This window comes from Haliotis rufescens, unplaced genomic scaffold, assembly GCF_023055435.1.
Source record: "Haliotis rufescens isolate VD_foot unplaced genomic scaffold, xgHalRufe1.0.p SCAF_57, whole genome shotgun sequence".
Classification (NCBI taxonomy): domain Eukaryota; kingdom Metazoa; phylum Mollusca; class Gastropoda; order Lepetellida; family Haliotidae; genus Haliotis; species Haliotis rufescens.
In genome coordinates this window covers 1,733,545-1,877,723 of record NW_025964301.1, presented here as the reverse complement: position 1 = coordinate 1,877,723, position 144,179 = coordinate 1,733,545, and the positions used below count along the sequence as shown (strand labels likewise).

At 41.9% G+C, this 144,179-nt stretch overlaps 1 protein-coding gene and 1 long non-coding RNA gene across 3 annotated transcripts in view; both read left to right on the top strand.

The window, feature by feature from the left end:
- Window positions 1-4,047, top strand: part of LOC124137877 — a 7,899-nt gene extending 3,852 nt beyond the window's left edge. The window contains exon 3 of the long non-coding RNA XR_006861573.2: window positions 3,685-4,047. This is a non-coding gene — a long non-coding RNA (uncharacterized LOC124137877). The remainder of the gene's footprint in view (window positions 1-3,684) is intronic.
- A 42,269-nt stretch (window positions 4,048-46,316) lies between these two features.
- On the top strand, window positions 46,317-133,690 carry LOC124137807 (serine/threonine-protein kinase dst1-like). 2 transcript variants are annotated; one of them, XM_048385362.1, is made up of 4 exons: window positions 46,317-46,793; window positions 127,570-127,734; window positions 128,850-129,476; window positions 132,947-133,690. In XM_048385362.1, the coding sequence occupies exons 1-4, from the start codon at window positions 46,787-46,789 to the stop codon at window positions 133,084-133,086; spliced, it is 939 nt and encodes a 312-aa protein (XP_048241319.1). In that variant the 5' UTR covers window positions 46,317-46,786; the 3' UTR covers window positions 133,087-133,690. The 2 variants fall into 2 exon arrangements, with proteins under 2 accessions (XP_048241319.1, XP_046360212.2); XM_046504256.2 differs by lacking the exon at window positions 132,947-133,690 and having other exon boundaries at window positions 46,318-46,793; window positions 128,850-130,445.
- The last annotated feature ends 10,489 nt before the right edge of the window (window positions 133,691-144,179 follow it).

Sequence of the window (144,179 nt, the reverse complement as noted above, 5' to 3'; positions counted from 1 at the left end):
AGTGAAACATATTCACATCAGTATAATTTGTGTTTACGGATAGGCATGTTATGCATACTTTCTAATGGAGCACACTTAGAAAATGTGTCAAATTATAATATATACACCAGAAGACACGTGCCAAAATAAAACATTGAAACAGTGATACTATCAATTAATACAGACTTAACAGGTCATCGTTGTGTCATTTGGCGGCTAACCAGGTTCTAAAGATTATGTAATCTGAAAATCTTAATTGGTTAAAAGAAGGAAATCTGTTTCCCAAACAAATTAATAAATTGTTTTTAAGATAATTTAGATAAGTTGTTTTACGGGATGCAGATAGTGTTCCCATGCACTGAGTGCCTCTTATAAATAAAACTGCATTCCTTTATATTGAAATACTGTGACAGTAATTTTCGGCGTTAATGCAAATAGTACGTAAGTCTTTGAGGGCCATTTGTTTTTTTCTTGAAATTTCAAAATTCTAAGTTGAAATTTCAAGATGTTATGTTAATTCCAACTTATTATCTTGAAATTTCAAGATACTTAGTTGAAATTTCAAGATGTAATGTTCATTTCAACTTATTATCTTGAAATTTCAAGATACTAAGTTGAAATTCCAAGATGCTATGTTAAAATTGCAAGATACATAAGTTGGAATTTTAAGGTTTTAACTTGAAATTTCAACTTAATATCAAGAAATTTCAGAACATTATCTTGAAGTTTCAATTTGGTATGTATCTTGAAATTTCAACTTAATATCTTGAAATATCAACTTAGTATCTTGAAATTTCAAGAAAAAGACAAATGTGCCTAAAAGGCTTCCGTAAAAATAGTACTGTATTAGTGTATTCACGTTTATGATAGGTTAGCCTGCATAATCTAAACTTATGAGTGAGCACGGGTAGTCCAGTGGTGTGGGCACCCCAATTCATAGTGGGGAGTTGCGTCTCGTATCAGTGACAGGTGCGCTGCTGACGGGTGTGGAGTCTAGGTTCGCCTCGTTTATGAACTTGGTATGTCAGCATAGAACAAATGCTTTTGAATATTGCCAAAATGCATTGCATTCCCCTCGCAATATTTGTATCATTTCTCATAAATGAAGCGCTGCCTAGTCGAAAACACAAAGGTTGACAACTCTCCAACACTGAAGCCTTCTGCATTACTCACATTGTCAGAAGGGGTGTATTGAATATAGAACACCAAACCCGGACTTTCCCAATATCAGCAGCACCAGATCATGAGGTACCAAGTCTGAGGCACTGAGGACAATGGGGAATCGAACAACATCCTAATTGGGATTCAGGCTTGACATTACATGCGCGAAGTTCGCACATATTTGCCTTTGGAATAGATCCATATTACAGCCTCAGACGTATCCAGGCCAACATACCTGATCCTGTTCTTTTTTGATAATTCAAATGAAATCATTTATATCATTGTCTTTTTGTCACTGATGCGATAGACAAGGTTCAGGACAAACATGGTAAATATGCGGACCTTGCTTTCAAATGTCACGCTTGCATCCCAAATACCAAGTTGTCCGACAATCCATTGTTGCCTCGGGTTTGGTACCTCCCAATCTGTTGACTGACATTGGGAGAGTACCCGGGTTTGCTACCAGGAATACAGCCCTTCTGACAATATGGGTTATGCAGAAGGCTGCAGTGTTTGGGAGTCTTCACATTCTCCGAAAGGATCTGGGTGGGTTTGGTTTGACTAGGCATCGCTTCCTGGGAGAAGTCCCATTCGCTGTCTGGGCTGCTTGTGGAGGGGACAATGTCCCTGAGCTGATGATGAATCTAACCAGCCTGTGCATTAGACTGTGTCATGCCCACTCAAACCCTCTTTGCTGCTTTTATTTTAATCAGTAAATAATAAGAAGAAGAACTGTGCAGTCAAATTATTTCAATCTTCTTGGGTAAAACTACAAAACATAAATTTCAGAAAAGACGGTATTGTCTGACGGTATTCAAACATTTCAAATGAGAGTGTCACACACAGCTTACTTTCTCCAAATAATCAGCTTTAATAATTAGCTTTGACACTGAAAATATCAAGATGAACTCTAGATCTTCTTCTGTGAACTATGAGAACTAAGGACAACAAACAACACACACTCACACACGCACACAGACACATACACACACGCACACACAGACACACATATACACACAGGCACACACGCACACACAGACACACATATACACATACACACACAGGCACACACACACGCACATACACATACACACACAGGCAGACACACACACACACACGCAAGCACGCACGCTCTCACACACACACACCGGGTCAGATTGCGATACTATGCTTTATATTTATTCACATGGACATAACTATCGCAGTTTGTTATAGTGACAAATGTATGTGTGTGTAAATAAGTTCACGCAATTATGTTTTGACTCATGCTTGTGGGTCAGTATTTAGTCACCACTTTAAACGTTTTTCTTATTTCAAAATGTGAGTGTTGATGTACCATGGCCCAGTGTTCATATATAATTATTTTATGAATTTAATAAATTTTGTTTTGGTGGGCTTTTTTAGTTTTTCGAAATCGGATGGCTGAGATTCCAATACACACTCTATCATATATTTTTAGCATTATTGTATCAACTGTCTGTAGTCAACATTCTGGGTAGGCCGGCGTAATGAAGATATTTCTGCAAGTTTAGTGAGATCACAAATCACCAAGAATTCATACGTGGCCTTTCAAAGACATTTTTCCTGTCGATATCGCCCCTGTTATTCTTTCTGAAATGCTCACATAGTCCAATATTTTGATAGATTAAAGGTGTATTTGATTGTGGTACATTCACAGATAAATGAACGAAGTCTATTTCCGTATCGACACATCTCAATAGAAATACATCTAATTGAATTCGGATAACCAGCGTGTACGTTCGTGTACTGAATTCTAAAGGTTGGCCGTTGTATGGTATTATATTATTAGGTATCAACTTTTGACATGTTATAAGTATTATTCTTTTAAAATCCAAATGGGATAAGCTGAGGATCGCGCAGCTATCGACCTATTCACACACGAGTGAGAAACAGAAAAATATAAACGGCAAGAAATAAATAAAATACTAAATGACTCAATTTAACACCAATTTTATTAAACTTGTGAATAGTTCTGGTGTCTGACGAGGGAAAGCTTTAATATTCTATATTTATCCTGATGTTGAAAGATATTGTTTTATTTAGATAAGAGAGACATGTCGTTAAAACAAGAATATTTCTATAATTGTTTGATTTATAATTTAAACCTGTATCATTCCCGTAAAAAAACATTGGAAAATATGGAAGTGACTATTTTAAAATAAATGTTTATTAATGCTATATAATTTGTTGATAATTTGAGAGTATTTTTTATCATACGTTACGTTTTGTTTAATAAATACCTAGATTTCCAGGTTACTTTTAACATTAACTAATCTATAAAGAAATTAAATGTAAAACAATCATTTCCTGCCTTTAATCCACGTTGATATCTAATATAGCCACGGCGTTGCTCCCGTGCGTTCCAGAGCTGGAGTGGTTGTAGATACTTATACATACATACAGGTGGTATTTGTACACAACATCAAGACGTGTCAACAATTCATTTTAGTTCCTGTTAATAAGCATTGAAACAATCTATCTCTGATGTTTTGACAAGAGATATGTAATTTACTTTATTTCTAGACCAGTGTCATCCAACAAGACATCACGCTGCTTCCCGTATCTGGGAGACTTCAAGATGTTGCACCTAACCGTCTCCAGTCGACTTTATCTCGCCAAGACTTCGGCTACCATCGATTAGGGAATACCGTTCTTTCAAAATGAGCAAATCTGAAGCAAAAATCTTTGTTGGAAGGTGCTCGCGAAAGCTAACCTCGGCCTTTGTAGGTCAGGGGTTACGTGAGACGTGACTGACGGCAGGATTTACGAAGAGTCGGCACCACTTTAGGGCAGAATGCCATTTTTACCGCTGATAAGGAAATGCCAAGAATATAAGTTTTTTGTATAAGATTACCTTTTATATTAAATTTGAATTTTCATTTTTCAGAACATTTCTTTGTTAAAACGAAGTTTGTAGCGTAATTCTACAGCACTTCGTCTCATTCACTCATTTATTCTTGCTTCTGGTGACCCTTGCCCCCCCCCCCCCCCCCCCCCCCCCCCCCCCCCCCCAACGCACACGTGCAAACACCCGTTCCTGACTATAAAGACTAAATACCTGATCTGCAATATGGTTTTCCGGTCAACGGCCTTACATCACGTGTTTCCCCTCCTTGGCATATAAATATATATATATATATATTTATATATCAATATACTTCACATTCGTAGCTCTTCATGCAACTGTAAAAGAGATGCTTCTTTATTTTCTATCTATCCGTACATATCTGATATCTAAACCAGGTTAGTTAGTTATTTTATTTTTTATATATTGATATATCAAATAAATAACTGCCGGATGAACCAAACAAGACATGGCTATTCGCTAGTGATGTATTTGACATAGGTTTCAAGGCGATATTGCATGTATTATACCAACGAGTTTCTCACTTCAGGCCAAAGTTTTTGTAATTTTGTAATTTTGTGGTCAAATCCAATTTGTAGGATTATCCTTTCTTTTTCCCGGCATTTTAGTTCGTTTGTGTTATACAAGACTAACATAAAGTCTCTGAAATGGACTAATTTACAGAAAATACAGTTGTTAACTTACAGTTATGAAATATATGGAGCGCAGAGACCTTCTTCATTTTCAGATGATCTAGATCTAGATTTTCAGTACCCTAGAATATATATCAGACTTTCATGGGCTGTGTTGGATATATTTGTTTCATTGTCTGTGGACTAGACTAGTATATATTACCATAATATATCGGGATTCGAACCTGGATTCACGATGAGCCAACGATTTAACCACTGGGCTTCCACCCCAGCCTACCGCAGAAGATTGATTGATTGTTTGTTGTTTAACGCCTTACTCAGCAATATTCCAGCTATATGACGGCGGTCTGTAAAGAATCGAGTCTGGACCAGAAAATCCAGTGATTGACATCATGAGCAATAGGGATGCGATGTTTGTATCAACCAAGTCAGCGAGCCTGACCACCCGATCCCGTTAGTTGCTTCTTACGACAAGCATTGTCGCCTTTTACGGCAAGCATGGGTTGCTGAAGACCTATTCTACCCCGGATCTTCACAGTCAACCGCAGAAGAAACACTTCAGGTCTTCGGTTTATCTTTAATAACGACCGTTGCATTTGTTTCTGTGTGAAAACTGGGCCCTCGTTATAAATATTAATTTATTCTTATTCTTGTGAATCAACTTGCGAAAATCAAAATAAGAAATTCAATTCAAATATATGCAATATATAAGTGAAAGATCAGTGTTTTGAGATAATGAATACAAATTTAAAAAAAGTTTTTTACCATACAAAGATATCTAGCGTTAACTTTAAGATGCATTCCCAATACGTGTATTGGCTAAAATTACATTTATCTGACTACCACCCCGCTACACTACCCCCACCACCCCGCAACACGACCTCCACCACCCCTCTAGACTACCTCCATTATCCCACTACACTACCTACACTATCCTACTAGACTACCCCCACCACCCCTCTAGACTACCCCCACCATCCCACTAGACTACCCCCACCACCCCTCTAGACTACCCCCACCATCCCACTAGACTACCCCCACCACCCCTCTAGACTACCCCCACCATCCCACTAGACTACCCCCACCACCTCTCTAGATTACCCCCACCACCCCTCTAGACTACCCCCACCATCCCACTAGACTAACTCCACTTGACTACCTCCATCATCTCAATACACTACCTACACTATCCCACTAGACTACCCCCACCACCCCTCTAGACTACCTCCACTATCCCTCTAGACTACCCCCATCATCCCTCCAGGCTACCTCCACTATCCCTCTAGACTACCCCCATCATCCCTCCAGACTACCTCCACTATCCCTCTAGACTACCCCAATCATCCCTCCAGACTACCTCCACTATCCCTCCAGACTACCCCCATCATCCCTCCAGACTACCTCCACTATCCCACTAGACTACCCCATCATCCCTCCAGACTACCTCCACTATCCCTCTAGACTACCCCCAACATCCCTCTAGACTACCTCCACTATCCCTATAGACTACCCCATCATCCCTCCAGACTACCTCCACTATCCCTCTAGACTACCCCCATCATCCCTCCAGACTACCTCCACTATCCCACAAGACTACCCCCATCATCCCTCCAGACTACCTCCACTATGCCACTAGACAACCCCCACCACCCCTCTAGACTACCTCCACTTCCCTCTAGACTACCCCCATCATCCCTCCAGACTACCTCTACTATCCCACTAGACTACCTCCATCGTCCCACTAGACTACTTCCATCGTCCAACTAGACTACCTCCGTTATCCCACCACCCCACTACACTAACTTCACCCTCCGCGATTGGTAATATTTTAGAGTATGTGTACTCACATAGCCAGATTTGTGTGAGGTAGGAGGCATTGAGCCAAAATGTTGTGGAGAGAACACTTGGTGATTGTATTCATCTCAGTTATCGGTACATAGGAAAAGTCCAAGGTGAAGGTAAGCTACCATAAATAAAGCGCATGTTCCCCGTTGGAATCGATAGCGGCTGCCCATGGAAGAGACGAGTATGCGAATCACATCCTAGGGAATGGTTGCCCACTCGCCCTTCAACGCAAAGGCCAACTGCTGCAACGTCTGGGGTTATGGTTGACGTCGGCGTAGCCGTCTATCCAATTCACCCCACAGGTGCTCTATCGGGTTTAAACCCGGGGATCTGGAGGGTCAGGGGAGAACATCAACGTTGTTGTTGTGTGGACAGGCTCTTGTGATCCGTGCTGTATGCGGTCGAGCGTTGTCCTGCTGGAATACACCGTTGCCGTTGGCTGCAATTGGGAGGATGTGTGGTAGGAGAATTTATCGATGTATCGTTGAGCAGTAAGATCGCCCTGGATATGGACCAAACCTGTCCTGCCATGATGAGACATAGCCGCCCACATAATAACGTTACCCCACCAAACATGTCCACTTCCTGTACGCAGTTGTTGACGATGTTGTCGACTCAATATGACGCGTTGAACAGGACGTCTTGCTCGTAGAGCTGCTGCTCTTAAACGATTTCGTACGATCTGGTCGGAGATTCTGCGCAGTCCGGTAGTTGGGATGCGGTTGAAGTGGCTGTGGTCGTCCTTTCACGTAGGTTGCGCAGTCGGATGTAGCGATCTTGGGCGGGGTGGTTACTCTTGGTCGTCCCGACCTTGGCCGATCACGTATTGACCCATGCTGTTGAAACCGATCCCATTGCCTTGTGATGGTGCTGGGCGCTACATTGAAAACCCTGGCTACAGCTGATCGGGATTCCCCTGCCTGCAAGCGGACTATGACGTTGTTTCTTTGCACTTCTGTTAATCTTGGCATGTTGTTGAACTGTCACTGTTCGATTGACGCAGATGCGAGGCAATCAAGAACCCTGCACTTTTAATACCTTTCTTAGTGCTGCTGCACGTGCAGTGCGTGCAGCACCATGGCCCTTTTGTCAATGCACTGGGTGTGTTTTTTCCGAATCGTACCTGTTTCCCGACTAATGGTTTGCATGTCCTTGTTGTGATCATTTTGATCCGGGAAATTTGTCACTGACACTATAACACATTAAACCTCATCATTTTGCACCTCTTGCTCCGCTAATTTTGCTTTTATGGACAAAAATATCCGTATTGCGTTTCTTTTCCTTTTTGAAGAGTACACATTGACACTACCACATTCGTTTTAACGGCAAACTCACCGGAATCACTGGAGCTGCACTTATTTAGCTTCAACTAAACTGCCGCGCAGTATAAAGTGTACGCATAAAAATTGAAACAGACTTAAGTAACAACGCACAACCCGTGGATGTAGAAGATACACCTGCAGCAGTGAAAGCACGCATAGAAATGGTATAAAATGCAATGGATCGATGCCAAACGGACTGGCAACCGATTTTCAAAGACGTCATCAAGCGCTTGACGTCATCGATGAGAAGGCGAGTCTTGGCGTGCATTGGTGCTCGTGGTTGTCATACTCACTATTGAGAATGTCTGGTATCTGGGAACCAACTCAAGCTGATCAGGACAATACCGGCTTCTCTCTGCTCAGTACTGTGTGCTGTGACCTCCGTGTTCCTTGAGACGTCATGTGCACGGCACCTGTTGTGAGATACTCATATGATGCATGTACTATCGCCTGTGAGACCGTATGAAATATATCACTTGCGAATAGCCTTTTCTTGCTTAGTCCATATAAGCCACTTTCAAACATTGGGTGTATACTTTCTTTTGCAGTTTCTTCAAATATAGGTTTAAGGAAGTTGGTTTATTTGTTTGCTTGTTTGTTGTTTAACGCCGCACTCAGCAACATTCCAGCTATATGGCGGCGGTCTGGAAATAATCGAGTATGAACCAGACATTCCAGTGATTAATATCATGAGCATTGATCCACGCAATAGGGATCGATGACATGCATCAACCAAGTCAGCGAGCCTGACCACCTGATCCCGTTAGTCGCCTCTTACGACAAGCATAGTCGCCTTTTAGGGCAAGCATGGGTTGCTGAAGACCTATTCTACCCCGGATCTTCACGGTTCTTTTAGGAAGTGGCGAGCTTAGACCGACATATACAATAAGCGGTTCTTAGCATTTTTCCCAGGTATTTTGCTAGTTTTACCTTATTGTAAATGTATCTTTGAACAGATATATTCTAAGTTGGAAAATATAACTGGAAACACATCTCCTAGACACAGTAAGTGTTAATGACTCATTAACTGTATGCATGTTAATACGATAGAGTTTTCTTACAGTGTTGAATACACAAACATCAGTGAAAACCTATCTCATTCACACATTATGTAATTATAAATATATTTTATTTGAATTTTTTTTTATAATAAAGCTTTGACAAATATAAACATGATTGCGAGCACACATAAAAATATCTTACATGTTATGAATGTGTTAATAGGGTCTCATTATACTAGGACTTTTTCATATTTATTTGTTTTTCTTTGTAGCGATGCGTTTTTAATGTTTTGTGTGTTGCTGTAAACAGATTATAGTATAGTAAAATGAACGAATTTAACGTTGCGAGAGTGAATATGGTTTTACGCCGCTTTTAGCAATATCTAAGTAATGTCTCGAGGGGGGACACCATAAATGGGCTTCACAGATCTTTGTACCCATATGGGGAATCAAACTCGGCCCATCGCTTTGACGAGCGAACGCTTTAACCACTGGGTTACCCCACCGGCCCATTTGTATTTAGTTTGATACAGTTAAATCGATTAATGATATCCAGTTTCATAGTGGAATACGATTGTGTAACATATTGTCGATCTCGGATAAGCACGACCTTGTGATTTGGTCTCAATTACGATGATACTTGACAGTACGGAAATCTCTATTATGTTTGTTGTTTAACGCCGCACTCAGCAATATTCCAGCTTTATGAAGGCGGTCTGTAAATAATCGAGCCTGGACCAGACAATCAAGTGATTGTCATCATGAGCATCGATCCACGCAATTGGGATACAATGACATGTATCAACCAAGTCAGCGAGCCTGACCACCCGATCCCGTTAGTGAAATCTCCATTTAACATGGCCTTGTAATATGCACGTTGAACCTTCTTAAAACTTAAAATCAATTAATTAAATTCTCGATTTACGCATACAGTACATCTTCTTATAACATTGCGCCTGTTCACATCTTTTCAAACTGTGTAGATGATTAATTATATACACAATTACACAATGACATTGCATGAAAAGCAGTAATACAGCATAACGTTCGAGGAAGATGATGGAGATGAGGAGAATCGAGATGACTCAGTTAAGGAGGACGCACAAGATTGATTTGTCTGTTTATTTGTTTGTTTTTCACGCCGCACTCAGCAATATTCCAGCTATATGACGGCGGTCTGTAAAAAATGGAGTCCGGACCAGACAATCCAGTGATTGACATCATGAGCATCGATCCACGCTATTGAGATACGATGACATGCTTCATCCCAGTCAGCGGGCCTGACCTCCCGATCCCGTTACTTGTACACACGGATGGCCTCGAGCATTAGATCTGCTAAAAGTAATATATTTTTTCTTTGGTTTTCTAGGGTAGTTTCCCAGCTCGATTATTTTCTGTAGAGTCGTGCCAGTTTCGGCTGGTCGTGGTTTGAATCTGTACGATGATTTGTCATCACCATACCCAAACTGGTTAGTTCATCAACGTACATTGTCCCCATAGAACTGACATGAAAGTGTTAAATCCAACTCACTCACTCGTGGATACGCCTTTCGTTCCAGTAACTCCAGGAGATTCTGGGTTAGAATAGGTCCTTAGCGACCTGACCCGTGAAGATCCGGGGTAGAATAGATCTTCAGCAACCCATGCTTGCCGTAAAAGGTGACTATGCTTGTCGTAAAGGGCGACTAACGGGATCGGGTGGTCAGGCTCGGTGACTTGGTTGATGCATGTCATCGATCCCAATTGCGTGGATCGATGCTCATGATATTAATCACTGTATTGTCTGGTTCAGACTCGAATGTTTACAGACCGCCGCCATATAGCTGGAATATTGCTGAGTGCGGCGCTAAACAACAAATAAACTTGTCAATGAAACACAAGAAGATAACATCCATTTTCTGAGACATGTTATTCAGTATGAGTGCGGCGTCAAACAAAACAAACAAACAAACAAACACACATGACAATTTGAATGCTAAACAGGGCCTCTGCATTACTGCAGTAAACAAGAAACAAAGTTAACAAAATTTGAAGTTGTATGGCTGGCTACGGCACTGACTATACCCACCTTCATCCAATCATACGCTAGTTGCCGTGTACCCGTGAAAATCCGGGTTAAAATAGGTCTTCAGCAACCCATGCTTGTCGTAAAAGGCGACTGTGCTTGTCGTCAGACGGGACCACCAACGGGATGGTGAGGCTCGCTGACTTGGTTGATGCATGCCATTGTTTCCTAATTGCGTGGATCGATGCTCATTATGTCAATGACTTGATTGTCTGGTCCAGATTCGATTATTTACAGACCGCCATCACATAGCTGGAATATTCCTCAGTGCGGCGTAAAAAAACAAACTAACTGCTGACTGTGGTTGGTTTCAGCTGAAAAAGCCCCATGCCATGCCTGCGTAAGTACATCGCTTCTCCTCTGTTAAAAAGTTTCCAATTTACAGTGACAGTATCACATCGTCTCTGTTTATAACACCAATGGATACCTGTATCTCATTCAGGCAGTCCACTCAGCGCCAGAACCACCAAGGAGTATATTTAAAAAACACTCAAGTTTGGTAAAGACTGATATTTTACTGGCGCTTCGCCCAATTAACTTCTCATAAGTTTTCAAGATCGTTTCACCCCTGCACAAACCGCAACCCCGGTTAATAATACTGATATTTACTGTTAATATACGTGATGTACATCATCAGTTATGTCCTAGTAATTAATAAGAAACTCTATGGGTTATAAAGGTAACGACTCTGTTCATTTGAATGAAAATGGGGTTGTTCCGTGGCAATAGCCAATACCATCCGTAGAACATCATCTCAAAGGAGTGAGTGGGTTGGGTTTAACGCCGCTTTTAACAGTATTCCAGTCATATCACGGCGAGCCAGCTGAATGTGGGAGGAAAGCCCGAAGTGATGCAGGTCTTAGACGTTTACCACTTCGGGGAAACCCACGAACTCGGGTATGGTGGGGACAAACCTTGAAACATAATCGGGGCGAGCCGGGATTCGAACCAACAATCATAGGTTTCTGGTGTGTCCAAGGGACGCAAATCTGCATAGGGAATTGCGACGGCTTAGACGACTGGGCCCATCTCCAAGGAATGTGTCCCAAATTGGAATAGTCTCATGATCTTGTCGTCTTAAACATCAATATAATCAATTTAATGGATTCAGTACACACACGTCATCAATACATCATGGTCTTGTATGCACTGGGTTCCTGTATTGACCGTGAATACAGTTTAGTATGCCTTGCGTGTAAGTTTAGTCCGCTAATCACTCCGCTAACGTTTGCTGAACGCTGTGTCACTATGTAATCGTCCAAACACTTGCCGTAAAAGGCGACTATGTTTGTGGTAAAAGGCGACTAACGGGATCGGGTGGTCATGCTCGCTGACTTGGTTGATGCGTGTCATCGATTCGAATTGCGTGGATCGTTGCTCATGATATCAATCACTGGATTGTCTGGTCCAGACTCGATTATTTACAGACCGCCGTCATATAGCTGGAATATTGCTGAGTGCGGCGTTAAACAACAAACCAACCAACCAACCAAAGACTCACATGTTCCGATTTTCGCGTCAAAGTGAGTGACTGAGTAAGGTTTTAAGACGCTTTTGGCAATATTCTAGCAATGTCACGGCAGGGACACCAGAAATAGGTTTCACACATTGTACCCAATGTGTTTTGGTATGAAGACTGGATATTATGTCGGCTACAATATCAATAACTATGAGCCCAAATATCTTTTTTGACTAAACACATCTGTAACAATGTATTGTCTTGTGGCAGACAATTTCTTTTCAACAGCCTGAAGCATAATTATTAGTTTCAGTCATTATTAAGGGACAATGTTTTCTTTCGATGAAGGGGGCACGGCTGGCCCAGTCGTCTAGGGCGCCGCGATTCGCTGTGCAGAGTTGCGTCCCTTGGGCACGCCAGAAACCTATGATTGTGGGTTCGAATCCCGGTTCGCCCCGATTATGTTTCTAGGTTTGTCAGCACCATGCCCGTGCTCGTGGGTTTCACCGAAATGGTAAACGTCTGCGATATAACTGGAATAATGTTAAAAGCGGCGTTAAACCCAACTCACCCACTCACTCTTTGGAGGACCGCCTCCGTGGTCTAGTGGTAGAGCGTCCGCCCGGAGAGCGGAGACCCGGGATTCGATCCCCGGCCGCGTCATACCAAAAAGACGTTAAAACATGGTACTTGTTGTAACCCTGTCTGGAGCTCGGCATTAATGGGCTAAAACAAGGACTGGTCGGCCCGGAGTTAATATACTGTGTCTGAGTGGTATATTCATGTTAAACTGCGGCAAGGTATCTCAGTGGGCTAGCACTATAAATCGGCATCAGTCCGGACTAGTACAAGCAGCCACACAAACACACACACGTACATGCACGTCGCTATATAAGAGGAATAATCTTGGACGCGACGTTAAACCCAATTTTACCTCACCTCACCTCACTCTTTCGATGAAATCCTATTCCAAACCCCACCACCTACCCACGAAGTACATGCTGCATACGTTGTCATGAAACATGAAACACTGGTCAGAGCTTGCTTAGTTCCCTCCCCTGCAACCAGGCCGCGCCGTGATTCGTTGCTTGAACGCAGCGACCCGACCCGTGAAGTTGTGGAATAGGTCTTCAGCAACCCATGCTTGCCGTAAAAGGCGACTATGCTTGTCGTAAGAGGCGACAAACGGGATCGGGTGGTCAGGCTCGCTGACTTGGTTGATGCATGTCATCGTATCCCAATTGCGTGGACCGATGTTCGTGTTGTCAGTCACTGGATTGTCATATAGCTGGAATATTGCTGACTGCGGCGTAAACAACAAACAAACATACACACAAAGCCAGAGTCTAATATTTACAGGCCGCCGTCAAACAGCTGGAACATTGCTGAGAGCGACGTTAAATAACAGAAAAGCAAAACAATAACTTTCATTCACAATACCGAAGCGCTTGTAAAATCGTTCCCAACAAAGCCATAAAACTTACAAGAAATAAAATGTTGGTTGGGGGGGAGGGTTGTGAGAGTGTGTCGGTTTAAAATACAAGAGTGAGTGAGTGAGTGAGTGAGTATGGTTTTACGCCGCTTTTAGCAATATTCCAGCAATATCACGGCGGGGGACACAAGAAATGGGCTTCACACATTGTACCCATGTCGGGAATCGAACCCGGGTCTTCGGTGTGACGAGCGGACGCTTTAACCACTAGGCTACCCGACTGCCACCTTAAATACAAGAAAAGCTGGATGGCAGTGCTGGATGTCCTGGGAAAAAATGTCCTGTGAAATATGGAAGTGTATTCTTGAAGCAGTAGCCGAATAAATATGCTGTCTCTAGCAGACATTCCTGTTCTCCAAGGATATCAACCTTTCCGTCCCTTAACCTTGTCAGCCTAACTGATGTCCCCAAATTGGTGGCCAGTGAAGATCCTTAGATAAATGTGAAAAATATGAACCGATTTTTTTAGATACTTGTGATATTTGTATTGTTTTGCCTCTGAAACTACTAGGTAAATACTTTTCATGATGAAAAAGTACAAGAAAAAAAGGGATTTTTTCGTGTGAACTTGCCCTTTAACTGAGTATAAATTCGTTGTTTCTTATTGGTAAATAAGAGAGCGATGGTAAATTATGAACCATTTCAGTAATTTTTTTATCCAAACGTAAAGCAGAAAAAATAACCTCAATTGTCGAGGTCATCATGTCAGTTGCAGAAATACGAACATTCGGGCTAATCTAACGTGTCACGTTATAAAATTTGCAGGTAAAAATTCATGACTCATAAATATTCAACAATTCTAATTTCAAGTGTTTTGGTTGAATATTTACGATATACGACAATACAAATACCGTGTCATGATGCTTGCAGACGTTCGAAAATCAAACATGGCGCGCTTCGCCCGACCTGTATAACTTATTGCTATTCTAATATCAACAAAGTTTACATTTCCTTCATATGCCTTGGCGAAGTTAACGAACTTCTCAATCGAAGCATGGTTCATTTGTCATTTTCCGTTTAATACGAAAATAGAGATCGTGAATTCTGACAGCCATATTTCAGGAAGTGCAAACGACACCAGATGTGTTGTCACAGACAGGGGTAGTCTGCTGATAATCTTTCGTTACAAAATAATTACAGTCAATTTTTAAATATATCGCCTGTCACATGCAGAATAAACACAAATCACTACATATTATCAGTAATCATCACTAATATGAAATAACAAAGTGATTTTAACGATATAATTGGCGTATTTTTTAATCCGTTTGACCTTGCATGCTCCCGCGACCCGGAAACGGTCAAACTTGAATCATCACGCCACGTGCAAGTTTCTCGGTATCTTTTATTTGAACTTTTGTTGATATATAATGATCACCATTCGATGTTACGTTCAATATAAAGGGATATGATTCATGTATATGCGATGTACACGCTGATGATTCTGTGTTCACTATAATAGATTTTTTTATTATAGAAAACAGTTTCATTTGAATCAAGTTGGGGACAAGTGATAAATATTTGGCCCCCCTGGTCAAAAAAAAGTTAACTACGGCCTTGATAACTCAAATTGATATCGTCGATCGGCAATGATCAACCTCCACATGTGCGCGAAAATAGGCGTGACAAAACGTGTTTCAAAATAGCATTCATGCAATGCCGAATATGATAGCATATACGCAAGTGCGTGATGTATATATCAATAAAATACTACATACATATTTTCAGTGTTAGTGTCTAATTAAATAAGGGATAGTTAAAGAATTTTTCCTTTTATAATATATTTATACATTCCAGCATGATTTTAGAACAATTTCACGGAGCATTTTAAAATTTCTTCCATCAATATAGAGACCACCATGATTGCGTATTGATGATAGATTTGTTAATGTTTAATTATTAACAACTGTTCACAGCTTCTAACATATCAAGTTATTTTTTTACCACAATGATTATATGGACACTAAATATTGGTCCATGTATCAACACAGTGTAAATGATCAAATATCAACTATTTTCTTCAGTTTTAACATATTTAATTCAACAATTATTATCTTTCACCTGAAAATCAATTATGTGAATAAGTACCGAGTTGATGTCATTTTTTTAAGTTTAGTATTCCATATAAAATAAAGAAATAGATAAGATCCATATGAACATATACATACCCAACTCATGTGGACATTAATCTTGTGTATGAAGTGGTTTGTTTCCAAACAAAACAATTCTTAAATATAATTGTAATATGAATACGATACATCAATTTCTTGTAACAGTACGTGAGATTTTGTTTGTTTAATCACAAGAACCAGGGTGGCGCTTAAGCTGGTGAGTTAGCCATATATTAATAAGAGAATGTTATCTTTTGAAATATGAATAGGGCACATATACGTACATTCTGTTCTGTTGGAGAAAGGTACATGGAAATATCCTACCTTGTGTATTTTTTCAGGGTTCTTACCAATGAAATAATGTGTAATTAGTATGGCAGGACTTTCCAGATTTGTTGCAGAATGCTCAGGTATGTGGCAGTGACGCTCATGCATGTCCCCTAAAGGAACATGAACCATTGTGAAATGGGATCAACAGGTTTTCATCTATTAGTCAATGTGATGTACAAAAAAATCAATTTAAATGCAGATCGTCACCTGCTTTGGATCTGACATCCTTGATCATTTGATGGGTTTCTGAATATCCAGTCAGTACAGGTCCGTTATCATGTTCTATGTGTCTCAGCCGTCTTGGTGCAATGAACAGAAATGTTCCTGTATACAGTAAAATACGGTTATAACGAACTCGAAGGGACCACTAATTTAAATTCGTTATAAGCATATGTACAACATCTATACAGAAAATGGACGGCACCAAGAAACAGTTCGTTATATCCGACAGTTCGTTATAAGCGTGTTCGTTATAAACGTAGTTTACTGCACATGATTACCCTTGTCAGATGTATTTTATCCTCTCAGCCACACACCCTGACTTCATGTCACCTTATGTGGTTTATTTCACAGACATGTACTGCTGCAAATCTGTTTTCGCCTTGTATGCAATCCCAGTATCAACTTCATCAGCTGATGTGTCACAAGTTCCTCAGTTGGTGTGTAAAAAAGTGCCCTTGCCATCATGAAACAAAAATTGCCAAAAACAAAAGTATTTGCAATAAAAAACACACATTTGTCTTTCCTTGAATAATCTTAGGTTTAGTGCTTGAAACTTTCAGTGTCATTAATTATTATTTTTTAATTTCATTAGGATTTTTCTTTGATAGACCAACGTCAAACCATCTGACAAGTTAGATAGAATTATAACTTTAAAAGCACTCATTTCTGAGGTGTCCATACTTTTAAGATTTTTTTTTTACTTTATGGACAAAACATGAGGCGTCTAACTGAGTTTGGTTACGTAAACAAATACTTGTTTTAAAAAGTGAAAAGGAATTCAACTGATGAGAATTTTTTTATCCCATCGTTCCATTTGAAATGTGACTTTTGTACGTAAAATGTCTTGAGAGTTTGTACCCAAACCGGTATGTGCTTTTGTACCCAGAATAATTTTGTATAACAGTTTTGTAGTTTCAAAGATACACATGATTTTTTGTATGAAAAAGTTATTTATTATCACTTTCAAGCCAAAACACTACAATTAACTTACGGTTTACCAATTTACTGGCCTCTTCTTCAGTGTGAAGAATTTGTTACTTTCCTATCACAATCAATTAATTGTTGTGCCGTTGTGGACTGACTTCACTCAAGGACCACGTACATTTAGGTAAGTCATATTATGAACTTGATGAAATGTTTTATATCATAATGTTCAGCTCATTGATTGCAGTAAACATGAAAAATATAAAGATCATACAGATTTAGTTCAGTTTTCCTGGGTACAAACTCACATAGTCATAGGCCCTACATTCATCCAGTCGACGTGTACCTACTTTCATCCGTTCTGAAGATTGGGGAGGGGGAGCAAACGTTTTAAAAACAATCCTTAATATTCTAAATTGTCCTTCCTGCAATGCCAGGCCAATAACAATATTATGTTGTTATTATTATGGCATATAGAGAATCTCACCCGTGGGTCTTTTGATATCAAATATATCAACACGAGTTGATAAAAGTGGGAACACTCCGAGGCTTGCCGAGGATTTTCTACAAAGGTGAGATTTTATTTATCATCCAACATCATTCATCCAACTTTTTCAGTTTTGATTTATCATCCAAGACTGTCTCCGACAGGAGATATCGCTTGGGTGAGATCAAGCGATATCTACATTGTAGATATCGCTGCAATGAAATTGCATCACAATGTTTTGCAGACTATTGTGAAGTCATTGGTTACCATCACGTCACAATCAAATGACATCACTAATGGCTCTGCTAAAGAAGCTGTTAGCAGTTCTTTTTACACTTAAGACACTGCTTATTACTGTCTACAAACAAACTGTCTACAAAATGATGTTTGATGATAAACAAAATCTCACCCTCGTGTCTTTTGTTATAAGATATATCAAGCCTCGGAGTTATTCCACTTTTATCAACTCATGTTGATATATTTGATGTCAAAAGACACTCGAGTGAGATTCTCTATATGTTATATCGCTCTCCGCTGCCGTCGTTTTCAGAAAATAATTTTCAAATCATCGAGCGTGGAATCCTTTACGGTTTCGGATTTAGACTTAGTTACAAATTTGATGTCACGCATCGGAGGCAATCACGAATAAAAATGAAACAAATAGAAGTGAAGACTTCTATTAAGGTCAATATATAGTAAACAGTTGACGACAGATAGTAAATAATGTATTTTCTTTCGAATTTGAATCTATTTATTTTATGATAGCTTACCAACTTTTGCATATTTTGCTTTGATGTGTGTCATGCGGAACGCGCTACCGGTTTCAGAAATGATAGCTAAAAGTGCAAGTATTTTGATTATTTTTCGTAAACTGCAGTATTTTGCTATTGAAGGGTTTACCTAGAATGTATATCTGTTCAGATCTTGCGTATCATCAAATCCTAGACATTATTTGCAGTGTTTGTTGACTTTGTTCAACTCAACAAATCGCGAGTTAGGCCACGCCCAAACGTGTCACTGACCTTTGTCGGCTTGTCAATGTGCCCGAAGGTTTATCAAACGAAATCATTTGCAAACTCTATAAGAATGAGATATTTTTTTACAAAGATTAATACATCGGTGTCAATAATTCTAGAAAATCAAGTTAGATGTTACAAAATTATTGGAATAGTCTTACGGGGTCACTATGCATGTGGAGTTGTTTGTTTACCGCCGTTGCCATGATCGTACAAGTTCCATCCAATCGATGATGTTACGATTCCGATTGTTTTTGATTGAAATTAATTACATTCAAAGTTGCAAATTTTTAGAAATTTAGGACGTTGAGTGTTTTCCTTTCGTCATCAAACAAACAATTATGATCGAATATGAAAAATTATAAAATTATAAAGAAAATATCGGACAGCATGCCGCTCAACGTGAAGTGCCGGAAGTCAACAATGGCCATTTCTAGTAGTTGTGTGCCGATAAATTTGGCCGATACTTTCTTAACTCGCGATGTTTTCTTCTTGAGGTAAACAAACTACTGAATGTATTTATGCATACCATACATAACTTAAAATACACGCAAAGCCTACTCGTTAAACAGTTATAGCGAGTTTCATTTGGGGGTGTCCTTCGACCATGCGCCTGTCGAATGGGTTCGCCAGTAGCATTGAGAGCATTAATAAGGTGAAGTGGGTGATTGTTTTGTCGTTATTCTTCCGACAACCTGTTTACATAAACTAATTATGTTTCGGGAGCAGTGTTCGAAATAGACATCAGCCCGTAGGCCCGAGGCCGACAGATTTGTTCTCGGGCTGATAGTTTTAAATTTCAGCAGGCCCTTACAGCCTGCAGTTTATTTTACGCTGTAAACATGGTAAATTAATCATAACATTGACACTGCTTGATGAAACAGGGACCAGCTTCAAAGTACAGTAAACTACGTTTATAACGAACACGCTTATAACGAACTGACGGATATAACGAACTTACTTTTTTGTCCCGACTTTTTGCTGTAGCTATGCTGTATATATGCTTATAACGAACTACGGTTAAAACGAACTAAAATTAGTGGTCCCTTTGAGTTCGTTATAACCGTAGTTTACTGTACTCCGCTCGTTAACTCTTTCAACACTGCAGGACGGTGTACCGGTCACACGTTGCCACGTCAAATAATAGATAGTTTCATGAACCTATCGGCCATATCATTTATATATATATTAAATGTATCACTATTCACAAAGGCAGAAAATACGTATTTCATTTCAATTTATCATATTTATCAACAGATTTAAAATTATGAACTATTTCACGCAATGTTATTGAAAAAAAACTAGGACACATGCTTCGACAACGGGTTAATATCGAACATGTCAAAGAACAATCCAAAGACGTTTCAAGCAAATCGTAAATAAATTAAATAAAGTAATAAATAAAATCAAGAAACATGCTTCTAAAAATTGTCAAATTTACATCTAAGTGACGCTTTCCATATTTTTGTGCGATGGCGAAATGTAGGTCAAATGACATCTCGGCATTTGTCATCTCGATTTTGTAGGATTGGACACGATGTTCTTTGTCACAGGCCGTAACCCATTACGATATGTCCACGAAATTCCATATTTTAAACATAGGTCGCGATTTCCTTCGAAAATGTTCATGGTTGGCCCAGTCGTCTAAGGCGCCGCGATTCGCTGTGCGGAGTTGCGTCCCTTGGGCACGCCAAAAACCTATGCTTGCAGGTTCGAATCCCGGTTCGCCCCGTTTATGTTTCTAGGTTTGTCAGCACCATAACCGTGCTCTTGGGTTTCGCCGAGGTGGTAAACGTCTAAGACCTGCATCACTTCGGGCTTTCCTCCCACATCAAGCTGACACGCCATGATATAACTGGAATACTGTTAATAGCGGCGGTAAACCCAACCCACTCACTCACAAAAACGTTCAAAAAGCACGACTTATCCAAAGACTTTCGTCTGAATCTGAAATGTATCACACAAGAGTACGGTATCCATTACTGTAATTTGATTGGCTGCCTTAGGTCATGTGCTTGATTTTGACCAATCACGATCCTTATATTAGATTAGGGCACAACGTCATTAGAAACCAATTTCTATCCAATAAATTCGCATGCTACAACGACGAAAATTCTCATGGCGAGATTATTGTAATATTATTGATGTTCACAGCATTCTGACGATACCAAACATCGAACGAATCTTGGCACGTGTTATTTATACAAAGCTTAAAAACGGAGGTATGTTATGAATGTGTTAGGTCATATTTTTTTTATTAAAACCGAACTTAATTCAGTTATAAACGCATTATTTAAATAATGTGATAAACATCATATATAAGGTCAGGGATGTACAGTAAAATCACCCACCCTACAGCCCAGACTTGGCCCCCAGTGACTATTTCCTGTTCCGGCAAATGAAATCTGCCCTACGTGGAAGACGCTTCCAGGATGACGAGGACATAAAGGCTGCCACAGAGGCGTGGTTAGAGGGCCAATCTGCGGATTTCTATAAAAGTGGTATTAAAAGCTTGAAGGACAAATGGAATAGATGTATTGAGGTGAATGGAGATTATATTGAAATATAAAAGTGTAAAATATATTCTGCGACTTGGTCTTATATTGAAGTTGCAAAACTTATTAAACTCCCCTCTTAAGTAGTGAGTGAGTTGGGTTTTACGCTTTAAATAACACACGCACGCACGCACGCACGCACGCACGCACGCACGCACGCACGCACGCACGCACGCACGCACACACACATACATGCACACACACACACACACAACAACAACAACAACAACAACAGCAAGAACAACAACAACGTGAACACTACACAGCGCCATTGCAATACTGCCTTACAGTTTCTTTTAAGGATGTAAATGATTACAGCGTCACTATATGATGTCAACCCCAGCGAATAGTCAGTGTCCTTTATCCACCGAAACAGATTCCATTGGGCGAAAAGGAAATAGCGGTGGAAATTACATGAATGGTTCACTGAAAATCAGTAATGACAAAAGGTGTTGGAGAAAAGCTTCTATTTGTTCAGACTGACATTCCTATTTATTGATCATGGTAAATAAACAATGGTAGGATTCTGGTGCTTTGATCCACACATGTGGGGACCACAGTGCAGAGTTGCGTCCCTCCAGCATACCAGGATCCGCTGGTCGTGGTTTCGAGTTTCGACTATTCTTGCTCAGAGTATGATCCTTGTCCTGTCAGCACCACATCTGTATGACCTGCATCACTTGGCGATTTACCTTCACATTAAAGGGGCACTGATCTAAAGCAATTCCCCGGGACTGGTTGTTGCCTATGTTATTGTTTTTTCCCCGTGAGTACCCGGATGATACGCAACGCAACTGAGCGTGACAAGAGACTGGGCTACCGTCTGCATCGACAGCAAAATAAAGTTGGCGGCAATATTGTTTTACCCATTTTTGAACACTGATTGGTTAACCGTGATCTATAAAGATTTCGACAAAGGGCGCATGTTAATTAATTTCTTCAGCCTAAACAAACAGACAAAAAGAACGGCGGAGCTCATCGGTTGTCGTCATTTGGAAATACCCCTGATTGTTATAGTTTATAAAAAAAAGTATGAATGCAGTGAAAGCATCTTCAGATTTCGGATTCTGTCGATAATACGATTACTACTCCCTTGTTGTCACGTTTTTCTGGTATAACCCTACACTTGTGTATTTGTCGTCATTCACTTGATGCCCAGTTAATGAATTTATTACAGGTACAATTACTCCGAATACCTGGGGAAGCTTCCCATTTGGCATTTATTGTGTCTGGGGTATTTATTCAATCTAAATCCAGGTTTGAAGTGAGGTGAAATGTGTGTTATGTAATATGCACGTGGCAGCCCAGCAAGAGATGAATGATCAGTTGATTTACTTTTTTTTGTAAATCAACGGATCGTTCGTAGTCATCAAAGGATTAACAGAAAATACATTGATTGATCACTGTTATCTCACACGGTGGATATGTCAAAAGTGAGTGTTTACATGTCTAGGTTTACTAAAACAAAGGGAATACAACCATATCCTTGCGTGAAGTGCTGATGTAAAAAACAACATACTTTGTTCAAAGGGTTAACCGATAATACGTTGATTAATTGCTCATTGTTATCTAAGTCAATGGATTTTTTTAGGAACCGTGGACGTTATGAAAATAGTTGTCACGTGGGCTTTCTAAGCCGACCTTTGAGACTTGACACCTATGTGAAACACCTGAAACAATCTAAGTGATCAGTTGAGAAACGAACACGGGTTATAATATCCCGAAACGATATATATATTTTAAAATATTTGATTGTTACAGAGACACGTGACACCGAATACGTTTCTTTGTACGGGTGCAGACGTTTGGGATATTGTCCCTCTGTGTGGATATTCACGGATACATTCCTCGAACAAGGAAGCTGCCTAAAATTATACACATAAATTTGGTGGGTTGTAATTATGATATTCGTATTTTGTTTTCCTTCATTTGCAGTAGCATTGGACAGATTCATTCTTGTTCCTCTACGTCTTGGTTGGGAAATTCTTCGATGCGAGATAGACGTTGTTTTCACAAGTCTTTTCCTTTGTATATTACAGTCAATTTGTAAAATGGGATTCTCTTAGGCAATTTATAAAATGTGTAAATTTCTTTAACAGATTGACCAAAATTGATTAAGGCGATCAATGGGGCCTAAACACATCACAATAGATTATTATGTAGGATTAGAAGCCAAACAATATAGAAATGTACTTTTCATCGTAACATTTTCAGTCTCTTGGTGATGATATTAAACATAAAAATGTTTGGAATTCGTTGTCATAATAATACAGATGGACATATTTTTCAGTCAATTTGTAAAATAACTGAATATTCAGGCGTTTAATAAATTTCCTAAGCGGCACATTTTGACTGTAAAAATATAAACACGATAAAATAAGCATTGCTAAGGAGAAATATTTACTTTGTGTCAAAATAGTGTAAACGAAAATCGCACAATTACCAAGCAAGTGACTTATCAAAACTTCGTCACCATTACCGATGCTACCCACAAAGATACCTACATGTCCTTATCATTTCCAAAACTGTATTTCATTTTGTTGATCAATGTGACCATACGCCCTTATACTATCAATAAAAGTGACAAATGCGCTTACGAATTGCGCAGCACAAGTTGCGAACTAGTCTAGCTAGGTTTCTGCTATATCATCCGGGTACTCACGGGGAAAAACAATAACAAAGGCAACAACCAGTCCCGGGGAATTGCTTTAGATCAGTGCCCCTTTAAGCTGACACGCCATGATATAACTGATATTGTGTTCAATGTTAACCCCGTCATAAAGAGAAATAAAACGTCAACGCCAGAGACTAACCAGTCTCGATTATCCGCCGAAACAGATTCCATTAGGCGTAAAAGGCAAAATAGGAGTGAAACTTATATGAATGGATCACTGGGTATAAAATAACAGCACTCCTGCCATGCGATGGCGGCATGTAAATAAAACGCTTTCCATATAAAATTTAAAAAAGATGGTGAAATGGGGTTCAATGTCGCGTTCACGATTGTTTCACTTGCCGGTTTTATAGTGCTAGCTCACTGAGATACCATGCCGCAGTTTAACATGAATTGAGTTGAATATACTGTGCATGCATGGGTCCCAGTCAGCATGTCAGTGCAATGGTGAGTTATTGTCCCATTGTAGTGCAAATGTGCAACTCTATCCATGCATCGCAGAACATTATTTTCTGTTACTATGGTGACAAAGACTAAAGAATCCGGTAGTTTGGCGTGGTTGCAAAAAGTATTTCACTAGGAAAATATAATGTTGTCAAAGAAGAGGCATCTGAGTCACGGGAGCTGACGAGCAGCCTAACATAGAAACATCAAACAAATAAACCACCGATCAAACGAAAGTATAGAGGTGAGGTGGTAGAGACACGCATTTTCACCATCAGTGGAAATTTTGAACCCAACACAGCTACAAACATGTGTCCCCTGAAAGAGAGCTACAGTTAATGAACAAACAAAATAACCACATTCATCTCAGACTTGCAGTTTTTTATCAATAAGATATTTGTAAGAAGACATATTTGACATTTATATAACCCAAATATGTTTGTTTGATGTTTAACGCCGCACACAGCAATATATTCCAGCCATATGACCGCGATCTGTAAATAATCGAGTCTGGACAAGACAATCCAGTGATTGACATCATGAGCATCGATCAACGCAATTGGCATACGATGACATGCATCAACCAAGTCAGAGAGGCTGACGACCAGATCCCGTTAGTCGACTTTTACGACAAGCATAGTCGCCTTTTACGGGAATCATGGGTTGCTGAAGACCTATTCTAACCCGGATGTTTACAGGCAACCCAAATCTGAACATCTATTCAGATCCAATATACATATGGCGCCCCACGAAGGATATTCTTGTAACAACATGTCATTGTACCACTGTCCACATGGCCACATCATATAGGAAATAAATATGTCTGTCTGATGCTGAGGTGATGTGAAATGGTTGGTTGGTTGGTTGGTTGGTTGTTTAACGAATCACTCAGCAATATTCCAGATATATGACGTCTGCAAAAAATCTAATCTTGACCAGACAATCCAGTGATTAATATCATGAGCATCGATCCACGCAATTGGGATCGATGACATGCATGAACCAAGTCACCGGGCCTGACCACCCGATCCTGTTTGTCGACTTTTACGACAAGCAGTCACCTTTTACGGCAAGCATTGGTTTTTGAAGACCTATTCTACCCCGGAATCTTCATCTTAACGTCGCGTTCAAGATTATTGCACTTATATGGCGACGTTCATGCATGTGTGTGTGTTTGTGTTTGTGTTTGTGTTTGTGTGTGTGTGTGTGCTAGCGTGCGTGCTAGCGTGCGTGCGTGTGTGTGTGGCTGCTGGTACTTGTCCGGACTAATGTCGATTTATAGTGCTAGCCCACTGAGATACCATGCAACAGTTAAACATGAATACCCCACTCAGACACAGTATACTGACTCCGAGCCGAACAGTCCATGTTTTAGCCCCTTAATGCCGAGCGCCAGGCAGGGTAACAATAGGGTACCATCTTTTAACGTCTTTTGGGCGGCCGGGGATCGCGCCCCACACTTTCCGCTAGTCTGCAACATTAGAAAGAAATAACACCATAACATGGTTAAAGTCACAGAATTCACTCGAATCGCTGGATTCCGGTAGAAGAATCAACTCGCCCCTTTTGGGTCTCATGATTTCTCCATTACATGTTTTAATCGGTGAATGAATGCATTCATAATAACCCGGACTGTAACAATACAATACGGCCATCGTGTCGTGACTTAGTTTTAACTTCAGTGTTAGACATTTTGTTCAGGTCATGTCAGTGATACAATGTTTACAAGACATGCATTTTTGACCTTTCAAATGAGAAACTCACTAGGTATTGTTTTTTTTCTCGTGCTTTCTCGACGGCATTATTATTATAATCTTTCAGATTTAAATAAATATATCCCGCAAAGAGGATTCAGGTGATTGAGGCATTATTATTATTGTGATACTGGAATAATTATATGTACGGCTTATTGTAATTACTGATACTGATTGAGTTTAACCAGATTATTCCAAAACATATTGATACAACCGTTGATTCGTTGTACAGAATTCGTTACGCGCGAGAATTGTAAATGATTATATATGGAAGGTTTAGGGTGTACTTTTGAAATTGATCTATATAACCGATGATATGTTATATATGATATGTCGTCCAGTTAAGACTGTAGGTGCAGTGGATGTATTTGAAATTCTACCATGAGGAGCCCTCGGTTCCACTTTAAAATAAGGGGTATCAAACTTACTGATAGACTCCCCCATATTTCAAAACACTGTAGGTTAATCTCCAAAATGTCTCTGCTTTCATAGCTCCCCCTTTTGTGTGGATTGACTTGCCTTTGCATGTGTTTGTGACGGGTGACACCGGTAGGGCAGGATATGATTACTTTTCGTGATGCTATGCAGGGTATCATCACTATTTCACATTGATTTCATAAATAGATGCTTACGATATAGTCGGAATCGTACAAATGATGAATATTGCTTTTAGCAGAGATTTCTTATGATCATGGAAAGGGCTTTGTCGCTTTTATTTCATATCTTAATGGCGGACGGTTGACGCCAATGTCGTGGGCGAACTAATTGAGTTCTTAAATGTCATTGGTCAAAGAGAACATTCGTACTCAGACAGCCATACTAGGGAAACAGGTAGCAAGAGACAATAAGTGACATTTGAGGTTCGTTAATTGCAGGTGTCTGGATGAGGATCAAGCATAGATACTTAACCCGCCGCCTATCACACTAGAAAGTCATCAGACAGCTTGAGGGGGAATAACCAGACACATGGATCCATTCCTACAAGCCCTTCCTCGCAACTGTAGGTTCATAGAAAATTTACAAATTAATAATGAACACATTGATATCGCTCTGCCAGAGTCATGTGATCGTGGGGTCGAATCCCAGATTCGCCCTGTTGACGCATAGTTCGTCAGCACCATACACGAGCTCTCGATTGTCATCAAAGTGGTAAACGTCTCAGACCTTTACCATTTCTGGTTTTCAAGTTGACACTGTGATATTACCGTAACACTGTTGAAAACGCTTTCACTGTTACCTTATCATATATTTGCCCAAAGTTTTCTCTGCTATCGAGATACTTCCAAGCATGTTCAGTTGTGAAATAACCCGATAGGTTTCAGAAGATGGATGGCTCCAAATATAACATTCCAACATATTCCAGAATGTACAAGCAAAACCTGCAAACAAACAAACATCTTATGACTTCGTTTCAAAGCATCATTTTTTTCCTTAACCTATTTTAGTTAAAGAAGAATTTACTTTTCGGTAGGATACACTGCATTGAGCATTTCGTTTTTTCGATAATAGTCCTCTTGAACCTAATGAGTCTACAACACATGTTCATATTCTAGAATATAATGATTTTAAATAAATTTAATTTTAAGTATTGACGTATTATTTTTGTGAAATGTTAAGACATGAATTGAGAAGAAACCTCTTAGAGACACTCGTGTGTCCATCATCTTCAGCGTCATGTCTGAACCATCGATACAAATGTCCGGATGCATTCAACGTCCCCTGTGCCCTCACTACAAGTGTAAGTCTGTGTCCACTGGTCGTGCATCATTACACTGGCTGATTCCTAGTCAACTCTCCTTGAGTTACCCTTCAATTTTTCCTATGAACTGTATTGGTGCTCATTATCGATAAACTGATTCAAAAATCATTTCATTTTCCAGGTTAGCACTTGCGCAATTCTATCTTTTTGTCAATGTATGGCTAGTCCTAAATAATTGCTTGTAGAGCATCACTTCCGTCATATTACACAGCTGGATATTGTAAAAATTTATTTCAATATCATGAAGTTGTCATTGCTTGATAATTAGAAATCAGAATGTCATATGTCCGAACTAAACGATACACAATTTTATATGCAAACTGTAACTAATCCCAACCCACCGTGTTGAAGCCGTGAGTGAATATTACGGGTTGATATTATGAGCAGAGTTTCATGCCATCATGCCATCATGCTATCACGCCATCATGCCATCATGCCATCATGCCACGCAAGCAACCGAGTCAAACTTAATGAGATTGAGTTTCCAAGGAAACGATCTGGAAAAGATCGTGGAAATTGGCACTCGTCACAAGAAAATAAGAATAACTTATGAAATACCTTCTTCGACAGATGAATCCCTCCTTGATGCTATTTGTTATACAGCCTTCATCTTAAGTAATATCGGAGTTACGGTCATTAAAATTGAGCTCTGCTGATTATCAACAGAGGGCCTGATTTTGCATGTCGAAATAGCAACTGTGCCAGTTAAAGTTGAGTTCTGCTGATTATAAACAGAGGGCCTGATTTTGCTGGTCGAAATAGCAACGGTGCCAGTTAAAGTTGAGCTCTGCTGATTAACAACAGAGGGCCTGATTTTGCATGTCGAAATAGCAACTGTGCTAGTTAAAGTTGAGCTCTGCTGATTATCAACAGAGGGCCTGATTTTGCATGTCGAAATAGCAACTGTGCCAGTTAAAGTTGAGCTCTGCTGATTATCAACAGAGGGCCTGATTTTGCATGTCTAAATAGCAACTGTGCCAGTTAAAGTTGAGCTCTGCTGATTATCAACAGAGGGCCTGATTTTGCTTGTCGAAATAGCAACTGTGCCAGTTAAAGTTGAGCTCTGCTGATTATCAACAGAGGGCCTGATTTTGCTTGTCGAAATAGCAACGGTGCCAGTTAAAGTTGAGCTCTGCTGATTATCAACAGAGGGCCTGATTTTGCATGTCGAAATAGCAACTGTGCCAGTTAAAGTTGAGCTCTGCTGATTATAAACAGAGGGCCTGATTTTGCTTGTCGAAATAGAAACTGTGCTAGTTAAAGTTGAGCTCTGCTGATTATAAACAGAGGGCCTGATTTTGCATGTCGAAATAGCAACTGTGCCAGTTAAAGTTGAGCTCTGCTGATTATCAACAGAGGGCCTGATTTTGCATGTCGAAAAAACAGCTGTGCCAGTTAAAGTTGACCTCTGCTGATTATCAACAGAGGGCCTGATTTTGCATGTCGAAAAAACAACTGTGCCAGTTAAAGTTGAGTGGGTGAGTTGGTGAGTGACTCGAGTGGGTGAGTATGTTGAGTGGTTGAGTGGGTGGAGTGGGTGATTCACTATTGAGGTTGAAATTGGTGAGTGGCTGATTTGGTGAGTGGTTGGAGTGTTCTCATTGTAGATGCCCTGAAACTGTTACCAGGGCCCAATCTACTGTTAGGCTAACTCAAATTTCCAAACCAAGGTATCTCACAGTCTCTTCTATCATATCTCTCTCTTTCAGGTGGATTGACTTGCCATTGCATGTGTTTATGACAGGTGCAACATGGGCGTCGGATACGATCACCTTAAGGCGATTCGATACACCTGGAATTATCCCCATATGATGGTGATTCATAACACATGTTATGATACTGTCGGTATCGAACAATAGACACTGCATTTCCTCAGATTTCTTAAGATTATGGAAAGGGTTTTGTCGCTTTTATTTATCTTACTGATGGACGGCTGACGGTGGTGTGGGCGAACAAATGAGTTCTTAAATGTCATTGATCAAAGAGAATATTCGTTCCCAGCGACAGTCATACGAGAGAAACAGGTAGCAAGACGAAATCAATGAAATTATGTGACATTTGAGGTTCGTTAATTGCAGGTGTCTGGAAGAGGATAAAGCAAAGGTACTTAATGCCGCCGCCTGTCACACCAGAGAGTCATCGGACAGCGTGAGGGGAAATAACCAGACGTTTTACAGCACATGGATCCATTGCTACAAGCCCTCGCAACCGTAGGTTCATAAGTATTTTTTAACAAAATAATAATGAACACATTGATATCGTTGTGCTATCGCCCAGTCACTCTAGAGAATCATTTCACATTCTGTGTGGATGGGGGGCGGTCGGGTAGCCTAGTGGTTAAAGCGTTCGCTCGTCATGCCGAAAACCCGGGTTCGATTCCCGACATTGGTACAATGTGTGAAGCCCATTTCTGGTGTCCCCCGCCGTGATATTGCTGGAATATTGCTAAAAACGGCGTAAAACCATACTCACTAACTCACTCACTGTGTCGATGGGAAATAACCAGCGGGTTTTTACATATGGTCGTTGCATGGCAGTCGTACTGCTGTGTGGTGTAAGGCAACAAACACATATTTTTTTAGGCAAAAAATGGTTGAGTGGCGGCTGCTACCGGTAGACCAAAATATGCTTAAGTTTCGCTAACACCTGTTGTCATCACAGATTTTCAGTGATCCATATATATGCTTTTCCCCGATACTTTGCCGTTTACTATTCACTGTTATTATTTTGAGGTGAGGTGAAATTGGGTTTAACGTCGCGTCCAAGATTATTGCACTTATATAGCGACGTGCATGTACGTGTGTGTGTTCGTGTGGCTGCTTGTACTAGTCCGAACTAATGCCGATTTATAGTGCTAGCACACTGAGATACCATGCCGCAGCTTCACATGAATACCCCACTCTGACACAGTATACTGACTCCGAGCCGACCAGTCCTTGTTTTAGCCCCTTTATGCCGAGCGCCAGACAGGGTAACAACATATATCTTTTAACGTCTTTTGGTATGACGCGGCCGGGGATCAAACCCCGGACCTTCCGCTCTCCGGGCGTACGCTCTACCACTAAACCACGGAGGCGGAGGCGGTCTATTATTTTGAAATGTTTGAGAAGTTGATATATGAATCATCTGCAGCGTCATGTCTGACCATTGACCCATTATTTCCAGATACATTCAACGTCCTCTATGCCTTCGCTTCAGGTTTAAGTCCGTGTCCATTGGCCGTGCGACTTTTTCCTGCTTGAGTACTAACTTTCCTGTTCAATTTTCCTATTTATTCTATTGTAGTTATCGATAAACTGATTGTAAATATCATTTCATTTCCCAGACTTAATTGCGCAATGCTGACCTTTTTCAATGAATGGCTAGTAGTGCTTCAATTCCGTCAGATTACATAGCTGGATATTATACAAATTATTTTAATATCATGAACTTTGCATTGCTTGATCATTAGAAATCAAAAATCATTTCCGTTTCCTGTTTTAGTAATAGCGCAGTTGTGTGGTTTCTTTTAGTGCAGAGTCCTAGACAATTGCGTGTACTGGATCAGTTTCGTCAGGTTACCCTTGACGACTGGGTCACCCGTGCCTCCTCAAAAAAATACAATTTTACATGCAAAGTGTAACTATTTTCAGACAAAAACACTCATCGTCGCGTACTGAGTCATTGCTGTGGTTGATATCATGAGCACCGTCCAATACCATTTGGCCAGGTCGGGTTCAAACACCGAATAGTATTACAAAATGGTTGACAATCAATCACCCAAAACCAAACACAAACACAACCAAAACAATTTGCCGAGCACTGCATGTGTTACAATACCCAGATCAGTGGAACTTGCCTCTGAGTTTAATGTGAAACGTTTTCAGCACTTGCAGCATGTCATCCTAGATATGGATACCAAAGATATGGATATAAAAGGAACGACGTACTGGCCATTCACACCCAATTTTTTTAACGGTAACAAAAAACATGCTGAGATTAACGCTACAGCAGAGAGAACAAGCCGTTGGCATGATGCATCAGGAGCGACGCATGTCATGTGCCTGTAGCCAAGTCCAGGCGGTATCTGTAGCCAAGTCCAGGCGGTATCTGTAGCCAAGTCCAGGCGGTGCCTGAAGCCAAGTCAAGGCGGTATCTGTAGCCAAGTCCTATCTGTAGCCAAGTCCAGGCAGTACCTGTAGACAAGTCAAGGCAGTACCTCTAGCCAAATCAAGACAGTACCTGTAGCCAAGTCAAGGCGGTACCTGTAGCCAAGTCAAGACGGTGCCTCTAGCCAAGTCAAGGCAATACCTGTAGCCAAATCAAGACAGTACCTGTAGCCAAGTCAAGGCGGTACCTGTAGCCAAGTCAAGACGGTGCCTCTAGCCAAGTCAAGGCAATACCTGTTGCCAAGTCAAGACAGTACCTGTAGCCAAGTCAAGGCGGTTCCTGTAGCCAAGTCAAGGCGGTACCTCTAGCCAAATCAAAACAGTACCTGTAGCCAAGTCCAGGCGGTACCTCTAGCCAAGTCAAAGCAGTACCTGTAGCCAAGTCCAGAGAGTACCTGTAGCCAAGTCAAGGCGGTACCTCTAGCCAAATCAAGACAGTACCTGTAGCCAAGTCAAGGCGGTGCCTGTAGCCAAGTCAAGGCGGTACCTCTAGCCAAATCAAGACAGTACCTGTAGCCAATTCAAGGCGGTGCCTGTAGCCAAGTCAAGGCGGTACCTGTAGCCAAGTCAAAGCAGTACCTGTAGCCAAGTCAAGACAGGCCTGCTGATGTTGGAAGGAAGCGTCACTGAACAGCGTCTCAGCGACTGATCCCTCCACCCTGTTGTACTACCGTTCTGGCAACAGAATCCCCGAACCCTGTTCCTTCAAGATAACACAAGGCCCATACAGCGTCTTGCCTTGGCCAGCACAATCCCCAGACTCATAGAACACTTGTGGGGTTACCTTGGCCGTCAAATTAGAGCACGACCAGGCCTCCTTACACCAAGGACCAGTTAGCACCTGTAGGCTCTCCTAGAAGAATGGCGTCGAATCTCATTTCATCCCAGACGCCTTTCATTTCATCACATCGACCCGTCGTCGAGTTGGGGCGAGCAATGACGCCCGTCGGGGACATACATATTGACTGAAAGGTGTGACATTCTGGAGGATTAAAGAGTGTGATCTCAGTGTTGATGTTTGACTTATTACTGAACAACTGACCTCATCCTCCAAACTGTGGACACAGTATCATCGTTTTTTGTTCTCATTCACGGCACAACTTGTTTTGATATTAATTCGTGACTTTTGACAATGTAGGTATCTTCCTTGACATCCATCCTGTTCTGGCTTTAGGAACAAACAATGTCGGTTGGTAACGTTTCTTTAGCTCTGTATTGCAATCATCTAAACTGACGGGCAAAAGAACGTTGACCAAAGAACGTTACCAACTACATCTATATAAGCGGTGATATTCACGAGTGTACAGTAGCACATATGTCACAAAATAATTCCACGACACGGATTGTTCTCCTACAGGTTTCAGCTTTGTCTTCAGGGAGAGGACAACACAGGGTATGTGTTTATTTTATGGACGTAAACGTTTTCTTTAAAGAACATTTCTCATACACACAACCCTCCTGGAAATCATATTGTCCGTTCCTTCGTCACGCAGGTGACGCCCGCGTAAATCTTGGATTCGAACTCACGATAACCCGGATCCAGGATCCTGGTACGGAAAAGATACGGAAATCTATACGTCCATCGCGCGGTTATGATCAAAGATCTTAATCAGGATGAGTCGTGGATTCGAACCATTGAAGATGAGGGCGATACACAACCGGGAATCATTGGGTTTCACACCTACACACACACACACACCTACACACACACACCTACACACATATACACCTACACACACACACCTACCCACACACACACCTACACACACACACACACACACCTACACACATATACACCTACACACACACACCTACTCACACACACACCTACACACATATACACCTACACACACACACCTTCCCACACACACACCTACCCACACACACACCTAACCACACACACACACACACCTACACACACGTAGACGCACACGCACACACACACGCACACACACCTACACGCACACATACACACACACATAAGCACACAAACACATACACACACGCACACACACACTCATACACATACACACACGTTCAAACACAGGCACACAGGCACACATACACGTTCACACACACGCACACACATTTACACACGCACGCAGTCATACACATACATACATTCACACAACCGCACAGACACACATACACAAACACACACGCACGCAAATACACAAACACACACGCGCACACAAAAGAATCCTCACGCACACATATCCACCACCCACCTCCCCCCCCCCCACACACACACACACACACATCCCCGACTTACGTTGGACTGTAGAGTAGGTGACGGCGACACGACACAGCCCATGCCAACGTAACTGTGCTGTCATACCGAACAAACGACGACAGTTCGTCTCACTAGTGTAAATATAGCCTCCTAACGACATCAAAAACAGTTGAGAGACAAATGTCAGCACGGCGTGTCCGTCCTGCTGTAACCTAACTGATTAACTCATCGCAAGCGTTAAATACAGTTATATGCCTTCAGAGACAGAAGCTGATACAGATTGGAGATCGGTGATGGATTATATCCAACAAGGCTTACTGCCCGAGTAATATCCTGAGTGAGGTTGTGATTTGGAGTGACATTTCTCTAACCCTTTGGCCGGGCACTTGCTCGGCTACTGGGCGGATTAGCGTAGTAAGCCTCGCGTATTAGCATGTGAGGAGGGCAAGTAGCTTGGTCTCTCTGGCCTTGTGGTTAAAGCCTGGTAGACTGTGGTATGACGTTAATAGAGGTAAATGTATTAGGATTATTACGAATTCTCCATGGCCAGTTGTGTAAAAGCAGTATTGTAAAAGCAATTGTTTCAACAGCATTGCATTGCATGATGGCAAATATAGATTGTGACAAATCCACTTATCTCTTTTTAAAATGGGGGCACGGGTGGCCCAGTCGTCTAAGTCCCTTGGACACGCCAGAAACCTATGATTGTGGGTTCGAATCCCGGTTCTCCCCGATTATGTTTCTAGGTTTGTCAGCACCATGCCCGTGCTCGTGGGTTTCACCGAAGTGGTAAACGTCTGAGACCTGCATCACTTGGGGCTTTCCTCCCACATTAAGCTGACACGCCGTGATATGACTGGAATACTAGTAAAAGCGGCGTTAAATCCAACTCACTCACTCACTCACTCACTCTTTTAAAAATTATTTGCATTACGTATTTTTCCTCAATTATTCCGTGGGTGGTATATACCCTTCGAACATTTTAATATGTATAACAAGAAACGTACTGTCGTAGGAAAAGAGAATTGCTCCGACTCCCGTTTTCATGACTAAAGGTAGCTATCTTTTTCCGTGTTTTTTGTTGTTGTTTGTTGTTTACCGCCGCACTCGGCAATATTCCAGCTGTAAGACAGCGGTCTGTCATTAATCGAGTCTGGACAAGACAATCCAGTGATTGACATCATGAGCATCGATCCACACAATTGGGATACGATGACAATTCAATTCCAATTCAGCGAACCTGACCACCTAATCCGTTTGTCGCCTCCTACGACAAGCATAGTCACCTTTTACGGCAATCATGAAGACCTATTCTACCCCGGATCTTCACGGGCCCTGTCACAATGACTGGATCATGTGTTAGCGTGCCCTGCCCACGTTGATCGTTACTCATACTGGATTGTCAGGCCCCGAGTAATTATAGTAATTATATGGAGCCTGTATTGTGATTATGATATGAACAAACACCAAGTCAGTTTCCATTTGGAATAACTGAATGTGTTCTTATGCCTCTTTTAGGCCTCTTGGGGACACTAGAAATTGGGTTCACTCATTGTATCCATATGGAGAATCGAACCAGGGACGTCGGTGTAACGAGCGAACGCTTTAACTACTAGGCTACTCACCCCCCACCATAAGACATAGGGTGTAATTTAACATGCCTATGGTGGTGAATCGATGATGTTTGCAAAAACGGCCTAACAGTTTTAACGCAGAGACGATTTCGAGTCGGAATGGGTCCATGGTCTAACATCTTCCCGAGGCAAGAGCGTTAACTGACTATAAAAGTCCAGTTTCCACCCTTGCCGAACTAGGCTGGTATTATGGAGTTACATTTTGGCTGGGCTAACGAGTCTATGCATAGTCCAACCAAAATCGCGCACCGAAATCGAAATCCGGTTCGTAAACTGTCATGCAGAGTTCGGTCGATTGCAGGATTTGCAAAGCATGTGCATCGCCAACTCGTTGTCAACAGATATTTTCCAAATCTTTTCATGTTTTTAATCAAGGTGCTCACGAGATTTGATGTACCGTTTTAAAGAACCGTTTTACCACAAAATAGATCTTGATGGTCGATCAGATCGTCTTGACTGGGCGCCACCGTTTTGTTTGAAGCAAATGCATGTGATACGAGAGGTGGAATCTGATTGGTCCATATGTGAGAGGCGTAGAATAGAAGGGTCGTAATAGCCACTAGTGGCGCTACGATCGAGCCCAGGAATTCCCGCCAAGTTCGGCAAGTGTGGAAACTGGACTTTTAAAGTCAGTTAACTCTCTTGCCTCGGTGTGTGAAGCCCATTGCTGGTGTCCCCCGCCGTGATATTGCTGGAATATTGCAAAAATCGGCGTAAAACAATACTCACTCACTCACTCTTGCCTCGGGAAGATGATGGTCTACTGACTACAATGGGGATCGAGGGGCAGGCTCTGTGATGCTGATGTCGTTTTGTTCTCCGCTGGTGTCGATCATTGTGCAGCAAGTGGACCCTCAGGCCAACCCTCGGTCAAGCGTCGTTGAGCGTGCCAGAATCCTGCGATCGTCGGTCCGTATCCAAGATTCACCCTGGTAACGATCCTTGGTTTGTCGACCGCCTCCGCGGTCTAGTGGTAGAGCGTCCGCCCGGAGAGCGGAAGGTCCGGGGTTCGATCCCATTGCCGCGTCATACCAAAAGACGTTAAAAGATGGTACTTGTTGTTACCCTGTCTGGCGCTCGGCATTAAGGTGCTAAAACAAGGACTGGTCGGCTCGGAGTCAGTATACTGTGTCTGAGTGGGATATTCATGCTTAACTGCGGCATGGTATCTCAGTGAGCTAGCACTATAAATCGGCATTAGTCCGGACTAGTACAAGCAGCCACACAAACACACACACGTACATGCACGTCGCTATATAAGTGCAATAATCTTGGACGCGACGTTAAACCCCATTTCACCTCACCTCGCCTTGGTTTGTCAGCACCTTAACATGCTCCCGTTTCGTGATGCGCGCCGAAGGTGAGTAAGTATTGTTTTACGCCACTTTTAGCATTATTCCAGCAATTGCAACTATTGTTCAATATTGTGTAAAATAATTTGACCCACTTTCATGCGAATAAGCAAAGATGACAAATATGTAAATTTTAACAACCAATTTCATATTCTAGCCATCGAGCCAGTTAAGGTACTGTACATAATTTAGTATTAAATACTGAACTACTTGCGAGAACACGTACATTGTAATCGCAATGAAACGTAAATGATTTCCAAATTTGTTCTATTTTACCATCGGGTGGATTGCGTTTTTCGTCACTGAGCAACTGGTCGTGTATTTTCAAATCTGTTCCCATAGCATAATTAGGGCTACCTAAACTCAAATTTGGTTTCCATGGCATTCGGCAGTATTTACTTATTCCATCTTGCATGGTTATCTACGTCTCCTCAACCTCCTGCAGTGGGCGTGATGGGAATGGAACAGTATTTGTTCACCCTACTAGCACTTCAGAAACTGGCGTAATTCTACAAGAGACCTCTCCTCGCGTGTCTTCCGGATCCACTCCGCGCTATCAATGGCAGTATTATCAATGCCATATGTTTTCTCTTCTCGTTCGCGATCACACGCCGACAGAAGACAGTTCTGAGATGGTCATGTATAGTGGGTTATTAACGTCAATGATTCTCCTGTAACGGCAGCAGAATTCAAAAGAGGTCCCCGTGTGACATTTAGCCAGTATCTGAAAGTAATTCCTATCCTCAAATATTCTTTGATATTCATCACAAAGGTAGAGTAATTTGTGACACTATACTGAAAAGCATAAGAAACAGTCATTTTGTTTGTATAAGGTGCTTGTGACTTTGCATCACTTAGAATTGTCAAATGTGAAAATATGGATACTCTCAACACCGTCTTCATCAGTAATTGAGTTAAATTTGACCTGTATTTGACCAGTATCTAACAAGTATTAAACCTGAATTTGATCAGTATTTGACATGCTAACGTATCAACAAATCCCTGTCTCGAAGATTAACCATAATCCTTAAGACAATCAAGGAAGGACGATTTTACATTCAGAGAAAGTATTTGAGACAAGAGGGGAATTGTGACCCTGCGAATTCTTAAAACATTTGCTTGAATTGTACAATGAAAAGCTCTGTCAATTCTTTCCCATCCCTGTACAGCACTATCAGACAGGACACATTTAATGGCACACTTCATTCCCTGATCTATGGGGCATTTGTCACCGAACGTGATTACTATAGTCATATCTTCAAATCCCCAGGACAAGTTGTCAAAAATGAATGCAAATGTCATACGAAGTTTACTGACGAGGCAATATGTGAAATACTGGAATTTACATTGATAACATCAATGTGAGGCGAGGTGAAATGGTGTTTAACGTCGCGTCCAAGATTATTGCACTTATATGGCGACGTGCATGCACGTGTGTGTGTGTGTGTGTGGCTGGTTGTACTGCATAGTGCTAGACCACTGAGATACCATGCCGCAGTTTAACATGAATACCCCACTCAGACACATTATACTAACTCCGAGCCGACCAGTCATTGTTTTAGCCCCTTAATGCCGAGCACCAGACAGGGTAACAACAAGTACTATCGTTTAACGTCTTTTGGTATGACGCGGTCGGGGATCGAACCCCTGACCTTCCGCTCTGCGGGCGGACGCTCTACCACTAGACCATGGAGGCGTTCACATTGACAGTGTGATAGTGACAGAAAGATAGGGACAAAAGCACTATCCACAAGACTGTATGAAAAGAGGGATGACTTCAACTGTCCAACAGGCACCCTATCATTCATGTAGAGAAATATTCCAGCAGCTCCAGTCTTTGGAGGTGCAATCGGATATGCTCTTCCTACGAAGATTTCAAAGTGCGTCATACGACTCTTTCTCAAAGGCTGTTTGGCCTGGGTTACACCATTAAGAGTGTTTGACCTGGGTTACACCATTAAAAGAGTTTGACCTGGGTTACACCATTAAACGTGTTTGACCTTGGTTACACCATTAAAAGTGTTTGACCTGGGTCACACCATTAAAACTGTCGCATTATTAAGGGTATTTTCCGTGGGATTGTTTCAGGTTTCAGGTTAACAATGGACACGCCTTTGCGTGTGTTTGTGACGGGTGACGGAGGTAAGATACGCTCACCTTTTCGCAAACACCTGGTATCATCACTACTTGATGGTGTTTCATAGACACATCTTCATGTTGGAATCGTACAAACGACACTAGCCTTTAGCAGAGACCAGGGTGCCGTTGTACAAAACAACCTTAGCGCTACGATTGTCCTAAGTCTATGTTAAGGTATGGGAGTTACGATCACCTTAGCGCTAAGATCGCTTTGAACATCGCCCTGCCATTAACTTTAAAGGATTTTTTCGCTTTCTTTAACTGCATATGAATCGGAATTTCTCCTCGGATTGGCAAATAGAAAAGGGAATTTGGCCACCAAGTTTAACATGAGCTGCAGGTGTATTGCTGATCGGATATTCGTCCAATGACGTTCAAATAGCCAAATCCATCCTACCTAGTCCCCCTTCCTTTCTCGTTCATTGCGTCTAACGTTGTTATATGGCTGGAACATTGCTTACAGCAGCTTAATTCGTTAATTCACTCACTTATCACATGTCTGTCGTTAAGCGCCTGTCCCTTTTATTTCAGTTCTAAAACGATTTGGTATCATTTCCAATGACGTCAATATCGGTACGAGGTGTTCGAAGCAACTTGCACTGTCAGCGAAACACGAAACACTCGATAACATTGCGGTAATACACATGGCTGATATTTACCCCCAGAGTAAGGTTTAACGAATAGACACCATAAATAACTTTCCAGGATCTGAAATAAAGACTATGTAGAAAACCGTTCAGCGCCACCAGCACGTTTTATTGTATCCACGTTCAGGGCAGATGAACCAGCTATAGTTACCCTCACCAAGCACAAGTATACGAATGTCCGGATGCAGTTGTTAATAGCTTTAACTGGTTTCTTGTCATTACGCGCAGAAAGCTTTGCATTAAGTGGTGTTTGTAGACAGTATCCTAGTTGAGGATCTGCCCGAAGTGATTCCACAAATCTTGGCTCAAATTATGATGCGCAGCTTGCCACGATACTTTTCAGTCTCGCTGACATTTCCCTTGGTCTAGCCTTGAGGGGTGTAGCAGCTAGCTATAGATGAGTTTAGCATCTTTACTTCGCTCATCCGGCGAAAAAATAGATCTTTTAATTACTTCCGATGCCATTGATGCGCTAACAAGTGTGATACCTTTTTCCCGAGAAGAAATTTCTTCCCAAAAGGTTACAGATATTGATTTTCAAAACCAAACAAAATATTGCTGGTCGACTTTTCAAAAGTGTGTTAAGAGAGCTTCAAAATAGCCATGGCCTTTACCTTGTATTCATTCTTAATATCTGAAGGCGAATCGATAGAGACAAACTTTTAATGTTTCACGCGATGATGATCTCTTTCATAGGTGAGGTGATGTGAGGTGAAATGGGGTTTAACGTCGCGTCCAAGATTATTGCACTTATATAGCGACGTGCATGTACGTGTGTGTGTGTGGCTGCTTGTCCGTACTGATGCCGATTTATAGTGCTAGCTCACTGAGATACCATGTCGCAGTTTAACATGAATACCCCACTCATACACAGTATACTGACTCCGAGCCGACCAGTCCTTGTTTTAGCCCCTTAATGCCGAGCGCCAGACAGGGTAACAACAAGTACCATCTTTCAACGTCTTTTGGTATGACGCGGCCGGGCATCGAACCCCGGACCTTCCGCTCTCCGGGCGGACGCTCTACCACTAGACCACGGAGGCGGTCGATCTCTTTCATAAAAGACTCTCATATTACACTTCGTAAGCACGTTTCAATTTGTACCATTAATACCGGCCCCACGGTTTACCTATAGATGATCGATGTGACCACTGGTGACCAATCAGTCATGTTACTAGAATCAGCTCGAGTAAGTGGGTTTGACGACGCTTTCAACAGCGTTATAGCACGGCCGCGTCAACCCAAAAGACGTTAAAAGATGGTACTTGTTATTATCCTGCATGTCGACAACACAGATTGACCGGCTCCTTGGTCAAGGGTAGAGCGTCCGCCTGGAGAGCTGAAGGTCCGGGGTTCAATTCCCGGCCGCGTCATACCAAAAGATATCAAAATATGGTACTTGTTGTTACCCTGTCTGACGCTCGGCATTAAGTGGCTTAAATAAAGACTGGTCGGCTCGGAGTCAGTATACTGTGTCTGAGTTGGTATTCATACTGCGGTATGGTATCTCAGTGGGCTAGCACTGTAAACTCGGTATTAGTATTGTACAAGCAGCCACAAACACACAAAACCACACACACACACAACACACACAACCACACACACACAACACACACACCGGAGTCGGTCAAAAAGTTCCAAGTCTTTCAACGATGGGCCATAACAAAGTGAACTAGTCAATGTATTACATTGTTTAAGTAGTTCATTGCAAGTGTATTTGGGCTGTTGTATATGAGTGACAGCCAGATGAACGTGATATGTGTCAAAATGAAATGGAAAAGAAGGAGCACGGAGCAGTCATCAAGTGTATTACATTAGAAAAAAATACTCCCCAAGAAATTTATGACCGCATGTCACAAGTATATGGGGGATACGTGCCCGAGCTATTCCACTGTTGAACGTTGGGCGACTATGTTTAAGGCTGGGAGAACAATGTCTGGGCGTCCCTCAGCTTCAATCAATGAAGATTCAATCAAGGAGATAGTAAATTTTATACTGTCAGATAGACGTATTGCCACTGCTGAACTTGAGGAACACACAGGTCTAAGCCATGGCTCCACTGAAACTATTATTCGTGAACATTTACAGATGAATAAGCTATCTGCTCGTTCGGTGCCGAAGTTTCTAAATTCTGATCTTTAGTGAAAACGATATGACATGGCCAGAGAAAATGTAGAGCTAATTCCGGAGGATTTCGATAAATTCAAAAAGAGATTAGTACCGGGTGATGAAACATGGGTCTACCGCTATAATCCCGAGTCAAATGGCACAAATCCACTTCTCCGACACCAACGAAATTCAGGTCTTCAAGATCAGTGAACAAAGTTATGGCCACTGTATTATTGGATGCAAAAGGTGTGATCCTTGCTGAGTACTTACGAAGTCGAAAGGCGATTACCGGTGCCTGCTATGCTGATTTGCTTCGTCGCCTGAGAAATTCTGTCTTAGAAAAGCGGCGAGATATGGTAATTGCTGGAGTTCTAGTACTTCATGGCAATGTGTGTGATGACATGTATATTTGTGTGATGACATGTATATTTGTGTGATGACATGTATATTTGTGTGATGACATGTATTTGTCTGCGATGACATGTATTTGTGTGATGACATGTTATGTGTGTGATGACATGTATTTGTGTGTGATGGCATGTATGTGTGTTTGATGACATGTATTTGTGTGTGATGGCATGTGTTTGTCTGTGATGACATGTATGTGTGTTTGATGACATGTATATTTGTGTGATGACATGTATTTGTGTGTGATGACATGAATGTGTGTGTGATGACATGTATTTCTGTGTGATGGCATGTATATGTATGTGATGACATGTATATTTGTGTGATCACATGTATTTCTGTGTGATGGCATGCATGTGTGTGTGATGACATGTATTTCTGTGTGATGACATGTATTTGTGTGTGATGACATGTATATTTGTGTGATGACATGTATTTCTGTGTTATGACATGTATTTGTGTGTGATGACATGTATTTGTGTGTGATGACATGTATATTTGTGCGATGACATGTATATTTGTGTGATGACATGTATATTTGTGCGATGACATGTATTTGTGTGTGATGGCATGTATGTGTGTTTGATGACATGTATTTGTGTGTGATGGCATGTATTTGTCTGTGATGACATGTGTGTGTGTTTGATGACATGTATATTTGTGTGATGACATGTATTTCTGTGTGATGGAATGAATGTGTGTGTGATGACATGTATTTGTGTGTGATGACATGTATTTGTGTGTGATCACATGTATATGTGTGTGATGACATGTATATTTGTGTGATGACATGTATTTCTGTGTGATGGCATGAATGTGTGTGTGATGACATGTATTTGTGTGTGATGACATGTATTTGTGTGTGGTGACATGTATTTGTGTGTGATGACATGTATATTTGTGCGATGACATGTATATTTGTGTGTGATGACATGTATTTTTGTGCGATGACATGTATTTGTGTGTGATGGCATGTATGTGTGTTTGATGACATGTTATGTGTGTGATGGCATGTATTTGTCTGTGATGACATGTATTTCTGTGTGATGGCATGAATGTGTGTGTGATGACATGTATTTGTGTGTGATGACATGTATTTGTCTGTGATGACATGTATTTGTGTGTGATGGCATGTATTTGTGTGTGATGGCATGTATGTGTGTGATGGCATGTATTTGTGTGTGATGACATGTATTTGTGTGTGATGACATGTATTTGTGTGTGATAACATGTACTTGTGTGTGATGACATGTATGTGTGTGTGATGACATGTATTTGTGTGATGACATGTATTTGTCTGTGATAACATGTATTTTACTGTGATGACATGTAATTGTCTGTGATGACATGTAATTGTCTGTGATGGCATGTATTTATCTGTGATAACATGTATTTGTGTGTGATGGCATGTATTTGTCTGTGATGACATGTATTTGTCTGTGATGGCATGTATTTATCTGTGATGACATGTAATTGTCTGTGATGACATGTAATTGTCTGTGATGACATGTATTTGTGTGTGATGGCATGTATTTATCTGTGATGACATGTATTTGTGTGTGATGGCATGTAATTGTCTGTGATGACATGTAATTGTCTGTGATGACATGTATTTATCTGTGATGACATGTATTTGTCTGTGATGACATGTATTTGTGTGTGATGGCATGTATTTTAAGCGACGATATTGATGGGTTTGCTTATCTGTTTTCCGTTCGTGCTGACCAATGCTGGTTTAGATAGACCCCAAAGAAGACACAACGCATAATCCGATGAGGTCCTATCCTAAACAGTACATACTTATTTTGTGCACTTGACACTGAGTAGACTACAATGTTGTTACACAAAGTTGCCTCCTATTTTATACACACACTGTCTCATCTATCAGTTTGAGGTCTGGGAATTCTACAGACAGTTCTCTTTATGAATAGATTATGTCTGCGTGATCTGGGCGCCGTTTGCCCTGTAAGTGATGGCCTAATAATATGAGCAATATCGGGAGTAACGAGGTATGTGTCTAACAAAGCTTGCTCACTTGTTGAGTGTGTAAGTAGAGTGAGACCTCTTTAATCCGGACCCCGTTAAGCCAGAATCCCCGGATTAACAAGGTTTCACTGTAACATTCAAATCAATGTGCTGCTTTGAAGCGCGTTTGAGAGATTGATAATATTGAGTGTGATCTAAAATGCATATTTAGCATGTGACAGGTGTTATGCGTGACATGTGTTAAGCGCGGCAGATGTTGGGCGTTGTTATATGACCTGTTAGGCAACGCCACCATTCCCACTTTTGGCTGATAGATAGCGAGAAAGATGGCTGAATGGATGGATGGATGGGCTGGTGAGTGGATGGATGGATGGATGGGTGGACTGGTGAGTGGATGGATGGACGGAGTGATGGGGAGAGGGGGGAGGGAGGGAGGGATGGGTGGGTAGGTTGGTGGATGGACGGATGGATGGCGGATTGGTGGATGGTTCGGTGGATTGGTGGATGGATGGATGGTGGATGGATGGATGGATGGGTGGGTGGGTGGATGGATGGCTAGATGGATGGATGGATTGAAGGTCGGATTAGTGAGTGGAAGGATGGGTGGATGGCTGGCTGGCTGGCTGGATAGCTAGCTGGCTGGCTTGCTGGATGGATAGATGGATGGATGGGTGTATGGATGGATTGGTGGGTTGGTGAGTGGATGGATGTATGTATGGGTGGGTTGGTGAGTGGATGGATGGATGGGTTGGTGAGTGGATGGATGGATGGGTTGGTGAGTGGATGGATGGATGGGTTGGTGAGTGGTTGGATGGATTGGTGAGTGGATAGATGGATGGATGGGTTGGTGAGTGGATGATGAATGGATGGATGGGTTGGTGAGTGGATGGATGGATGTATGTATGGGTGGGTTGGTGAGTGGATGGATGGATTGGTTGGTGAGTGGATGGGTGGATGGGTTAGTGAGTGGATGGATGGATGGATGGGTTGGTGAGTGGATGGATGGATGTATGTATGGGTGGGTTGGTGAGTGGATGGATGGATGGGTTGGTGAGTGGATGGATGGATGGGTTGGTGAGTGGATGATGGATTGATGGATGGATGGTTTGGTCAGTGGATGGATGGATGGATGACAGATTTTGAAAATGAAATTGTCTTGAATCCTTTGGTCTGTTTCGATTGTCAAAATATTTTAATAAAGGCGACAAAATCGTTTCCATAGCCACAAAAAAAACTTTGCTAAAAGCAGTGTCGAATGTACGATACCGACTACATCATGAGCATGTGTTTATGAATCGCTATCAAACATTTCTGACATGCTCCATTTATTTCCCTTCTAAAAGTTGTGTTACTGTCCATTTGTACAATTTAAAGCCAATGTATTTAGACGAGGGAAAAATACAACTACTTCCTCACCGTGTAAATAGCGTATTTATTCTTTATTTGAACTGTTCCTTCAAAGGGAGAACCATATGTTTCAGGACACTTTTTGCAATCAATCACAGTACGAGTAATGATTGCAAGCAGTAAACAGTGAGACGAATGCAGCAGAGGTGTCTAATTACTCGGACCCTCCGACGCTAATCGGGGGTGATGAACCAGGTGAGCTTCAACGTCCAGACACGTCGATATCGAGACAAACTGACCCAATCTGGAAGTCTTGCTTATAACCACGACTGTGATATTAAATCCGTGGAACAAAGCCTGTATCCCTTCGCCTGATAACGGTGATGACAATCACAGCCGATAGCTTTTCGTTCAGTCATCGCTCACGTGGGAAAATCGAAGCTGATGTGACATGCGCAGAAGGTGTGTCGTCTGCTACAGGAGCCGCTTGCGCGTGGAAAGCGAGATCAACAACGCTTATCGAAGCCGGAGGCTGTCAGTTGGAGCTTACCTGGAGCCACCTGGAGCCATCTGGAGCCATGAACAACGGTCTGAATTTGGCCTCTTGGATGTTCAAGGACTAAGGCTTCAGTTTTGAGACGGGCAATTTCGGCCACTCGGGAGCATGGCAGGTAGGATCTAACTCTCAGTACTATATGACGGGTAGTTGTCTGCATCGTTCTTGTGTTCTTGTATGTGGGAGGGGTGTTTCTGTCAATATTTGATTAAATGTAGCATGTGTCCTCTCTAAGTTGTGACAAGCTTGTTATCATGCTTTACTATTTCAGCGGTCGATTTAAGGGTTTTGACGAAAATTGATAAAGCCGAAAAAAGTCATTAGGTTGACATTGACGTGGGGTGGAGTTTAACACCATTTAATTTTTCGATCTACATCGGATTCAGTTCAAGGAAGGTTCGACGAAATGAATGATGGCTGTAACGTGAATCTCATGTAACATCAATGCTTGTCAATTGCAATGGATAGATTGTAAGCAGAGGTGGATCTAGGATTTTGAAAAATGAAGCAGGGTGACACATTATACCCTAGTCACGAAAGTAACTTTGCCGATGAAGAAGTAGACATGTTAGGTGTTTGAAAAAAGGGGATGAGCTCACACACACACACACACACACACACACACACACACACACACACACCCCACCACCACCGCTCCCACATCTCCCCACCCCCCAATCACCCCACCCCCACCCCCACCCCCACCCCTCCCCCGCCCAACCCTCCGAGTCCTGGTTAATGCTACGCTTCACTGAGTACAATGTGATTCGACATAAGAAATGCTATTTTACTGAGATGAATCATCAGCTACATGCATTATATAGAACTAATAAAGTGTGTATGTGAGGTTCTTATGCCACCAGTCGCCTAGATGACATTTGTCATCTGAACGCGTGGTATTCAATGCTGAAACCGAATACCTATGGCAGGAAATGTCACTCACTTACATGCGAGAGTTTGAGATTCCGAAGACGACAATTCTAATTTTGTTTTTAAATATATCTTCGCTCATGTATTCGCCCATTCAGTGAAACTTCGTAAGTTCGCCCCCCGTCTATCCGGAAACCCCATCTCCCGACTAATGTTGTGAACGTCTATATGTAATAACAGGATAACACTGTTACCTATCTTTCTGACGATTAATGTTGTAAAAGTCTGTGTGTAATAAACATAACACCACTGTTACCTAACTTTCTGACGATTAATGTTGTGGACGTCTATATGTAATACCGCTGTTACCCATGATTCGTTAATCCGGACACTTGTTTATTCGGAGGAATTACTCGGGCGGTGTGTCCAGACTAATGAGATTTTACTGTGCATCGTAATTGTGTTTATCAATATTGTATTATGAGTAATATTTACGATAAGTCTGAACTACATTTTGCTTACATAAATCTCAGTTTGATGGCTTCAATAAAGGTCTCATTTTCTTCGTATATCTTTGCCTTTCGAAGGTCAGCCTATAACCTTTGGTTAGAATGGCGAAATATGAAAGTACCCGTCTCGTAATTCAGTTGTTAATCCTCTGTGTTGATCGTGTCGTGTTTTTCCGTTCATGATAATCCCCAACACGGGCGCCATAGGTGATCAGGTCTCCGGGACATTTATCCCTAACCAGATGACCAAGTTGCGGTTAAGGGTTTATTAGATGAGAAGACGAAAGGATTTCATCCGTTGCTTAAGGAGTAAGTGGTAGTGTTGTAGCCGTTGCTAAATGAGGTGAGGTGAAATGGGGTTTAACGTCGGGGCCAAGGTTGTGATTGCACTTATATTGCGATGTACATGCACGGAAGTGTGTGTGACTGCTTGTACTAGTCCGGACTAATGCTGATTTTAGAGTGCTAGACCACGGGGATACCATGCATCAGTTTAACATGAATACCCCACTCAGACACAGTATACTGACTACGAGCTGACCAGTCCTTGTTTTAACGCCTTCGTGCCGAGCGCCAGGCAGAGTAACGACAAGTACCATCGTTTAATATCTTTTGGTATGATCAAACCCCGGACTTTCCGCTCTCCGGGCGGACACAATACCGCTTAACCAGGGAGGCGGTCCGTTACTAAATGAGCAGGTAGATATTGGTATAGCGGTTATTATATGGACAAGTTGGTAGTGGTATAGCCGTCATTGGATAGGCAAGAAGCTAGTGGTATAGCCAGTACTAGATTGACAAGTTGGTAGTGGTATAGCCGTCACTAGATGGGCAATAAGCTGTGTTTTCCATTACTAGACGGGCAAGTAGCTAGTGGTAAAACCAGAAGTAGATTGACAAGTAGCTAGTGGTATAACCAGTACTAGATTGGCAAGAAGCTAGTGATATATCCATTACTAGTTGGGCAAGACGCTAGTGGTATAGCCGTCACTAGACGGGCAAGTAGCTAGTGGTAAAACCAGTACTAGATTGGCAAGTAGCTAGTGGTATAACCAGTACTAGATTTGCAAGTTGGTAGTGGTATAGCCGTCACTAGATGGGCAAGTAAATAGTGGTATAGCCAGTACTAGATTGACAAGTTGGTAGTGGTACAGCCGTCACTAGATGGGCAAGTAGCTAGTGGTATAGCCAGTACTAGATTGACAAGTTGGTAGTGGTATAGCCGTCACTAGATAGGCAATAAGCTAGTGTTTTTTCCATTACTAGACGGGCAAGTAGCTAGTGGAAAAACCAGTACTAGATTGGCAAGTAGCTAGTGGTATAACCAGTACTAGATTGGCAAGAAGCTAGTGGTATAGCCGTCACTAGACGGGCAAGTAGCTAGTGGTAAAACCAGTACTAGATTGGCAAGTAGCTAGTGGTATAACCAGTACTAGATTTGCAAGTTGGAAGTGGTATAGCCGTCACTAGATGGGCAAGTAGCTAGTGGTATAGCCAGTACTAGATTGACAAGTTGGTAGTGGTATAGCCGTCACTAGATGGGCAATAAGCTAGTGGTTTTTCCATTACTAGACGGGCAAGTAGCTAGTGGTAAAACCAGTACTAGATTGGCAAGTAGCTAGTGGTATAACCAGTACTAGATTGGCAAGAAGCTAGTGGTATATCCATTACTAGTTGGGCAAGACGCTAGTGGTATAGCCGTCACTAGATGGGCAAGTAGCTAGTGGTACGGCGGTTATTATATGGACAAGTTGGTAGTGGTATAGCCGTCACTAGATGGGCAAGAAGCTAGTGGTTTAACTAGTACTAGATTGGCAAGTATCTAGTGGTATAACCAGTACTAGAATGACAAGTAGCTAGTGGTATAACCAGTACTCGATTGGAAAGTAGCTAGTGGTATATCCATTACTAGTTGGGCAAGAGGCTAGTGGTAAAGCCGTCATTAGATGGGCAAGAAGCTAGTGGTATAGCCGTAACTAGACGGGCAAGCAGCTAGTGGTATAATCAGTTCTAGAATGACAAGTAGCTAGTGGTATAACCAGTACTAGATTGGCAAGTAGCTAGTGGTATATCCATTGCTAGATTGGCAAGTAGCTAGTGGTACAGTGGTTATTATATGGACAAGTTGGTAGTGGTATAGCCGTCACTAGATGGGCAAGAAGCTGGTGGTATAACCAGTACTAGATTGGCACTACTAGATTGCACTAGCCATTACTAGACGGGCACGTAGCCAATGGTATAGCCGTCACTAGATGGGCAAGTAGCTAGTGGTATAGTGGTTACTAAATGGCCGAGCAGCTAGATGTAAAGCCGTTGCTAGATGAGCAAGTGGTTGGTGGTACAGTCGTATCTAGATGAAAAAGTGGGTCGTGGTAAAGTAGTTAGTACTCTAGTAATGGTAAAGCCGTCCCTAGATGGTTATTTGGGTAGTGGTGTGGCCGTTAGAGTGAGTGAGTTGGGCTTAGGCTAGGTTTGTCAGCACCATACCCGTGCTCGTGGGTTTCACGAAGTGATAAACGTCGGAGACCTGCATCACTTCGGGCTTTCCTCCCACATTAAGCTGACACGCCGTGATATAACTGGAATACTGTTAAAAGCCACGTAAAACCAAACTCACTCACTCACTGACTCTGCTGGATGATTCAGTGGATATTATTAAACTGTTGCCACGCAGCTGTTGCTCCAAGGGGTTGCTGGATGGGTCTGAGCCTAACTATGATGGACTGCGTTGATGGACATAATCCTTTCCGAGGTCGGAACACCTCTGCCAACCATGCTAGATTTGTTTGGATCCAACTGGTGAAGAAGGCTTCCTTCTGGTGGTGTAAAAATTCCCCCACAGTAGAAATGACCTGCCGCTCTCCGGGCGGAAGCCCTGCCACTTGACCACGGAGGCGGTACGTCACTAAACGAGCAGGTAACAGGTTTTGATATTCTCACGCCATTTATTGTCTGACATTTTAGGATGTAGTCCTTTGGAATCCCAGAAAACCGAAGCCATTACCTTGACAGCTGCTTTGTCGTCTTCCTCCGAGATGTCAGGTACTTCTACTTCTTTGACCGCTTATTAGTCTCTGGCGGATTATGTTGAATCCCAGACTCATCCAAGGTTACAAATCGTCCCACAAAATCAGCTGGGTCTGCTGAGGTCTGTCATTCTCAGTTCTTTTGTCAGAATGTTCTCGTGTTTTTTCAGGTGAACAATTGACTTGACTTTGCACGTGTTTGTGACGGGTGCCACCGGTGGGGCAGGATACGCTCACCTTTTCGCGAACAAATGATATCATTACTGTTTGATAGTGATTCATAAACAGATGCTCATGATCTAATCTGAATCGTACAATCGACTCTGCTTAATGCAGAGATTTCTATTGGATATGGAAAGGGTTTTGTCGCTTTATTAACTCTCTCATGAGACATGTCTACTGTAGTGGCTATGTGCCGTGGTGAGTCGTCGATCGTCCATTATCACATCATGTATTTTATCAACATTTTCCTTCGTGGTGCAGAGGAAAGTATTTCTGATCTTGGCTCATCTACGAGACTCTTTCTTCCCCTGTCCGCATGGATTCCCATCTCAGGGGAAAATACGTGAAAACAGCGCGGTAGCGAATATTGTCCATTTTCAACAGAAAGGAATTCTCGTCTAAAACCTCGTCAGATATACACAACGGACACACAATGTGGCTTCCCCTGTTGCACTCGCCGATGTAGTTACTCTGCATTAAAATATTCTTTACAAATCCAGCCGCTTAACTTGCCTTGATCCATTTCATTTCAAAACCATGCCAGTCACCGACACTGAAGACCTCACTGTAAGATACAGGCATGTATCTGGTACCATCCATGCTTTGTGGTTCAGAACCAAACTCCTCACTGTGACGACATCTGTCTTGCAGCAAGACTGCCAACACGTGACAACAGAAAATGATCATCACCATAATGCACAGGACATAAACATAAAATAAACAGACCACACTGTAACGGCGACACCACAGGACAGATTGAACTTCCCGGGCTTTACAGTTCCTATATATACCCCTTCCTCTAGCGCCCTCTACCGTGAATAACCTCCCTTTATACCTGGCTTTACCTTCAAGAGAAATCAATTTCATTCTAATTCACTCTGTTCAACCAAAAGAAATTTCATTTATAATTACCGTCACTTTGATTTCTTTAGACATATGCTGCCTGGTTGTGTATTTGGTTCAAATGGCGCCTGGCCGTTTCATATTTGGGTGCCTGGGATTTTGTTTGAAGACTGGATAATTTTTTTTTAATTTTTAATTTCTTCTTTTTAAATACCTGAAGCATAATTATCGCATTCAAGGAGTTTCGATGGCGAACTATTTTAGCAATTATAAAATCCCAGGTTGGTGATGTATTATATTTAGTGTTAAGTAATATGGTCATCCTTTGGTTCGAATCCTTTACCGCGATGTTTTGATCCATACTGTTGTAACAACTATTTGAGTTGTCGTCATTAGCTGTATTAGATCAATATCTTCAAATAAATATATTTTGATCACAAGCTATTTACTTCACAGACATTCTGTCGTCGCTCCAGATCAAAGTCGATAAGGAGGAGCGTTCCTCTGTGTGGAGATAGAATCAAGTTTTTTGAGCATTTAATTGGGAGTTGAAAAACCCATTCCAGGATTTGCATTGTCACCAGAAAAATAAAAAAGCGACAAAGTCCTTTCATAATCATAATAAATCTCTGCTGAAAACAGAGTCCATTGTACGATTCCGACTGTAAGACGAGTGTGTGTTAATGGCATTGTCCTGTTTAAGGTGAGGTGAAATGGGGTTTAACGTCGCGTCCAAGATTATTGCACTTACATAGCGAAGTGCATGCACGTGTGTGTGTGGCTGCTTGTACTAGTCCGGACTGATGCCGATTTATAGTGCTAGCCCATTGAGATACCATGCCGCAGTTTAACATGAATACCCCTCTCAGACACAGTATCAGACTCCGAGCCGACCAGTCCTTGTTTTAGCCCCTTAATGCTGAGCGCCAGACAGGGTGACAACAAGTACCATCTTTCAACGCGGCCGGGCATCGAACCCCGGACCTTTCGCTCTCCGGCCGGACGCTCTACCATTAGGCCACGGAGGCGGTCTTGTCCTGTTTAAAGTCAAAAGTTAGACGTTGATACTGTTACACGTGCATTACTCATTGTGTATCACGACATGATCTTGTTCTGAGGTATTCTGTAGTCTTAGGGTTGAAAGGGTAATGTTGTTGTTGTTACTGCAGCATCATTTATTATCCAGAGCATTATATCTCCATTTTTTGCAATCAATAGTCACAGAGCTTTTGAGGGCGAAGTGACGTCACCGGCTCCATCTCACTTATCACGAACTCAGAACACAATTTCTCTCGCTCATGACCTTGAAAATTACAACCAATCAAAATGCCTCTTCTAAGCGCGAGTTCGGCATATATCTACCTACCAAATCGCTTCCTCATCCCAGCGAGCCCTGGATGTGTATTTAACTAATCACAATATTCTTCTTAATGTGTTTACCTGCGTACTGAGACAGCATTGGGAGGGGTCTGGAAGAGGGTGGGGAGAGGATGGGGAAGGGGTAGTGTTTATGCTGCAGAACGTTCCGGTTATATTCATAATATTCTACGCAAAAGGAAGTTAAAGAACACCCGATTCTTTATTATTATTTTAGTTTATCTGTCATGCAAGAGTAATATGCAAGAATCGGGAGTTCTTTAACTTCTTTTGAGTAGTGTAGAATGTAGATATGATGTTGGTGCAGTGTTGAGTGAGTGAGGGAGTTGGGTTTATCGCCGCGTGTCCGCTTGATGTGGGAAGGAAGCCAAAGTGATGGAGATCTCAGTCGTTAACCTTTTTAGTGTTTGTTGGTTTGTTTATTGTTTAACGCCGCACTCAGCAATATTCCAGCTATATGACGTCTGTAAATAATCGGGTCTGGAACCAACAATCCAGTGATTGATATCATGAGCATCGATCCACGCAACTGGACATCGGGGTACGATGACACGACTACCCGATATATTCGCCTCTTCGCGACAAGAATAGGTTGTTGCGGACCATTTCTAAACCTGAAACGGGTGCTACCTGTTTTAATACTCATTTGCGCTGGCAACGTGTCTAATGTTCACAATCACAAACACGACTTTACGAACCAGGGGCCTACGGCAGCCCGACCACTATGCACTTTTGTTCAGTCCTGAATTTCCTGAAGAGATTTCAGACTTCTCTCCCGTAAAGTATGTCCGAAGGCAAACCTCAGACATGGTCTGAGATATACCATGAGGGAATGTCTAACGCAGACAGTGTGGGTTATAGGTGCCCATCATTTCATATTATCTGATCAGGCTATTCACGCTATCCTTAAAATCTGTCTGGGAGTCCTGACCTCAGTGGTCCCCTTTGGTGTTAGCTCACATGATCAAACATGTCAGTACTCTATTCCACATATATATCAGGTGACGTGGAACTTGGGGATCATGGAATTATCTGGCTGGGTATATTTGTTTAACACGGAGGGGGAGCAGAATGAGTTTAATTAGAGTGAGTAGGGTATTAGGCTATCTCAGCCTAGCACACCCAGCCCAAACAATGTCAACACTCCCATCCCAGCTTACCTCGACCCTAGTACCCCGATCCAAGCCCCCCACCCCAGCACCCCGACACAGCCTCCCAATACAAGAACCCTCATGCCAGCACCCCATACCAGCAAGCACCCCATACCAGCACCCCCATTCCAGCACCCCATACCAGCACCCGAATCCAGCACCCCCGTACCAGCACCCCTATACCAGCACCCCCATACCAGCACCCCCATTCCAGCAGCCCATATCAGCACCCCATACCAGCACCTCCATACCAGCACCCCCATACCAGCACCCCCATACCAGCACCCCATTCCAGCACCCCCACCCCCATTCCAGCACCCCATATCAGCACCCCCAATTCCCTCACACCCACACCAACACCCCCATACCAGCACCCCACACCAGCACCCCCAATCCCAACACCCCCACACCAGCACCCCCATACCAGCACCCCATACTAGTCCCCTCATCCCAGCACCCTATTCCAGGTACCCTATCCCAGCTCACCCAATATATTCACCCTCATCCCAGCTAACCCCATAGTAGTACCCTCATCCCAGCTCACCCCATAGTAGTACCCTCATCCCATCTTACCCCATAGTGGTACCCTCATCCCAGCACCTCATCACAGCGTCCCCATCCAAGCACCCCCATCCCACGCCTGAAGATGCGTTGTTTGTTAAACCTACACGCGATAGGACCTGAACGATTATTAACGATATTAACAACATTCAGAATCTCCGTGGGTGTTCTATTGAAGTCATAGTCTGTGGCTGGTAGAGACAGTTTATACAGCTCCATCTTCAAAACACTTTTATTCCAACAGATGGGCCTGGCACGCCACAAGCCGCATCCCGCTCCTCACAATTGACGCATAGTTCAGGTTTCTCTGTAAAATGAATAATTCTTTGAAACATATGGCAGGCGAGCAGGTTTCACGTACATCTGGAGGATGTAATTACATATTCGCATTGATATCAATGCCTTTGTCATTCAAATATTGGGTTGCATACGCCAAGTAAAAGCGTGTTGTATTTATGAATCGAATTAAAAAACAATAATATTGTTACCGTGTTATTACAGGAATCTAGACATCCATAATTAAGCGATTTGAACGTTTGGCCCGGCAGATCAACGTGAAGGAGACTTTTTAGTTTTAGGTGTTCGCAAGGCGAATGGCGGTGCACTTTGAAGTTTCTTGTTGTTTTGTGTGTGTTTTACAGATGAACATACATCGTGCCCTGTCCTTGTTTTTTATATGGTTATGGCCTCCGTGGTCCTGTGGTAGAGCGTCCGCCCGGAGAGCGGAAGGTCCGGGGTTCGATCCCCGGCCGCGTCATACCAAAAGACGTTAACAGATGGTACTTGTTGTTACCCTGTCTGGCGCTCGGCATTAAGGGGCTAAAACAAGGACTGGTCGGCTCGGAGTCAGTATACTGTGTCTGAGTGGGGTATTCATGTTAAACTGCGGCATGGTATCTCAGTGAGCTAGCACTATAAATCGGCATCAGTCCGGACTAGTACAAGCAGCCACACAAACACATACTCGTACATGCACGTCGCTATATAAGTGCAATAATCTTGGACGCGACGTTAAACCCAATTTCACCTCACCTTATATGGTTATGTATCGTGTCTCTGTATCTGTCAGGGGACGACTATTTAACATTTTTGGGCAGGAGATTGGAAAATGGATTTAAGCTTACTAAAAGTTTCATGCACTGACAGAAATAGTTCGTGAAGTTCACTTACTTATTTAGTGTCCACTCAGGCACAGACTTGGTAGGAGATTTTACGAACCGGTTAGACAGTATTTGCCAATTTGACTAGTTGTATAGTCAAAGGATATATTGTAGACTAGTTCAGTTCAGTCAAGATCACAATCCATCTTTCAAACAATCTTCTCATAATTTACTAACTGCAATAGTATATTTACTGAGCTTGTAGTACGTTTACTACACATTATTAAAGGCTTGTTTCATGGTAATTTTGCGACCCCTGTTGTCAGCTGTTGAATAAAATTAGCAAAAGACAAGTAAATTACATCAACAAAACAGTTGAGAGATGACATGTGATGATTTTCAGTGGCATATGACAGGTAAGGAAAATAAACAAATATTGTTTTACACTAGCAAACGTAAGAAACCACCCTTCTTCACTGAGTACATGTTCTAAATTTTGCCAGCCATGACAAAATAATATTAACGTTGCAATGCAAATATATACCCAACACTCTGACTCATTATCATCTATTTGTTGTCTCAAAATGTCGGGGGGCACGGGTGGCCCAGTCGTCTAAGGCGCCGCAATTCGCTGTGCAGAGTTGCGTCCCACTCACACTCACTCAAAATGTCGAGCGTGACACGGACCAAGGCGGAAGTGAGGGTTGTCACGTGGTCTTGACGCCGAAACTGAATTATAACACATCTGTGACGTCATTCCCTCCATTCTTTAATAATAATGGAGCCGCGGCCCCGAGTTACGGGGATACTCCCCCTAAAACACATCCCTACTTTGGCTTCTGTTACTTATTTATTTAGTAGAATGCACAAGACTTTTTGTCACAATGTGGTAGACAGGACATGTTCCCGTGTGTTTCTTCTGGTGAACAATTGACTTGCCTTTCAATGTGTTTGTGACGGAAGCCACTGGTTGGGCAGGATACGCCCACCAGTTGGGGAACACGTGTTATCATCAGTATTTGATAGTGATTCATAAATACAGTATAATATTTATGAGTGAGTGAGTTGAGTTTAACGCCGCTTTTAACAGTATTCCAGTTATATCGCGGCGTGTCAGCTTAATGTGGGAGGAAAGCCCGAAGTGATGCAGGTCTCCGACGTTTACCACTTCGTTGAAACCCACGAGCACGGGTACCGTGCTGACAAACCTAAAAACATAATCGGGGCGGACCGGGATTCGAACCCACAATCATAGGTTTCTGGCGTGACCAAGGTACGCCACTCTGCACAGCGAATCGCGGCGCCTTAGACGACTGGGCCACTCGTGTCCCCCCATAATATTTATGCATTTTTGGAATCGCATAATGAACTCGGCTTTTACGGAAATGATTTTGTCGTTTTTATGTTGTTAATAATGTTTCGGTAAGCTTAAAAAAAACGCATTTTGTTTCTATGAAAGGAGAAACCGAACAATCTGAATAGATTTTGTGTGGATAACATCCTAGGCAATAATGTTCTTCAGTGCAATCTTGATCAATTTCTTTTCTGCAAAAAGACCCGCAACCGCAACAATGATTCCCTATGCATGTTTATGACTGTGTTTTATTGCTCAAATGAATTGTCGCTCTGAAATACGATTTTGGTAGAATATTTCCAACCATGTTCCCACCATTATGAAACATGGATTCCAGGCTAGAATAACCGTTTCATGAGGAAGGTGACTAAAACTGATTGGGTGGTCATGCTCGGCGATTTGGGTGATTGCATGTCCTATTCTACCCAGACGGCACCGGACGTTGCTCATAATATCAGTCACGTGTTTGTCTGGCCTAGACTCGAATATAACACACTGTGGCGTAAAAGAAAAAAATAAATAAACTGTAAACCGAACCGCGTGTTTATCTACACATCGTCAAGTATCGCAGATCACGGGGACAGGAGTGGCCCAGTCGTCTGAGGTGTCGTATTTGACTGTGCAGAGTTACGTCCCTTGGTCAACCGGAAACCAATGATCGTTAGGAGGGATCTCCGATTCGCCCTGATGACGTTGCTAGGGTAAAGTCACCAAATAGTCGACGGGTTTTCGTGGTCATACAAAGACTGGTGTAAACGGGTTTGAGCTGTCCTAGTCATTTGATCGATTCCCGGTTTGCCCAGATTTTGTTTCTAGGTTTGTCCGTACCATACCTGTGCCAGTGGACTGTTTCAGAGTGGTAAACGTCTAAGACCTGCATCACGTCTGGCCTTCCTCTCACATCGAGCTGACACGCCATGATATGACTGGAATACTTCGGCGTCAAGCCAAATCCACTTACTCACTCACTCACTCACTCTGGGCGGTCGGGTAGCCTAGTGGTTAAAGCGTTCGCTCGGCACGCCGAAGACCCGGGTTCGATTCCCGACATGGGTACAATGTGTGAAGCCCATTTCTGGTGTCCTTCGCCGTGATATTGCCGGAATATTGCTAAAAGCGGCGTAAAACCATACTCACTCGCTCACTTACTCGCCACATCCATGATGAACTCACGGGGTTTCTTGAGGACCAACACACCAACATGATACTGCTCTTTCAAACCATTGTTGCGCTGGACAGTGTAAACGATATCACGGCGTTCTCACGAGTCACACCATACCGCCCATCCATCACTGGTCCGGGATCTCAAATGTCAACAACATTAGCCTATATCAGTGGGGTGGCATTGTTGGTGATATATGTTCATGACCTTTCTGTTCCGTGAAAACATGCTCTTTATTTCCACTGGGAAGATAATCACCCAGTTATTTAACCCACTGATTGGCCATACACCGCAATGACAGCGTCAACCACGTTAGCGACTTCTGGAGTGGAATAATTTACTGTCACTGAATTTGTCTACATTCAGCGGGCGAACTCGTTGAGATGACTCAAACGTTTACAAAATAAACAATATCATCAAGAAATTTTAATCTAAATTTAAATTTTATGTACCAATTTGGCAGTACAGCGTAAAAAGGTGTTTCCATACGATTTCATTATTAAGTGCCATATTCGCGGGTAATAATGCATAATAAAGTAGTTTTCCATCAAGTGTTTAGTTTGATAGGGGCTGCGGGGTAGCCTTGTGGGTAAAGCGTTCGCTCGGCACTCTGAAGGCCTGAAAGGGTGGACTTTCTCACTATCTACTTAAATATAATTTAACAGTACAGACATATGTGCTTTTAAAACAATCCACGTATTTCTGCGTAAAAAAAGAATTTGATTGATTTATGGCCCTATTTAGCTATTGGATCCCCCGCCCCCAGGCCAAGTTATCAAAACAAGTAGCAAAAAACACCGCTCAAAAAAAAAAGCAATAGTGTTTTCCTAAAAACAACGCTTATATCAATGTTTATTCTGTTTGCGGAGTAGATGTCATCAAAGTGGAAGTCCTCACCCAAGCAATGGTAATACTACCGGATGTCCATTATGTAATTTCTAGTTTTTGGATGACATCTTGTTCTCAGTAACCGTAATGTGAAAATAGATAGTTGATTGGTTTTATATTCAAGTTGGTATTTCCGCTATTCAAAGTGTTCAGTAAGGCCGTCTTATCAACAGTCATTTCTGAGACATAAATGCAAAGTATAATTACCGTATTCGACGTAATAAGCACCCCGCTCTAATAAACGCCCACGGCAATATTTGCTAATATATTGGCTAGTGAATAATCCCAATTAGCACCCCTTCCGATTGATTAATGTACACAAGACTTATTTATTCGCGTATAATAAGCACTCGTTATATGCACACTTAATTATGGACAATTAAATTCGGGAAAAATATATCTGTCGTACATAAACATTTCAGGCTGTCAGCATAAACCACGAAATTCATCTTTCAACTCAACTTTTTTTCACCAAAATAATATTCTAATTTTGAGAGCGCCCTTGGCGCTTATTACGTCGAATATGGTTATTAAGTCTACGCTAATTTGTTTGCATTTATAATTAACTCTAACGTTAATTTCAAGATTTACGGTACATACTATTCAAAAGAAGTAATTAAAGAACACCCGATTCCTTAATATGACTGTGGTTAGTCATTAGAGGAAGCGATAGAGCGAGAAAGCGAGAAAGCGATAGAGCGAGAAAGCGATAGAGCCAGAAAGCGAGAAAGTGATAAAGCGAGAGAGCGAGAAAGTGATAGAGCGAGAAAGCGATATAGCGAGAAAGCGATAAAGCGAGAAAGCGATAGAGCGAGAAAGCGATAAAGCGAGAAAGCGAGAAAGCGATATTTCCCATAATGTACATTAAAAGGGTTTTTGCTGATATTTAGTGATCCATTTCTGTAATTCTCACCGCTATTTTGCCTCTTATGATTAGATTTTTTAAACATCTTGTAGTAGATAAATATGTTACAAAATACACACGTAATTTATACTCGTTTAGCTTGTATATTTTCTGGTAGTGTAATAAATAAGCAAGATTCACAGAATACAGATAATCACTGTTCATATTTTCATTTTGTTCCTTGGACAACAGAAATGAAATGCGTTTTAAAAAAAAATTAAAAACAGCTCGGTTCTTATAATGACTTTCGATCAAACTGTCTTCGGGAATTACATTTAATGCTAAAGTGCTTGTAAAAAAAAAGTTTAACTTTCCCGCCAGGAGAGACTAGATATCCAATTATAGTATAGGCTCAGGCAGGAATATACATATTTATGTAGCAATTCTCTATCCATTTATACTGTATGGTTAAAAATTGTGCGTTCTGATGTGAGTTATGTAGTTATCTACTACCTTTTTACACAGACAATGAGTCGGACACACACACAAACACACACACACACACAAACACACACACACACACACATACATAATTTTGACAAAACTATACTTAAGATATACATAACATATTATAATGAAAGCTGATTTAATATACATGTATGTAGTATAATAGTAATACATTTCATATTGTTATCAACCTTAACTATGTGGCCACACTAATTATGTCTCTCCATATGTGTAGTTTACACAAGTACAAATATCAACTGTGGTAACGCCACAGCGATGGGGGCAGTGGGGTAGCCTAGTGGTTAAAGCGTTCGATCGTCAACCCGAAGACCCAGTTCGATTCCCCACATGGGTACAATGTGTTAAGCCCATTTCTGGTGGTCCCCGTGATATTACTGGATTATTGTTAAAAGCGACGTGAAACCATTCTCACTCACTCACTCACAGCGGTGTTTATCAAATTACTATATGCAAGTACATATATTTGTAGATTTGCACAAGACAAGAAACACAATTCAAGTAAAATATACATCAAATGTCAAAAAGAACATTTACGGACAACCTTATGACACACTGTAACATCATATACTACCGAAAACAAGTTATAGAACACCCACAATTATATTTTTGTATTTTTTCAAAACAATCAGCCATGACTAATTAACCATAGTCTTCTTAACTTATATATATATTGTATATATTTAGATTTTAACCTGATTTATTTAGAGCGTATTGCCATGATCTGCCACGCGCTTTCGGCGTGATGGTCACATACAACTGAATAGGGCCAACAATAAATCAATTATATTTTACGCAAAAATCGGTGGATTGTTTTAAAATCACCTACGTCTCTACAGTTAAATTATGTTTTAAGTAAATAGTGAGAAAAGTTCAACATTACCTCCCAATTGCAGCAGATATCACATGCGGCCCCTATAGTGGTCAAGAGGGGATATTGCTTAACCGCGAGAAAGCGAGAAAGCGATAGAGCGAGAAAGTGATGTCCCCTCTCGGCCACCATACGAATCCCGGTTCACCCCGATTATGTTTCTAGGTTTGTCAGCACCGTACCCGTGCTCGTGGATTTCACCGAAGTGGTAAACGTCTGAGACCTGCATCACTTCGGGCTTTCCTCCCGTATTAAGCTGACACGCCGTGATATAACTGGAATACTGTTTAAAGCGGCGTTAAACCCAACTCACTCACTCACTCCAATATCTTTGACAGGCCGAGTTGTAACTTAAATACAATGTACTTTTCAAAGCGGCGAGAAAACTTCATCACTCACATATTCTCTGGCCATAAAATGAAAAACACGTGGTGATAAATCAGCACCAATGATACGCGTCATCTGTGACGCATAGGGTTTGAAGCTCATGTTCAAATATATTTATATGTAATAGCATACACAAAGGAAGTATTAGTGATTGAGAACATTTGGTATATTCTTACACAAATCCCACAACTTGTTTAAAGGTAATGTTTGAATAAGATTTGTGATGTACCGGGAGCAGATTAAAGAAAGGAGGAGTTTTTTTAAGACAATGTTGTTGTTGTCCACTACTGCTCATTGTCTCAACATATTGATAATCCCTCATAGCAGGGGAGTGGACCAGTCCATTCATTAATTAGGTGTGACCAGAATGGCCCAATTAATTAGTGAGCTAATTTTAACTGCTTTTTGGGAGGTCTGCATTTTGGAGGTCTACGTTATGGGAGGGAACCGTTTGATTGGGGGAATCGGTAAACCCGCTGATGCGTCACAGGATCAGGGAAATACCCAAATAACTAGTTGCATAGGATATTGTATGTCAGGGGTTGATCATTCAATACAAAAAGGGGGCTGTCGGGTAGCCTAGTAGTTAAAGCGTTCTCTCGTCATGCAGGGTTCGATTCCCGACATGGGTACAATGTTCGAAGCCAATTTTTTGTGTCCCCTGCCGTGATATTGCTGGAATATTACTAAAAGCGGCGTATAAATATACTCACTCACTCACTCAAAACAAATAGACATGATCCTTTTATGGAAAACAATTTCTTTGGTTTCAGTGCTTCTTGCCCCTTCATCATTCCCTGATTTAGCGTTCGCTCGTCACGCCGAAGACCCGGGTTCGATTCCCGACATGGGTACAATGAGTGAAGCCACTTTCTTGTGTCCCCGTCGTGATATTGCTGGAATATTGCTAAAAACGACGTAAGACCATACTCACTCACTCACTCATTACTTGATTTGACATCACCTGATGAAGGGCATAGAAGTTGCCCTGACATGTTACAAAAAATAAATAAAATGGTGTCCAGAAAAAGTTCCATGCCGTCATGTTCTTCCAACTTGGAAATGTCGATCAAAGACGTCATCCAATACAAAGTTAGCATGATGCGTTTGTAGATACATACAACTAGAGTTTAAGTTCAGCTCGATGCACGCAATGTGTAGAATTGTCTAGAATTGCATCAAGCCAATCGCCAGCGCCGTTGGAGATGTACTAAATAATGGACGTACACCCGTCTTGCTGGCTGTAGAAGTAGAAGTGTTATAGCAGTATTGTCGTAGGGGTAGTGTTGCAGTAGTAGTGTTGTGGTAGAAGTGTTGAAGTAGTAGTAGGATAAGTAAAAGTCGTCACTGTAGTGGTAACAGCAGTACAACTATTGTCGTAGTAGTAATCGTGTTGAAATAGACGTCGTGAAGTTGGTGCTGTAAAAGCGGACGTTGTATGAAGTTGTAGTGGTAGTAATAGCAGCAGTAAAAGTAGTAGTAGCGGTGCCCTCATCCTTGAAGATCCGGATTAGAATTGGTCTTCAGCAACTCAAACTTGTCGTAAGAGGCGACTACCGGGATCGGGTGGGAAGGCTCGTCCATTGGTTGATGCATGTCATCGTATCCAAATTGCGTAGATAGATGCTCATGATGTCAATCACTGGATTGTCTGGTCCAGAAAAGATAATTTCCAGACCACTGTCCTATAGCTGGAATATTGCTGAGTGGGCGTTAAAAAACGTGTACTCAGCAAAAGTCCTGCTATATGACGGCGGTCTGCACATGATCGAATCTGGACCAGACAACGCCGTCGGGGAAGTCGTACTCGCCATCAACCACGTCACGGAACCCGAACACCCGATCAAAGTCGTTTTTGTACCACGTGCATAGTCGCCGAGACCTCGTCAGATCCGGAACCCGACGGGTACACGTTCATGTCGTCGAAGTCTAACTGTTCTATTATTAAATTTCACTGTTTGTTTTATTTGCAGCATAATTGAAAAGAAATGTTTATGCGAAATACCTTCCGTTTGGATGACGTTGTCATGGAAACGTTCACATTTCATTGTCTCTTTAACTGGAACGCACTACTACTTCATATCGTCGTCATCTGAAAACGGAGTCTACTTGGACGAGATTATGTTTAACCACTTTGTGTTTCATAGTTTTGCGCTAATAAGCAAGGGCTCGTGTTCGGTTCGCGTAATAACATGGACTATGACAGTCATAGAAAGTGCACTTGTCAGGTTTCAGATTATAAATCTAACGATCCCGGAGGCAGTGGAAGGAAATCGTCAAAAAGATATTACGTGACGTACAAAACAGTTACATTTAAATAATTCACTAAGTTGTTTTTTATTTATTAATCAGTATTGAAAGACGCCAGGAACGATCACACAGCTCATGACAACGATACATGATATATGATGGAGGGTAGTGTGTACAGTATCTGTTTTAGTGATGAGTCACGTCGACTATGACTATGATACATTAAACCGACTGAAGGAGTATGGTTTTACGCCGCTTTTAGCAATATTCCAGCAATATCACGGCGGGGGACACCAGAAATGGGCTTAACACATTGTACCCATGTCGGGAAGCGAACCCGGGTCTTCGGCGTGACGAGCAAACGCTTTAACCACTAGGCTACCAGACCGCCCCATGATACATTAAAGGTATATGGGGTAGGGTAGTGTGTATATTATCTGTTTTAGTGATGAGTCACGTCGACACAGTACATGGCTATGATACATTAAAGGTATATGGGGTAGGGTAGTGTGCATATTATTTGTTTTAGTGATGAGTCACGTCGACACAGTACATGGCTATGATACATTAAAGGTATATGGGGTAGGGTAGAGTGTATATTATCTGTTTTAGTGATGAGTCACGTCGACACAGTACATGGCTATGATACATTAAAGGTATATGGGGTAGGGTAGTGTGCATATTATTTGTTTTAGTGATGAGTCACGTCGACACAGTATATGACTATATTTGTTGTTTAACGCCACACTCTGCAATATTCCAGCTATATGACGGCGGTCTGTAAATAATCGAGCCTGGACCAAACAAACCAGTGATTGACATCATGAGCATCGATCCACGCATCAACCAAGTCAGCGAGCCTAACCACCCGATCGTAGTTTTCGCCTTGTACGGCAAGCATGGGTTGCTGAAGACCTTTGTTAACCCTGATCTTCACGGGTCGTATATGACCATGAGGTGAGTGAGTGAGTATGGTTTTACGCCGCTTTTAGCAATATTCCAGCAATATCACGGCCGGGGACACCAGAAATGGGCTTCACACATTGTACCCATGTCGGGAATCAAACCCGGGTCTTTGGCGTGACGAGCGAACGCTTTAACCACTAGGCTACCCGACCGCCCTGAGGTGAGGTGAGGTGAAATGGGGTTTGCACAAATATAGCGACGTCCATGCACATGTGTGTGTGTGTGTGGCTGCTTGTACTAGACCGAACTGATGCCGATTTATAGTGCTAGCCCACTGAGATACCATGCCGCAGTTTAACATGAATACCCCACTCAGACACAGTATACTGACTCTGAGCCGACCAGTCCTTGTTTTAGCCCCTTTATGCCGAGCGCCAGACAGGGTAACAACAAGTACCATCTTTGAACGTCTTTTGGTATGATGCGGCCGGGGATCGAACCCCGGACCTTCCGCTCTCCGGGCGGACGCTCTACCACTAGACCACGGAGGCGGTCTGTATATGACTATGATACATTAAGAGTACATGGTTGTAGGTAGTGTGCATGTTATCAGCATTTAGTGATGTGAGTCACGCTGACGCATCACATTACTATGAAACATTAAGTGTATATGGTGGATGGAAGTGAGCACTATACCCACATTTAGTGATGTGAGTCACGTTGCCACGGCAACTAAACAGCCAGGATATGTCGCAGGCTATGGTGTACGCGTCAGCCACATTTATAGATGAGTCTGACACGACACGCGGCTATATAAGAGAGAGTGTACACATCACATTAACGGATTGCAGGTGATGAGTTTAATCACACTAAGCTTTGGGGCACGTTGTGTTGGCTATCAAATAAACCACCCTGGTGTTTAATAGTTTTAATATCTCGCTGCCCAGCACTACGTGTCATGAATGCTGTTGGCATAGACACCTGTTTTCCCCACACCTGTCCGGGTAAACACAATCTACACTCTTGTTCCTGAAATAACGAATGTATAAATAATAATTAAAAGGTATTACCACATGAGAGTTGTCCAAGTCTCATGATTTAATTATTCGCCTGTACATTAAACACGTGTAACCTCCTCTGAAAGTTTGTTCTGACAATATTACTGATATATGACATGACATTATTCACTGCAGTTATTCATTGTAGTATGGGGGTATTGTATCTGCACTTAAGGCCAATGTATTTTGAATCTGAGCAAGAGTCGTAGGACGCTCTTTGAAATCTTGGAAGAAGGAGCAGGCTAGATTGTGCCTCAGAAGTTGTGAAATATAAACAACAAAAGCTCGAGCTGCTGGAATATTAAAGTTGGACGACTGGAAAGTTGAAGTCATCCCTCTTGTCAAACAGTCTCAATTTTGTTGCGTTATCTTTACGCATAAATCTAAATAGGAAACAGATGAGGTGGTCTCACGGGTCTCCTTCATTTCAAGTTCAGATGGGTGAATAAGTGGAATGGAATTGGCTATTTGATGGTTATTTAACCATATCAGATCATCGATATACCGTAAGCCTAAGTTAAACGTCTCGGCCAAATTACCTTGTTTTGACTTTGCCAATCCGAGCAGAAATCCAGATTCATACGCACAAAGAAAAAGATCCACAAGAAGGGGAACACAATTGGTGCCCATGGGGATGCCTACTTCTTGCCTAAATGTCTTAAACCCCATTATTACATATCTATTATCAGTGAGAAAGCCAAGCAGACTAGCATTTCACATAATGTGTTTTCAGTAAACTTCAGATGGCGTGTACTATTATTTTTGACAAAATTGACCTGAACCTCTGAAGACACATATGTAATTGTATATATGGTCACCACGTTTTATAACTAAAGCCCCATGGATCAAGGAATGAAGTCTGTCCGTAATTTTTTGTCATGTGGGATAGTAGTGTACACAGTTTGAAAATCAAAATCTAATGTTTTGACAGAATTCTGTTCTGTGATTGCAAAAAGTCAAGCAAAACCGTTGCGCTTTTGCGAATCCACATGGTGTTAATTCCATTTGTCTCAAATACTTTCTGTGAATATAAAGATTAAACTGTTTCCTTACTTGTATGAAGGAGTATGGTTAATCTTTGAGACAGGAAGTTGGTGGTACATTTGCCTGACCCAGCAACATATTTTTCTCTGTACGGATTGTTTTGGAGCTTTGGAATCTAGTACAAAAGAGGAATGGACATGTCTTCATGTTTTATTAACATATTGGCCTTAAATGTGATATTACACATGACGCTTACATATAGTGGTTTGGTTATTTGAGGCCCTTTGAGTGGGAACAACTAAAAACGTTTCATGTGGGAACCAGACTTTGGATGACAGCTGTCTGGGACAGAGTGAGTTTATTCCAATTCTGTTTTGTCGTTTTCAGTTTGTGCATTCTACCAATGTCATCTTCAGGCATTTATTTAACCCATTCTGAAAGACATTCAACTTTCTCTTTTGGCCCATTTTTGGCATATGCTTCGACAGCATCCATATTGATTTGAAAGTTGTGCTCCCAGTTGTTAGGAGGCTGCTCACGATATTTTGGTCCATATTTGAATAACTGACGAAGGGTGTTCTTGGCAACAACAGAGAAGTCACCTGTGATTATATCACTAGAGCTTCATAGAAGTATGATGAGTCTTGGCAGCCACAACTAGTGGAAATTATGTCATGAGCGTCCACGTTCTGCAACCTGTTCCGACAATTGAAAAAAAGGATGAAATGGTGGTCGTATTGATGAGAAACTAAATTGTGGGAGAAAGTTATTAATTGTAAGGCTTCAATTCTCTTGTTTGCAAATTTCAATTTTAAGAACATGTGGCCTTTGTCTGATTTAGTGAGGTTTGTTTCTGGTTTGGCCAAACGTTTCAAAGCAAGATCAAGAACTATACTCTCTAGTCGATACTGTGGGCTCTTACCGTTTATAGACCCACCTATCAGGAAAAGTTGCTGGAGTCGTTAAGTTTCTTTCGGTGACACGGCATATAGGAGGGTCCTGATGGGTTTTAATGCTTAACGTAAAACACCCTTCAAACACTACCGTAAACGTAAAATTCATCTTTTTTTTTATCGTAAATGCTTATCGTAAAATACCAAAAAATAACTGCTTAACGTAAATAAATAATTTACTGCTTGTCGTAAAATGATTAAAATGGTCAAAAACAGTCTGTCTTCAAGACCCAAATGCTTCGCCACAGTAAGCAGGCTGCGCAACTGACGCAGAGACCAGTCTAGAATGTTTAGCGATGTGAGATTTTACCCGGTATTAAAAATATGAATTATCAGGATGAAACGAAAGCAGAATTTAAAGTCCCATGTCCCACAATGGCCGATTTAGGAATTTTTCGCGAAGATTTGATTGAAAAAGAAGAAAAATTACTGCTTAATGAGAAAGTACCCTAAATTTTACTGCTTACTGCTTATCGGACCCACCCATCAGAACCCTCATATAGTCTTGTTCCTACTTTGTGCAGTCCCAATGGTTTCTGAAGGAGAGGCAAGAAATATTCCAAATGATTGGTATCATTGACGTCTTTGACATGCTGGACACAGACTCAGTACATTGGCTTTGGCAGTTCGTTGGTTAGAAAGACTGCCAACGGCTTTCACCTTGTCATTGCATCCTTATGCCATTGCTGTACACAACACTCAAAACCAGTGACTTCATCTGGACATTCTAAAAGGTAGATTGCATTAAGGCTGTTACACGGATGGTATATTGTCTCTAGGATTCTAACTTTCATGCAAAAGGTGGAGCAATTTTCAGAGCTTTATTGTAGGTAGACACAATTGATTGAGTGAGTGAGTATGGTTTTACGCCGCTTTTAGCAATATTCCAGCAATATCACGGCGGGAGACACAATTGAAAACATTTCTGTTGATGTCCCATCTGTGTTGGCTGACTCGTGTCTGTTATTCCTGTTGTTCTAATCAATCCACACAGGGTACATTCAGTGCTATGTATGAAGCTTTAGTTCAATATGAGAGGTCTTCAAAAAGTGTTGTGCAGTGTGTTCTGGTTGTAAAGTTAGATTTAAATTCAGGATCAGTTATCAAATATTTTATATTTTTTGTGCCACATGAAGAAATATTACATGGAGATTGGTTCGAAAGGAAAATGTCCTCCAGCTTTACTGAACATTTTTACTGATGTTTGTAATGAATCTCCGTTTTGAAATAGACATTTGTGACAATCATCATCAGCTGGTGTCACGCCGTAATATTCTGTTCATGATAACTGAGCACTCCTCTGCAATCACGACACCACTCAGAGTACTGACCTTTTTTCTCATCATCGTAGATCATACTTTGATTAGGTGGGAAATTATCCTGATGGCTGGGACAGATATTGCTGTCACAGAAACACATTTTATACAACAAACGATTTTTATTGCATTTTTATCAAGATTGAATAGCCGGAACTGTTTTAGAAAAAACAAATGATTTGTTACTAAGTGTTATATCTCGACCAGATCTAAATTCACATCACCGACACACATACAAAGGACATCACATATTTATATGTGTTTTAAGTGAAGCACCATTTATCCGGAATGTGTTTATATTTGAACAGCAATACTCTTTTAGTGAGTGAGTGAGTGAGTTGGGTTTTACGCCGCTTTTAACAGTATTCCAGTTATATCGCGGCGTGTCAGCTTAATGTGGGAGGAAAGCCCGGAGTGATGCAGGTCTCAGACGTTGACCACTTCGGTGAAACCCATTAGCACGGGTATGGTGCTGACAAACCTAGAAACATAATCGGGGCTAACCGGGATTCGAACCCACAATCATAGGTTTCTGGCGTGCCCGAGGGACGCAACTCTGCACAGCGAATCGCGGCGCCTTAGACGACTGGGCCACCCGTGCCCCCTATACTCTTTTAATCAACACAACATGAAAGAGGGGATACACATAACGACAAGCAGATTAATTTATTTTATTGTATTCAAGAACACGTTTCATTCATACATCTAGAAAAAAATTAGAAGGATAGGCAATAAGTATTTTTTAATTTGAATTCCATTCATCTTTGTATTATATATAAAACGTCAACGCCAGAGAATAACAAGTCTCGATTATCCACCGAAAGAGATTCAAGTGGGCGTAAAAGGCAAACTAGCGGTGAACATTATAGGATTGGGTCAGTGAAATCAGGGATGACACCAGGTGTTTGCGAACAATGTAAGCATGTCCTGCCCTACGGGTATCATCCGCCACTCTCACAATTTGCATAAAATACTAAGTGTGTATTGTCAACACAGCAGTACTGGTGCATACACTGCTACCATGTAAATGTTGATGAAATATGGCATACTCTGGTTCCAGCTATTACCATGTGTGAGTTTGTAGGCGCCGCTTCAAGTAATATTCCAGTACGTCAATAATTGTCTTCACACATTATACCAATGTGGGAATCGAACCCGGATCTTGGCGTCACGAGCGAACTTTTAACCAAAAGGCTGTCGGTAATCATATAATTATGAACCATCATGTCAAAAAATGTTGCGTTTTATTTGTTTGCTGTTTTACATTTGTTTGCATGTTTTGACATGCTTACCCTTTTTGCGAACACCTGGTGTCATCAGTGGTTTTTCCGTGAGCTATTCATATATTTTTCACCGCTATTGTCTTTTACGCCAAGTGGAATCTGTTTCGGCGGATAATCGAGACTTGTTATTTTCTGTCGCTGACGTTTATATTGACTTCACAATCAGCTGAGTATTGGCCTGTCACGACGACCTGAGACAACCGAATCTCAATTCCTAGAGCTGAGAGTTGGGTGAGCGTGGAATCGAAATTATTTTTCATACAATGTATGTTCTGGGGGCCCGTGCGAGAGACTAGGGCAATCCAAGCGTTTGCTGCTCATCACTCATACCACTGAGCTTGTACACAAGACACTTTAACCTTTCCGTATGTGTGTTTTCGCCGCCATCGATATCATAATTAACATACAGTAGGATATCAGAGATCATGCACTATTATTGGACTATATTATATGTAATGGACACTACACAGACTGAGATCTCCCCCCGGCAATATTGAATCCTCTATTGACAGTTATCATTAATGTTGCTGATGGGAGCCATTATAAGTCTGTCAATAAAAACGACATCAGATCGCGATAAAATGAAACAACGCATCGTGAGTACCATCACCAGACACAGCGTACCAGACGCAGGATGGCGTACCAACAATAGACGCCGAATAACGTACCATCACTAGACGCAGAATAGCGTACCATCACTAGACGTAGAATAGCGTATCTTCAATAGACGCAAGATAGCGTACCATCACTAGACGCAAGATAGCGTACCATCACTAGACGCAAGATAGCGTACCATCACTAGACGCAGGATAGCGTACCATCACTAGACGCAAGATAGCGTACCATCACTAGACGCAAGATAGCGTACCATCACTAGACGCAAAATAGCGTACCATCACTAGACGCAGAATAGCGTACCAACACTAGACGCAGGATGGCGTACCATCACTAGACGCAGAATAGCGTACCATCACTAAACGCAAGATAGCGTACCATCACTAGACGCAAGATAGCGTACCATCACTAGACGCAGAATAGCGTACCAACACTAGACGCAGGATGGCGTACCAACACTAAACGCAGAATAGCGTACTATCACTAGACGCAGGATGGCGTACCAACACTAGACGCAGGATAGCGTACCATCACTAGACGCAGAATAGCGTACCATCACTAGACGCAAGATAGCGTACCATCACTAGAAGCAAGATAGCGTACCATCACTAGACGCAAGATAGCGTACCATCACTAGACGCAAGATAGCGTACCATCACTAGACGCAGAATAGCGTACCAACACTAGACGCAGGATGGTGTACCATCACTAGACGCAGAATAGCGTACCATCACTAGACGCAAGATAGCGTACCATCACTAGACGCAAGATAGCGTACCATCACTAGACGCAGAATAGCGTACCAACACTAGACGCAGGATGGCGTACCAACACTAAACGCAGAATAGCGTACTATCACCTGACGCAGGATGGCGTACCAACACTAGACGCAGGATTGCGTACCAACACTAGACGCAGAATAGCGTACCAACACTAGACGCAGAATAGCGTACCATCACTAGACGCAGGATAGCGTAGCATCACTTGACGCAGGATGGCGTACCAACACTAGACGCAGAATAGCATTCCCAACACTAGACGCAGGATGGCGTACCAACACTAGACGCAGAATAACGTACCATCACTAGACGCAGGATGGCGTACCATCACTAGACGCAGAATAACGTACCATCACTAGACGCAGAATAGCGTACCATCACTAGACGCAGAATAACGTACCAACACTAGACGCAGGATTGCGTACCATCACTAGACGCAGAATAACGTACCATCACTAGACGCAGAATAACGTACCAACACTAGACGCAGAATAACGTACCATCACTAGACGCAAGATAGCGCACCATCTTTAGACGCAGAATAGCGTACCATCACTAGACGCAAGATAGCGTACCATCACTAGACGCTGGATGGCGTACCAACACTAGACGCAGAATAACGTACCATCACTAGACGCAAGATAGCGCACCATCACTAGACGCAGAATAGCGTACCATCACTAGACGCAGGATGGCGTACCATCACTAGACGCAGAATAACGTACCATCACTAGACGCAAGATGGCGTACCAACACTAGAGGCAGGATGGCGTACCAACACTAGACGCAGGATGGCGTACCAACACTAGACGCAGAATAACGTACCATCACTAGACGCCGGATGGCGTACCAACCTTAGACGCAGAATAGCGTACCATCACTAGACGCAGAATAACGTACCAACACTAGACGCAGGATGGCGTACCATCACTAGACGCAGAATAGTGTACCATCACTAGACGCAGAATAACGTACCATCACTAGACGCAGAATAGCGTACCATCACTAGACGCCGGATGGCGTACCAACCTTAGACGCAGAATAGCGTACCATCACTAGACGCAGAATAACGTACCAACACTAGACGCAGGATGGCGTACCATCACTAGACGCAGAATAGTGTACCAACACTAGACGCAGGATGGCGTACCAACACTAGACGCAGAATAACGTACCATCACTAGACGTAGGATGGCGTACCATCACTAGACGCAGAATAACGTACCATCACTAGACGGAGAATAGCGTAGCATCACTAGACGCAGAATAACGTACCAACACTAGACGCAGGATAGCGTACCATCACTAGACGCAGAATAGCGTACCATCACTAGACGCAGAATAACGTACCATCACTAGACGCAGAATAGCGTACCAACACTAGACGCAGGATGGCGTACCAACACTAGACGCAGAATAACGTACCATCACTAGACGTAGGATGGCGTACCATCACTAGACGCAGAAAAGCGTACCATCACTAGACGCAAGATACCGCACCATCACTAGACGCAGAATGGCTTACCAACAATAGACGCAGAATAGCGTACCATCAATAGATGCAAAATAGCGTACCATCAGTAGACGCAGAATAGCGTACAATCACTAGACGCAGGATTGCGTACCAACAATAGATGCAGAATAGCGTACCATCAATACCCAAATAGCTAAAGTAATAGGGACTTGAATATACGTCTTCACAAATGACTTTGAAAGGCCACACTGGTTGTGTTTGTGTAATACCTTGCCCAGACACCTTGAACTGCTGTTGTAAGGACATCAGATTCAGCTATAGCTGCAAAACAAGATATCAAATATAAGTACGATATATTACACTGCAGGTTTGGTGAAATGAAACGGGGTTTAATGTCGTGTTGAAGCTTATTGCACTTATGTAGTGACGCATGTGTGCTTAAGAAATAAACGATGAGCGGACGTTGTTTATCGAACACTGCAGGGAGAATAAACCAATAGGGGCGCAAAACACTGCAGGGAGTATATATATAAACCATTAGGGGCGCAGTGAGTTGCGTGTGTGTGTGTGTGTGTGTGTGTGTGTGTGCGCGCGCATGTGTGTGTGCGTGCGTGCGTGCGTGCGTGTGTGCGTGCGTGCGTGTGCGTGCGCGTGCGTGCGTGCGTGTGTGTGTGTGTGATATAGAGTTGATTGTCTAAGGATGGTTGCAAGGACTAAGGTCATATGACGCGATCGGAGGAAGCACTGAAAATAGTGGTCAGATAACTATTGTCAAGGAATGTATGTCATTAAAACACCAAATGTGATTCTTCAGAACACGAATGCAGGATCCGATGTATTTAATGCTAATTTTATAGAGAAATTTAAAGTCAACTGAACTTAATTACTTTCAAAGATATATAAGACAACCTATTCCCAACATGGAATTCATATTATTTTCACCGTCATTTTGCCTTTTACGCTCAATGGGATTTGTTGCTTGTATTATCGAGACAGGATATTCTCTGGCGTTGACGCGTTATATTTACTGTCCGCTCGTTGAAAGCATGGATCTACACCATTCATTCCAAAGGAGCAGATCAACCTTGATTTCATCTCAGCTCGTTGGTACTTCGACCGCCTCCGTAGTCTAGTGGTAGAGCATCCGCCCGGAGAGCGAAAGGTTCAACCCCCGGCTGCGTCATACCTAAAAACGTTAAAAGATGGTACTTGTTGTTTCCCTGTCAGGAGTTCGGCATTAAGAGGCTAAAACAAGGACTGACTCGGAGTCAGTATACTGTGTCTGAGTAGGATATTCATGTTAAACTGCGGCATTGTATCTCAGTGTGCTAGCACTAGCACATCAGTCCGGACTAGTAGAAGCACGCACACTCACACACGCACGCACACACGCGCACACACACACACACACACACACACGTGCAATATACGACGTGACGTTAAACCCCAGTTCTTTAATTATTCCTTCACTGACATCCCGGTGTATTAAAAAACAACAGAAAAACGTTTTTATTATGAACGAGACTATTAAGGACTTACGAGGCCGATTGTACATGCTGACGCGGCGAGAATGAGTATTTTGTTGTATGACACACAATATACATTTAGGTATAGCACATAGCTCCATTGTCCATTGTTCTGCACGTTATTGTTCAAGCAGCGTTAACGGTCGTACAGGTGACTACGGCCTTGCTGATGGTACTACGATGTTAACAAGCCACCTGGAATAAACCCTCAGGTCGTTCAACGCATTAGGGAAGTCATGTGGTGTAATGGCCCCTATTAGGAATACAATATGAAAAGTATTTTGGAAGCTGCACCAATGAACCGTTGTTCTTAATGTACTCTGTGATATTGATCTGACAAATAATGTATATATGCACGGGTCCCTTGTGCGACCCCGAGTGTAACATAAGCATGTGTTTATGAACCGTTATCACACAGTGACCATACCAGGAATTCGCGAAAAGGTTAGCGTATGCTGCCTCACCTGTTACGCCCGTCAATTGTTCAGCTGGAATAACATATTATTTTATAGTCTCTGATCGAACGTCACAAGAGTCATGTGACGCTTTTTGAAATCTCCGAGGAAAGAGTAGAGTATGTTCGATTGTACCGCAAAATTGTGAAATGTAGACACCAAAGGATGGAGCTTATGGAATATTGCACGACATAAGGTAAAGATGACATATTGAAAGATGACGTCAACCCTCTTGTTACACCGTCTCGTTGAGAGTGTTTTGTCACTCTGAATCTTTATAGGCATAGGAGACACGGGTGGCCCAGTCGTCTGTGCAGAGTTGCGTCCCTTGGGCACGCCAGAAACCTATGATTGTGGGTTCGAATCCCGGTTCGACCCGATTATGTTTCTAGGTTTGTCAGCACCATGCCCGTGCTCGTGGGTTTCACCGTAGTGGTAAACGTCTGAGACCTGCATCACTTCGGGCTTTCCTCCCACATTAAGCTGACACGCCGCGATATAACTGGAATACTGTTAAAAGCGGCGTTAAACCCAGCTCACTCACTCACTCACTCACTCACTTTGTAGGCATAGATATGAAAATATGAAACAGATGAGGCGGCTTCTCTTTTCTCTTCATTTCTATAGTTCAGGTTATATGTGGAATGGAATTGGCTACTTGACCATTATTGAACGATGTCATATCCTCGATAGGCTTGAAGCTTAAGTTACATTTCTTGGTAAAATTGCCTTGTTCGGATTTCGTCAGTCCGACCAGAACTTCCCTTTCAAATGCAGAAAGAAACAGATCAGCAAGAAGGGGAGCACGATTGGTGCCTTTGGATGATGCCAACTTCTTGACAATACTAGGATTTATACGAGGCCCTCGGTGATTGTGTGTGATTCTTTTAATATTTATATACAGTAAAGTAAGGTTAAAACGAACTACGGTTATAACGAACTCAAAGGGACTACTAATTTTAGTTCGTTATAACCGTAGTTTGTTATCAGCATATTTATAGCATAATTACAGCAAATAGTCGAGACCAAAAAAGTAAGTTCGTTTTATCCGTCAGTTCGTTATAAGCGTGTTCGTTATAACCGTAGTTTACTGTACCACGCTCTCAGCGATTGCATAGGTCGTTATAAGTGATTCTATACGACTCTATCGGTGATTGTGCTTTAGGAGGTTCAGAAAAGCTCTTAAATAGTGTGAATGGACAGAAATAATTTACATTTCAAGTCCTGTGTCCTAAAAGTAATTAAATTGTAGATATTGCATGTTACACATAACTGATTTAAATATCCTATTGAGAAAATAATTCAAAGTTCAAATGGCAATGGTTGATTTTCTTCAGTTTTACATCGAAGTCCAATCTGTCACTGGCTAAAAAAGCTTCTGAGTATGTGAGGTGAAATGGGTTTAGCGTCGCGTTCAAGATTATTGCACGTGCAATACATGATATAAATAATAAGAAGATGAACAAGATGATGTTTTCGAGTGTCACATGTTGGATACGATGAAAGAACATAATAAAACAGAATACTGCAATAACCGGCCATAAAAGCCCAGGGACACAAGTGATCAATATATACACAATATTAAATATTAAATAAAAGGGTATATATATTAAAAACATACATAGATTTATAAAATACATAATTTAAATACAACAAGGGGAGTCTAATTCCTATAACATTAAATACATAATTGCATTGCAGCTATGTAACATACCGCCCAGTTGGGCTCCTATGTTTCTGTCTCGGACCCCATCGGAATTTCTGAGCGTCCGTCCCAAGGACTCGTAAATAGATGAACCTATGTAAATACACTTGGAAATTGGATTAAAAAATAGAAACGTTATCCAAACGTTACAAGGGGGTCCAAAACAAACCTATGATACCCGTATCAAGAACATCTCCATCGAATAACCATTTCTTGTTTGTTTCATTTTTAACCACCATCAAACATGGGTTTATACTTTCTTTTTGGCTCAGTTTAGCTGACATTGATAACATAAAGTGAATACGACATTTCAGACGGTTTTATTAGCTCTTAGATCTCAACGACCCCTCCTAACGCTGTTAAAAACCTAAATCACCTCATATACCAAATTACGTAAAAGTAAAAACATTGGGCGACCTTGTGCTTTGAGTTCGAGCAATCTGCCGCTGTTTAACGTCAAGGAATCCATTATATTTTTTTCCTTCTTGGGATGCAATCATGCCTTGTTGGGCCCCACACCACCGCCCTTCCTGAAAAAAAATGTTGCAGTATTTTTTCATACAGCGCCATGTCTTTCATGTCTCTTTCATCGTGATAAATTAGTTAACTTTAAAGTATTTCCTATCAGTTGGGCCATGTTCAATCCTGCTGGAGAGAATCAGATTACGGACACCCTAACAACAAAACCGTTATCAGTGTCGTTATTTCTGGAAAGGCCAAAGCTTACTACACTTGAAAGACTTTGCAGCATCGATCTTCGTAGCTTGTTATGGAGCGAGGCGGTGTATTATTTCACCCTTAAAGGCCCTTGTAACACTGTTTAGAGGTGCTCTGTGATTAAACCGCGCGATGACAATGGAGAAGAGACATGAAGACGATCAGAAATATTAAATAGAATCTTGCACGAAGTTCGTCTTTGTATGCCTTTAGTATGATTTTTAATCTGGAGATTATAACAAATACGACATTTAATTTCGAGAGGATTATTTCTGAGTTAGCACTTCTAATAATAATACTATTATTTAGTTCTAGTATGGGAAATAACAGTGCTACATCTTTATAATGGTTAAATTGTGTCTTCGGGATAAGTTGAAAGCGGTCTAAAGCGATGTTAGAGCTGACACGAGGCAAAAGCATTTATAAATACTTTTCGCTGACTAATTTGCTATCGGTTTTTATTCTATTTCAAGTTTGGTTTCAAGTCAAGCAGTGTTTCATCTTTAACTTAAGAAAACACTTTGTCGGTCACATACGTTTAATGCGAATAAGAAGTTTGAAGGCGAAAATGCAGCTGTTTCAATGTTTGGTGCTCTGACGTTTGATGCAGGGATTTTATCGAAAAATATGTTGTATCAGATGTTTCAGACTGTCGAAAAAAATATAAATTGTCTGCCACAGAAAATACGTTATTTATTTATTTTAAATATTTCGGCTCATGAATTATTATTTTCTTAATATCTGACTTTGCACCTGTAGCTGAAAATATATGTCTCCATACAAAATCCCTAGCCTCCTCATTCACAATCAGTGATTTCTTCATATAATTTTCACCACTTTTTTGCCGATTTCGCCTAATGGAACCTGGAATATTCTTGCGTTGTGTGCATTACACTCAGTGTCGGTGACACTGATTTGCGAACAATTACGTTTTATACCGATATTACCAATGGACACACCAGAAGTAGCCATGAAGTCTCCTTAGAAATATTCAAAGAAGATTCCATAACCCTTCACGTCTTCCAATGCCATTAAAGTCTGATGGGCAGTGTAACAGTAAAACCCAAAGCAGCGATTGTAAGTCTTGGAGCCAGCAGCATCAAGATCCATTTGGAGTCATTACGTTTCAGTCCAAGCAAAGACCTTGTGCCCAAACCTCTCTGTTAACACACAACAGAGGCGTCTTTATCGTTGCTGGTAGTTCGGTGTTCCCATTTTAAAACATCCGATGTATCAATAATTGAACAGGACCTAAAAGCCGATGAAGTACCATACTGGCGTGGAGATGCGTAGTTTTTCATTAAAGATGCAAGATTTTAAATAAAGTTGACAGTCGTCCGTTTGAAGGTCGTGGTGTAGCCGACGGGTTAACGACGATGACATTTAGGTATAATATGTGAAGGCCTTGTCTGGTGTCCCCCACCGTTATATTCACTCATTCCCCTATGGGTACACTGTGTGAAGCCCATTGTAGTGTCCGCCGTCGTGATATGGTTGTCATAATGCTTAAAGCGGCGCTAACTCACTCACTCAACCAAATCCACTCTATCAATCACTCATTCGCTTTAATAAAGCGACTCAGGACTTAGCGAACTTTGATGGTCTGCAATAATCGGCTATTCTCTATTCTACTACTATTGTACTGTCACATTCTACTGCTGATAATATCAAACACTAGATTTTCTGGTCCAGACTCGATTATTTAAAGGCCGACGTCATATGACTGGAATATTACTGAGTGCGGCGTTAAACAACAACCGCACATTGTTATTATTATTATAAATTTAATTATATTATTGTTGTTTCTTCTTATTATTATTATTATTATCATTATTATTATTATTATTATTATTTTACTATATTATTATTTATGTTTAGTAGTAGTAGTATTTTTAGTGTTTAGTGTTGTTTTTATTAACGTTGTTGTTTGCAATGTCAGACAGTCTGTCAGGAGGAACCGTTCTCGGGGCTTCATTGTTCATTGCGTCCATCTGTATGTGCGCAATGCCCTACGTTCCAGAAATCATTACACTGGACATATTGTTCACCCAGTACTCATTGTCCACGCCGCACGTATGCCAGGAACCACAGTCCACGTGGGATGATGTTATACAAGAGACACTGACCTATGACTCTGGTGTATAGATGATATTGATATTTCTATGCGTGAACACGTAGGTTTCATCTGATATCGGAGTATTACATTACTTTTAGAGTCTTGTCTCTGCTCACACTCTTTGTAATCGGGTTAAGACTACAATCAGAGCATCTATCTGAGAATGAGTATGGCTTCACGCCGCTTTTAGCAATATTCCAGGAATATTACGAGATAAGTTGGATTTACCAGATCTGGCTGCCATCCATGTCACTTAATAAGTGATTGTGGCCTATTTGAGGGGTTGCGCCGTGGTCGTACTTTCGAAAACAAAGAGGGTGCATTCGTTTTCACAAGTAACCTGTCTCCTTCAGAACCTAGCCATTGCCACTTGACTATAGACGACTTGGTGCTGCCTCGGAAATGACTGATCTATTTCTTCAGTCTGTGGAAATGTGACCAATGAGCAGGTTCCTCAATCATCGACGTACATCGCACGAACTAAATGGGATGACCTCTTTGGGTGCTGCTTCAACCGTAGCTTAACGACAGGTGCTGTCCTACCTGACTGTCCTACTTGAGGGTGTTCTGATGACAGTAGTGGCCATGGCTAGAGGCAGTGTGAGTGTGCCACCACAAAGGGATGGCCAGTCAACTCTGAGGACCCTCCCCACCCCGTCCCTTTCAGGAAGATGATGTCCCGAATCTGCATCTGGTGATGGGATTGTAAGGAGAGCAATTGCTTCGACTGGCTATCTAACCCACCGTTTACAAAATATATGGCCACGCTATTTAGTAGTATGTATTGGTAAAATCACTTTTCTGTGAGTATTAATACTGGAACTCATCCGACTACGTGGGATCGATGCTAGCAAGTGCGGAAACGAGAAATAATAGACAGTTTTGTCGTCGTGTTTGGCCCAGCAGGGGAACCGACACTGCCCGGAATTATAACTTGGCCATTACCTTTCAGAGTTATGTGGTTCACGATTACATCAATACAGAGTCAAGTAAGTCATCAGACTCGAGTAGGTGAAATATGTCCTCTAACGAATGTACGAGCTCTCTGATAAGTAATGCAAGTTGTCAGATATGCGATGCAATCCTCAGACAAGTGATGTACTCTTCAGACATGTGAAGCTACCCCCTCAATAAGTGAACTAAGCGTTCAGACATGTGATAGAGTCCTCAACCTAGTGAAACAGTCCTCAGACAAGTGAAGCAGTCCTCAGACAAGTGATAGAGTCGTTCTCAGCCAAGTAAAACAGTCCTGAGATAAAGTAAAGCAGTTATCAGACAAGTGACGCAGTCATCAGACAAGTGACGCAATCATCAGACAAGTGACGCAGTCATCAGACAAGTGACGCAATCATCAGACAAGTGACGCAAATCATCAGTCAAGTGACGCAGTCATCAGACAAGTGACGCAAGTCATCAGTCAAGTGACGCAGTCATCAGACAAGTAACGCAATCATCAGTCAAGTAACGCAATCATCAGATAAGTGACGCAGTCATCAGACAAGTGACGCAAGTCATCAGTCAAGTGACGCAAGTCATCAGACAAGTGACGCAAATCATCAGTCAAGTGACGCAGTCATCAGACAAGTGACGCAAGTCATCAGACAAGTGACGCAAGTCATCCGACAAGTGACGCAAATCATCAGTCAAGTGACGCAGTCATCAGACAAGTGACGCAAGTCATCAGACAAGTGACGCAGTCATCAGACAAGTACCGCAATCATCAGACAAGTAACGCAATCATCAGATAAGTGACGCAGTCATCAGACAAGTGACGCAAGTCATCAGTCAAGTGACGCAGTCATCAGACAAGTGACGCAAGTCATCAGACAAGTGACGCAGTCATCAGACAAGTGACGCAAGTCCTCAAACACGTAAAGCAGGCATATACTCCTAAACGTTGCGTTCCTCATAATAAAGAAGTTAACATCCATACATTCTCTTCCTTACGTGTACCACTTCAAAATGTCTTTCAAAGACGTGACAACCAACATGTCCAACAGGTTGTTTGGCTTCCAGGTATATAGGTCAGACGCGTCGATCAGATGTACATATGTTTAGGAAAACAGTATCGAACTGTTTAATGCTGTTTTAAGCCTTTATGACTACAGATCGATACGTACTCCATAAAGCTCTCAATGTTAAAATCGACCAGTGCGTCACCTGTGGTAAAAGCTTCATATCAATAGCCACAGTACTATAACTGACGGAATTAACCCTCTTGTGACCCCATCCAGATAGGCTTCAATACCAAGCGCTTGTCATCAACAGCGGCGTTATTAGGATAACGCTTCGGGTATTGTTCGTCAAGAAGATGTCGTAACACAGCATAGCCTTACCGCAAGGCTCCTTTCTATAGCGTGATCTTAAACCAAGGTGTGTGAGTGACTGAGTGAGTTTGGCTTTTAGCAATATTCCAGCAATATCACGGCGGGGGACACCAGAAATGGGCTTCACACATTGTACCCATGTCGGGATTCGAACCCGGGTCTTCGGCATGACGAGCGAACGCTTTAACCACTAGGCTACCCGACCGCCCCACCACGGTGTGTGAGGTGAAATGGAGTTTAACGTCGTGTTGAAGATAATTGCACTTTAAAGCGACGTACGTGCGCGTGTGTGTGGCTGCTTGTACTGGTTCGCGCTAAAGCCATAGGTTATATAGTATATTTTTTCACTCTTTTGCCTTTTAAGCCTAATGGAATGTGTTTCAGTGACGTTTCATTTTGACATGGGTATCCCATTCAGCCGAGCCGATCAGTCTTTTTTTTTTATTAATTTTCCTTAATCCCGAAAACCAGGCTAGAAGGTTAACCGTCACTATCTCATCCTTCCGGGTACCCATTCGATGCTGGCATGGGCAAACAGAAGCATTTTTAGAACAAAGCTATTTTCCCAAGGAGACATGTACAACTTGTTCTGTGTGCAGCAGGTCCGAGGGTCTAGAAACGCTCAGGAGTCAAGCTGCCGAACATGGCCATCCATCCACCTACTCTCCGCCTGATTTGTGCCCTGTGCGCTGTGACATGACGATTTCCCCGCTTGTATATTTATGTCATTTATATATTGTCAAATAACGACCTGGCATTGGTAAAACAATATTTTAGACATAGAATAACCACATTTGAAACTGTTTTCTATTATTGACAGACCGCCTCCGTGGTCTAGTGGTAGAGCGTCCGCCCGGAGAGCGGAAGGTTCGGGTTTAGATCCCCGGCCTCATACCAAAAGACGTTAAAAGATGGTACTTGTTGTTACCCTGTCTGGCGCTCGAAATAAATGGGCGAAAACAAGGTGTGGTCGGCTCGGAGTCAGTATACTGTGTCTGGGGTATTCGTGTTAAACTGCGGCATGGTATCTCAGTGAGCAAGCACTATAAATCGGCATTAGTCCTGACTAGTACAAGCAGCCATACACACATACGTGCATGCACGTCGCTATATAAGTGCAATAATCTTGGACGCGACGTAAAACCCGATTTCACCTCACCTATAATTGACATGAAAATATCGCACCGAGTACTTTCTGACATGAAGAAGAATTGTTTCTTTTTTTTATTGTTGGCTTAAGTAATTATTTAGGTAAGTTGACGAGACTGACAGTGTCTGGGGGATGAAACTGAGTGGAGTTTAATGCGGTTTGTAAAGTGTTAGGTTAAATTTCTGCTGCGGTAAAGCGACACTGATCTCATTTTCCTTGTAAATGTTCCAGTCAGCATGTGTCGGTGTCATAGAATGGTGCCTGCGTGTCACCATGGCATCCACCATGGTCATCATGGCGCGACCACCTCTCTGTCTGTTGGAGTGATTGAGTGAGTTGGGCCTAACGCCAGCTTATTCCAGTTATATCACGGGTGTCAGATTAATGTGGGAGGAAAGCCCGATGTGATGCAGGTCTCAGACGTTTACAACTTCGGTGAAACCCACGAGCACGGGTATGCTGCTGACAAACCTAGAAACATAATCGGAGCGAACCGGGATTCGAACCCACAATCATAGGTTTCTGGCGTGCCCAAAGGACGCCACTCTGCACAGCGAATCACGGGGCCTTAGACGACTTGGCCACCCGTGCCCCCTGTCTGGTGGAGGTTGGACTACTGGTCATCATGATACAGTCGTGAAGCTACTCCATCAGTTCGCTCACGTACGCATTTTAGCATCTTCCTGTTTCAACTGTCAAGGGCAATCCGTTGACGTACTTCAATCGCCGAGCCCCATACGGGGAAAAAAACGCTGTCGACTGGACAGAAGAAGGCATGGTAACTCTGAACCATGGCCATTGCTGCTGAAGTCAGATAATTTGACTAGCTAATGTCAAATATGAAGTGAAAATTATGTTCTAAGGCTTATTTTGTTCTTTGCGTCCATGTAGTTAGTTCTATTCATATTTGCGATTAAAAAGCAACAAATATTCTGCGGGAAGAATTATGTTTCTCTGACACTGGTCCTGTTGGCTTGCTGAATATAATTTGTAAAATATTCCCAACCGTGAAAATTATATGCAGTGAAAATTCGATAATCTGGTCTTGGTAAGAAAACCCTACTACCTACATTGAATATCAAACGGAACGAAAATACGTAATCATGACATGTCTCATTTTTGGAGTGAGTGGGTGAGTATGGTTTAACGCCGCTTTTAGCAATATTCCAGCAACATCACGGCGGGGGACACCAGAAATGGGCTTCACACATTTTACCCATGTCTGGAATCGAACTCGGGTCTTGGCGTGACGAGCGAACGCTTTAACCAGTAGTCTACCCGACCGCCCCTCTCATTTTTGGAAATTGGTGGGTTTCATCGTGAAATATTCATTTAGAAATATTTCTGATCATCATAATTCTCTTACCTTGACGTTTCTTTTGTCCTGGGAACCTTAATTCATGTTTTTCAGGGTCCTGGGCGTGAATCTCTCACACACCTGTGGGCGAGAAACCTATTTGAGTTAACTGTCATCTAACATATGTGTGAGATCGCATTCGAGGTCCGCGGTTGGTTACTCCATTGAGATAACCTAAAGGCAGGTTATGACGGGCTGGCTACTTGTCTGATTATAGTGAGTGAGTGAGTTGGGTTTTACGCCGCTTTTAGCAATATTCCAGCAATATCACGACGGGGGACACCAGAAATGGGCTTCACACATTGTACCCATGTCGGGATTCGAACCCGGGTCTTCGGCGTGACGAGCGAACGCTTTAACCACTAGGCTACCCGACCGCCCCTGTCTGATTATAATTCATTGATACGTTTCTCGTTCTTTAGTCGAATTCACCTGCGTCTGAATGGTTTTAGAATGTTTATAAAATATCTGGGGGGGACGGGTGCCCCATACCCGTGCTCGTGGGTTTCACCGAAGTGGTAAACGTCTGAGACCTGCATCACTTCGGGCTTTCCTCCCACATTAATCTGACACGCCGTGATATAACTGGAATACTGTTAAAAGCGGCGTTAAACGCGACTCACGCATTATATAAAATGTTCTTTGATCTTATCTAGATTGCATTATCATCATTGCCTTGATAATCCACTGATATGACTGAATAATTTTGTTTAGTGTCCACAAGGTATGAGTCGTAAGCAGTTGGATGTCGTCAATCGTGATTATGTGGCTATGTATTTATGCGAGACCAAGATCACGAGAATACATAATATAATATACATTGGATCGATGCTAAAAAGGTGTTATTTAAGGGTGTTTCATTAAACAGATTACTGCACTCGTGCTTGTCATACCATATATATCACGTGTCGCTTTCTCTCGTTATATACACTTGGTGAGTGAGTGAGTATGATTTTACGCCGCTTTTAGCAATAATCCAGCAATATCACGGCGGGGGACACCAGAAATGGGCTTCACACATTGTACCCACGTCGGGAATCGAACCCGGGTCTTCGGCGTGACTAGCGAACGACGCTTTAACCACTTGGCTACCCGACGACCCCTATATAGGTTTGGAAACAACTCGGTGAAAGATCAATGGTACATGACAGACACCCGTGTGGTTATCTCTATGGGGTCCCCTTGTAAACATTGTACCAACAACAAATATAGTTTGAAGCCTTACATTAGTTACAGATTTTCTTTGTCTGAAAACGATCGCCTCCGTGGTCTAGTGGTAGAGCGTCCGCCCGGTCGCGTCATACCAAAAGACGTTAAAAGATGGTATTTGTTGTTACCCTGCCTGGTGCTCGGCATCAAGGGACTTAAACAAGGACTGGAGATAGTATTGTGTCTGAGTGGGGTATTCATGGTTGAACTGCGGCATGGTATCTCAGTGGGCTGGCACTATAAAAGCGGCATCAGCCCGGACTAGTTCAAGCAGCAACACACAGGCATAAGTGCAATAATATTGGACGCGACGTTAAACCCCATTTCACCTCACCTCACCTTTTTTTTAAAAACAACTTAATGACAGTGAGGAAAATCGGACATTGGTAGTATCACCTGTGGCTAAAACGAGTCAAACAAGACATATGTCTGCATCCCATTATACTTCTAATTTATGAGTATTTCTTGAAGTCTTTCGTTCTTTTCATACTTGTGGGTGAGTGAGTTATAACAGTATTCCAGTGTATTACCTCGCGCCAGCTGAATGTGGAGGAAACTGAGTGAGTGAGTACGGTTTTACGCCGCCGGTCTTCGGCGTGACGAGCGAACGCTTTAACCACTAGGCTACCCGACCGCCCCTTGTGGAGGAAAGCCCGAAGTGATACAGGTCACAGACGTTTACCACTTTGGTGAAACCCACGGGTATGGGGCTGACAAACCTAGAAACATAATCAGGGTGAACCGTTCATACGTGTGCTATAGAAGTACTAATGTGAAACTTATTTAGATTTATTGCCAGTTCTAAGTTCATGTGACCTGATATCACCTGAGGTTAAATTAACTATGTGAGAAGGTTGGGGGGAAGACATGCGTGAGACCAATGCCAGTCTGGTACGGAATCAATACCAGCGCTCCCCCCTGTTGTATAATTGATGATACTTCATCGGAGCTTGGACATCTCTTTAGATTAATTAATTGTAAGTGTGGCGGCAGACGCAAACGACGCGATGTTGTGGTTTGATGGATAGTGCGTGCGTGCGTCAAGTGTTTAGACGTGTGGGATGGGATAACGTCATGGCTATGTGACTTTAAATTGAGGGTATATTTTCACAACCTTGGGTAGAACGCTAATTGTACATTTTCCAACAATCGAAAGACTTCCTTTCAAGTGACAATTGCGTTGGCTTGTTTTGGGTTGGGTTGGATTATTTTGGATTGTGTTGCGTTTGAAAAGGTTCGGGTTATACGTAATTGTTTTGCGTTGCGTGGGGTTGTTTAGAATTTCGTTGGATAGCGTTGTTTTTTTTTGGATTGCGTTGGTTGTTTTGGATTACGTTGGTTGTTTAGAGTAGCGTTGGATGTTTCGGTTAGCGTTGGTTGTTAAGGGTAGCGTTGGATGTTTTGCTTAGCGTTGGTTGTTTACAGTAGCGTTGATTGTTTTGGATTGGGTTAGATTATTTTGGATTATGTTGCGTTTGAAAAGATTCAGGTTATACGTAATTGTTTTGCGTTGCGTGGGTTTTTTAGAATTCCGTTGGATAGCGTTGGTTGTTTAGGGTAGCGTTGGTTGTTAAGGGTAGCGCTGGATGTTTTGGTTAGCGTTGGATGTTTAGGGTAGCGTGCGATGTTAAGGGTAGCGTTGGATGTTTTGGTTAGCGTTGGATGTTTAGGGTAGCGTTGGATGTTTTGGTTAGCGCTGGATGTTTTGGTTAGCGTTTGTTGTTTTGGATTGGGTTGGATTATTTTGGATTGTGTTGCGTTTGAAAAGGTTCAGGTTATACGTAATTGTTTTGCGTTGCGTGGGGTTGTTTAGAACTGCGTTGGTTAGCGTTGGTTGTTTTGGTAAGGGTTGAATGTTTTGGTAAGGGTTGAATGTTTTGGATTAAGTTGATTGTTTTGGATTACGTTGGTTGTTAAAGGTAGCGTTGGATGTTTTGGTAAGCGTTGGTTGTTTTGGAATTTATGTGCGTTGATTTTGGATTGTGACTCCTTGTATTTTCTGTATGCTGTCTGCATAGATATGTAACTAAAACAAAAATATGTTTTTTTAGAAACATTACCTAATTCGAGTAATGTCAGTCTGGTGACCCATTCCTTTACTTACACTCCGGCTATGTCGACACACTGCCCCACATTCTTTACTTACACATCTATAATACACTTGTACATGAGTATGTCGAGGTTTCGAATTACTCTATACGGTACCCGATAAAGGGTTAATGTTAAATGTGAAAAATATCTACATATATCAGTGCTCACAGAGGCATGAACACAGTGCCAGTGTTTGAACGCATGGTTTGTTTATGATACTCAATTCCACACAACTGCTATTGTTTACAGGCGTGAATCCTGAACGACGGTATCGTTAATTATTAAGCTATTTTCCTTGTATTCAGCTGGATTCTCCCGATGCAATGTTTTCGTTTTACCTATCGCCCATAGCTCACGAGTCGGTTGTAGTTAATGCTCTTTACCATCTGGTACCACGCTGTGCACACACGTCAACTGGTAATAGCGTTAGTTCGTCTGTGTTTGTTGTCAATCTCCTGTCGTTCTTTAAATACCACCCAGTGTAAATGTGTTGCAGAAACCCATTATGTACCCATTTAGTCACCCAGCCCTGAGTAAGGGGGCACGGGTGGCCCAGTCGTCTAGGGCGCCGCGATTCGCTGTGCAGAGTTGCGTCTCTTGGGCACGCCAGAAACCTATGATTGTGGGTTCGAATCCCGGTTGGCCCCGATTATGTTTCTAGGTTTGTCAGCACCATACCCGTGCTCGTGGGTTTCACCGAAGTGGTAAACGTCTGAGACCTGCATCACTTCGGGCTTTCCTCCCACATTAAGCTGACACGCTGCGATATAACTGGAATACTGTTAAAAGCGGCGTTAAACCCAACTCACTCACTCACTCACTCTCTCTGCGGGCGAACGCTCCACGATAAGACCACTGAGGTGGTCGGAATTTACAGATACTGAGTACACCAACTGATAAAAGACCGCTTTAGAAGCAGCTCTTACAAACGAGGGTACCGAGTCGCTGAAAGGTTGTTTTAAGCTGCAGCCACCAACTTTCAAGTTTTATCACGGAGGTGAGTAAATATCTAGTGGCTGAAAACATGAGCATCGGAGCCCGATGACTCACGGTCGGTCACGTCATTGACCACCCAATCCACATTTAGTCGGCGTATACGGCCGTCATAGGATACTGGGGCTCTTCTTCCCCGGAATCCCCATTGAGAATCTAAGAAGGCGGGGGTGAGTGGGCTAGTTGCGTTTAATAACGCTTTGAACATTGTTCCAGTTATATGACGTCGTGTCAGCTTAATGTGGGAGGAAAGCCCGAAGTGATGCAGGTCTCAGATGTGTACCACTTTTTGTGAACCCCACAAGCACGGGTATGGTGCTGGCAAACCTAAAAATATAATCGGCGCGCACCTGGATTCGAACCCACGATTGTACCTTTCTTTGACAGTGAACTGCGGCGTCTCAGACGACTATGCCACCCGTGCCATGAGGAGGGGGTAGGTTATTTAACACCGTAATGAGCAATATTCCAGCATTATCACGGATTCCTGAAAATATCCCCCATGAAGGATCGCACATTGTAACTAACCGATCCTTTACTCGGCTTTTACAGCACAGGACCCGTGACGATCCGGGTTAGAATAGATCTTCAGCAACCCATGCTTGTCGTAAAAGGCGACTCTGCTTGTCCTAAGAGGCGACTAACGGGATCGGGTGGTCAGGCTCGCTGACTTGGTTGATGCATGTCATCGATCCCAATTGCGCGGATCGATGCTCATGATGTAAATCACTGGATTGTCTGGTCCAGACTCGATTATTTTACAGACCGCCGTCATATAGCTGGAATATTGCTGAGTACAAACATAACTCAAATAGGTTTCTCGCCCACAGGTGTGTGAGAGATTCATGCACAGAACCTAAGAGGCGACTAACGGGATCGGGTGGTCAGGCTCGCTGGCTTGGTTGATGTTTGTCAGCGTATCTCAATTAGGTAGAAAGATGCCCAAGATGTCAATCACTGACATTTGTCTGATTGTCTGGTCCATACTCGATTGTTTTCCAAACCGCCGTCACAAACAAACAAACAAACGAATCAAGGGTGTGATCGGTGAATGATGGATGGGGATGAGGGTGATCTTGTGATGAAGATTAAGTAAAGAATTATGAAGCAGTATTAACTGTCGCAAAAGAAAGTACACACCCATAACTATTGGTGGCTAAAAGAAATGGTTATTCGATGGTGATGTATTTGATACGGGTATCAAAGTTGTGTTTTGGACCTTAAGTCTGCAGTGTTTCGGCGACGTTTTTCACTCTAGTAACGTTTTGATAACGTTTGTTTTGTCAAATCGAATCTTCAAGAGTGAGTGGGTATGGTTTTACGCCTCTTTTAGCAATATTCCAGCAATATCACGGCGGGGGACACCAGAAATGGGCTTCACACATTGTACCCATGTCGGGAATCGAACCCGGGTCCTTGGCGTGACGAGCGAACGCTTTAACCACTAGACTACCCTACCGCCCGAATTTCAAGTCGTTAGAGTATACTGTGCCTGTCAGTTTGTATCGTGGATAAATAAAAAAAAAATCGGTTTGTTTTTTTGTTTTACGCCGCACTCAATCAGACAAATGTCAGTGATTGACATCTTGGGCATCTTTCTACCTAATTGAGATACGCTGACAAACATCAACCAAGCCAGCGAGCCTGACCACCCGATCCCGTTAGTCGCCTCTTAGGTTCTGTGCATGAATCTCTCACACACCTGTGGGCGAGAAACCTATTTGAGTTATGTTTGTACTCAGCAATATTCCAGCTATATGACGGCGGTCTGTAAATAATCGAATCTGGACCAGACAATCCAGTGATTTACATCATGAACATCAATCCACGCAATTGGGATCGATGACAAACAAGTCAGCGAGCCTGACCACCCGATCCCGTTAGTCGCCTCTTAGGACAAGCAGAGTCCTCTTTTACGACAAGCATGGGTTGCTGAAGACCTATTCTACCCCGGATCTTCACGGGTCCGTGGATAAATGAAATGAGTTTAACACTGAATATCTTTGATACGATAGGAAGATGGAATTCGTAACAACCGGGTACCCTAATGACCTACAGGTCACAACGTCCTAGTGGGCAGTTTGATCGACAGTTTGTGTGACTGGTAGTGTACACGGTACTTATTATCAAAAGTTGAGGTATAAATCTCGTAATTATTTAAAGGGAAATATGTGAACAGTACAGAAACAACGAATGGCATATTCGTGTCATGTGAAATGACATGTGAGTGAGTGAGTATGGTTTTACGCCGCTTTTAGCAATATTCCAGCAATATCACGGCGGGGGACACCAGAAATGGGCTTCAGAAATGACATGTGACATGACATGCCCGGGAGGGCAGGACATGTTTCCTCTTTCGCGAACACTTTGGGTCATCGAAGAAGTTCACTAATCCATTCATATAATTCTTACCGCCATTTGCCTTCTAGGCCCAATGGAATCTGTTTCGGCAGATTTACGAGATAGTTAATCTCTGGCACTGACGTTGTAAATTCTAGTTATTTTCATAGCATGTCAATAAATACGTCTTTGAACTCATATTGGAATGTGTGTCCGTTAGTTCCATAAACAGTCTTGCTGACGCAATGACTAAGTGTGATATGCCGATCATGTTATCTTGAGATACAAGATCTCCCATCACAACCCCTGTAGATCTGACACCGACACGTCTTCAGATTAACATGGGGTTTGATTTGTAGCAGTGATTGATGGACAAAAGTGTCAGAGATGCATTAGAATGTATTGGAATCTGATACATATTGTCAGATGCATGCAGATTGCACGGTCAGTATATTGCATGCAGCACGACCGCCCTGTAGATTTTAATTTCATTAACTAAGTTACGGGTGCCAATGTTCACGCTGCGGTGTCTATAATTCATTGACTTCTTGTTAACTTTATTTTAATAAACAACGATGCAAAGAGTTGAAAGCCACCACTCTTTAATTCCCGGTCGTTCACGTCAAGTGTTGTAGGGATCTGTCTCTGGTGATGTACTAGGCAGGGTTTTACAGGATATCAAATTCTGGTCTTGGATCTCTTGGAGGCTCTCTCTTCCCCTCCCCACCTCTTAGCAATGAGGGGCGGTCGGGTAGCCTAGTGGTTAAAGCGTTCGCTCGTCACGCCGAAGACCCGGGTTCGATTCCCGACATGGGTACAATGTGTGAAGCCCATTTCTGGTGTCCCCCGCCGTGATATTGCTGGAATATTGCTAAAAGCGGCGTAAAACCATACTCACTCACTCACTCTTAGCAATGACAAAGGACGCGGCTACTTGACCGTCGTTACAGAACTTTCTCGTCGATTAATGTTCTGGTTTGTACTGGTGAGGTTTGGTTTTAAAGTCGCGTCCACGTTTATTGCACTTACGTAGCGACGTGCATGCACGTGTGTGTGTGTCTGCTTGTATTAGTCCAGACTGATGCCGATTTATAGTGCTAGCTCACTGAGATACCATGCCGCAGTTTAACATGAATACCCCAATCAGACACAGTATACTGACTCCGAGCCGACCAGTCCTTGTTTTAGCCGATTTATGCCGAGCGCCAGACAGGGTAACAACAAGTGCCATCTTTTAATGTCTTTTGGTATGACGCGGTCGGAGATCGAACCCCGGACCTTCCGCTCTGCGGGCGGACGCTCTACCACTAGACCACGGAGGCGGTCTGGTTTGTACTGAAAAATACATGTAATCTGCGTGTACCACTATCCATCCGATTCGGATACAGATGTGAAAAAACGAATGATTACTTAATGCATTTTCAGTTTACTGACCACGTTGTAATTGGCAGCTGTTCAAGCGCTTGTACAGATAACACAGGGTGTTTGGCAGGGGATGAGCGATGATACAGATTATACTGATGTGTTCAGAATATAACACAAATGAAACTTTTCAACGTACATTGGTTATCTTTATGTGTCATACAGATTGCTATCTTACGAAATTAGTAAGAGTGCAATGTATTGATTACAGTTTAATGTTTAATGTTTAAAACTGCCCAAAAGCTGGAGAGAAATATCATCGACGCTTCCAGGGCAACGGGCGGATAAAAAACGGAGTACACATGTACAATATACGATGATACGAATCAGAGATGAAGCTCGGTGTTTTCAAAATGGGAGCATTGTCCATCCGGGGATACGATCGTAAAGATGCCCCCAAATACACGAGTTAACTCCCTTAGTAGATGACCGAGTTCGTTCAGTGGTGGAGCATTCCGTCAAGTGAGTGAGTGAGTGAATTATTACGAATACAGTAATATCACGACGAGGGCACAAGAAATCGGCTGCTCACATTGTACCATGTTGAGAATCGAACCTGGGCCTTTAGCTCCAGACAAGTTGTCACCTCCAAAAAAGTAGTAGTGCACACATGTGTGAATTGACTGCAAACGGTGTGTCAACTCCAGGCATTGTAAATGAAGACACAGAGCACGATACTGTTGTACATGTGTGTTACTGTATTACAAGGGGGCGGTCGGGTAGCCTGGTGGTTAAAGCGTTCGCTCGTTACGCCGAAGACCTGGGTTCGATTCCCGACATGGGTACAATGTGTGAAGCCTATTACTGGTGTCCCCCGCCGTAATATTGCTGGAATATTGCTAAAAGCGGCGTAAAACCAAACTCATTCACTCACTCATGTATTTCAAACAAATGGTCAGCTTTTAATCAATTCAAGGGTATTGATAGTCCGCATGTAAACAGCATAACTCCATACGCAATTTATGCTCGACGCGTTACATTATTACCCTGGTCAGCGGATCAATGAGCTCTCGAATTTCATTCTCAGCGCTCTGGGAGTATACAACCCAGGCTGCCTGTGTTGCGCTAGGTTAACAGTCACATTACCAACTCATCCTACCGGGTACCCATTCACTGCTGGGTGCGTTTCGAACAAAGTCAATTCCCCTAGGAGACACCACGTGTGCATGTGCTTCAGTGTGGGGCAGGGCCGAAGCCCTAGAAACTCTCAGGAACCAAGGTGCCGAACACGTCACCCATCAAGGCCTCTCCAGGACCAACGTTGTTTAAGTTCGCCAGGGCACCGTTCCAAAAATCTACCGCGGCGTTATGACAGTCGAAAGTCTATGTTAAAGTATGGGAGCTACGATCACCTTAGCGCTACGTTTGTTTTGTGTTGCGACGACCTCTGTACGCTACGACCTGTAGATACATTCACTGACTGAGGAACCGACTACTCTCTCTCTCTCTCTCTCTCTCTCTCTCTCTCTCTCTCTCTCTCTCTTTCTTTCGCTCTCTCTCACTCTCCCTCTCTCTCTCTCACTCTCCCTCTCTCTCTCTCCCTCCCTCTCTCTCTCCCTCCCTCCCTCTCTCTCTCTCTCTCTCTCTCTCTCTCTTTCGCTCTCTCTCTCTCTCTCTCTCTCTCTCTCTCTCTCTCTCTCTCTCTCTCTCTCTCTCTCTCTCTCTCTCTCTCTCCGATATCAAATGGCCGCGGTTGATTGATGACTCGTTGACTCACTCCTACGCTATTGCTGGCTGGGTTATGTTGGACTGTATTGCAAACTAAAGGTAATATGCCCTACAAAAGCCTCACTCATTGGTTCCAAGCGACATTTAAAATAAACAATCTCCTTTTCCACCCACATATTCATCAATCATGTTACTCCAGCCCACCATTATTATTTCACTCACGTTTATCATCACAACGAATCGCTATATTTTATCAGTTGAGTCTCCAAATGCAATCATCAGTTGAACAAGAAGCATTGTATTCCTTTATTGGCTACACGAAACCAAACGATTTCCATTGACTTCTATGGTAACGTTATATTTGATTTAATAACGACGCACTCAAGATCCTTTACATGTGCATGGATGCACAGTCTGGTCTGAAATCTGCAATAAAAACGCAAAGTTGGGCGAGCTTAGGGTTACACACAACCACATGTTTTCCCATAGACTATATGGTAACGTTATATTTTTTGTTTAAATAACTAAGCTTTCAACAGCTATTACCTGTACGTGTGTGCACAGTTTGGCCTTAGAGCACCAATAAAAACATAAAAAATGACAGCTCCTTTTCTGAGTACAGAAAGCTAAACACACCACCCCCAGTTTCGCACAAAATGTCACCTTCTTGAAAATAGCTGTGGTCTCATTCAGCATAAGTCATCATGTTGAAAAAGACAGTACTAAATATAGAAAAACATGGTCAGTTTTAATAACTGGATGGATGTACATTTAAAAAACATAAAAATCTTACAGAATATCCTCCAATCACAGCCTGCAGATATCTCACGATCTGCACTGAAGACGAAAACCGCACTGTCCCAACTGGTTCTGTTTTGGTGTTGTAGAACCTTAGCAAAGTTCTTTTCCTAGTACGGGAGCTAAACACACCACCTCCAGTTCCGCACCGAATGTCGCTTGAAAATATCTGTGGTAACATTCAGCATAATACCCCACGAAATATTGAAAAACATGGTCAGTTTTAATCACTGGATGGATGTACATTTAAAACACATAGAAATGTTACACATACCATCCCTCACAGCTGCCACATGTTTCAGTGTACAATCAATCTTACGCCAGCTGCTGCCGCACTGATGATGTGAAGAAGAACCTTTAAAGAGATTTTTACTTATAGTAGTATTTAATCAAGTGTCTTGATGTTTGTGGTAAGCCCACTCAGATCGGGACGTTTATCATTTTGAAGAAACCCACCAACGATGGTAAGGTGCTGACATACCCACAAACATAATCATGGCGAATCATTCGACTCAACGATTTCGGCACCCCTAAGGGGCGCAACTCTGTGCAGATAACTGCGGCGCTCTAGGCGACTGTTTCCAGCATTTTTCTCCAAGTACATTGGTTCTGTCAATAAGACCGCCAGTTCAAGCAATCATGGTTGTTGCACTAAGTCACTCTTCGGATTAATTGGCGTGTTGCAATCACGATAAGTACCCTGAGCTCTGAAAACACTCAAGGAATTTAAGAAACCCAAGACGTAGGAATGTATCATACATATTAAACGCTGCAGAACGTAACTCAAAGTGTCTCGTAAAATCATACGCATGTACCAGTTATTACAGGTCAAGTTCATACAAAGTTGCTTCTCGAACGGGTCACATAAAATAGCCACTACTCGATCGGGTCACATAAAAGCCACTACTCGATCGGGTCACATTAAGAGCCACTATTCGAACGTGTCACATCAAAAAAGACACAAATCAAACTGGTCTGAACTTAAAGCAACCAGTCGAAAGGCCCAGACCTTCAAAAGCCACTACTCCAACGGGTCTTATCTTAAGAACTACTACAGAACGGGGGCGGTCGGGTAGCCTAGTGGTTAAGCGTTCGCTCGTCACGCCGAAAACCAGGGTTCGATTCCCGACATGGGTACAATGTGTGAAGCCCATTTCTGGTGTCCCCCGCCTTGATATTGCTGGAATATTGCCAAAAGCGGCGTAAAACCATACTCACTCACTAACAGAACGGATCAGATCTTTAAAAGCTACCAGTAGAACGGCCCAGATCGTAAACAGCTCAACGCAATAATATTTCCAAATCTCCTACTTAAAGTACATTTGAGCTAAACTGTCGTGGACAAAGACAGTAACCTCTATGTTTGATGGTGGCTTATGATGAAACAAACAAGAAATGTTATTCGATGGTGATGTATTTGATACAGGTATCATAGTCGTGTTTTGGGCCTTAATTTGCAGTGTTTTGGCGACTGTTTTCAGACTAGTGACGTTTTTTTTGTCAAATCCAATTTTCCAGTGTATAGTTTCTATTGGCCAACAGTTTAGTTGTGACCCGTGAACATCCGGGGTAGAATAGGTCTTCAGCAACCCATGCTTGCCGTAAAAGGCGACTATGCTTGTCCTAAGAGGCGACTAACGGGATCGGGTGGTCAGGCCCGCTGACTTGGTTGATCCCAATTGCCTTGATTGATGCTCATGATGTCCATCACTGGATTATCTGGTTCAGACTCGATTATTTACAGACCGCCGTCATATAGGTGGAATATTGCTGAGTGCGGCGTTAAACAACAAACCAACAAACACAAGTAATGTTGAGTTTAATCTGATCGCGTCGAACGTGAAGAACACCCTGGACCTTGATATCCAAAGCATTTGACAATCAGACAGCCACGTTGTCCGATGTAAGGATCATTCGGTTGTCTCAGATAGTTGTACCGATGAGATGTTGCGGTATTTCGCTTGCGACGGTGACAATGACGGTCGTCTCTTACCGCGGTTTAAATGACGCTCGCTAGAAATGATACTCTCACTGATCAAAGATCTCAGTTACCATGGGAACCAGATGAAAATAGAAGGATTTTCCGTACTATTACGTTCTAAGATCAACGGAAAAGGTTTCTAGATAGAAAACATCCATTTGACTCATGGTCATGATAGGCTTTTGGAGACAGGTCAACTCAATGTGGCCTTTTGCACTGACGAATACGACAGCCCGGCCATGGTGGAAGCGCGTTCTTTTGCTGTTCCCGAGGCGGTCGTTAATCGAATTATTGAATGATCGATTTGTCTGATTGAAATATCAGTCTATTAATTGGTTCTTTTATAAATCGTTAGTGAACACGATATTGGTGCTTCGTGGAAGAAATTGACTTGATTCCCTTATTAGAATTTCATTGTGGCATCCCACGTGTACAAGCTCGTGGCTGAGACATCTTTCTGAAGATATACAAAATACGGAAATATGAATACAGACAATGTTTTGACATAAATAGAGTCCTCACTCTCCTATAATGTTCCCTTGTTGTTGACAAACTAAAACCAAATACGAAAATATGAATACAGACAATGTTTTGATATAAATAGAGTCCTCACTCTCCTATAATGTTCCTTTCTTGTTGACAAAATAAAACCAAATACGGAAATATGAATACAGACAATGTTTTGACATAAATAAGTCCTCACTCTCCTATAATGTTCCCTTGTTGCTGACAAAAAAAACAAATACGGAAATTTGAATACAGACAATGTTTTGACATAAATAAGTCCTCACTCTCCTATAATGTTCCCTTGTTGCTGACAAAAAAAACAAATACGGAAATTTGAATACAGACAATGTTTTGACATAAATAAGTCCTCACTCTCCTATAATAATCCCTTGTTGCTGACAAAAAAACCAAATACGGAAATTTGAATACAGACAATGTTTTGACATAAATAAGTCCTCACTCTCCTATAATGTTCCCTTGTTGCTGCATACTAAAACCAAATTCGGAAATATGAATAAAAACATTGATTTGACATACAGAGCATCCTCAGTGGCCGATATATCCTGTTGTGGCTGATTATAATTTTTGATCTGTAAGAATAGTCGCCACCGTGTAGATACCATGATTGAATTAATTCAATAGTGTTTCATTTCCATGTCATTATTCTCTGTGCGTACATCAATTTTACCCCGGCACAGACCGGGACATGAATAAGTATGTACATACATATGTATGTTAATTGACTTCTCCATAATCATTCATTTATTTGCTTCTTAATGTAATTATATTTTTTCTATTTTTTGTGGTTTATGTATCCGGGTTTATTTGTTTTGACAAATGTTGTTTTCTGCTGTATTGGAGCTGTGTATTATATGAATCATGTTATGCGGGTATTGTAGAATTATTATTTTTCGATTTTAGAATTTGTATTCACGTAATTGACTTTGATGCGTTAAGCGTTATAAACGTCATTCAATGCATCCTTTGGAGATAGAGCCAAACAGTCTTAAGATGCATAATGTTCTAATCATACAATTATATTAAATGAAGAAGACAAAGCAATAAGAACGTTAAATTGAAAAAAGGTAATTATTTGTTTCTCTGTTTGTCGTTTAACGCCGCACTCAGCAATATTCCAGCTATATGGCGGGATCTGTAAATAATTGTCTGGACCAGACAATTCAGTGATTGACATAATGAGCATCGATCCACGCAATTTGGATACGATGACATGCATCAATCAAGTCAGCGAGCCTGACCACCGATCCCGTTAGTCGCCTCTTACGAAATGCATAGTCGCCTTTTACCCCGAATCTTCACGGGTCGAAAAGAGGGTAATTAATTACACTGTGACAACATTCCTTAATATACTGATATACATACTGGTGCAACATTAAACAAGTTACTGTATTACAAATGGGATGAACGTAATACAATAGCCTCTTTAATATATTTACAGCATTGAAGTAAATCAGTTAGTTTCCCTGAGCTAATATGCTTAAATAACTGAGATTTACAATATATATTTGGAATGTGTTTCTGTCTGATATCATCATATAATGGACATGATAGCATAAAATGTAATTCAGTTTCAATGATGTTCTTACAAAAAGGACAAAATCTAAAATTAAAAATCAATATTACTTTTTCTTCCCATATTCACCATGATATTTAATTCTCCAATTCTTAATAGTGATAACATTCTTCTTAGTTCTTTACAAGTGATATATAAAATATACGGTTCAATAACAAATGCTGTTTTGAGTGACGAATAACATTCTAAATGTTGATAATCATTAACTTGTGAATGCCATGTTTGTATTTAACAATCTTTAACTCTTTGTGAAAACTCACATATAAATAAATCAGTGTGACCAACAGATTGATTTTCCCATACAAAACCAAAACCATATAAATACAAAAAATTCTTAATGTTAGTAACCCATGTAACTCTTCCTACTTCATCTGATCTATATATATCATATTATAACATTGTCTAGGATATCTTTCATTTGACATAGTGGTTAGTGTACACCAATATTTCAAACAATATACATAAGTGATGTCAAAAACATAGACGATGCCAAGATATCAGGTACCATTGGCTCTGGTTGGAAGATGGCTAAATGCTTGTCGTGGGGAAGAAAGGATTAATCAGGTCGTCATATTTCCAAAGACGTGCGTGTGTGGCTACTTTTGTTGTCATGGCAAGAACCATGGTTTGCCATTATATATTATTATGATGTTGTCATCCGAAATATGTCAATGATGAAACATTGTTTATCAATGTTTCTTGAAATATAGACAAACAATTAAATGTAAACAGTCGCCACCCAGACATGCTGACTCGGCCTTACTCTGTAGGAGTGAGTGAGTGAGTTGGGTTTAACGCCACTTTTAACAGTATTACAGTTATATCACGGCGTGTCAGCTTAATGTGAGAAGAAAGCCCGAAGTGATGCAGGTCTCAGACATTTACCACTTCGGTGAAACCCACGAGCACGGGTATGGTGCTGACAAACCTAGAAACATAATCGGGGCGAACCGGGATTCGAACCCACAATCATAGGTTTCTGGCGTGCCCAAGGGACGCAACTCTGCACAGCGAATCGCGGCGCCTTAGACGACTGGGCCACCCGTGCCCCCTTACTCAGTAGGAATTCAGCAAGTAATTATATAGTACTTGTTTGTAAAATATATTATTTCCCTGTTCGTATTAATAGACGTGTCTTCACGTTGCTCCTTCATTGTTTGCATTCATGATGCCACTAGATTAAGCCCATTTATAATAATAAGTGCATTTATATTGCGCCAGATTCCATTCACCAAGTGCATGCTCATAGCGCTACACTATTATTACCCCGGTCAATGGATTTTCATTCTCACCTCCCTGGGGAGTATACAACCCAAGCTGCCTATGAGGCGCTAGAAGGTTAACAACCACATTACCATCTCATCCTACCGGGTACCCACTCACTGCTGGGTAAACAGAGGCACATTGCCTAAGGAGACACCACATGTGATACATGTGCTTCAGTGTGGGGCAGGACCGAAGCCCTAGAAACTCTCAGGAGTCAAGCTGCTTAACGTGGCCACCCATCCAACTACTCTCCGAGACCGACGTTGCTTAACTTCACCTGATTTGTGATCTGTGCGCTGTGCACAGGACCACGTGCCACCACAATGTGGGATTCTGGGTAATGGTGAAGCCAAGAACATAGACGATGCCAAGATCTCAGGTACCATTGGCTCTGGTTGGAAGATGGCTAAATGCTTGTCGTGGGGAAGAAAGGATTAATCAGGTCGTCATATTTCCCAAGACGTGCGTGTGTGGCTTCTTTTGTTGTCATGGCAAGAACCATGGTTGGCCATTATAGCTGACGAGGAAATCAGGGCAGTGGGGGTGGCGCGTCAGAGAATGTGATGTACTTTCCAGGTTAATTGGTAGACAACGAATTAATAGTCGTTATGAATTGATGTGGTCACGCATGTTCGTTTGATGTGGGAGCTTTTCCGCTCCTGTGTATGTTGTTTGTTCCGTCGCTTCCAAGAAACGTCCAATGCTTACTTGACACGCAACTTCATCACACTGTCTTAGTTTCCGAAACAACATTGGACTTGTGGTTGCTGTCTACTGTCCTATCTATTGAAGGAGGGGCGGTCGTGGTTAAAGCGTTCGCTCGTCACGCCGAAGACCCGGGTTCGATTCCCGATATGGGTACAATGTGTGAAGCCCATTTCTGGTGTCCCCCGCCGTGATATTGCTGGAATATTGCTAAAAGCGGCGTAAAGCCAAAACTCACACACTATTGAAGGATATTCCACTTGGCAGTAGAGGCCCTGAAGAAATTATTGGGTTTGGAGCCTCCAAGATAGTCTTGGTTGCGGTAACAGTGAGTGAGTGAGTTGGGTTTAACACAGTTTTAACATTATTCCAGTTATATGACGGCTTGTCAGATTTATGTGGGAGGAAAGCCCGAAGAGATGCAGGTCTCGGCCATTTACCACTTCGGTGAAACACACGACCACGGGTATGGTGCTGACAAACCTAGATACATAATCGGGGCGAACCGGGATTCCAACCCACAATCATAGGTTTCTGGCGTTCGCAAGAGACGCAACTCTGCACAGCGAATCGCGGGGCCTTAGACGACTGGGCCACCCGTGCCACCGGTGGCGGTAACATCTTTTCTACATTAACAAACCTATAATGACAGAACGAGAGAATAATGCAGAATGTGTTCTCTGTGTACACATTGTTGAGAGACTGAGATTATATCTAGTTGATAGAATGTAAGTGTTTGTTTGTTTGTTGTTTAACGCCGAAATATTCCAGCTATATGACGGCGGTCTGTAAATAATCGAGTCTGGACCAGACAATCCAATTATTGACAACATGAGCATTGATCCACGCAATTTGGATGCGATGATATGCATCAACCAAGTCAGCGAGCCTGACCACCCGATCCCGTTAGTCGCCTCTTACGACAAGCATAGTCGCTTTTTACGGCAAGCATGGGTATCTGAAGGCCTATTCTACCCCGGATCTTCAAATGAATGTAAGTGAGTGTGATAGGTTCGACGCCAGTATTGCTGTTACATGATGGCGTGATGACTTAAAGTTGAAAGAAAGTGAGTGAGTTAGTGAGTGAGTTGGGTTTAACGCCGCATTTAACACTATTCCAGTCATATCACTGCCTGTCAGCTTTATGTTGAAAGAAAGACATAAAAGATACAGGTCTGAGGCGTTTGGTACTTTGTAACTGGCTAACTGTGGTATGGTGCCGACAAATCAGGATTCATAATCAGGACATTCTGGTGGGGTGAAATGGGGTTTAACGTAGCGTCCAAGATTATTGCACTTATATAGCGACGTGCATGTGTGTGTGTGTGTGTGTGTGTGTGTGTGTGTGTGTGTGTGTGTGTGTGTGTGTGTGTGTGTGTGTGTGTTGTGTGTGTGTGTGTGTGTGTGGCTGCTTGTACTAGACCGGACTGATGCCATTTTAAAGTGCTAACTCACTGAGATACCATGCTGCAGTTTAACATGAATACCCCACTCAGACACAGTATACTGACTCTGAGCCGACCAGTCCTTGTTATAGCCCCTTAATGCCGAGCGCCAGACAGGGTAACAACAAGTACCATCTTTTAACGTCTTTTGGTATGATGCGGCCGGGCATCGAACCCCGGACCTTCCGCTCTCCGGGCGGACGCTCTACCACTAGACCACGGAGGCGGTCCAGGACATTCTGGGATTCCAACCTACGATCAAAGGATTCATCAAATATGTACATTGACAGCTAGAAGTACGGTACTGTTGACAAGGAACATAGCAAGATTTGGAAATCGTTCGGTCTGAAATGTTGTATGCTGACGGTCGGGAAAACTCTACCATCAACTAGATTAGCTTGTGGATATTATGTTCGCATTCAATCAGTGGTTTCCCTGTCCCAGACTATGGTGTACACTGAAGTCATCACCATTCTGCCTCCGGAACTGGCCTGAGAGAATCGATATTGCCTTAGCCGTCAAACCAATTGTCACACCATATGTTGAAAGTGTCCTCGACTGTCACAGCGAGTCATCTCGCGGAGGGAACTCATAGAGATCGTTCCCTATCATACATGTTCTGAATACGAACGTCTGGACAGACACAAGAGCTCTTGCTGTTCTGGGACAACGTGGATTCTATATCAAAATCATCGGGCATATGTTGGTTGGGAATGAGTGATGTTTTGAACAGTAGCGCAGTTTTGTCATAGTCATATCACGGTTATGTTACATTTATATCAGAGCGGTGGGGTAGCGTAGTGGTTAAAGCGTTAGTTCGTCACGCTGAACACCCGGGTTCGATTTCTATATTGGTATGTGTGAAGCCCATTTTCCGGTGTCCCCCGCCGTGATATTTATAAAAGCGGCGTAAAACCTTACTCACTCACAGTTATGGCACAGTTGCACCACAGGTACATCACAGACTTATCACAGTTACATCACAGACTTATCACAGTTACATCACAGACTTATCACAGTTACATCACAGACTTATCACAGTTACATCGTGTCGGAATGATCTTGTGGATATATTTTTGTCACGGAATCTTTATTGATAGATCTAAATATGAAAGAGATGAGGCGGTTTCACTTGTGTCTTATATTTCTAGTTCAGGTGGGTAAGTCAGTTGAAAAGAATAAGCTTGTTGACCATTATTTAACAATATCAGATCATATATATACCTGCAGCTTATCATGTTAAAATTCCGTGGTCTAGTGGTAGAGCGTCCGCCCGGAGAGCGGAAGGTCCGGGGTTCGATCCCCGGCCGCGTCATACCAAAAGACGTTAAACGATGGTACTTGTTGTTACCCTGTCTAGCGCTCGGCAGTAAGGGGCTAAAGCAAGGACTGGTCGGCTCGGAGTCAGTATACTGTGTCTGAGTGGGGTATTCATGTTAAACTGCAGCATGGTATCTCAGTGAGCTAGCACTATTAATCGGCATCAGTCCGGACTAGTACAAGCAGCCACACAAACACACACACATACATGCACGTCGCTATATAAGTGCAATAATCTTGGACGCGACGTTAAACCTCATTTCACCTTACCTCAAATTCTTGGCCTTGTTCTCGCGTTTTGATTTTGAGAATCAGAGTAGATATTCTACACAGATCAGCAGGGTGGGGAGCACAGTTGGTGCCCATGAAGAGGTATTGTCTTCATATTCTATCCCCAAATGTAACACAGATGTTATCTATGACGAACTCCAGCATTTCACATGTTGTTTTCTCAGCAAGCTTCAGAAGATATTTGCTCTTTCATGTTTCACAAATTGTCCCTGAACCATTGAAGATAGATATTTTAATTTATCTGTGGTCACCACGTTTAGTGACGAATTCCCCGTGGATCAAGGAATTAAGTTTTTACTGAATTTTGTCGCGAGTGATAGTGGAGGCCAAGTGGATATTCAAATGTTTTCACAGAATTGATGTTTCTTCTTTTCTCATGTTGCAAAACTTCAAGCAAATATTTGAGTTGTTTAAAATCCACATGATATTTTTTCCACTTGCCTCAAATACTTTATTATATAAATACGATCTCTCCTTTATTGAAGCAAGGATTAGGGGCGGTCGGGAAGCCTGGTGGCTAAAGCGTTCGCTCGTCACGCCGAAGACCCGGGTTCGCTTCCCGACATGGGTACAATGTGTGAACTCAATTTCTAGTGTCCCCCGCCGGGATATTGCTGGAATATTGCTAAAAAACGGCTTAAAATCTGACTCACTACTACTTGAATCAAGGATTATGGTTATAAGGCAGAGATTTGGAGGACGATTTGCTAGACACTACAATATATCACAGTGTTGATTTTTTGAAGCTTTGGATTCTAGTGCAAAAAACCTTACTCACTCACTCACGCAGCTCACCCTTTTCAAGTAGTCGCCTCTTACGATTAGCATAGGTTGCAGGGGACCTAAAGTCGCATCCAGGATCCCTACGGGTTCAGTGCTGTCAAAATATTTAGTCAAGCAGGTCGATGGTCTCTCAATATGCTTCCTTCACTAGGCATTCTGTAATCCGAGTTCTGCTGGCGATGTTGAAGTTACACACTTACTGTTGTCATGTCGACCAATAATGGCAGTCCCTGTTACAATAACCCAGTTGCATGTCGACATGCTGTTGTTAAAGTTGCTGTTGACTTTCAATCTAGCAGAAATTGAATAATGTCACAGCGCGAAATGTAATTCATCAAAGCTATGCTTGTACACGCAACACGGCAAAGCAAGACCAGCCCCATGACTCAGCATCCCATGACACAGACCTTAGATCTAACGTTACGCACATTTCATTAATATTTCAGTGGGGGCTTTGTCGTTTTTAACATTTGGAATATCGTATGTATCTACAAAAGCCTTTTGGGCATGTGGGGCCCAGTTGTCTGAGGCGCTGCAATTCGCTGTGCAGAGTTGCGTTCCTTGGGCACGCCAGAACCTTTGATTTTGAGTTCGAATTCCAGTTCGCCTTGATTATGTTTCTAGGTTTGTCAGTACCACACCCGTGGTCGGTGGTTTACCAAAATGGTAAACGTCTAAAACTGCATCACTTTAGTCGTTCCTCCCACAGCTAACTGACTCGCCGCCATGTGACTTGAATACTGTTCCAATCGGTGTTAAACCTCACTCACTCATTCAGCTCACCAACACCTTAATTGTCTACATCCATTAATATTTGTGTGGCGCAATTGGTTACATATACTCCTACATCGGCAATGTATCGATGTCTGTATATTGTTCATGTGTACGAATACTTTCATAGTTCTTATGTCTACGAGGGGCGGTCGGGTAGCCTAGTGGTTAAAGCGTTCGCTCGTCACGCCGAAGACCCGGGTTCGATTCCCGACATGGGTACAATATGTGAAGCCCATTTGTGGTGTCCCCCGCCGTGATATTGCTGGAATATTGTTAAAAGCGGCGTAAAACCTCACTCACTCACTTATGTCTACGAGGAGGCGGTGGGGTAGCCGAGTGGTTAAAGCGTTCGCTCGTCACGCCGAAACCCGGGTTCGATTCCCCACTTGTGTACAATGTGAGAAACCCAATTTCCGGTGTCCCCCGTGTGGTATTGCTTGAATATTGCTAAAAGCGCCCCAAACCATACTCACTCACTCACTTTTGTTTACGAATGTCGCTTTAGTGCCAATGTATACGAAAACCTCTATACTGCCTGTGTCTACGAACGACGCCTTAGTGTTATGCCTACGAATACCTGTATAGTACCTTCGCCTTAGATTACATTAGTTGTGCCCATGTCTACGGATACCTTTATGCTTCCTATATCTACGAATACGTATATAATGACAATGTCTAGTTAAACCTTTATATCTTGCTATATGGCACTGTAATGTGTTGTTGAACAATGATTGTAACTGTACTACATTGGTTCTGTTGAGATTCAGTAGACGTTCATTGCATTGTATTTGGACAATTATCAGTTGTCAGGAATGTAGTACCACACATGTAGTTATATTTAGATGCTCGAATTATCTGTAAACTTTCGGAATAGCATGGATGGATGCCATGCGTTATAGAAACACGTGGAATATTCTGTGATGTTCTAGTGACACTGGAGTGGCCTGGCACTGTGTGGAAAGTGCTGGATGCAAGTTAGACTAAGTGGAGCGGGCCCGTCCATGTCTCATCCAACATTATAGTGCCATTGTCGACTAATAGTGATGATGTATACAAATATCGCTAAACATAACTCGATGAGTACCTATGTATTATGAGTGAGTGAGTTTGGTTGTAAGCCGCTTTTAGCAACATTCCAGCAATATCACGGCGGGTGAAACCAGAAATAGGCTTAACACATTATACCCATGTGAGGAATCGAACCCAGGCCTTCGGGATGTCGAGCAAACACTTTAACCACCAGGCTACCCGACCGTCTTATGTGTTATGAATGTGCATCCCGTATCCGGTAGGGCTTCTGGGTTAGAACTTGTCCTGAACAACCTATGTGTGTCGTAATGGATCGTGTGGTCGGGCTCGGTGACTTGGTTGATAGCCTGTCATTGCACCTCGACGACACTGATTGTCGCTCATAATATCAATCACCAGTTTGTCCGGTTTGACTAGATTATTTACGGGCCACCGTCTAGTTGCTGAAATTGCTGAGTGCGACGTTAAAATAAACACACATCAATTCTGTTTCCCAACGATTTCAGTTATATCTGCAATTGACCGACACTATTCCACATCGATCTGGTGGTTGTGTATTGGCGGCAACCTATGAGTATTTGTTCTACGGATTCATTCTCTCCTTGTGGATGTGTGCGTTGTGCACTGATTGTTCTAGACTGCTAAGTTTTTTCCTCGTGATTTAAATCATAAATCACCACCAAAAATATTCCAGTTTGCCAGCGGCGATAGCGACGAGAAAATAGTCTACCGTATTTCCTCTAATAAGCACCAGGAGCCAAGAGGCGCCGGCCTCCAAAAAGCGCTGGCTACGCCTGGTTTTAATACGCGCCGAGTGTTTTAGATTTAAAATACTTCTCCCTAAAATAAATACAAGCTTAGGAAGGTCGCACGTCGCTATATAAGTGAAATAATCTTGGACGCGACGTTAAACCCCATTTCACCTCCTATCTTCTGCCGGTTCTTTCATTTGCTGATTTCAGTCTAAATGATTGTTCAATTGCCGAACAACTGACCCCAATCCTCCAAACTGTGGACACAATACCTTCATTTTTGCTCTCATTCACGACATAGCTTGTGATGCTGCGACGTTAAACCCCATTTCACCTCACCTCACCTTATGGAACACCGTAGTTTAAATATTAAACGCCGGTACTCTAATTAACGCCAGACCTCCATTGCGCACAGGGGTTTGGAAGCTTGTTAAGAAAATAAGTAACGGGCGCTTATTAGAGCAATAGTGTTATGTCTCGGGTAGGATAATTTGTTGGAATCGACGCACCTTGGTGGGCTTATGGTCACCTTCACACCACAGCTCATTGCTCCCTAGATTGACATGCTTTCTCTCAGCTAACAGCCCGAAAATGATATATAAATGCAAATTTCAGTGTTGAACATTGCATTTCATGACAGGAAATGAACAATTCTGTAAATCGATCATCTTCCATTACGGTATGAGTGACGAATGATACTTCAGTGATGTCTTTGCGTACAAGTTCACATCGAAGTCGATTGTGCGGAAAATAATACCATCCATCAAAATGAATACAAATTGCTCAATTACCCACACCCCGAATCACACATGCATTTACAGTGCTTGCTGTATTTCCGAATTATAAATAACCAGTAAAATGGATAGGGGTAATTCAAGTTTGCTTTATGATACTGAGAAGGTGAGGTGAAATGGTGTGTGTGTGTGTGTGTGTGTGTGTGTGTGTGTGTGTGTGTGTGTGTGTGTGTGTGTGTGTGTGTGTGTGTGTGTGTGTGTGTGTGTGTGTGTGTGTGTGTGTGTGTGTGTGTGTGTGTGTGTGTGTGTGTGTGTGTGTGTGTGTGTGCTTGTACTAATCCGGACTGATGCCGATTTACAGTGTTAGCCCATCGAGATACCATGCCGCAGTTCAACATGAATACCCCACTCAATATACTGACTCCGAGCCGACCAGTCCTTGTTTTAGCCCCTTACTGACGAACATCAGACAGGGTAACAACAAGTACCATCCTTTTTCGTCTTTTGGTATGACGGGATCGAACCCCGGACCTTCCGCTCTGCGGGCGGACGCTCTACCACTAGACCACGAAGGTAGTCTTCTTGACACTGAGACGTCACATTCTGTTCTTACTGTAAGGAAAATTGAGTGTGTGGCAGGTTCTACCGGAGGAGCAGTACACACTTGCTCTTTTTGTGATCACTGATCATCAATGATACATTCATATTTTTTTCACCACTATCTTGCCTTGTACGCCCTATGGACGGCAGCAGCAGATAATCGAGACTGGTTAATTTCTGGTGTTGATGTTTTCTAGTTCCATGGGAGGAGGACTCGTGAAGATCCGGGGTAGAATAGGTCTTCAGCAACCCAAGCTTGCCGTTAAAGGCGACTATGCTTGTCGTAAAAGGCGACTAACGGGATCGGGTGGTCAGGCTCGCTGACTTGGTTGAAGCATGTCTTCGATCCCAATTGCGTGGATCGATGCTCATGATATCAATCACTGGATTGTGTGGTCCATACTCGATTATTTACAGACCGCCCTCATATAGCTGGAATATTGCTGAGTGCGGCGTTAAACAACAAACAAACCAAACCAAACCAAATCCATGGGAGGAGACTAACGTGACACGGGTTACCTTTTGGGGAAAACAAAGGAGCACGATGTCATTGAAACCGCTAAGCCTCCAGGCTAATGAAACCTCCGTTAGCTCGTGAGTTATAATACTGCCCTTATTTCCTTGCTACACACGTCCAACTCCACTATAACATGCCAGTGTAATTAATGGCGATCGTCTGATACATCGTTGTAGGATGCTCTGGGCGTCTTGAAAGATGTGAGGTATTTTAGTGGTTCTGGCGTAATGAGAAGCTCCAGGCTGCTGTTCAAAGTTGGCATTTCATCCAAGCGCCCCTCAGCAATGTCGAACGTGGCTATTCTCCTGTTTTTAGAGCTTGAAACTCAAATCGCTTAAGATTTTGATTGCCTAATTTCAGAGTCTACGACTTCCAGGACCTTGTATCTGTGATGTCTCCAGGTCAATATTATTCAGGAGAATCACTCAGACTTTCATTTGGCAAACTTCTTTGAACCTGCGTTTTCTGAACATACCATGCCCTGGTCGTGTCGTCGTGTTGATTGATGCTCTGAAGGGTTGTCGGGTCTCAGTAATATCCGTAAGAAACATCGAACTTAGATCTTACTGCTCTACCGCGGGGGGTTATGCAGCAATTCATCATTGCCTTCCGAATAGGGGTGGGTATTTTCATTTTAAATGACACGCAGTCAGTGGCGGTACAGATAAGAATTCCTCTTCCTGGCCGCACCGATCCCGAATTATCAAATGTATACCGCTTTCGTGGTCTGAGGGATAGAGACTTTGCCCGTAGAGCGGATTGGGGGCTTCGATCCCCGGCCGGGTCGTACCAAAGAAGGTACTTGTTGATACCTCGCCTGGGGCTCGGCATTAAGAAGGAACAAGAAGAGTGAGTGAGTATGGGTTTACGCCGCTTTTAGCTACATTCCAGCAATATGACGGCGGGGGACACCGTAAATGGGCTTCACGGATTGTACCGGGAATCGATCCAGGGTCTTCGACGTGACGAGCGAACGCTTTAACCACTAGGCTACCCGACCGCCCGAAACAAGAAGAGGTCCGCTCGGAGTCAGTATCGGTATCCATGTTAGACTGCGGCATGGTATCTCAATAAGCTAGTACTTTAAAGCACACACACGCACACGCACACGCACACACACACACACACACGCACGCACGCACGCACGCACGCACGCACGCACGCACACACACACACACACACACACGGGCGCTATATAAGTGCCATAATCTTGAACGCGACGTTAAACCCCATCACAACTGCCGTGTATTATATCATATAACTATTTTGATAACATCCGGGTTCTTTGGACTATGCGCATCCGGAAGTCACTCACAGAGAAACGTCCTTAGGTGTTGCAGAGCTGCTGATCGCGGGTTCGAATCCCAGATTAGATTGGATTATGATGCTTGGTCTGTTACCTCCATGACCGTGCTGTGGGTTTAACCAAACCTCAACAAACTGCATCATTTTGGGACTTTCTCACTTCTCCGAAACATACCTGAAATATTATTTTGGTAGGTTTAATAGGCACGCGGGCACGCACGCACGCACGCACGCACGCACGCACGCACGCACGCACGCATACACAGTTTGAAATGTGTCAATTCTAGGATGTTTTTTTTATACTTTCCAAGGCCGTTACATACAGGTACACACTTCACGAATATATAATTATAACAGTGATGTCTCCGGAAATAACTGACAAAAAACATTATTGAAATGAATCGAGATAACAAGAAGAACAGTCATACTTTAAGAACAACCACATTATTCTCGTCTCTTATGCATTTGCGTTCGTTAGCAGTGGCAGGGGACCATACGGGGGAAGCCACGGAACTCACTGTCATCGTTCTTGTTGAATAATGGATGTCTATGTAATCTGGCTTGCGTTACTGCATCTTGACAAGCCCTTATGGCATTGTAGGAATTATTTTTTTGAATCATTTAAGTCGTTCTTTATTACAAAACAGATTGATATTTTCTTGATGACTTATATGTTGTGAATGAGTCATGAATATTCACTTTCATGTTCCCATGTGAAACATTCAAAAGATATGTCTTCTCGGTTTTGATGCATTTTGGTTTAAAAAGTGAGTGAGTGAGTATGGTTTTACGCCGCTTTTAGCAATATTCCAGCAATATTACGGTGGGGGACACCAAATATGGGCTTCACACATTGTACCCATGTGGGGAATCGAACCTTGGTCCTCGGCGTGACGAGCGAACGCTTTAACCATGAGGCTGCCCCACCGCCCCCTGTTTTAAAAGACTAATTCACTTGGATACGCGAGGGAGGTATGTTTTTTTACGGTTTCTCATGAAGGAAAAAATACTCAAAATGTTTCTCATTTTGCATCGTCATTAATACGCTTATAACAGAGAAGTCTTCTAATTTTGAACTATTTACCGCTAGCCCAAAGGTTTTTTAGAGTTTCAGGTTAGAATAGGTCTTCAGCAACCCATGCTTGCCGTAAAAGGCGACTGTGCTTGTCGTAAGAGGCGACTAACGGGATCGGGTGGTCAGGCTCACTGACTTGATTGATGGATGTCATCGCATCCCAGTTGCGTGGATCGATGCTCATGGTGTCAATCATGATCAACTGATTGTCTTGTCCAGATTATTAACAGACCACCGTCATACAGACAGCTGGAATATTGCTGAGTGCGGCGTAAAATAACAAACAGACTCGCTGTTCATATCTGGGCTGGGCATTGTACGGGTTAATGATGGTGTTAGCGCTCTGAGCATGCTTCAACGGATGGACTACAGGCGCTGCCTAGTCGAACCTACCGAGAACCTTTCGGAGAATGTGACACCGAAGTCTTCTGCATTACCCAGAGTGCAGAGGGGCTGTGTACCTGGCAGCAAACCCGGGTACTCTCCCAATGTCAGACAAAAGATTTGGAGGAACGAAACCAAATAACATTGGTGTCAGAAGGGACAGAGAATTCAATGATATAAATGATTTCATTTGTTCTATAAAACAAGACAAGATTAGGTTTGTCGGTTTAGATAGGTTTGAGGCTGTATACGAGCCTATTCCAAAGAATTTTATATTTATTATTTCCATGACGCCCCCTACATATTCTGGGTCGTACTGTCAACAAAATCAAAATCCTTGGCCCGTGTAAAACAAACTGTGGAATGCCTTGTTTTCATCATGAGTCTTAACATGCTTCACAAGAGAAGCATCATACAAATAAATGTGGGAAAAAGAGCACAATAATATCCTGTCTTGAAAATCCTCAACTTTAATCAAATCACGCCCTCCCACTATTAAGGGTAAATATATGCGATTGAGGGTATTATCATTATCATTATTATTATTTTAGTTTTAACACCTCATGTCGAAAAACAATATGTGAAGGATTTCTTTAAATAAGTTAGAACAAAGGTGGGAAAGCTGGGTGAACCTAGACTGCGTGTGAAGGTAGATCGGTGATTCTTGTTACCAACATCACTATATCTACTTCGCTTCTAATCCACGAAATATCGCCCTCGTCTCGCCCTTTACCGCGAGACTTACAATGACGACAAATACTAGGGAGATACAGAGACATATCTATTGAGTTCTCGTGACATCGTGCCGTAGACGGCGTCTAATTACTGTCGTCGAGTTTCTCCTCATCACAAAAACAGTTATGAACGGATTTAGATGACAGACAATGGGAGAATATTACTCCTCTCCGCATCAGCAGCAGAGGAGACATACAAACAAAGGACAGGCGAGGGCTGAATGTCCCCGGATGTAGTACCAAGGTGTCCGCTTGCTTTAACAATACCAGTCTCTGAATAGTCTTCATGATATCGACGAAACAATTAATTTAAAGGTCGACTAATTCCTCCATTTATATTAATACACGAATGGCTGTAAGATATCATTGATATCACGAAGAGTTATTTCAAAATGTATCTAACGAGCGATCGCAGTGATGCCTGAATATATAACACAAAGTATCAGGTATATCTTTGGCTGTCTAAGCGATTATGATTATGCACCCTATATAAGATCAACAAATATATATTAAATACTCTAAAACCATAGCTTTTCCACAAAGACGTTTCTTGGTGGGTGAAAAAAGCACAGCTCATATACAGTTAACTACGGTTATAGCGAACACGCTTATAACGAACTGACGGATATAACGAACTTACTCTTTTGGCCCCGACTATTTGCTGTAGTTATGCTGTATATATGCTTCTAACGAAGTACGGTTATAACGAACTAAAATTAATAGTACCTTTGAGTTCGTTATAACCGAAGTTTACTGTATTTGTATAAATAAATAACTTAACCTCCAACTGCTTGAAAATATTCAGCCTCACTAAAATGTCTCGACCTCAATATGACCATCCTCATCAATACAGAGTATTTCGTGGGCAAAGCCATAATCGTTGACATGGAGACATGACCATGAGAGATAGTATACAGGAAACTATGGTTATAACGAACATGCTTATAACGAACTGACTGATATAACGAACTTACTTTTTTGGTCCCGACTATTTGCTGTAGTTATGCTGTATATATGCTTATAACGAACTACGGTTATAACGAACTAAAATTAATAGTACCTTTGAGTTCGTTATAACCGAAGTTTACTGTATTTGTATAAATAAATAACTTAACCTCCAACTGCTTGAAAATATTCAGCCTCACTAAAATGTCTCGACCTCAATATGACCATCCTCATCAATACAGAGTATTTCGTGGGCAAAGCCATAATCGTTGACATGGAGACATGACCATGAGAGATAGTATACAGGAAACTATGGTTATAACGAACATGCTTATAACGAACTGACTGATATAACGAACTTACTTTTTTGGTCCCGACTATTTGCTGTAGTTATGCTGTATATATGCTTATAACGAACTACGGTTATAACGAACTAAAATAAGTGGTCCCTTTGAGTTCGTTATAACCGTAGTTTACTGTACCTGTAACGCTTATTTATTATTAACCATTTCAAGTCTTCAATTTCAAGAAACCATATCATGCATATCACTGTGTTGTATCCTGGGACAAGGATATTGACTTGCCCCAGTTGTTTCAGTGATGTACTGTGAAATGCGCATTAAGCATCATTTACCCTTATCTACAACATAAACATATTAAATAAAACAAGTTTATTGCAATAACTGACGAGCAAAATAAATTTTATCAACCAACATTTTTTGTTCCTAAAAACAGAACAGTACAAGTGTCAAGGAAGATACTTGTATTGTCAAAAGCCATGAATTAACAACAGCATTACAAGCTATGTCGTGAATGAGAGCAAAAATGAAGGTATTGTGTCCACAGTTTGGAGGATTGGGGTCAGTTGAACAATCAGTTGAACAATCATTAAGACTGAAATCAGCAAATGAAAGAACCGGCAGAAGATGTGAGGTGAAATGGGGTTTAACATCGCGTCCAAGATTATTGCACTTATATAGCGACGTGCATGTACGTGTGTGTTTGCGTGGCTGCTTGTACTAGTCCGGACTGATGCCGATTTATAGTGCTAGCTCACTGAGATACCATGCCGCAGTTTAACATGAATATCCCACTCAGACACAGTATAGTGACTCCGAGCCGACCAGTCCTTGTTTTAGCCCCTTAATGCCGAGCGCCAGACAGGGTAACAACAAGTACCATCGTTTAACGTCTTTTGGTATGACGCGGTCGGGGATCGAACCCCGGACCTTCCGCTCTCCGGGAGGCGGTACAGAAGATGTGAGACATCTATTCACAAAACACGGGGACGCCTTTCATATCTGAGGACCTGTACTAGCTGATTATTGTCATAAGGGCGACCTGGTCGGGCTCTAATTTGACGATCAATGTGATCCCACAAATGTTCTGTAGGCGATGAATCGGGTGATTATGCTGGCCAAGGCAAGACTCTGCAAGGGCCTTGTGTTATCCTGCTGAAACAAGGTCCGGGGATTCCGTTGCAATAACAGGGTAGAGAGATTGGTCAGTGTGACCCTGTTTCCATCCAAAATCATCAGATCTGTCTTGACTTGGATAACGATGCCGCGTTGACTTGGCTGCAAATGCCACTCCAACCATAATGCCGCCACATCCAAGCGGTTCGACGACAACATGACTGGAAACCTGGACTTTGCTCTCTCCTATGAACAGGACTCATTTACCAGTTTCTGTTCTACCAGTGTTCGAGCCAATCGTCGCTGGTGTTCCGGTGTCAGCGTTACGTCTCGTAGTTGTCTGTGAGCTCTCATATGGTACCGAGACAGCCCTCTGGACACTCTCCAGTGACTGACAGGATGACTGGACCATCAGCCTGGTGACTGTCATTCGGCTCAGCCAAAACTCCTTGCGACGTGGTCATGCGTTGCTCCCTAAGTGGTAAACGTCTGAGACCTGCATCGCTTCGGGCTTTCCTCCCACATTGAGCTTATACGAAGAACAAACTCCCTACCCTTAAAAACGAAGAAAACAACATGGCTCTACCCACCAAACCATGTCGTAGCACGAGAAACTCATCAATGAATTTCAATCAGGAAAGTAGCTTGTGATAATCTGAACTTAGGTCATCACCATGGAGTAGCCAATCACGGACCTTGAATTCGATCTCACATGTATGTTGCAAATATGTTTCTCATCCACAGGAGTGTAGTGAGTGAGTGAATTTGGTTTTACGCCGCTTTTAGCAATATTCCAGCAATATCACTTCGGGGGACACTATAAATGCTTCACACATTATACCCATGTCGGGAATCGAACCCGGGTCTTCGGCGAACGCAAACGCTTTAACAATTAGGCTACTCGACCGCCCCCACAGGCGTGTAAGAAATATATTGAGACTATGAAGAAATTTATCTATTTGAAAGTGATTCAATAACACGTGTTTATGATAGAGTCGGAATAGTCGGAATCGGATTGTACACTCTGCTTTTGGGATCGATTTCTTATGATTTTTGAATTTTTTTTTTTGTCTTGTTTATTTATTGTCAGTATCTACGCTATCATATGCTGTTTCTACTGCTTATAAAATTGGCACGGTTGGCCCAGATGTCAAAGGCGCTGAAAATTCGCTGTGCAGAGTTGCATCCCTTGGACACACAAGGATCCTATAATCCCAATCCCAGATTCGCCCTGATTATGTTTCTACGTTTCTAAGAAAGTGGGCAACGTCTACGGTCCGCACCACATGAGGCGAACCGTGATATAACTGAAATACCGGTCAAGGCGGCGTTCAAACCCAACTCGCTCGCTGTAGGGGGCACGGGTGGCCCAGTCGTCTAAGGCGCTGCAATTCGCTATGCAGAGTTGCGTCCCTTGGGCACGCCAGAAACCTATGCTTGATGGTTCGAATCCCGGTTCGCCCCAATTCTTTTCCAGGTTTGTCAGCACCATACCCGTGCCCATGGGTTTCACCGAAGTGGTAAACGTCAGGGACCTGCATCACTTCGGGCTTTCCTCCCTAATTAAACTGACACGACGTGATATCACTGGAATACTGTTCAAAGCGGCGTTAAACCCAACTCGTTCGCTCAAATTATATTGTATTATTGAAGTAACCACTGGTAAATATAGTTCACATTTCTTGGAAAATAATGTCAGAAACAAAAGTCTCACAAAACTCCTATCGATTTCAACATATCATAAAATATGTGAACAGCGGGACTCATTTTACATCAATCAGAAAAAAGATTGTGATGAGCCATTGATTGAATAATGCTTAAGTGAGTGAGTGAGTGAGTGAGTGAGTGAGCGAGTTGGGTTTAACGCCGCATTTAACAGCATTCGAGTTATATCACGGCGTGTCAGCTTAATGTGGGAGGAAAGCCCGAAGTGATGCAGGGCTCAGACGTTTCACAAATTTATTTGAATCATAATGCGAAATAACTGTTGTGAGTTACCCTTTTGAAATTAGTTCAAACTAAATCTGTAATGTCATTGTGTGTGTGCATGCGTGCGTGCGTGCGTGCGTGTGCGGAGGTTATGCCATTTTGTGTGTTTACATAAGTGGGTGTATCTCATCTCTGTGTGTGTGTGTGGGGGGGGCGAATAATAATAAAGGGCGAACACCATGAACAGACCTCGGGACCTGCCACTGTAATTTAAGATTCATAATTAGTGATCTTGTGTGCGTGAGGCTTCTTCAACGCCGCACGGCGTGTCAGCTTAATGTGGCAGGAAGCTCGAAGTGATGCAGGCCTCAGATGTTTACCACTTCGGTGAAACCAACGAGCGCGGGTCTGGTGCTGACAAACCTAGAAACATAATTGGGGCGAACCGGGATTCGAACCCACAATCATAGGTTTCTGGCATGCCCAAGGGACGCAACTCTGCACAGCGAATCGCGGCGCCTCGGACGACTGGGCCGCCCGTGCCCCCCGTTGCGCGTACGAGGGGTCATAATGGATATGAGGTTGTCACACAGCTTCTTCAGCGCGCCACCGTTCATCCCTGGCTACGTTAATACCCACTTATCTATATAATTATATATATGCATCTCGGTTATTATGCCCCCGACAAAATGTCGGGGGTATATAGTTATACCAAGGTTCCGTCCGTCCGTCCGTCCGTCCGTCCGTCCGTCTGTCAGTCCGTCTGTCCGTCCGTCCGAAAACTTTGTCCGCGCGATTTCTCTTAAACTATTCAGGGGATTCATCTCAAACTTAGTACATATAATCTGTGTCATATGGAGGGGTGCAATCAAAAGTAAAAAAAATGTTTTTATTAATTTTCCATTTTTTTAATGAATTTTTCAAACCCTAACGTCCGTCCGAAAACTTTGTCCGCGCAATTTCTCTTAAACTATTCAGTGGATTCATCTCAAACTTAGTACATATAATCTGTGACATATGGAGGGGTGCAGTCAAAAGAAAAAAAATGTTTTTATTAATTTTCCATTTTTTTAATGAATTTTTCAAACCCTAACCCTATCCTAGCTATTTAATTTGTAACTACTGACACACTAGGCTGGTCGGGGGTATTAGTGAGCCACGCTCACTTTTGCACTTGTTTAATATGCTGTGTTGCCATTCTACACTGACCAATAACAGTTAGGGAACATGTTAGGAATTCTTTAATGATGACTGAGCAATTAATTTAATAATTATCCCAAAAAATACTCATGATCCCTAACTTTTGTTAAGAATATTAGGATAAAGTGCTGGAATCGTTGGTGACGACTTCAAGAAGCGCAATGGTTGTCAGACACGAATTTCTCTTCCAGGCTGCTGTCTAAACCGGACTAAAAATCAAGGACTTAGGTTTCAGACAGATAGCACTATATTGATGACAAGATCATGATGTAGATATTCTATACTGTATAAACGATGGTGTGGGTGTTATGTGTAAGAAGTTTTAATAACCCAAATTGCTAAGTCCCGCACAAGGTTTCTGATCTCCGTGAGCTTGCCACAGCGCCCAGTGTTGACAGCTTCCTGGTCTTCGTATGACACGTGATCTGCAACAGTTCTGCAATGACTTAAATAAATCAACAGATTACAATTGGTATTGGCGTGTACGTGACGCCACACTGTTAATCAATGCGCCACGGCGAGGGGAGAGGCTGCTAAGGGTGTATATTTAGCGGAACGTCTCACCTGGATGTAGGGTCAGGTGTAAACAAGGATTAATTTATCATATACGCCAACTTGGAATCGGCGTCTGGTTCGCTTTACAGTTTAGCAAAAGAAGTTGGCTTCAGAGAAAAAGATTTTCAAATATAATATGTCAATGATCCTTTTAGCCTTGCAGTGTTGATCTTAAATATTTTAGTCAATATTTCCATAATAATTATAGATATTGGGATCCGTCATACCATCTGTCCATTCGTGACCGACTCGTGTTATTTCGGGACAAGCCGAATAGCGACTCGTGCCCCTCTCATGGCCATTTTTGCGACCGGGTTCCGTCTTAGCGCAAACGGGCATTCTTAAAACAATTGTCAACTCGTTGCGTAATGCTTCACATATATTTCCCCGAATATTATGTTATAATATATTTCCGATGCAATTTAAAGCACATCGGAATGTGCAGAATTATACGGTGTGATTGAACACATTTAACTGTGTCTTGGGTATATTTTTAGATACAAGAAATATGTAAAATCAAAAATTCTCCTGTGGGATTCTTTGATGAAGAACGTGAAGTCATACGCGCATTCAGATTGGTTTGTCATATTTTCGCACATAACATTCATCGATAGGGGGACGAGTCTTCTTGAAGGTTACGGAAAGGGGCGAGTGGTGACGAATGTACAAGTTGCGTCATTACTAACCGCGTCTAGTGCTCTTTTATTACAAAATGTACATTAACATGTTAACACTGACAATTGGACCAATTTGGTAAACACCCGCTCGCTCCAGTCATTGGTTCATCTTGAGCTACACGTAAAAATCTTTGACTGACGGTTCTCCACAAGACAGCATTTCTTCCCCATAACTGTATCCAAAAATTAGGAATGTACATTTTGTCCATCATTTATGTATAATGCACAAGAAAACGTTAATTTTAATGAAGTATACAGTCCAATGTGAATACCATTTGCCACAAACCATCAGCGAAATGTTAATGGAATCAAAGTGGTGGGTCGGCTTTCGGTCGATATTATTTCATAGCAATAGAGAATTACGAGGTGCCATGTATTAGAATCGATAGAATAATCACTCAGGACAAGGTAGATATAAAGTTTGTGTGCCTCATTTGCGATTTCACTTTAGAAAAAGCGAAACAAGACGAGCGGTGCTGCACGGAGTGTCTGGTCTTGTGTGAAGGTATAATAGGATGCTGCATGTCTGACACTCGTGATAATAACTGATCTAGAAATATTTAATCATCGACACAAGGGCCTGTGGTCTTTGCTACATATAACTTCCGCCTTGTTCCACGGAGGGGATAATAAAAGGAAGCAGAGATAATTGCTTTCCATTTAAAATATCGTGTCAGAAAAATGCTTTAAAAATCACCTTGAAAAAACAAAATGAATTATGCGTTTATACTTTGGAGAAAGAATTGATTGAAGGTATCTCACAAAACAAGGACTGGGTAGATATTACCCATAAGGGTAGAATGATCGTGTAATAACTTTCCGACATTTGCACATTTTAATTTTAGCGATTGTCAAAGCTCATTTGTCAGTTGAAACCATATGAAAGTACGATATGACGTCATCTATTTTTCATGACGTCACAAATGTATCTGAACAACAGGGTGCTTTCACTTCAATAGTTTCTGTGTGGGGCTGCCATTTCAAACGTGTTTCATATCCTTGAAACATTAATGACTAATGTAAAGATCGACCTTCTCTGACCTGCGCATTAGCTTCCCCTCGTGCATAAATGCTAAAATCCCTTTGCCAAAGTCTCGGGATTAACACTATTAATTCTCTCGGAACAGATAATCCGAAATTCTTTGTAATACGTTGGTTATTCTTTAAGTAATCCCCATAACGCAACATATAGCACAATAATGTAAGCCTCGTTTGGGAATTTAGCAGCGCTTGGAAACAGCTATCGATGACGACCTCTAAAAGGTTCGTTATGTGTATAATGAACTTGAGTGAATTCATTTTCAACTGAAGTCATGTATAAAACGTAACCTCGAACAAACCTGCAACAAGAATTATATGCACTCGATGTCAAAATATTCACACGCAAAACATTGGCATGCTGAAAACCATTACGTGTACCGCCGGTGATGGCCCTATCCCCCACGCCAGACGGAGTAGACATAAACTATGTATACAGCAACGTTCAACTTGTCTTCAGTATGCGATACAATTGTCCATTTACGTCCAACGCACACCAGGTCAAGCTATGTCAAGTTAAACAAGTCATTTAAATGTCCGCTGCCATGTAATAGCCGACCTATACCGTATTCGACGTAATAAGCGCCCACGGCGATATTTGCTAATATATTGGCTATTGAACAATACCAATTAGCACCTTTCACCAAAATTATATTCTAATAAGAGCCCCCTCTTTCTAATTTTGAGAGCGCCCTGGGCGCTTATTACGTCGAACACGGTATGTCACATTGCTTCAGGACTACTTTTTATCCCGACGCCCTTAAACCACGGAAAATATCGTATCGTCAAGGTTAACAGTTCCTAACAGAATTGGAAACGACAGAAATTGAGCAAATGTCTTCAAACAAGAAAGATGGCAATGACAAAGGCGTGAACGTTGGTTGGACAAGGGAATGATTTCTACTGGCAGTTGCTGCCATGTGTCACCGGTTGGACATTACCATGGTCGGTCATGTCAAATTAGTTGTAAGCTATGGGGCCGATGATTTGATGTGCTGGTTTCTGTTCCTGAAAATGCTCGGAAAACATCAACAGGTCTGTACCTGAGGGTGCAATAGCTGGCGGAAACCGTACCCGGTGGACCTACCAACCTGTCACTAAAGACATGACCGCATCGTCTGTTTCATACCTAGATCTATGCATAAAGATTCAGAGTGCCAAAATAACTTTTACTTTCCGTAAACCTTAAGTCGAGAATATTCCAACAGCTCCAGTATTTGGTGTCCATATTTCACAACTTGGAGGTACATTGTTTGCAATGTAAACAAACATGAAGCACTTGTATTTCTAGCATTATTCAACGCTGGTAAAATTGTCATGGCAGCTTTCACGGATACAAAACTACGGGAAAATTACAACTTTACCATGTTTCTCATTCGTAGATTATTTTCAAAATGACCGGTTCCTGGTTCCACAAAGTGATCTTAGCGCGAGAATATCTTTGTCTGTTACTCAAAAACCAAAGGTCCACAAAACATAACATTACGAAACAATGTTCATAAAACTATGGTTTCATTTACATCCTTGATGAAGCGACTTATGTATATTCATCCCATTGAGTATAAACTTTGATAGCTGTATTATAGTAGTATTGCAATTTGAGGACATGAGCTGTACAAACGATGCCAATGACGGATTAGCGTTGTATTTAGAATGAATGTATTTCATTCTTTGGTCAGTGAAAGCATGACATTTAAGTAAAAGGTTATACCCATTTCCATTTAATCTCATATTATACCGACCGCCTCCGTGGTCTAGTGGTAGAGCGTCCGCCCGGAGAGCGGAAGGTCCGGGGTTCGATCCCCGATCGCGTCATACCAAAAGACGTCAAAAGATGGTACCCTGTCTGGCGCTCGGCATTAAGGGGCTAAAACAAGGACTGGTCGGCTCGGAGTCAGTATACTGTGTATGAGTGGGGTATTCATGTTAAACTGCGGCATAGTATCTCAGTGAGCTAGCATTATAAATCGGCATTAGTCCGGTCTAGTACAAGCAGCCACACACACGCACGCACGCACGCACGCACACACACACACACACACACACACACACACAAGTGCATGCACGTCGCTATAAAAGTGCAATAATCTTGGACGCGACGTTAAACCCCATTTCACCTCACCTCATAAAATAGCTAGCACAATATCTTCATCGGCGGATTCCCTGGTCAACACCCATGCGCCTCCCTATTTCGATCATCAAATTATGACATCGCATCTGAATATCTGCCAGGGCTTGCTTTACCACGACCGAGGCAACCTGTGTAAGACATGACTCGGTGTTTAATACTGATTTATATGTTGAATGTGCCGTTAACTTACTTGGTTGATTGTATTGATGAGTACCACCTCTGAATATTGCAATCGGTTACACGTTCTTTAAACTGGGAAATAAGCACATCAGTGATGCCAACATCTGGAGTAATCCAGGTATAACCAAATCCATATTGAAATAGAATGTTTCTGACATTTGCTGGCCCAGATGACCTCGCCATACAATCCAGTTCATCTTTCATCCAAAAATGGTTGCCACAGGAGATATCGCTTGAGTGAGATGCAATGAAATTGCAATGAAATTGCAATGAAATTGCATCACAACGCTTTGCAGACCATTACGACGTCATCGGTTACCATGACTCTGCTACTGAAGACGTTAACAGTATTTTTACACTTGAGACACTTATTACTGTCTGCAAATTGAAAATGTTGGAAGAATGATGTTGGATTATAAATAAAATCTCACCCTCGTGTCTTTTGACATCAAATATATCAACATTCGTTAATAAAAGTGGAAACGCCATGGCAAGCCTCGGAGTTTTTCCACTTTTATCAATTCTTGTTGATATCTTTGATATCAAAAGACACTCGGGTGAAATTCTCTATATACTATCAAATAGTTTTTTTAGGCAATTTGTCATTACTCATAGTGAGCATCTTCCCGAGGCAAGAGAGTAAACTGACATTAAAAGTCCAGTTTCCACCCTTGCCGAACTTGGCTGGAATTCCTGGGCTCGATCGTAGCGCCACCAGTGGCTATTACGAGTTATGTCCTTTCTATGCCTCTCCTATTGACCAATCAGATTCAACCTCTCAACCTATCACTTGCATTTGCTTCAAACAAAACGGTGGCGCCCAGTCAAGATGATCTGATCGATAATCAAGATCTATGTTGTGATAAAACGATTCTTACATCGCGAAGTGCATCAAGTCACGTGAGCACCTTGATTGAAAACATGAAAAGATATAGAAAATATCTGTTGACAACGAGTTAGCGGTGCACATGCTTTGCAAATCCTGCAGTCGACCGAAATCTGCATGACACTTTACGAACCGGATTTCGATTTCGTTGCGCGATTTTGATTTGACTGTGCATAGTTATGTATTTTACCAAATCTGAAACAATTTCGGTTTGCAACAGATAAAAGCTTACTGTAAGTTTTCAAATGGTTTAATTTGCCATACTGACTTCAGAAAAAGATTTCATATAAAAAACAAACAACATGAACATGCCAAAATGTCAATTTACAAATCAATAGCGTGTGTGTCCACCTCTGGTTGCGATGCAAGCAACATATCTTCGTCTCATGGAATGGACCAGGCGTCGCACAAAGTCCTGTGGGATATCTGTTGGAGCACGTTTCGAAGTTCCTGGAGTACCTGTAGAACACATGGTTGGCGTCGAAGGCGCCGATCCATCTCATCCCACATGTGCTCGATTGGTGATAGATCAGGGGAGCGAGCCGGCCAGGGGATGACATTCACGTTGTTTTGTTGAAGAGAATCCTGAACAAGTCGAGCAATATGAGACCGGGCGTTGTCATGTTGAAAGGTAATGCCTGGGCCGTGACGACGCAAAAACGGTAGAACAACAGGGCCGATGATCTCGTCGCGGTAGCGCTGTCCATTGAGATTTCCCTCTGCCTTTATCAAACGGATCCTCTGTCTTGCTGTAATCCCACCCCATACCATAACGCTGCCGTCCCCGAACCGATGTTCTTCCTTGACACAATAATTGACGTAACGTTCACCTCGACGTCGGTACACTCGAATCCGTCAATCGCTGTGGCTGATGTGAAAACGAGACTCGTCAGTGAATAGAACTTGTCCCCACTGCATGGCCGTCCAGCGTAGACGCTGTCTGCACCACTGTAGACGTGCTTGACGGTTGTTTCCTGTCAAAATGGGACGTCTGGCGGGTCTTCTGGCGACAATCCCTGCACATCTGAGGCGACAACGTATGGTTTGTGAAGATATTCGTCGAAGGCCAGGGATGCTTCTTGCAGTCACTGTTGCTGGCTGGAATCGATTTCGTAGGTGTGTCGATCGAATCCAGTTGTCTTGTCGATTATTTGTTACGCGTGGCCTGCTACTTCGAGGATGATCTCTGACTGCATTCGTCTGTTGCCAACATTGCCATCAACACCAAATGGTGTTTCTGTGGACGTTTAATTGTCTTGTAAAACATCACGTTGACTCGAGCCTGCTTCAGGCATACCAATGGCTCGCAGACGCTCATTTTCGGACAGGCGTGGAATTTCGTAATGTTGAATAATTGCGTAATTTTGTTGTTTTTCTGAGTGGTTGTTGTCAGCACGATGCTAAACAATGCATATGGAATCCCGTTAACGCACATGTTTTTATACCCATTCTTGGGTAGTGAAATGCATGGGGCTTGCATAAAAGTCAACTTTTGCATGGAACGCATGCTTTTCTGTAGCAGTTGCGTTTTTGTCACTTGTGCTACAATATTGAAAACCAAACTTTACTTGTTTGAAAAATACACTAAAATATTGGTGTCACAGGAACGTTTGTTGTTGAGTATATAATATGTTCTTCCGCTTTCACCGAGAACAGCTCCATTGCAGACATATTTTGACAGGTATTTTCATAAATTTAATTTGCACCTTTTCTATGTGATCAGCCATTTCATAGCCCCATATTTCGGCACCGTGGGTTAATATTGGGAGTACCAGGCTGTCAAAGGTCTTCATTGCTGTAGTTGTGGACAAGTCACCACGCATAGCGTGCAAGCTGTATATCATTAAGCATACTTTCCAACCCTACCGGCTGAAGGTCGGGTAGCGAGTCACGTGGTCTTAACTCTACGATAACCGTAAAAGTGTCTTACAGTTCGGCAGATTCAACGTCTCATCGTTTTGTTGAACATGGTCGGGCCACCGCGTTTGTTTTTTCTCACTTTGGAGAAATCTCATTCAAACTCGTCCTCAAAAATGATGGCATAGTTTAGTCAAGGGATGAAACCTTTTTGATGAAAATCCGGTCAGTCTTGACATTTATGGAACTAATATTTAAACAGGATTATTTTTTCGGGCAAAACCAAGAATATATTGACAGTCCAGCAAATGCATTTCCTGTCCTCAAAGCATGAAAACATGACAGCACAATAAACAATTCTGGAATAGTTGAAGTGTTATTTTGAAATGAGATTACGATATAGAATTGGAAGAGTCAAAATTAACCATTGACAGACATAAAGTGGAAATATAATCGAAAGTAATTGAATTTCGTTTCAATCACAGATTTACTTTTTTAACATTTCGTTTTGTAGCAGTTACGTCTCCGTCTTTTTGCAATAAAATTATTTCCGCAAAGAGTCGGCATTCCCCGTCCTTCCGCCCGTCTGAGCCGCATTGCTGTCATAAACCACACACGTCCGAGTTCCCGTCACGCCACAGAGCGTGCTTAACGTGATGGCAAAGATAGAAAGTCATTTATGTCAACCTGTTAATAATTTTGTTTTATTGAGAAGATTTATCCTTAACCTACACCATTCAATGAGATGTAAATCTAGTTTACATTCAGCTGAGATGGGCTGAATGTGGCATTATGTTACTAGCAGATTCCTTGTATTGTAAAGAAATAGAATGAGCGACGCACACATTTAAGGGACTATGGGATGGGCTTGTGGTTAAAGCGTCAGCTCGTCACGCCGAAGTACCGGGTTCGATTCCCTACAACGGTGTCCACCGCCGTGATATTGTTAGAATATTTCTACCTGCGTTAAACTATATTCACTCACTATTTTATATCATGGTGATGTGACGAAAATGAAAATATATGTGCTTCTTTTGTGCCTGTTTTGTGATAATTGTTTTGTTGTTTAATCCTCAATTAAAACTTCTTCTTTTTTCCAGACTGTTTGTCGGAGACGAGTACCCATAATGCAATAGAGTTCTCCCGAAATTCCACTCTGGTTGTGTACCGCTGTCGATATCAGTTCTACCTCGCTTCCGGGGACCTAGTGCGCATGTGCAGGAATGGAACATGGACAGGATCGGAGCCATCGTGTCTTGTAGACAGTACGTAGATATGTACATGAGACAGGTCAATTTCGGTATTATTCTCGACTAGAGAGTAGAGCTTAGGTTAGAATGTTAGGGAGCAATGATTGTTTTTATTTTATTTTATTTTATTTATTTATTTTTTTATTATTTTTTATTTTTTTTTTTGGGGGGGGGGAGTAAACGCCGCACTCAGCAATATTTTAGTTATATGATGGCGGCCTTTAAATAATCGAATCTCCAATGATTGACATCATGAGCATCGATCCGCGCAATTGGGACTCGATGACAAGCATTAACCAACTCAGCGAGTCTGACCACCCGATCCCGTTAGTCGCCTCTTATGACAAGGGTTGCTGAAGACCAATTCTATCCCGTATCTTCACGGTGATTGTAGTGGTAGTAGTAGTAGTAGTAACCCGTGAAGATCCAGTTGAGAATAGGTCTTCAGCAACCCATGCTTGTCGTCAAAGGCGACTAACGGGATCGGGTGGTCCGGCCCGCTGACTTGGTTGATGCATGTCATCGTATCCCAAACGCGTAAATTAATGCTCAATCGCTGGATTGTCTGGTCCAGAATAGATTATTTACAGATGGCTGTCATATAGCTGAAATATTGTTGAGTGCAGCGTTAAACAACAAACAAAAAGTAGTAGTAGTAGTAGTAGTAGTAGAGTTGTAGTAGTAGTAGTAGTAGTAGAGTAGTAGAAGTAGAGTAGTAGTTGTCGTCGTAGTTGTAGTAGTAGTAGTAGTTGTAGTAGTAGTAGTCCTTGTGGTTATATTTGCAGTTACTGCAGCAGATGAAGTTGAACAATTAATGGCAGTGGCAGTATTTGTAGTGATAGTAATCATGCTTGTAGCACATATAGCTGTGTTCATTTGTTATCCCCCTGCTACTAATGAGTATCGATGCAATTGCCTGTTCACCTGTCGAGAGAAACAATTCCCTGATTTGCATCCACACTCCCAATATCCCACACATCCTGTGTTTGCCATGCTCCTAAAAGTTATTCATTAAATACCGGAAACGCCATGTCAACTTATTGATTTCGAATAAAATATCCAAACTGCCCTCGCCTTATCACAATTCTGATATATGGGATGAACAACAGCTTCTTATTGCTTGTTCACAGGCGTCCTGCCCAAACAGCTGCTTGTCCTTCTGATCGTCGGGGTCACTGTGACCTTGTTCGCACTTTGCATTCCACTGGACTTCTATCGGTTCCGGAAACGGAAACGGGAATGCCGGGAAAAACAACAGCGGATTAATATGATGGTTCGAATCCAGCCCTTCCATGCTAAAATGATGGGAGCCCAGGCCTCAAGCACCGATGAAGAAGATCCCCCACCCAGTCGGAGTTTTGGTCTAGGATCTCTACTAGCTTTCTTCAGACTTGTCAGAAACAAGAGGAACCGAACAAAAAAAACGACTCCGTCTGAAACACCAACGGAAGAAGAGGTAAAAATGAACACCCCTTCTTCAACCAACAGCCAGCCTGTTTTAAAACGTAAAGAGGAATCTCCGGTTTTAAAGCCGCCATTGCAACCTATCCTAGAAACAAATCAGAAGAAAAAGACTTCTCATGACGCTTCAAGCACGAGCACTGATCGCTTTGGGAACGAACTTCCAACCTTCCCAAGGGCAAAATCTCTTGGAAGTGGAGTAGGGAAGGCTGTTTCTAAACCAGTCACGCCAAGGTCGGCTACTTTCACAGATTCACGGAGTTTTTTGACAGAACAAAAAAAGAACCATGTGTCAGGTAAGGGAAATAACTCTTCAAAGGGAGATAACTCTTGTCAAGCAGCCGAGAGCGTGGATGAGAGGGGTGATGACATTGTTGGTGTTGAAAGGTCGAACACCAGACACCCCGCTACCAGGCCGTCCAAGAGCCTCGTTTTCAATAACAGATATACTGTAACGACACGTGACTCAGACAGCGCCATCTCCCCATGTAAGCCTCTTCCGTCTGTCGGTTCAAGTCCCAGTCATGCGCCGTTATGTGCAGTCAACATGGGATTTTAGTTGACGTTTTTTTAAATTAAAATTCCGAATGTCGAACCAATTGTACCAGTATTTAAACATATGTGTAAAAAACGAGTGTCAACCTTTTCGACAAAGGTATTTTGGAGCAATGTCGTGTTCATTAATATTTTTAGTGATATTGATCCACCCAATCTTGAACCGTAGGTCGTAATAGCAATTGTGAGAAAAATGTTTTAGTGGGTAGTATATTGGCCTATGAACTGAGTGGTCAGTAAGGCATTCATTCGTGACTCAAATGTGGTATTAGTTTCTGGCGCAGGTAAACCATGTTGTAAGCACCGTGTCGACTTTCAGGCACTGAACAAGCACCCGACAGTGTGTTCACGAAGACATTCCTGGTGTCAAAGGAGCAAAAAGTGTGATGACAAGATATGTCGGACCGATATGTCTACTACCATAATACGCCGACCTTCTTATGGTCAATTATTGCGAAACTAATTTCCTAGGTCAAAATAAGTTCCTATTGATAGAATGAGTATAGTTATATGCCGCTTTTATCAATGTTTCAGACATATCAAGACGAGGGACAAACGTTGTACCCATTTGGGGAATCGAACCTTGTCTTCGAGTAACGGGCGAACGTTTAACATGATGCCAGCATCGCTCCCATCGCGTAGGCCTATGTGTTGAACAACAAAACCTTTATTCATGCCAAACATTTTGCCAAAGAAATGACTACAGTATATGTTTTGCATCATTTTTTTTATCCCTGACTCTATAAACATATCCTCTTTGAGATTCCACTCACCATCAAAATACTTAAAAGACATCAAAACATAGGGCCTGGCCCTGTGCACAGCACACAGGTCACAAATCAGGTGCACTTGAGCAACATTGGCTGCGGAGAGTAGTTTGATGGGTGACCGTGTTTAGCAGCTTGGCTCCTGAGAGTTTCTTGGGCTTCGGTCCTGCCCCACACTTAAGCAGATCTAGCACATGCGGTGTCTCCTTTGGCAAGCGACTTTGTTCGACAATAGTTATGTAGCGCTTCGAGCATTCATTGCATGTTGAATTGTGGGCTTTGTACGTGGACCATTATTATTATAAACGAAGTTTGCAGGTGAGTGGGTACGCAAGTACTCCCTGATGGAGTACCTTGCAGTAAATCACGTGACACACTGAACCAATTGAATGCAGGTATGCGAGCTCCTCAACACCGCGTACATAAAAGTTTAATGGCGGCGTTCTTCAAACATGTGCCACCCATTTATTTTAAGCCGTCAGCGAACAGACACTGTTTTGAAAACTTCTAATTGTACCTGTTTGGCAGAGTGATTTGGATTGGAATTGTTTTTGGGGTTTTTTTTATCAAACGTTTTAGTGGATTAATTCGTGCTAGGTACACCAGCAATCAATAACAGATTAAAAATTGACATAGCCTGAGATTCCTAGCTATACAAGAAAGCCCCACCCAGGCGAGTTTATGTCGGTTCTCGTTGTTTAATTAACAACCAGTATTCCGTGGACAATGTATGCAGAATGGCCTCAAACAAACACCTCTTGCCAACACAAACAGTCGAGTGATGGATTGTCTGACACGGAACTGTAATTGATTTCATAATAGTGTCGTATGAAATATTCACATTCCTGATAGGGAATTATATAAGCCAGAGTACGACGTCCCTATCTAACATTCCCTTTGAATGAGGAACACATATCGGTTCCATTATCAAGCGTGACATCAACATGCTTTCATGTCTCGCTTGCCATCGATCAGGGTATGAGCTTCATTGCAATTGATAACTATTATTATTATGGATAATAACTTGTTAAGGACACATATACAACGTTTCTGGGATACTATTTACCCCGTCATCAGTGAGTGAGTGAGTTGGGTTTAACGCCGCTTTTAACGTATTCCAGTTATATCACGGCGTGTCAGCTTAATGTGGGAGGAAAGCCCGAAGTGATGCAGGTCCCTGACGTTTACCACTTCGGTGAGACCCACGAGCACGGGTATGGTGCTGACAAACCTAGAAACATAATCGGGGCGAACCGGGATTCGAACCCACAATCACAGGTTTCTGGCGTGCCCAAGGGACGCAACTCTGCACAGCGAATCGCGGCGCCTTAGACGACTGGGCATACCAAAAGACGTTTAAACATTGTACTTGTTGTTACACTGCCTGGTGCTCTGTATTAAGGGGATAAATTAAGGACTGACCGGCTCGGATTCTGTACACTGTTTCTCAGTGGTGTTCATTTCTTGATTAACTGACGTTTCATTGTATTTTCAAAACGTTAAAGCCTTAATATATTAATTATCTCAGAGACAGAACAAAGTACAGTAAACTACGGTTATAACGAACTCAGAGGGACAACTAATTATAGTTCGTAATAACCGTAGTTCGTTATAATCATATATACAGCATAACTACAGCAAATAGTCGGGACCAAAAAAGTAAGTACGTTATATCCGTCAGTTCGTTATAAGCGTGTTCGTTATAACCGTAGTTTACTGTATTCCGTTTTTTTACAAGTCTTGAGGAAACTCTCGAATATTGGATCATATAACCAGTTGGTTTGTGAAGTTTATGAAATGGACAGATATTTTAGTAGAGTTTTAATTTAATGCAAACGAACCAAGTGTAGCGGCCATAAACTTTCTAAGTCCGGTGAAGGCATTGGAACACGGACCTTCTGAAAGACGGACTTGACCGAGTGTATGCCTAATAAAGCATTGTACTAGACGCTATGTTGTTAATCTCAACGTGTGTGCTGTGTTATCATCCATCAGATGGTGCCAAGGTGGTCGTGACATTCCTGTCACTGAAGAACAAAATTTATAACACGTGTAACACCATCGATGAAAATGCAGTAAGGAGAAATTTCATTTCGTATCATTTGTAGCACATGGTGACGTGCTCACTAACAGAGACATAAATAGAGACTATTTCATGCTTTTTGTCCAATTCGATGTATATCTCATCGAGTGATGTTAGAAAAACATATTTTCACGAGCTGCGAAGCCACAGACTTCACGAGATGCGATATATATCGTTTTTGACAAAAAAAGCTTGAAATAGTATATTTATTATATACATTTTGATGCTAAAATGCCCCATTTTCTAAGATTTGCCAACACCTGGGCAAGTCGCATTCTCAGTCACTACAGTGATCAACAATAATTCCTAACACGCAAATTATGTTTTATAATTTTCAATATTTATTGTTGATTCTCCACAGTTGGAAGAACACGAAGCCTTAAAAATATATCAGAGCTGTTATGTGGCGCACCAGGGAAAGCGCACGAATACATGGATACAACAAAGCGACAATCATGGCAAATATCAGTGACCTGCTTCGTCGCAAGTTTGTGGTACTGAAGTAAAAAAGAACACAACAAAAAGCATGGTGTCAGCGTTTTGTGATATGAAAGTTGTTAGACATCAAGTTGTTTATATCACAAGGTTACTCATCCTGACCTCTTTTTTTTGACGCGTGAGACGAACCAAGTAAGACAACAGTCAAGGGCGGTAACTCTGGATGAAACTAGTTACGTCATCCCAGGGCCATGAAAATACTGGTTTTTATTTTCACACAAGTGAAAATATTGGTTTTTATTTTCACACCAGGGAAAATACTTGTTTTTATTTTCACACTAGTAAAAATACTGTTATTTATTTTCACACAAGTGAAAATATTGGTTGGTTTTTTTATGACAGTGAAATATGTATTTTCATGAAAATTAGCCTTTTATTCGTGTATTTTATTAACACAAATGTTATTGATGAATTAGTGGTGAATTATATTGCGATGCTGATGTAAAGAGTTTGTAAAGTGTGTCGTAGTTGTGTTTAATTATGTCCGTACATGAAGTTTGTTTGTTTGTTGTTTAACGCCACTCTCCGCAATATTCCAGCTATATGATGGCGGTCTGTAAATAATCGAGTCTGGACCAGACAATCCAGTGATTGACATCATGAGCATCGATCCACGCAATTGGGATTTGATGACATGCACCAACCAAGTCAGCGAGCCTGACCACCCGATCCCGTTAGTTGCCTCTTACAACAAGCATAGTCTCCTTTTACGGTCAGCATGGGTTGCTGAAGACCTATTCTACCCCGGATCTTCACGGGTCTCGTACATGAAGTAAATTGTTACAACTATTTCAAGATGCCCTGTCTGTTTATTTATGAGCGTGGACATATGGCCTCTTGCGTGTCCTGTAATCAATAAAGTGGACAGCAAATGCTTTCGTTAATTACCTGTGGGACATTTAGTAAGTGACACACGCACGAACTGAATACATACATGAATGAGTGAGTGAGTGAGTTTGGTTTTTAGCTACGTTGACCAGTTTGTCAGTTACATCAATGAAATCTCAAAGTGGTGCAGGTCACAGACGTTTATCACGTTGATGGACACGTAAGAGCGGGTATGGTACTGACAAACCATGAAACATAATAAGAATCGAACCCACAATCATAGGTTTCTGGCACGCCTAAGGGACGTAACTCTGCACAGCGAATACGAGCGCCTTAGACGACAGGCTAACCGTGCCCTGAATAAATGTATGAAGCAAGGAAGGAAGGAATGACTGGATGCTGAATGAATGAATAAATAAATATGTGAATGAGTGAACAGAAGTCAGCTGATATTAATACGATTCTCAAAATTGATTTAATACTAAAATAACATAACGCGAGGAGACATGTGTATTGCTGACATGTTGTCAATTGGATTTTAAATGAATTAAATATTGAGACAGTAGGACATATTCATCCCCTTGAAATAACCACACGAATAACACTCGCATTGAATGATAAGTGTCTGACTTAAGCCATAAGATTCATTTATTATCCTCATCCGGTTGTTTTAAATGTATATAGCCCAGGAAGAAATATTTGTGGAAATCCATCACAATGTTCGATCTATTATTATATTCCTGGAACTGACTAAAAACGTGCGTTCTACATGTTCAAGTTCTTTCCAGTACATACATGTATGTATTCAAAGCACTGGTATCTCAGTTAGCTAGCACTATAAATCGGCATCAATCCGGACTAGTACAAGCAGCCACACAGACACACACACGTACATGCACGTCACTATATAAGTGCGATAATCTTGGACGCGACGTTAAACCCAATTTCACCTCACCTACTTACTTACTTACTTAAGTTTGGGATTTTACGTGCGCTTTCCGACTGTAAGCGTACGCGTATGTCGCAAACCTGAAAGCATTTTTCTATGTACGCTTAAAATATCAAAAATAGTTGTTCATCATAAGTCAGTGAGTGAGAATGGTTTCACGCCGCTTTTAGTTACATTCCAGCAACAGCACAGAGGGGGGTAGCACAAGTGGGCTTCACACATTGTACCAATGTTGGGAATAGAACCTGGGTCTTCGACGTGACGAGCGAGCGCTTTCACCACAAGGCTACCCCGCCGCCCCTGATGTTGCACCGCCTCCGTGGTCTAGTGGTAGAGCGTCCACCCGGAGAGCGTCAAGGGTGGAAACTGGACTTTAAATGTCAGTAAACTCTCTTGCCTCGGGAAGATGCTTGGTGATCTGTGCTTTGCAAACGACGACCCACCGCTTTGGAACAACATTCCCGTCAACATCAAAAGTGCCAAAGATATCAACCAGTACCTAGTTTTGATTTTTGCTAAAATCTTCTTTCTAATGTAAGTCAAATCCTATTTTGTACAAAATAACTGTAAACCGTCTTATGGTTTAGCAATAACACATGAAAACATTAGAATGTTGGCAACAAAATGAGTGAGTGAGTGAGTGAGTGAGTTGGGTTAAACGCCGCTTTTAACAGTATTTCAGTTAAATCACGGCGTTGCAACAAAATGATAAAATGATCCTGAGTGACAATCACACTATAGCTAGTCCTATCACTATATCCATCACTAGCTCTACAAAGAGAAAACAAATACGATTGGGCTTAAAATACAGCCTTGACGAACTCCGGATGCCAAACAAGCTCAAACTCGTATTTCATATTCAGTCTTGATAAATAACTTTTTTTAAATTATTTGAAATGATTAAATATATAAAATAATTCTACCTATATCGTAAAACGCCTTCTCATATCTATCATCCATTTAGTTTCCATAAATAAATTAGCTTGTAATACAAATAGAATATTTGTGGTTGAATAATTAATCGTACACAGCCAGTTTTTGTATGCTTTTCTGTGTTTTTAGCAACGCACTCAGCAATTGTCCAAATGTATGACGTCAGCCTGTGATTAATAGACTCTTGACCACCTAAGCCAATGATTGATAATCGATTAAGTGCGACCCTGTCGAGATACGGAGACACGCAATCATCACGGTCACTTAGCCTGACACTCTGTCCAGTTAAAGGCCTCACACAACAAAGCCCAACCTTACACGAAATCCTCCATGGAATTACAGTTTGTGAGTGAGTGAGTTGGGTTTAACGCCGCTTTTAACAGTATTCCAGTTATATCACGGCGCGTCAGCTTAATGTGGGAGGAAAGCCCGAAGTGATGCAGGTCTCAGACGTTTACCACTTCGGTGAAACCCACGAGCACGGGTATGATGCTGACAAACCTAGAAACATAATCGAGGCGAACCGGGATTCGAACCCATAATCATAGGTTTCTGGCATGCCCAAGGGACGCAACTCTGCACAGCGAATCGCGGCGCCTTAGACGACTGGGCCACCCATGCCCCCTACAGTTTGTGACACTGATTACAAGATATTTACATTTTTGATGGATCTACATCCATAACCATAGCATGTTTTTTTTAATGGACGTAAATTAAAATTTGCTCGAAATATTTAGACAGAAAATATTAGAAAGGTTACTTTACAATGAAAACGCAAATACAGTATATGATACAGTATAGAACTTATTTAGAGAAGAACCAGGGAACTACGACTAATTACGGATGACCTGGATTGAATTAACTTTCAACATTATCGAACGAGGACCAAATAATAAGTTATTCCGAGTTGCAACTAGATAATATTATATAATACTACACATAGGGTAGAGATATCATTCCAATTGTTTTGGGTGTTTGAGCATTACAATTTTCCATAGCTTTTATTGTTTGCACAACTACCAATATCAACGTTGCGTCATATGTAAAGATGACGTCATTCATTCGTTCATGACGTCAAAAAACGATTTTACGTGACGTCGTTCCAACTATATCTGATGTCACTACTTGTGATTGGGAAACAAACATGTTTCTCCATTTTCACCCAATAAACATACCACATGTAATATATAGAAAACAAGTAATATGCAAATAACTTTCTCCCAACTCGCAACAATATTTGAGTCATACCACGGCGGGCCGTCATAATGTACGGTCAGAAGCCGGAAATGTGAAACACACAAGAACGACAACCCAAGGATCATAATCAATGTGAATGTGAGATTCGGACCCAAGAACATTCAGAGAATAACATTCTGCTACCTTTTGAAATAGATTCCTAAACATGCAAATTGTCACCATGACAACCACATACTTCGTATACAGATTTATGTTACCTGGTTAAATACCCTTGTTATAAACACACTAACATGACTTTTACATCTGGACAAATACATTGGAATGAAGACATTTGCTACTTTCAAGCCAAATACTCTTATTATTAATACACATACTACCATCTAGCTAAATAGCTTTTGTACTAATACACACACTACCATCTAGCCAAATAACTTTTGTACTTATACACATACTACCATCAAGCCGAATCACCTTTGTCCTAATACACATACTACGATCTAGCTAAATGACTTTTGTACTAATACACATACTACCATCTAGCTAAATAACTTTTGTACTAATACACATACTACCATCTAGATAAATAACGTTTGTACTAATACACATACTACCATCTAGCTAAATAACTTTTCTACTAATACACATACTACCATCTAGCTAAATAACTTTTGTACTAATACACATACCACCATCTAGCTAAATAACTTTTCTACTAATACACATACTACCATCTAGCCAAATAACTTTTGTCCTAATACACATACTACCATCTAGCTAAATAACTTTTGTACTAATACACATACTACCATCTAGCCAAATTAACATTTGTACTAATACACATACAACCATCTAGCCAAATAGCTTTTGTACTAATACACATACTACCATCTAGCTAAATAACTTTTGTACTAATACACACACTACCATCTAGCTAAATAACCTTTGTACTAATACACATACTACCATCTAGCTAAATAGCTTTTGTACTAATACACATACTACCATCTAGCCAAATCACCTTTGTCCTAATACACATACTACGATCTAGCTAAATGACTTTTGTACTAATACACATACTACCATCTAGCTAAATAATGTTTGTACTAATACACATACTACCATCTAGATAAATAACGTTTGTACTAATACACATACTACCATCTAGCTAAATAACTTTTGTACTAATACACATACTACCATCTAGCTAAATAACTTTTGTACTAATACACATACCACCATCTAGCTAAATTACTTTTGTACTAATACACATACTACCATCTAGCTAAATAACTTTTGTACTAATACACATACCACCATCTAGCTAAATAACTTTTGTACTAATACACATACTACCATCTAGCTAAATAACTTTTGTCCTAATACACATACTACCATCTAGCTAAATAACGTTTGTACTAATACACATACTACCATCTAGCCAAATTAACATTTGTACTAATACACATACTACAATCTAGCCAAATAGATTTTGTACTAATACACATACTACCATCTAGCTAAATAACTTTTGTACTAATACACACACTACCATCTAGCTAAATAACTTTTGTACTAATACACATACTACCATCTAGCTAAATAGCTTTTGTGCTAATACACACACTACCATCTAGCCAAATTAACATTTGTACTAATATACATACTACCATCTAGCCAAATAGCTTTTGTACTAATACACATACTACCATCTAGCTAAATAACTTTTGTACTAATACACATACTACCATCTAGCTAAATAACTTTTGTACTAATACACATACTACCATCTAGCTAAATAACGTTTGTACTAATACACATACTACCATTTAGCTAAATAACTTTTGTACCAACACACATACTACCATCTAGCCAAGTAACTTTTGTCCTAATACACATACTACCATCTAGCTAAATAACGTTTGTCCTAATACACATACTACCATCTAGCTAAATAACGTTTGTACTAATACACATACTACCATCTAGCTAAATAACGTTTGTACTAATACACATACTACCATCTAGCTAAATAACTTTTGTACTAATACACATACTACCATCTAGCTAAATAACGTTTGTACTAATACGCATACTTCCATCTAGCCAAATAGCTTTTGTACTAATACACACACTACCATCTAGCTAAATAACTTTTGTACTAATACACATACTACCATCTAGCTAAATAACGTTTGTACTAATACACATACTACCATCTAGCTAAATAACTTTTTTACTAATACACATACTACCATCTAGCTAAATAACGTTTGTACTAATACACATACTTCCATCTTGCCAAATTAACTTTTGTACTAATACACATACTACCATCTAGCTAACTACCTTTGGTCCTAATACACATACTACCATCTAGCTAAATAACTGTTGTACTAATACACATACTACCATCTAGTTAAATAACATTTGTACTAATACACATACTACCATCTAGCCAAATAACTTTTGTCCTAATACACATACTACCATCTAGCTAAATAACGTTTGTACTAATACACATACTACCATCTAGCTAAATAGCTTTTGTACTAATACACATACTACCATCTAGCCAAATAGCTTTTGTACTAATACACATACTACCATTTAGCTAAATAACTTTTGTACTAATACACATACTACGATCTAGCCAAATAACTTTTGTACTAATACAAATACTACCATCTAGCCAAGTAACTTTTGTACTAATACACACACTACCATCTAGCTAAATAACGTTTGTACTAATACTCATGCTACCATCTAGCCAAATAACTTGTATACTAATACACATAATACCATCTAGCCAAGTAACTTTAGTACTTATACACACACTACCATCTAGCCAAGTAACTTTTGTACTTATACACATACTACCATCTAGCTAAATAGCTTTTGTACTAATACACACACTACCATCTAGTCAAATAACTTTTGCACTAATACACACACTACCATCTAGCCAAATAACTTCGCGTGTTAATCCACAAATAATCACCCAGACAAATATCTTTTGTGTTAATACACATGCCACGATCATATTTTATAATGTGGTTATTTTCACAGCGGAAATAACGAGCACGTATATGTATATTTTACGGGTGCTTAAACAACTGTATGTCAATGTTTACGAACAGAGCGTCTTCTCCAAGCGATATGGTTATCCTGTAATAAGCGATTGACGCATGAATAATAGACTTCACAGTGTAAAAGCGATTAGTGCATTGTGAAGAGCGATGAAAAGAGCGTTGTAGATGTTTCGAAACTTTAAAATGTGTGCATAACATCTATTAATTCAAAGAGGCGTTCGTAAAATCCTACCGTCTCAACCAGCTGTTCTGTTCGAAAGCACGAAGTTTATTGGTTGGTATGTTGTTTACGCTACGCTCAGCAATATTCAAACTTTATGTCTGTAGTCGATACGATGACATGCACGACCACCCGACCCCGTTAGTGGCCTCCAATTCCAACCCCTACGGTGGAAAGCACTATGTATATATCTGACATTTGTGCATGGCGTGGGCACAGAAAGTTAGGGGGGGGGGTGTTTGGGGGGGGGGGGGGGGGGGGGTGTTATGGTGTAGGAATCAGGGAATAGATAATCGCATAAAACACACACACATAAAATAACTTACATTGAATGTATTAGTATTAGAATAATATATCTTCAGTGTGGCATAAATCAACACCAAAAGTGTTGATGGACAGTCATGGTGCCACTCTGAAGATACGACAACAAACATTAAAAGACGTCATCAACGAGAACCGGCCCTTTTTCGCTCTGCTTCACAAGACTGTCTTTGTTTATAGGGGGCGGTCGGGTAGCCTCGTGATTAAAGCGTCCGCTAGTCACGCCGAAAACCCGGGTTCGATTCCCGACATGGGTACAATGTGTGAAGCCCATTTCTGGTGTAATTCGGAGTGATATTGCTGGAATATTGCCCAAAGCGGCGTAAAACCATACTCACTCACTCACTCAATTTGTTTATAGTGTGGGAGTTTCGATCGTCTAGATAAAAGTGGAAATATAAAAGCTGAATATAAAACGCATATTAATAAACTTTGTTTATCAAAACAAAAGCCAGGATTTCGGGTTGACAAACCCAATTAGTGGAAATGCCAACACGTTGATTAATTTTTTTCTGGAATTACCTATGCATCTAAATATTAGCGACAAAATAATTTCCATAATCATAAGAAAGATTTCAGAGGGACCCCATTGTACAATCCCGACAATAACAGAAGATGTGAACAGTTTGACAAGTCGTCTGCCCTTCATTTCAAAACGTGGTGTATTAAGGATTCTCCGTATTTTGGATCGAGTTAACCTACCTGGCCAATGATAGGTTGTTTGCGAAAACTCGTTATTCAGGGACAAGAATAGTTGCAACATGTGCACCATTCGTGACCATTCGTGTAATTCCGGGGCAGTCCGAAACAGGACAAGAAGACTCGTTCCTCTATCGAGGAATGTTATGTGTGAAAATACGACAAACCAATCAGAATGCGCGTATGACTTCAGGTACTTCGGTCGAAGAATCCATCAGGAATAATTTATAATTTTATGTATGTCTTGCATCTAAACATATGCCCAAGATACAATTAAATGTGTTCAATCATACTAAATATTACCGTAAAAACCCGATGTGTTTAAAAGGTGAACATTTTTTTAGCTATGCCCGTTTGCGCTCAGACGGAACCCAGTCTCAAAAATGGCCACGAGGGATTTTGTATCAAGAATAGATATTAATTCAGCTACGGCTACAAAAGTGGATATTATTTTATTGAAAACTGTGAGCTAGATGTCTTTTAAGAAAAACACAGGGGCGAGTGGTATTCTTGCAGGTCATTCAAGGGAGAAAGGTGATGATTGGTCATGTCACATCGTTCTACAGGCGGTGTAGTGGTTCGCTGGCTGGTTCTGGGATTTAGTAACGCATCCCCTCCCTTATATAACGACCAGCACGTGGCAGGAACCCAGCAGCAGCTGAAGAGCTCCCACTTCACAACACTCACCTCTCGTGTAGACTAGGAGACACTTAGAACTTCCTTCAATCCAGCAGTAGTTAAACAACTGCCAAACAAATTAACATGAAATCTACTGGAAAATAACTCAGTTACGTGGGACTTACATTAACATGTAGGTAGTGCCCTGGTTAACCACTTTAGTTCCAATTGCATGTCGATGATGTTCTGGTTTAACCACCTTACTTGAAAGAACATGTAGATGGAATCATCTTCCCGAGGCAATCGTGTCCACTAGCCTATATCAAAGACTAGTTTCAACCCTCGCCACACCAAGGCAACTTTTCTTGGCTCGATCCTGGATCAGGGACCTCGCGTAGATCACGAGTTGTGCCCCTTGTAATGAAAACGCGATATCCAATCAGATCGCTGTTCTTATCTCGTATAGTTTCACAAAAATGGCGACTCCCATAGGCGACGACCTCGTCGATCAGATAACGAAAACATTTGCGATTTCACAATCGATTTCCCTGACACAAAAACATAGAAAATCGTTTGTTTGGTTTTTGGTTTTTGGTTTTTTTGGGGGGGGTAAAAGATGAAAAAGACGTATACGTGTCAACAAAGACAGGCAGCGGTAAATCACTTTCATTCGAAGGTGTACCCGTCGTGGATGTTGATATGTGAACCGATCTCTGATTGGGCTATCGATATATGCGATAGTCCAATCATGTTTAACACAGGAACGCGGGCTTGATGTGGCAAAGGTGGAAATAAGACTTTAATAAAAAAGGCTAATGGACGCTCTTGCCTCGGGCAGATGGGTTAGAATAGGTCTTCAGCAACTCATGCTTGTCGTAAGAGGCGCCTAATGGGATCGGTTGGTCAGGCTCGCTGATTTGGTTGATGCATGTCATCGTATCCCAACTGCGTGGATCGATGCTCGTGATATCAATCGCTAGATTGTCTGGCCCAGACGCGGTTATGTTCATCGTTTCCCAATTGTGTGGATCGATGCTCGTGATATCAATCACTGGATTGTCTGGTCCAGACTCGATTATTTACAGACCGCCGTCATATAGCTGGAATGTTACTGAGTGCAGCGTTAAACAACAAACAAACAAACCATCAAAAACATGTAGATCGGGTTCTTGTGGTGGTTTAACATCTGCATCTGCAAAAACACATGCATATGTTCTTCTTATGGTATATCATTTCTATTTATGAATACATGTTAGTGGTGTCCTCATTTTAATAGATTCCGGGGTAGAATAGGTCTTCAGCAACCCATGCTTACCGTAAAAGGTGACTATGCTTGTCGTAAAAGGCGACTAACGGGATCGGGTGGTCAGGCTCGCTGACAAGGTTGATGCATGTCATCGATCCCAATTGCGTGGATCGATGCTCATGATATTAATCACTGGATTGTCTGGTCCAGACTCGATTATTTACAGACCGCCGTCATATAGCTGTAATATTGCTGAGTGCGGCGTTAAACAACAAACCAACCAACCTCATTTTAATACCGGTATATCCAGAAGTGATGGCCCCGGGAATGACTGACATACAGGAGGATGGTGAAGTCGCCACTCTATTGATCCTGAATAACGCGACTCGTTACAGCATTTATGTACCGCCCTGTGACAGCTGTGATCCTTCAATAGACTAATGTACACCTGACCTGGATTATTGATGTCATATATTGATGTCATACATATAAGCATGTATGTGTGTGTGTTTATAATCCAGGTTGTGCTTTCTAGTCGAATATAATTTCATAATAAAGATTGGGCCCTCAGTCGAATACAGGTTCATAATTCAGATAAGGCCCTCAGTCGAATACAGGTCCATAATTCAGATAAGGCCCTCAGTCGATTACAGGTTCATAATGAAGATAGAACCCTCAGTCGAATACAGGTCCATAATTCAGATAAGGCCCTCAGTCGATTACAGGTTCATAATGTAGATAGAACCCTCAGTCGAATACAGGTTCATAATGCAGATAAGGCCCTCAGTCGAATACAGGTTCATAATGAAGATAGGACCCTCAGTCGAATACATGTTCATAATGAAAATAAGGCCCTCAGTCGAATATAGGTTCACAATGAAGATAAGGCCCTCAGTCGAATACAGATTCATAATGCAGATAAGCCCTCAGTCGAATGCACCAACTAACACACACACACACACACATCTGTTCACACAGCATCACACACTGAACACA

Excerpts from the sequence above, each read along its gene's own strand:
- LOC124137807 (XM_046504256.2), top strand. Across the intron at positions 127,735-128,849 it reads GCCATCGTGTCTTGTAGACA|GCGTCCTGCCCAAACAGCTG; the intron begins GTACGTAGATAT and ends GCTTGTTCACAG.